General features: G+C 39.5%; 1 protein-coding gene and 2 long non-coding RNA genes across 6 annotated transcripts; 2 read left to right on the top strand and 1 right to left on the bottom strand.

Moving 5' to 3' along the window:
* The first annotated feature begins 17,715 nt into the window (after positions 1-17,715).
* Positions 17,716-41,225, top strand: LOC122465550. Its single transcript, XR_006290477.1, has 3 exons — positions 17,716-18,015; positions 23,022-23,111; positions 41,171-41,225. It is a non-coding gene; the product is annotated as an uncharacterized LOC122465550 (long non-coding RNA).
* A 19,644-nt stretch (positions 41,226-60,869) lies between these two features.
* Positions 60,870-129,136, bottom strand: PCDH10 (protocadherin 10). 4 transcript variants are annotated; one of them, XM_043545642.1, is made up of 6 exons: positions 123,568-129,136; positions 121,702-121,760; positions 120,985-121,091; positions 111,803-112,108; positions 68,471-68,515; positions 60,870-61,246 (listed from the first exon to the last, which is right to left on the bottom strand). In XM_043545642.1, the coding sequence occupies exons 1-5, from the start codon at positions 126,166-126,168 to the stop codon at positions 68,472-68,474; spliced, it is 3,117 nt and encodes a 1,038-aa protein (XP_043401577.1). In that variant the 5' UTR covers positions 126,169-129,136; the 3' UTR covers positions 60,870-61,246; position 68,471. The 4 variants fall into 4 exon arrangements, with proteins under 4 accessions (XP_043401577.1, XP_037753139.1, XP_037753138.1 ...); XM_037897211.2 differs by lacking the exons at positions 60,870-61,246; positions 68,471-68,515 and adding exons at positions 87,944-90,404; positions 109,303-109,335; XM_037897210.2 differs by lacking the exons at positions 60,870-61,246; positions 68,471-68,515 and adding an exon at positions 87,944-90,404.
* Positions 102,365-118,563, top strand: LOC119566098. Its single transcript, XR_005225128.1, has 3 exons — positions 102,365-102,562; positions 107,569-107,600; positions 118,519-118,563. It is a non-coding gene; the product is annotated as an uncharacterized LOC119566098 (long non-coding RNA).
* Positions 129,137-144,179: the final 15,043 nt, after the last annotated feature.

The following is a 144,179-nucleotide window of genomic DNA, read 5'->3' as shown; positions in this document are numbered from 1 at the left end:
ATAAAGACTTCAAGGTAAAGCCAATATGAGTAACTAATGCAATTAAATTCTTAAGGGATGAGTTTATATATTTAAGTAGTTATACTTTTTGCTGCCACATTTGGAATAATCAAACAAAAAGATTTTGCTAATTGCCACTTGTAACTTCTGGACTTCTGACATTCTTAAAAACGGTGGACTCCTACATTACAAATGTCTTATTCAGACATCCCTAACAGATGTCATGCTTCCTTCCTACCTGCCTTGCTAATGGGTTGTTGTTTTTTTTTTTTTTAAAGGGTCTTGAGAAATCTTCTGGTATAGATTGGCATTCCTTTATTTCATATTTGTTATGCAATGAACTGAAGATGACTTACACTATAGTCAAGATAATTCTTAAATATAGTTCTGCATTTTTGGATTTTTAATTTTCTTCATTGATTAAAAAGTACTTTTAATATAGTAATAATAATTATTATAATAAATAATAAATTTGTAGCAATATTGCAATAGCATCTAGGAGCCCAAAGCATGGATTAGGCACTCTACAAAGACAGAATCAAAAAATAATCGCTGCCCTGAAGAGTTTACAATCTAAGTATAAGACCGACAACAGCTGTATAGAGACAGGCATATGGAGGAACATAAGGAAACAATGAGATAATATTGATCAGTGTGAAAGGCAGTGATCTCAGCACACCAGCAGCCTAACTGTTGCTGAGTTTTTTGTAAGCATCATAGGAAAAGAGAGTTTAAGGGAGGATTTGAAGGAGGATAATGAGGCAGCTTTGTGGGTGTTTATGAGTAGCTCCTTCCAAGCATGAGGGACAGCATGAGAGAAAGGTGTTTAGTTGAAATTGTAACAAGTGGGTAAAGAAGGCTGGCATCATGGGTAAATCTGAGGCAGGATTTGGCATTTTGATAGTGAATGAGAGGTGATAGGTAAAGCTAAGATTTTGTCATGGATATTTTTAGTAAAAGTCATGGATAGGTCACGGGCAATAAAAAAAAAATCACAGAAGCCCATGACCTGTCCCTGACTTTTACTAAAAATATCCATGATAAAATGGGAAGGAACTGAGAGCTCCAGGGCCCCACCAGCTGTGAGGGCCCAGAGCTCCAGCAGCAGGGAGCTGCAGGAATCCCCCTGCCTCCACCCCAGCAGCCGAGGAGCTGCAAGGATCCCCCTGTTGCTGCTGTGGACTGAGAGCTGTGTGGGTCCCCCTGTCACCAGCCGTGGCCAGGAGCTGCAGGGTACCCTTGCCCATGGAGGCTCGGAGCTAGTGGGCCTGCTGCCTCAGATGGTGGGAGTACCTCACAGATCCCTGCTGCTGTGGGAGGTGGCGCGACCCTGCAGCTCCCAGACGCCGGTGCTAAAGTCACGGAGGTCTTTGGAAGTCACGGATTTCATGACTTCCGCAACTTCAGTGATGAAATCATAGCCTTAATGATGGGTCTGGTGGGGATAGGACATAAAGGTCCTTGAAACTGAAAACAAGCAGCTTAGTAGTTGCAATAGAAAAGGGGAAGCCAGCAGAAGGATTCAAAGAGAGAGGAGTCATGTTTAAAGTGACAGGCTAGTAAAATGATCTTTGTGTTTGTGGCAATATTCTAAAAGGAAGTGTGTGGGTCAAGACTGCATATGTCAAGGCTGGAAAGAAGGATGTTTCAGTAATTGAGATGCAAGATAAGAGCCTCCTCAAGAGTTATAGCTGTGTGAATGGATGGGAAAGCCCATATCCTAGAGATATTATGTGGAAGGAATTGGAAAGATTTAGATGTAGCCTGGATGTGAGGACCTAGTTTTAGGTGTGAGTCAAAGATGATGCCCAGGTAACAAGCCTGAATGACAAACAGGATGGTTGTGGGGTCCACAGAGATCAAGAAAAAACATAGTAGGGAGGGCTTCAGAGAAGATTTAGAGCTCCATTCTAACCATTTTGATCTTGAGCTGGCAGTCTAACATACACAAAGAGAGGTCAGAGAGACAGGCCAACATTTTAATATGACCGAAGGAGACAGAAGTAGATAGAAGTAGATCGAATAGAGAAGTAGATCAGCATTGAGATGGTAGGCGAATTTGTGTTTGCTGGTGAGATTACCTGGAGATAAGGTGTGAAAGGAATATAAAAAGGACAGAGCCTTGTGTTATCCCACATGAAGCTGGAGATGGGATAAGAAGGATACTCCAAAAGACATGTTTCAGGAGACATTAGAGAGGTAGGAGGAGAACCAGGAGAGGACTGAGTCACAGAAATGAAGGAAGGACAAAATTTCAAGAAGAACATGGTCAACTGTATCAAATGTGTCTGATAGGTCAAAAAGGATGAGGGTAGAGTACTGATTCAGAGATTTGGCTAAGAACAAGTCATTAGAGACTTTGGCCAAAGGAGGATTCAGTGGAGGGCAAAGGCAGAAGCTGGATAATTCCCTTCCTATCCCTCCCCCAAAAAGTATATAACTGAAATGTGTTTATTGCACTTCAAGTCCCATTTCTGCACCAAGATCAGCCCAAAGTTATGAATTATCCATTACTCAGGATGTCAGAATGCCACAGCAGTGAAACTGGAGTTATACGGACCCAGGTCATAGAAATCTGGCTGAGCTAAAGCAAAACATGCATTTTCTCTCTTTTTCTTTATGCCTCTCCATAGTCACTCTTCGAATTGCATCTAGTTTTAATGCTATTTTCCTTATTTCAACCACTCTCCTTTATAAAATATTAAAACCGAGGAAGAATGTTAAAATACTTATGAGAACTTGACTTACATGAACATATGCATGGAAATTCCAAAGGAATGAGGAAACTTAGCTGACACTTTCCATAATGCACTTGTCCTTATGACTTACCAGCACAAGGTGGAAATAACTCCTTTTCATGAATATAGCCCATATTTTCTAATGTACTGGACATTTCTAGTTCTTAGTGATTCTTCACACACCAAGAATATCTGGTCAAATATCTTCTAAGTTTCTTAAACTTATGAAAAGCAATTTCTAGTTAGTGTCTTTTGAATTTTAAATGCTTTTAACCAAATTATTGATTTTGTCAGATCTTCAGTGTAAATTTGTGATAGGTGAACTTTGAAGCTTTGTAATCAGTATGGATGAGAATATATACGGTTGCTTATCCAAGAGTTTAGTGAAATGAATCACCACCATGCCTGACTTCATTCCTCTCATTTATAACAACAGTTTCCAAGAAGGAGAGTCAGAGGTTCTGTTGTGTAAAAGAAGGATGGAGACAACAGCTATGAGAGACGTTAGGAGTGAGTGAAAGGGTAGGAATGGGTCTCTTTCCTGAAGCTTACTAATGATTTGGATTCAATCTGGAGGATGATCAAAGCTTTGTGATGAGTTATATTTAGTCTGCATCACTGTGTCAATACTCTTTGAAAAGCTCAGTTTTATCTGAATTAATTGTTTGCCATTCTGCTTCTCATTGTTTTAGCTTATTTTTTTGTGATTTTTAATCTTCTGATTTTATTAGGCTCCCATTGTCCTGTCTGAGACTTGTGTTTATAAGTACTAAATCTCAGAAATGTATAAAGAGTGCCTAAAACCCTCCGCTGATTACAAGCGGCTTCCATGGAATTAATGGATTAGATGTATTAATATAGTCCATCAACTATTATTGTTATTTATAACTTGTATTCCAGTAGTACTTGCAGTGTGTTAGGCATTGGCTACATAGCCAGGAAGACACAGATCCTGGCTGGGAGGCAAAAGAGTGGGTTAAAAGAAGCTGCTCCTGTCACATTTCTCTGTTCAGCTGGAAATCCCATTATTAATTGGCTTATTTCTGATGGGCATCATGGCAGGAGTATCTTGAAGAAAGCTTTAAGGAGAAAAGTGTAGTCACCTTATAGATGTGTTCAGGGAATGTATTTCATGCAACCTATGGAAGCTATAGGTTAAAATATTCAAAAGTGTGCATGTGACTTAGGAGTCTAAGTCCACTGACTTTCAATGAGATTTAGGTTCTTAACTCATAGCTGAAAATAGGAGTGAAGACATTTTGAAAAGGTTACCCATAAACATTTGTTTGTGAAGCTTACAAATGTGTGCAGATAATCCTGACATAATTCATGGAATGGAGGAGCAACAAATAAGAAAGTGGAGGAGAGGACAAATAGGAAACTTGATGAGATGGATTATGAAGATAAAGTGGATGAATTTAAGAGGGAGGTCTAGAGGATGAATTGATTGGTACTGAATGCCTCAAAACTTCATGTGGAGTAATGGGTGTTGGTTAGGATTTTGAGTGGGTTAAAACTGGAGGAAACCAGCCCTGAGCAAACCTCTCTGATCTACAGGATAGTATCTGTAAAGAAGAGCTTGTTCAGATAATTGGTACATTGATACTCACTTGGATAATTTTGTATTGATTGGTACATTGGTACATTGATACTCACTTGGAGAATTCAAGGAAATCCATAGTCTAATGTTTAATGTGTAGGATTTTGGATGTGAGGAAACGGGAGAAAGAATAGTGACAGAGGCATGTGTGCTCAAAACTAAGAGATGACATTTTGTATGGATGGACTCACTCGTTTCGGAACCTAAAACATCCAAAAGAGAAATAAATCCAATGTGACCAAGTGGTAAAACCTTATTAATCCTGTCTGAAAAGAAAATGTGGCCAAGTCAATATCAGTAAAAAGACAGAAACCCTTTGTTTACTTTCACTGAATGCAGGCAACGGAAAAATACTTATTAAATTAATACTATTAACAATATTAATATTCTTTGAATATCAGTGAATTAGGTTATGGCTTGAAAAAATAGGCACAAATAAGGGTGTTTTTGAAGTCATAACCTTCAGGCGAACTGTTCACGTGTACATCCCATTGTTTATACCTACATTTACATATACTATTTTGGATAAATAATTAATTCTGTATATCTTCCTATAATTGAAGTGTTGTTCCTGAGACCATACTTGTAAAAGGTCAAGTATAGTGTTTCTGAGCAGTTCAGTATTTTTTGAGACAAGATGAAATTAAAATGTAGTGAATGAGCATAATTGTATGATCTTCTTTTGAACTCAGTCATGTGCAAATCACAGTGATTAAAAGTGAATTAATATACTGAAACATAAATTAAGCTCTCATCTTTATTATGGAAAAAGTTCATGCCTCTGCATTTTAATCATATCAACCTTTTAAAGAACAATTTACACAATTATAAACATCTTTACATTAAAAAATCAAATGTGTAGTAATAACAGGATGCTAAATATGAGAGCAAATTTCCTTTTAGATAATCCTCTACTGGGTCCCACACTACACCTACATTGATAAACTGCCGCATTGTTCCCCAAATTTCCTTGTCACTCCCGTTTCCTGTCCCACATACATTTTCCACTACTTGAACTGGAAAAGTATAATGCCCCGTGGCCTTGATCTTTCAAACCCTTACTCACAAGGGGAGTGCCAGTGACTTCACTGGGAGCAATCACAGCAATCAAAGGCTACTGTGATGCTGTATGATAGAAGCATGACCATGTGTACCATTGATATTGCCACTCTAGACAATTGCAACAACTCTTGTACAAAGTATGCCTTGTAAGGTGTCACTGGAAAAATTTTGATGATTATCCTGTTTAAATCCATGTATCATCACTATATCTGAAGTTATGAATATTGGCTATGTAGCTTTATCTTAAATGTGTTGTTCCTGGGATAACAACCACAAAGTATTTTACATCCAGTCTGGCCAGCACATTGTGAATGGACTATTCAAGTGTAATGGACCATTAAAAGACACTTATTCTAACAATGGGCCATAGAAGAAGCTCCTCTCACCCGCCCAGTGAGCATTCCTGTGGACACCCCAGCCAGAATATGGGTAATGGTTGTCCCTGTGAGTCAGCAAGCCATATAAGGACATGTGGCTTGCTCTTGTGACCCTAGACTCTGTCTTGTGCCATAATTTTCCACAAACTGTGCTGTGAGCTTTGTTTTGGGACAGTAAAATTCCAAGCACATGGCAGAGGCCCTTGGAGACCCTTGAAACATCTCCATGTTGCCTCTTTCCTGCTCTGATTCTCTGTACTGTGGACATACAACTAAAAGGAGCACATTTGAACTGTGGACTGAGGACCTTCCAATTTTTTGGACGTTAACAGAGACTTTACAAGCATGCAGTCTATAAGATCACTGCTGAAACCTGATATAATAACATTGCCATTATTGTATGCATATGATCTATTAATCATTTTAATTCTCTTCTTCTTTTCTCATTTAAATAAACCTTTCAATTTTAGTTTCTAAAGGGATTGACATCAGCATGATTACTGGGTAAGAGCTAAGTTATATACTGACCTGGCTATGTGGCTGATCTCTGGAGATCAGAAGAACCCTTTGTTTCATGAAAGTGGTTTTCAATAATCACTCATCATAAAGTCTAGTATCTGGGTAGGAGACTGCATATTTGACTTCTTAACCAGTGTGGTGAGATAGAAGTTTACTTTGTTACTAGCATGGTATAATCTAATGATAGAATAACCACCAGTCTGAGATGAATCTGCCTATTTCTGAATACTTTTTCCTGAATCCGGCATCCTCATCTGTGACCCACTGGGGAATGGTGACAGTTACTCACACAAGTTTTCGCAGCATCAGACCTGTATTCTGAAGATGCATTGTTCACATTAGAGGAAAATTGCCTTTTCATTTCATGTCCTTACCAAGCGGTAATAAAAATAAAGTAGTAATATATTTTTAACAGACAGTAAAGAAGAAAAGACAGCCAACAATTGTTTTGCTGATATTTGCAAGTTTTATCTGTCTAGGAATACTGAGAACCAATTTCAATCCATTATACAATCCCTCACAGAGTCATATTACATTACAAAAAAAGCAGAAATATACATTTTGGGCTATGGCTTTTATAAGTTATAACTATTGCAGCTTTGAAAAATATATATATATTTCTCAATATAAGTGAATTTGGAACAACAAAATCAAGTTTTGGCCAGTTTCACAGAAAGTGCAAACATGGTTTGGGGCAAGCTGCTAGCCAAAGAAAAAATGGTCACATTATTAAATCATGGGAGTAGCTCAGCAAACATATGAAGACTTGAGGAACTTCAGCGTGGAGATATTAATTAAAAAATCTAATTCCACCCACAAATATCTTTTGCGTTATAATATCTAAGGTGTATGATGCCCAGGACTCTGCTTCCACATACAAATTGTTCTTGAGAAAACTGACCAACATAAAGCTGATCTACACCACAGTTTGCTATTTCCTCTGAATTTTTATTCATCAAGTGATAACCAGGAACTTTCCTATATCCACCCATGTAAATCAGTAAATCAGGCCACTGCAAATCCATTGATTTTTTTCCCTTAAAAACAATGTCTCTAAGCCTCAGGGAACCATTCAAATCAATGTACAACAACTGAGGAATACTCCCATATACCATTGTAAATAGATGAAAATCTGTCTTAAACAAAGCCTTCCCTTTAAAATGAGTTTTGATTTAATCAAGTTATGAATATTGCCGTTATCTGTTGAGTCTAAGTAACTAAAAAAACGACAGAAAATTCCACGTGGGAGAGTTCAAAAGTTCAATAATCGGATAGGGTGTTTGCTATCCAACCCCTTAACTTTCAAAGAATAAAGGGCACTGCTGTGGCCTCTTCCCCAAATTAGCATCCTTAAAGAGATACTTCTGATTGGTTATTATTGTCATGAAAATAATTACTTCACAGTGAATATAACAAGGAGCAAGGGCTGAAAGTTAGAGCCAGAAAAATTAAAATCAGAAATAAGGCACTTTAAAAAAAAATCTGTGCCGGTGATTAATCATTTGAACGAACTACTAAGAGACATGATGGATTCTCCATTTCTTGACATCTTCATATCAAGACTGGATGCTTCTCTGGAAGGTAGAGAGACAAAGTGGGTGAGGTAATATTTTTTGTTGCATCAACTCTTGTTGGTGAGAGAGGCAAGATTCTGAGCCTGCACCGAGCTCTTCTTTAGGTCTGAGAAACATACTCCGAGTGTCCCAGCTAAGTACAAGGTCAAACAGATTATTTATTCTAAGTAATTAACACACATTTCAAGGGGCCATTCAGGATGAAATTGTCTGTTAACACCCCTCCTGTCCTAAGGGGGAAAGAAAGGGGGGAGGGGAAAGGCAGCTGAGGGAGGGTGTGTGTGTGGGGGGGTAACAGTGGGTTATAGATCGTTGTAATAAGCCATAAATCCAGTGTCTCTGTTCATGGTTTTTAGTATCTAGCAAAGCTATGAATTTAAGCTCGTAGGCTCATCTTTTGAAGTGTTGTATAGGTTTCCTTAGAGGATGAGGACTGATAGGTCAAATTAGAGTGATCGCTTAGGAAGGTAGTTACACCAAGTTATTGGGCTCAATGCAGGGGTAACTGGGTGAAATTCTATTACCTGAGTTATACAGGTCAAAATAGATGATCTAATGATCCCATGAGGCCATAAAATCCATGAATAGTATGTGAACATGTACATATGCTGCAAAATGTAGAGTAACTGTTGCCTCATTGGAGGCATTACAGTTCTGGTCTCACTCTTGAAACGATTGTTAATTAAACAATTTACCCATGACTATGGTTTAACCAAAACAAACCAACCACTAACACTACTTGAATTTTACAGATAACTAAACTATTGTAAAAAAGGATTTTATCCATACTTGTTATACTCAGCTTTCATGCTCTGGTACAGGGATTGTCAACCTTTGGCACGTGGCCCACTAGGGTAAGCCCCCTGGTGGGCCGGGCCAGTTTGTCTACCTGCCACATCCGCAGGTTCGGCCAATCGCAGCTCCCACTGGCCGCGGTTTGCAGCTCCAGGCCAATGGGGGATGCAGGCATAGGCGCCGACTCTGTGGGTGCTCCGGGGCTGGAGCACCCATGGGAAAAAATTGGTGGATTCTCTGCACCCACCGGCAGCCAAGCTCCCCTCCCTGCCCTCCGCTTCACCTCACCTCTGCCTCCACCTCCTCTCCTGAGCACGCTGCATCCCTGCTTCTCCCCCTAGCTTCCAGTGCTGATCGCAAAACAGCTGTTTCATGGGATAACAAGCTCTGGGAGGGAGCGGGGAGGAGCGGGAACATGGCTCACTCAGGGGAGCAGGCAGGGAAGAGGCGGGGCTGGGGCAGGGATTTGAGGAAGGAGTCCAATAGGGGCAGGGAGGGGGCGGAGTTGCGGCTGGAATTTTGGGGAAGGGGTTGAATGGGGACAGGGCAGGAGCGGAAGGGGGCGGAGCAGGGTGGAGTCAGGGTGGGGCAGGAGCAGGTCAAGCACCCACCAGTGCCAGCAGAAGTTGGCACCTATGGCTGCGGGAAGTGGTGCGGGCTAAGGGATGTGCTGGCCGCCACTTCCCGCAGCCCCCATTGGCCTGGAGCGGCCAATGCGAGCTGCAATCAGCCAAACCTGCAGATGCGGAAAGTAAACAAACCAAACCGGCCCTCCAGGGTGCCAAAGGTTGCCAATTCCTGCTCTGTGACATTCCTACAATCAAAAGCAACAATAAATGCACTTAAATCAATGGTCTCCAAACTGTGGGGCTTGCCCCCCAGTGGGCCTTTGAGGAACATTGCGGGGGGTACGCAGTGGGGCCTATGCCAGCCCCCATGGAGGTGGGGAGTGAGCGCCACCTAGCCCCACTCCTGCCCCAGCTCTGCTCAACCCCCATCCTAGCTCCAACCCCAACCCCAACCCCAGCCACAGCTCCGCTCCACCCGCTGCTCTGCCCCCAACCCAGCTTCAGCCCAAGCTGTAGCTCTGGTCCACCCCTAGACTAGCTCCACCTCTAGCCCCAGTTCCTCCCCCATCCCCAGTTCTGCCCCCAGCTCTTCCTTCAGTCCAAGCTTCTCCACTGAACCAACTGTGCAGTAATGGAGGGGGGGCACGGACAGATTCCATTACTGATGGGGTGTGGGGAGTGACAGGAAAAGTTTGGTCACCATTGTCTTAGAGCCATTCAGAAAAGTTACTGGGAAAATAATGCTTAGGTTTGCCCTTGTAAAAGGAATTCTTTCTTCTTCCACCAGTTAAAGGTAGTTTGCCAGGGCACATGACTATGTCTGTGTCATAAAACCAGATGTTTATGGGGTCAACAATGGGTGTTTATTCTTTTCCCCCGCTTATTTCCTTACACTATCATCCTTAGAATGAATTTGAACAAAGTAGCACAAGCTTTACTGATTTTAAGGGTCTGACAATTGTTCAGGGAACTGTTGAAGAAGAAAAAATTCTTTCTGATTCTTTTCCTTATGTAGCAGAATTTTCACTACCACTAGCAACAGTTTCCCTTGTGACAGTAGGAGAAATTCCTTTATGGGTCACATGTTTCTGCCATATAGGAAATTTTATATGAAAGAACTTTTTGTTCCATTATTAGACAACACATGCCTTTAATACTGGGGGGTTTTTTTAAGTGGGGATCAAATAACAACCAGGATTTATGCTTCTGCTTTAAAAGATCATTTAATTATGGTATTTTTAGAAACATATAATCTGCCAGAACATTAGCAACACAGTTAGACTTTTCTTCAAAATCCTTTTTAAAATCTTCTGATAAAGAGTAACTTCTAAAGATACTTTATCTTTGGATGGTTTCAACTGAGGCAAGCAATGTTTGCAGTGATTGTCATGAGTTCCTGCTTTAAATAGCTCTAGACACCTAGGGCATTTTGCATGAGCCTGCAAAGATTTGCAGATGTGTGTGATGACCTGTCCTTCATCAATATTTTTCTCTGCTCTTGCTTGGAAAAAACTGACTGGCTGGCAAAGGCATCTTAACCTTCCAAATGTGAACCTCCAGGGACAATTGAAAAAACATTTTGACATTTGGAGAGATGGTCACAGATTCTCCTTAGCAGCCTGAACATGATAGTTGCACACTTAATTACAGATAAAAAGATTTACGAATGAGGCATGAGTTATACTTTATCTTGTGTTCTTCTTACCACATGACCAACCATATTAGAACTGTGATGAACCCTTGGTAAAGTTGATAGGTAATGAGGCACTACTGGGGTGAATTGATAGTACCTGCAAGAATTGGCTGTGATATGGTCTTGTTCAACTCAGGGAACTGTTCACTCATGAGGGAACTACGTTTTTCTTATAGGGAGCGTATAGGGTTAGAATCAATAGATTGACAATTAGTTCATATATCAGAGATAACATCCATTTTCTGTAAACATACTCTTCAGTTATATCCATAGTGCTTCACTGAAGGGGAAAAGGGGAAAAAAAAAGACAGAACATGATATCACAGTTGTGTTCCCACCTGATGTCTCCCCCCCCCGCCAACACCCGTATTCACAAAATCCTGGGTAGAAATGTAGTAGGATAGTAAGTAACTGGAAATTATGTAATCCCCACATTGCTGTGGTGCCAATGCAGATGACTTTTATTTCCCTGCCACAAATTGTTGCATTAGTTGGTGTTCTACAAATCACACTTCCACATATTTGATGTCAAGGGGCTCAGAATGAGTGACAAGTACCACATGGTTAAATGTTTGCTTACATACTTGTTGTATAATTCATTGTGAACTAGAGGAAGATGGTGACAAGTGCACATCCATGCCAGATGTGATTTCAGCTGTCCTGCTTTTACTTTCTAGCATAGGCTTTTGTTTTGTTTTTTTAACAAGTGACTACCATCCTCACTGCAGTCTTTTTATCCCCAGTCAAAAGTGTACATCACCTTTAAGAAATGTTTCAGAGTTTACAACTTAAGCTGCCTGGGTTTTCCATGACAGACACTTGAATCACACAATGTGCATGTTGTACAATGTGTGTTTCCTGGATCAAACAGAAAAAAAAAAGCTATAATACAAAGAGATATTCTGCATCTTGGGCCACATGCGCGCACATACGCGCGCACACACACACACACACACGCACACGGAAACCAGTCATTTGACTCTGATACATTTTTGTTTGTTTTTTCTTTCTCACCTGTTTCAGTTTGCTTGCTCATGCTAAAAGTTTGTTGATCTAGTTAGCTGCTTCTCCACTTCTACTACCTCCCTCTAAACCTACTGTACCTTCATATGAGGCTCTAGTATTTTCATGTAACTGTCAACTTCTCTTCTTCCAGATAGAATCCTCCTCTATCCATCTTCCCTCTGAATCAAAGGTTTTTCTTCTAGAAATTGTTTTTTTTTTCTCAGTACATATATGTAGATAAGGTACCATGCTATGACTGCTCAGGTAGGACTTTCAATAGTTCTAGAGGTTTTTAGTATGGTATTTACCATTCTTCCAATACTCTAATTTCTTTTTCAGTGTTTGTAAAAGTATGGAGCATTCCAATCATCCTGCACCCCTCTTCTTTTTCTGCCTGCATCAACACAAGTACCTAAGGTTTTTCCATGTCACCTGAGTTCTGGATTTACTTTGGGGGTTTCAGCAATGGCTTCACCACTTTACTAAAAGTTTCCTGCCCAAAAGCCAGTTCATGAGGATCATCTTTTCCTTTCCTAAGCCCTTTTATGGATGATGCAATTTAATACTATAAATGAAAAAGGTAAATGAAATAGTAATATTGATCTGTTCCTGAGCCAGAAATCAGAGTTAACAGAAAGGCCTAACTATGCCACCCTTAGTCCTGAATATGAAGCATTCAGATTCTACAGTCATGGGTTACATCAAAATGCCTATACAGATAGAGATGAATTACAGAGAATCATATGACTTTCTTTAACATCCCACTCTCTATGACATGTGAAAAGTTGTTTCAAAATGTAGAAGAACAAAGAGCAATAGATTCCATGGAGAAATTATTTTAAAATATTTTGCCGAATGTAACATTAAATGCAGAAAAATGTATGATTTAAGCAGAGGTGACCCTTTAAAAAGACTAATAAAGGACTGGCATGTTGTACTTTCTTCTTTAATTACTTTAGAGATAAAAATACATCAGCTCCTTACACATTGTTGTCATCCTCCAAGTGAATATTTTAGCCTCTGTCAAACCAGACTCAGTTTGGCTAGTAACAAGGCCCTTCGTTTCCATTTTTGTGGATTTTTACTAAAAAATTCACAAGTTTTACAAAAGCCATTTGGTTTTTACTGATTTTCACTCAAATTTTGGACCAATCAAGTTTATGTAATTACTGATTATGTAAAGAAAGCCCAATACATTACATTTGGCAGATGTGTTTATATTAATAAATTACTCTAAGTGTAACTGCGAGGCTGTCTATTAAAGTAAGGCAATGTAGTAGAGAAGATGCTTAGGCATATGTGTATGTCAGTGCTTGCGTCCTTAAAAAAGGAAGTGCTGAAACTACCCAGGCCCAGCTCCAGAAGGAAAGATGATAGCTCAGTACCCTGGGCACCCCAGGTTACCGAGCCATCATTCCTTCTTCCAGAGTGGGAAGCTGACTCAGAAGGAGAGAAGGTGGCTAGGTTAGCTGGGCCATCCAGATTACCAAGCAGCCATTTCTCCTTCCGCAGCAGAGAGCTAGGTCAGAAGTACTCTTACTTGTTTAGTTTTTGCTTTTTTTTTTCTGTTCTCTGTCCCCCAATATTTACCCCAAAACAGCAAAGTTGATTAGTTACATCAATTTTCCCCCTTCTTTATTTGTATAATAAATACCAATAAATTTCTTGGAAATTTTAAACAAAAGAAGAACTGAAAATGAAGGAATCTTTGCTACTAAGAATTACAATATAAGTTTGGAGGGAATTTAGCCCAGAGTAAATGAAACAATAACTATGTGGCTCCAGCGAGAAACTGCTGAATTGGAATTCATTTGCAAATTGGATACTATTAATTTAGGCTTAAATAGAGACTGGGAGTGGCTAAGTCATTATGCAAGGTAGCCTATTTCCCCTTGTTTTTTCCTACCCCACCCCCCCCCCGACGTTCTGGTTAAACTTGGATTTATGCTGGAAATGGCCCACCTTGATTGTCATGCACATTGTGGGGAGAGTGGTCAGTTTGGATGAGCTATTGCCAGCAGGAGAGTGAGTTTGTGTGTGTGTTGAGGAGGGGGGTGTTGAGAAAACCTGGATTTGTGCTGGAAATGGCCCACCTTGATTATCATGCACATTGTAGGGAGAGTGGTCACTTTGGAATAGCTATTACCAGCAGGAGAGTGAGTTTGTGTGTGTGTGTTTTTTGGGGAAAAAAGGGGGAGGGGGGTGAGAAAACCTGTATTTGTACTGGAAATGGCCCACCTTGATTTTCATGCACGTTGTAAGGAGAGTGGTCACTTTGGATAGGCTATTACCAGCAGGAGAGTGAGTTTGTGTGTGTGGTTTTTGGAGGGGGGTGAGAGAACCTGGATTTGTGCAGGAAATGGCCCACCTTGATTATCATACACATTGTGAAGAGAGTGGTCACTTTGGATGGGCTATTACCAGCAGGAGAGTGAGTTTGTGTGGGGGGGGCGGAGGGTGAGAAAACCTGGATTTGTGCAGGAAATGGCCCAACTTGATGATCACTTTAGATAAGCTATTACCAGCAGGAGAGTGGGGTGGGAGGAGGTATTGTTTCATGGTCTCTGTGTGTATATAATGTCTTCTGCAGTTTCCACAGTATGCATCCGATGAAGTGAGCTGTAGCTCACGAAAGCTCATGCTCAAATAAATTGGTTAGTCTCTAAGGTGCCACAAGTACTCCTTTTCTTTTTATGTGGCTACAATCTTCCCCAACTTTTGCTTCAGGGGGATGAGTCCTTGCTGATGTTGATAATTGAATGAGGGTAGGATTTGTAAGAGTATAATAGCCAAAGATATAGTTTGATAGGACTATCTACGTTACTCATAGTCATAATTAAGTTGTTGCATGCTTAAATGTTTATTGGTTTGGACCTTTTGTTGGTGTAGTGACATGGTAAGAAAACAAAATATGAACAGTCCTCTACCGAAGATTGTGTCTTTTCCAAGCATATACTGATGTTGACTTAATAATACAAATGATAAATTGTGCCCTGTCCAGATGCAAGGCATTAATTATCATAATAAATAATAAGTATGCAGGAGGAAAATGTTTTATAATGGATCATTAAATTATAGGCTCAAAATTGGTGTAACTAATCAACTTTGCTGTTTTGGGGTAAATTCATATTCATTGTTGTTTAAGCTCCATAATATTTTGGATTGAATTATGTGTCAACTGGAGAAATCTTACATTATATGTTACAAAATGCAGTTTTATTTGTCTGGTATATAGCAATAATTGTTATTTCCTTTTATCTGCAAATTACAACATATTATGATAGTTATATATAATTTGGAAAATAAATTCCACCTCAATCAGTATAAGCCTTGTGGAACATCCACCAAGGATCTAGAGATGATGTGAATCATTCACTTAGCAGATATCTGTATTCCCCTATAAAATTAATATGGTCACTAGAAAAGTTAACTGGATATATTGCTAATTTTAATATTACTAAAAGTTTGTTTCCAAGGTACATAGACAGAAACTTAAAAATATGGGTTTTTTTTTTTTGCTTTATTACAATTAAAACATTTTCTACATAGTATAAATTAAGAAAACAACAAGGAGTCCAGTGACACCTTAAAGATTAAAGATTTATTTGGGCATAAGCTTTTGTAGGTAAAAAACCCACTTCTTCAGATGCATGGAGTGTAAATTACAGATGCAGGCATTATTATACTGACACATGAAGAGAAGGGAGTTACCTCACAAGTGGAGAACCAGTGTTGACAGGGCCAATTCCATCAGGGTGGGTGTAGTCCACTCCCAATAACTGATGAGGTGGTGTCAATTTTTTGTGGATGCAGACTAACATGGCTACCCCCTAATACTTGACACCATGCAAGGCTATAAGTTAAGAGTAATCAGTCTGAAAACTTATATCTGATTTTCTTTGTATGTGCATACATGTATATGAATTGCAGTGAATATGCATTTGTATTTTATTCATGAACAAGGGTTAGCTGCTTCATCCCAGATACATGGAATAACGCTCAGTAAATAAACACAGCTATTTCAATAGTACTCTTCATCCCAAAATGTTCTGCACGTTGCACACACACACCCATCATGGAAAGGCAGCCACCTTTGGTGTGGGATATGGCAGGCATTCTGGATCAGCAACAACACTGCACAACAGATCGTAGTTAGAAAGTCATGAATACCAAGTTCACGTTGAATTGCAGTGGTAGTTAGGTGGCTTTCTGTGACTACTTGTTGGAATTTGGATAAGATATCAGCTTAAACACCCAACTTCAGGAAAGCGCTATGAGATTTTAAAGAAAAAAAGTGGTCATCTTATCTTTAAAATGGAATCTCCAACAGCATGAACCCCTTGCTTGAGTCCGTGCTCAAGGGCTCATGCAGTTATGTTTCAGTGGGGACAAAGCCACTTCTGAATCACCAACTTTTGGGGGTGGGGGGCAGGGGTTTGAGCAGGGAACAGAATGTTGGTGCACTGTCCTTGCTGAGTGAGGAGGTATCTGAGTAAATGTTTGGGTTGTAAAAATTTTAATTGGAGCTGATTTTTTTATATCTGATGGTATGAAATCACCTGTTGTCTCTTCATCCTCAGAAAGTCAGTGCCTCATTGTCTCCACTGCAGATGTGAAAATACTGTGTCTTATTTATTCTGAAAGCAAATGGGCTTGTGAATGACAGGATGTGGTCTTTGCCTGGGGAGCTGGTTTTAATGGTAGAGATCAGAGGGCCCTCTTTGTATTTTGTTCCATACTCATTAGCACTGTCAGAAATTGTTGTATATGAGAAATCATATTATTCTGCTCCTCCTCCTTTGGGATGCCAGTGATTCCTAAGTTGGACTGACATGATCTGCCTTCCAAATCTATTAAATGTGCTACTGCTTTTAAAATGCTTTTTTGCAGCTCTCACCTCCACAACACTTTAACCTTCATTATAATACCTCTATAACTCAGCACTGTATAGCTGATTTTATTCATAGAAGAAAGGGATTTTAACTTATTGTATCTATCCCACGTTCATTTCATTATAGTAATTTTAGAGTAGATTCCCTTTTCCCTAATCTTCCAACGCTAGCTTCTCCTCCGGTCTATGGATTCCTTAGCAGGGACTGCGATGGAACTGTTAATTAAAACAAACGTTCCTTTTTCAATGAACACCATCTTGCTGGACCCTGTTGTATGGGATCAGAGAGGCAGGCAACAAAAACAGCTAGATTCTACACTCCAGTGGTACCAACTGGTAATTAGCAGGATCTGCCTCACTGGAGTGTAGAATCTAGCTGTTTTTAGATGTTTTAAATCTAAAATAAATTAGGTGAAAGTAGAGCTGGGCAAAAGGAAAAATAATTTTGGAAATGGTTGAAATGGTTAGTTTTGGTTATTACAGCACTAACCAGGACATTATTTAAAATATATGTATCTAATAAAAACACACTGCAAAATGAAACAAGGAGAAACAATTCTGGTGAAAAAAGAGATTTGTTTCTGTTCAAACCAAACTGAAGTTTTTTGTTTAGTTTTTGTTTTCCAATTTTTTGTTTATTACTATCTCAGCTCTAGGTGAAAGATTTTTAAAAAATTAATCTGACCTGGAAATACATGATTGTGAAAACATTGGTAAAAGCAAGGACAACATTATCTTTACCAGGCATGATGGAAATTAAAAGTACTATAGTAAGAGCATTAAATAAGGCTTTTTGATGAAGTCGTAAATCACCATGGAAATGAAACAAAAGGTCTGGAAAATTGGAGCACATCTATATTTAGAGTTACAGAAAGCCAATCTGGATATTTTGTAGAGAACACTTGCTAGAGAATCTTCTCCTTTTGGGGTCTTTCACTGTCCTGGATTTTAGACTGTCCTGGATTTCTTCGGTCTCTGATTCTGGAACTTCAAATCCTTGTTCCTGAGACCAATGACAACAGGCTGAAGCTATAACTAGACTTACACCAGGCAAGAAAGACCCACTGGGAAGACGATGGAATGAAGAAACCAAGCTTTCCACATTCCTTTGACTAAGCACCCAGGGCTAACAGTTTACCCGGAAATGTCGGTACCTTGCCTAAGCTATAATGCTCCAACACTTCTAACATAAGTGAGTACAGATAGTCCTTTCCTATCTCCATTTTGTGTATGGTTTTGAAATATTAGTCTGAGACAATACCTGGGTCCTTAATCCCAAAAGGAGTCTACTTGTTAAGAAGAGTCTTTTAAGCAAAAGCCTCTTTAAAGAGAATATTTAAACGAAAGAGAGGGAAAGGACTCTTTTAGAATGAATGTGTAGCTTATTTGATTTTTCATACATTTTAAGCTTAGTCAGTTTTTCTTCCTTTGTTATTTAATAGACATTAAAAGCCTCGTTGTTCATTTTCAGCTGCTTAAGTCACTGAACACAGAAAAAGAACCTGGAGAATACTTTTTTTTACTGGTACAACATTAGGCAGTTAACATCTCAAAACCCCTTTTTCCCTTAGTCTGAAAACACCTGCTGCCTCAGATAGGCAAGTGCCATGATAAACTCTCCTCTCATTGGTGAATGAAAGTGATTAATGGACTTTTTTGTTGTTGTTGGGGCTGATGGGATGAAGCTAAAGCTTATTAGTTTTCCCCTAGTGGTTCTAAGAAGGTGCACCAATCTGGTAGACCTTTCATCTGCTTCTCTGTTGGCAGAATCCTCCATTTCATATATTTTCTACACCCTTTCCCTTCTTGTCTCATGTATCTCAGTTTGGCATAGATTAACATTTGGGAAATATACAGATTTGCTTTTGGCAGACTTGTGCCTACAACAAGTTTTGGAGACGAATTCAAGAAAATTCATTATTACACAAAGAGCCTGAACCAATTGTCTGGGTCAAGAAGGGATTTTCTTCCTGTAACATATTGAATGTGTGATGTAGTTTCCCTCCCATTCTCCCATCTAGTGAATTCTACAGATATCAGTATTTTTTTTTTCAGGAAGGCCGGCTAATGGGACCCTATTTGTGGCAGGAGTATGATTTGCATACTGTAAGGTGGGAAACTGTCCCAATCCAACCAATTTCGGGTTAATCAATTTTCACCTTTATTTTGTACATTTTCAGATAGCACTATAGTGCCTTTCAGTGTGTGAACATATGCTTATGCCAAACAATAAACAGAAAAGATGGAAATGGTAGGGGGCCCAAGTTACCGCATTCAGGGGCACCAGGAAGTTCGCCTGTTCTTCATGATAGTCATTGCCACCTCTGATCTCTGGTGTGGTCCTTCAGTCCTGTTCTTTTAGTGTCTGGTCCAGTGTTTCTCCAATTTGCAGCTTGTTCACTTGGGTCTTCCACATTATATATGTTTTAATATTTCTCCAATCAGCATTAAGCATGTCAAGCATTTGTTGTAGGTAACCCATACAGTGCACATGCACAAGCTTCAATTTTAACACCTTTTTTGTTTGTTATTCTGTTTGTGTCACCCTGCTCCTAGGTTTTCCTACTAAAGGGAGTTTCTTGTCATAATCTGTTTGTGTACTTTTCTACATAAAATCGTCCACTACAACATTTTACCTTTGCCCTGTCAGAAACAGCAAATGTATACATGATTAGAAAAACTGGCAAAAACCACCCTCATGACCATAAGGCCTTGGCCTAAGTGTTATCTGTTCTAAACTCATTCACTAGTCATAATTTGTAAATTATCAAAGTATAACTAACAAAACTTTAAATCTTACCATTTAGCAATGCTTCCTTTTTATATTTCAGTATCATAATTCAGTGTGTGTACATTATCTCACATACACTGGTGTGGTGGAGGGGGGAGAAGGAATAAAGAGCACCATGATCTCAAAATATCAATATTTTCTTTAAAATCTTTAAACATGAATTTTCAGAGATTTTTCATTCATGTTCTCAAATCAAAAACAAAGAAAAAAACCCCATTGTTAGTAAATTTTCTCTGTGTTGCATTTTGAGGGATGTCTTAATTTTAATGCCTCAATAATGATCATTCCCCAACAATAGTATGGCAGCAGTGGGTTCATTTTGTTTTATTAGGACTAATGTTGTAGAACTGTGAGACGTTTAGGGTGGATTCTGTAGTAGTTAGGGTTGTGCTGTCCATTCTTTTTTCTTCAGGAATGGGGTTCATGTTAATTATTAGTGGACTAAAGGACACACAGGAGTAAGTCAGGTGTGGGGATGGGTCTCAAGATAGGGTACAATGATAAGGGAACTCGGATGAATCTGACCCCTTTAATGGTTGTGGCTACAAAGGGGTCACAGCCTAACTGGTTGCACACAAGCTTTGTACCCAGGCAGCTTTCAAGGCCTTTAGTTATGTTTCAGACTGCAGGGACTAAGAGGTGCTGAGTAACTATGATCCATATTAAAATCAATAAAGTTGTGGCCACAGGCCTTTAAAATCCATAGTACTTGTCTGTGTGCTTATTTGATGCCGTCACAAATGGCACCAGCAAAATCCATTATCGTTTGTGTCAAGCATTTAGAAACAGATGTAAGGCTCTCCCAAGGGAACACAATTATTTACAGCCTTTTGTTGTTTTAATTGGCAAGAGGTGTTTTCTAGTTGAAAATGAGTCTGGAGAGAGTGGACAATTAAGCTGTATGATTTTGCACCAATCTCCATTGGTGATCACATAATTACCCTTCATTTTTAAGTCACTGTCTATTGTGGTCCCATTGCAACAAGCAAGCAAGACCCCATCACACAAAAGAGTACTCCCTTAAAACATAAAATGATTTCTACCAGCAAGAAAACCATACATACAAATGAACAATTGTACCATTCTTAATACAATTAGGCTCTTGGACACTAACACAGTACAAATAAATAATAAAATGTGCAATATCCAGAAATCACATTCAGAGCAGCAGATTTATATTCCAACAGCAACAGCTTTATGACCAGCTGGAACAGGGTACAGGGATTGCCACAGTTCACCAAAAGAATTTCATGTTAGGTCTCTAATGAAAGCCTCTGTCATGTTGGTCATCATAACCATTGTAAAATGTATATACATGGGAAAATGTGAGGAGTTATGTATATATACTGTTCTCTATGCCTAATTAATAATAGGTCACTCAAAGATAGTGTGTCTTGAGACAAACTCTTCCAGACAGGGGGTGAGAGAAAATTATCTCCAGGGAAGACTTAGAATGTTAATAAATTCCTATTATATGACATACAATACAAGTCAAATGCTAAAGAAGAACTGTCAGAGACTTCATAAGGAAACTAACAGGCAGGGGTAAACAGTAGTGGCAACCCTATCTTGAGGTGAACATCAAAGGTCTATTCTGGTGTATTTAGGGACACAAAGAGACACCCTGGCATCCTTCACATAGGAGGAAACAAAGAACAAGTTTGCTTAATGAGAAAGGGATCCCAAAAAGGCTTGGTTGAAAAGTAATGAGATTTGGAAACAAGGTTAGGGTCAAGAGTCAGGTTAAGGGGAAACTGTGAATGGCTGTGGCATTTCCATTCCAGTTTAGGAAGCAGCTATACAGCTGTCAGACAAATTGATGCACTGATTGGTGGCTAATGGACTTCATCCAAAAAGAGTGCAGGGTTTTCGTAATTCATGATTAAAAATATTTTAATAAATCAGTCAGCGCACAGGAATTGGAGTAACATAGCTGTACAGTAGTGAGGACAGTGATTCAACAGCATCTCTGTCCTCTAACTGGCTAAAACAATTCCTTTTCTTTGAAAAGAATTATCTGATACTCTTTCTTTGGTTTTACTGGTCTAAAGCCTCCACTTGTATTCTAATTAAGATTAATGTGTTAGTGAAAACTTGTTGACATTGTAAAAGTTAATAACCCAAGGCAAGTCTGTGTAAAATGCTCTTGAAGTTAACTTAATTGAAGTAATTGTAATACAGTTAAAACTGAACAACATGGAGCACACTGACAAAGGCAAAACAGCCTGGGGTTACTGCTGGAATTGTATTAGCGTACGGAGTAATGATGTGGTATGGCATCACCATAAAGAGCACTACATCTTATTCCATTCCACCTGGAGATAATATAATGCTTGCTGCTAGTTCCAACACAAGAAGTTGAGGTGGACTATTGAGTTAGAGTAGACTATGATTGGAGGCAAGTTTCTTTTAGCACTGCTTGTTGTTACAACTAAAATTCATCATTGTTTAATTATAAGCCATTTTTACATTATCACCATGCTATTTTCTTTTATCCTGAATATCTAGATAGCACTCTTGCTGCTCCCGCGCTATCCCTCCCCATTCCTCCCCAGCAATAGGATCTCCATGTGGTAGTTTGCAAAATGTACAGATTCTGTTTTGGATGCCACAATCAATCATACTTCAAATCAATGATTCCATAGTTTCCCCAATCCAGCATTTGCTTCCTGTAAAAGCTGCAAGATGTTTTCCATCTGCTTCTTTGCTGCTGTGTCTGATGAAACTTTTCCCAAGCATGCTAGGAATGAAGGTTTGAATTACTCCTACCAGACTGCAGTAATGTGCATCCATTTGCATGGTTAATTGTAACAGAATCAATTGACGTTTTTGTCCTCCCATGACACTCCTTTAAAGTTTTGTCCAATTAAAAGAAAAAAGATTGCAACAGTAAGAAAATATAGGGTCTTTGAGGCAAGCAGGATTTATATCTGTGTGCATGGATAGTGTCTAGACTAGCACTTTGTGGGTACTATGATAATACAAATAATAAATAAAATTGAAAGTTACGAAAAAGATTTAGTAAATTTTAGCAGCTGATACCATGCCACACATTCTGCTTCAGCACTTATTATTCTAGTTGCTTGATTCCTGTGGGGAGGAAGTAATGTAGTATAGTAATACCATATTATGGTAATAACATTGTGCATTGTAAAGGTGATCAGATTATCTTCATGTTAATACATCTGTGAATATAATGAAAGGTGCTGTTGTCAGTCTGCATGGGAGTGAAGCACCCTACAGTGCAAATGGCCTGGATAGTTACATCCCATTCGCTTCATTGAACAAAAAATATTCCAATCCAGTAGACAGAAGGCAAAATTCACCACTGAGGCATTTGTAAAAGGGCTTGGTCAGAGAAAGAAAGCATGAAATGAATTTATGACAAAGAAATCTGTATATTTCAGGAACCTGTATATTGCAAGCAGATTTCCAGGCCCTCTTTCACAAGAAGAAGCAATGAAAAGGTAAAGAGGAAGATTGAGAAAAGGAAAAGGGTAAGTATATTTCTATATATGATGGCTCTGCCCTGCAAACTGGTAGCTCCCTTAACTGCCATTATCTTTCGTTGGAACTCTCAATATGTGGGTTCTACACCTCACAGGAACAGCCCTTCATGACAATGAAGAAAAGACCCCCAGAAGATAAATAAGCCATTCTAAATCTCCTCTTTCCCAAAAGCTGGTAATACTATGGGTGACATTGCTCTGATTAAAGTGAAATGAAACACGTATATTATTCAATGAAGAGTGATGAGCTGGCAGCCTTCCTCTCCTGAAATGCAGGTTGACAGAGTTTTGGAGATCACTAAGGAGATCACTATTCCATGCTCTGTAAACATTGGAGCATCAATCCACTAAGCTTCAAACCAAATTTTATTCCATATATGGGTCATTTCTATAACTTGGTAATTTACACTAGTGCTATCATGTAGTGCAGTACTTTTTTGCTTTTTCAATAATATTTTTGCAGGAGTTATTTGCTCAGTTCAACGTTTTTGTTGATAATTTATCTCTCTTCCTTACCCTCTCCCCTCCCCACCAAAAAATCTGGCCTCCTTATACTTAGCTGGCTGATTGCTGGCAGATGTTCCAGGTACATCCCTACAGAACAAGCCATCTGCACTGCTGAATGTCCCAGGTATATCCTAACAGGCAGTTGGCTTCCACTGAATGTTAATGGCTGATAGCAACACAAGAGGTGCAGTGGAGGTCCAGCAGGAAAAGTTTTATGGAATTCAGACATGGGCACCCAAGCTACATGTTGGTTTGAGATTTGGTGAATAAAAAAAAAAAAAAAAAAACACATACAAAATCTAGGTTTTAAGTACATTTAGGCATATGTTTAAATCATGCCTTTTATGTTTGAATAAATGTATTATGAAAAGAGCCTGAAGGGCACCTTTTTATGATGTGATTCTTTATTTTAAACAAAGATTTAACCTATTGCACAGCAAGGAAGTAGGCAGTTATGGAGATTATGAAATATATAACTTTAAAAATATTTATAAACAGCATTGTATTTTAGCTTTGTTGTTATATGCTAGAAAGACTAAGTTATATACATTTGACCTTTAATGTTACATTTGTCCATGAGTATACAAAAAAAGGTTGTATTTTTTTTTAAGATTTCTGTTCTACAGCTTTGTAATTTAAAACCAGTGGTACAATACAGATGGCATTACTGATATTCCTCTTGCTACATCAGGGCATCAAATAAATGATTTATTTGTATTTATGTGTGCCTTTTCCAAAGACTATAAAACTCTGCCATTCAAGAGAAAGTTTGACTGTTTAATCCTATATGCTGTGTATCAGATCCCTTTTCTCTAGGAGATTTTGTTGTAGTCACAATTGAAGCAGAAGTTACTGCTTTATTACTGATACTATGATGCACTTAAGTTAATGTTTGCCATGCTTGTTCTTCAACATCTCTGTAGCAATCAGCATTGACTAGCCATGTTTAGCCATTTGCACTAAACTGTTTCACTTAAGACAATATTAAAGAAGCGCTAGAACAATTGTTATTTTAGTTACTCTCTACAAACATTAACCAAATAGAGTGCTTGAGAAGAGTGCTAGACTGAGAGGCCTTCGCTTCCTAAGGCTATTTCGCTATGAAACAAGACTACTACAGGCAACACATGGTATCTGAATTTCTCCATACAGCCTTGTCAATATACATTTTCTAGAGAGAACACCGGTAGGGGCAAGATGCTAATTCCACTTTTAAGACCGGGTTAGTTTATGATCTCTGTGCTGAGGCCACCAATAAGGATGCCAACTAGTAACAAATGGAGCAGTGACTATGCAATATGCACACTTCATAAGAACTGAACTAAGGCCCACACATTTCATATAGACTAAAAACAGACCTAATCTGGATTCGATCTGAATCAGCTCCCTAGGGATCAAGGCTCACTATCATTCAGTCTCCTGATTTTTCAGGTCCTTCTGTTATAAGACAAGCAAGACTGTAGCAGAGACATACCTTTTAGGTGTCAATCCATTGAAGAAAATGAGAGATTTGGATGCCAAAGAACTGCAAGATCAAGCTTATTCATAACACACAAAACCAAGTCCCTGACCACTCTTTAAAGATTTCATGGCACATGAGTGGGAAGTGTTTGTTAGTGCCCTATCCAAATTCTAATTGAAATTAGTACAGTTTGGCTACCCATAGTTTCTTCTGGTGCATTTAGCATCAAATGTCCTTTCTAAAAACTGCTGTGAAACATTACTGACACAGAATACCTGTCACACTGCATTTCCACTCCACGTGGCTATGGTTCAGTGGTTGGCAAGAGATTTCATTACTGTATATGCAGTCTATAAGGCATTTGGGGATTCTTCTGGAAGAGTGGAAGTATAGACATGTAAACTGTCACAACTACCAATTTCAGACTAATCATTGAGATATTGCCATAGTTGTAATCCTAAAATGAAGTGCATTGGTTTCCTTTGGGCTTGCAGAAACACTCATTAATGTTGTGTTCTACTCTACTTGTATACTCTACTCTGCCTATTTTGTTATAGTGAGCAAGCAAGGTATTGAAGTGAATGAGGATTCTTTCAATCCTACAATCTCAAAAAAATACAGAAACTTGATTTTGTTTTCAGTGGCTCATACTGCAGAAAAACTGGGATTTTAGCACTACAGTTCTTCTGTCGAAGGCTTTATAAATTGTTTGTATGCTTTTTTTAGCCATAATCTATAGGGATTTCTTTAATATTAATAATTACTAAATGAATTTAAATTGGGAGTCTATACATTTTGATCTGTGCTTTTAATGGCACTTCTTAGCCCAGTCCAGCTACCCAATACAAGTAAGGTTTTCAATAACATTAAAACTACAATTAAACTGCCCGTTAGATTTCACAGACTGGCTGTGTGTTAACTGGATTTGTGCGCCACAGAGAGGAAAATGGAATTCTAAAGAGCCGGAAGGAAACCACAAAACTGCCAAAACTACTTTAAAATATTTAATTTATTATTCCAAAGGTTTGAATATCCGTGTGTCTCTCTCTTCCTTAATGTCTAATTAGATACCATATAAATTGAAGACACAGTCTTTCAAAGACAATAACTTTATTCATACAGGTTCAGTTCAATGGGATGTTTCATTTGAGTGAGGGTTTGCAAGATCAGGCCCTCATTTACTTTAATTTAAAACATTTACCTGTTTGCTTCTTTCTTAGGTGTGGATGGTGAAAACTTTAGAGGTTCATTCACGTTTGGTGCAATTCCACTGACTTCAAGATAACTGTATTGATTCCAGTGGAGCTCCATAAATGAATTTGGTCCATTATTCCTTAACATTCTATTTTCTGCTGATTTATTTTGTTATTCTTTTAATAATTAAAATCTGTGTATGATTTCTTCATTAAGTAACCAGTGGAGATAATAGTTTATTATTTAAACAAGTGAGGAAGCAGATACAATTTGAGCTATAGTTGATTTTGAAAACAGTTCATTTTTGTTTTTGGTTTTTTAAGTGACAGCAACAATTTGTCAACATAGATCTTTCTTCCCCATTTAATGGGAATGGTAGCTTCTGTAAAATGTGTAACTAGAGTTAGGTTGTACAATACTGTTTCTATCAATCATAAATCTGATTTCAAGCAAAGAGCTAAAATTCCCCTAATAACTTCTAACAATCTGTGGATTTGCAATGTTAAATGCCATTTGCTATTTTCATATGTTCAAGCTATGTGATGTTAGTTCCAGCTTAGTTAGACAAGCCATATATGAAGTGACTGCTAAGCAGATTTTTCTCTTATATCTTCATTCAGATAGGAGTACAGGCAGATGCAGGAATCTGTTCCACACCTAAGGGAAAGGAACTGGTGCAGTGCACTGGAAATGTTAACCTTGTGAGCCTGACTCAGATGAAGGGCACAGTGGGAATCACCTCCCACCAAAGACTGTCAAAAAAGGGGTTGCACAGCAGGATATCACAGCTTTGACACAATTGGAAGCAGTGGAGAAGAGAGCTAAAAATATAGGAAAACAGAGTACCAAGACTGAGACAAACCAAAGTATGAGGAAAAAGAGAAGGAGTACTTGTGGCACCTTAGAGACTAACCAATTTATTTGAGCATAAGCTTTCGTGAGCTACAGCTCACTTGATCGGATGCATACTGTGGAAACTGCAGAAGACATTATATACACAGAGACCATGAAACAATACCTCCTCCCACCCCACTCTCCTGCTGGTAATAGCTTATCTAAAGTGATCACTCTCCTTACAATGTGTATGATAATCAAGTTGGGCCATTTCCAGCACAAATCCAGGTTTTCTCACCCTCCGCCCCCCCCCCCCCTCCAAACTCACTCCACCTGCACATCCACCAATGTGATATATGCCATCATGTGCCAGCAATGCCCCTCTGCCACGTACATTGGTCAAACTGGACAGTCTCTACGTAAAAGAATAAATGGACACAAATCAGATGTCAAGAATTATAACATTCATAAACCAGTCGGAGAACACTTCAATCTCTCTGGTCACGCAATCACAGACATGAAGGTCGCTATCTTACAACAAAAAAACTTCAAATCCAGACTCCAGCGAGAAACTGCTGAATTGGAATTCATTTGCAAATTGGATACTATTAATTTAGGCTTAAATAGAGACTGGGAGTGGCTAAGTCATTATGCAAGGTAGCCTATTTCCCCTTGTTTTTTACTACCCCCCTCCCCTCAGACGTTCTGGTTAAACTTGGATTTATGCTGGAAATGGCCCACCTTGATTATCATACACATTGTAAGGAGAGTGGTCAGTTTGGATGAGCTATTACCAGCAGGAGAGTGAGTTTGTGAGTTTGTGTGTGTGTGTGGGATTAGTCTCTAAGGTGCCATAAGTACTCCTTCTCTTTTTGCGAATACAGACTAACACGGCTGTTACTCTGAAACCTGTCAAAGTATGAGGGTGCATCAGAAGGCTGCAGAAACTACAATATCTCCAGAAACAAGCCACAGGTTGTCTCAGAGCTATTGTCCTCAATGGTAAAGGGTGGGAAAATAGTTAGGGTTTTGACAGAACTCCCTCGAAAGATATTTTCAAGGGCAAGGGGATATACAATCAATCCCTAAAACCATGAGTCAATAAAAGCAGAAAATAGAAAATTAATTATAGTAACTCCTACCCTGCAGATGGAGGGCCAGATAACCCAAATAACCGAAACCATAAAAGAAACCTATGCAAAACAGATTAGCATGCTTTCCTGTCCCTGTATGTGTAAAGCATGTAGTGTAAAGCAAATACCCAATAGTTACTATTACAGAAAAGCAACCCCCTATAGTTGTACACAAATAACTTCACAGAGAAGGTTTATGTAACAACCGTCCCCTGCTGCCTCTCATCCCTCATCCCCCCCACCCCAAATTTTAATAAGAAGCTTATCATTGTTTCATATTCAGGACTGAAAGTAAGACATTCCAGAAATTTATTCTTGGGGATAAATTAATTTCCTTCAACATAACGCTCAGTAAAATGGGTTTTGTGTACAGAAAGCTTTATGTAGAGTGATGTTTGAGGAGTAGGAGAAAAGAGGCTGGGTAGAATCATAGAATGTCAGGGTTGGAAGGGACCTCAGGAGGTCATCTAGTCCAACCCCCTGCTTAAAGCAGGACCAATCCCCAACTAAATCATCCCAGCCAGGGCTTTCTCAAGCCTGACCTTAAAAACCTCTAAGGAAAGAGATTCCAGCACCTCCCTAGGTAACCCATTCTAGTGCTTCACCACCCTCCTAGTGAAAAAGTTTTTTCCTAATATCCAACCTAAACCTCCCCCACTGCAACTTGAGACCATTACTCCTTGTTCTGTCATCTGCTACCACTGAGAACAGTCTAGAGCCATCCTCTTTGGAACCCCCTTTCAAGTAGTTGAAAGCAGCTATCAAATCCACCCTCATTCTTCTCTTCTGCAGACTAAATAATCCCAGTTCCCTCAGCCTCTCCTCTTAAGTCATGTGCTCCAGCCCCCTAATAATTTCTGTTGCCCTCCGCTGGACTCTTTCCAATTTTTCCACATCCTTCTTGTAGTGTGGGGCCCAAAACTGGACACGGTACTCCAGATGAGGCCTCATCAATGCCGAATAGAGGGGAATGATCACTTCCCTCGATCTGCTGGCAATGCTCCTACTTATACAGCCCCAAATGCTGTGAGCCTTCTTGGCAACAAGGGCACACTGTTGACTCATATCCAGCTTCTCATCCACTGTAACCCCTAGGTCCTTTTCTGCAGAACTGCTGCCTAGCCACTCAGTCTCTAGTCTGTAGCAGTGCATGGGATTCTTCCATCCTAAGTGCAGAACTCTGCACTTGTCCTTGTTGAACCTCATCAGATTTCTTTTGGCCCAATCCTCCAATTTGTCTAGGTTCCTCTGTATCCTATCCCTACCCTCCAACGTATCTACCGGTCCTCCCAGTTCAGTGTTATCTGCAAACTTGCTGAGGGTGCAATCCACACCATCCTCCAGATCATTAATGAAGATATTGAACAAAACCGGTCCCAAGACTGACCCTTGGGGCACTCCACTTGATACCAGCTGCCAACTAGACATGGAGCCATTGATCACTACCCGTTGAGCCCTATGATCTAGCCAGCTTTCTATCCACCTTGTAGTCCATTCATCCAGACCATGGAGGTGGAATTTATGCAACTCTTCAGCTTTCAGACTGTATTAAAAATTTGGCTTTATCACTTGTATCAAAGGTAGAGAAGCTGGATCATATTCTGACCTCACCTAAGCAGGGTAAATCCAGAGTCTCTCCAAAGTCACGTAGATCACTGGAGTTATTCCTACTCTATACCTGTATACATGACATCAGAATTGGGCCCACTACATTAGGGGGTGGGGGTGGGGCTGAAAGTGTTTCTTTCTCTCTGGTCTGACCAAGAGAGGTAAATTTATGTGTTGTATAGTTTCAGAGGGATTTGATTAGCTAAGGAAGAAACGCAGGCGGAAGAGTCCAGTTTACAATGAATATCCAAGTGTTCTGGCATTCTTGTGAAAGTGAACATTAGAAGCTTGGGCATGACCACACACTCAGTATATATATTTTACATGTGATATTAATGTTAAATGTCCTGCCATTTAAGTTAAAATGAGCTAAAGCTATGGAGTTTATAACTAGAATGTACAAATATTGAAAAGAAGTGGAAAACTTATAGTTACCAAAATTATATCTAACTTTACAAGTTCAAAAAGGTTCTCTAAATGTCGACCCACTTAAAAGATTGATGCTGGTCCCATTTATACTGATATTACACTGGTGTAATTACATTTACATCAATGGAGTTATTCCTGATTTTCACAACTGTGAAATCAGACCAATAGGGTCTATGAGGCACTACTTTATCTTTACTGAGGGATAATCTTCTTACCGTCCTTTCTAAGATATTTATTTTAGTAATATTCTATTTATTTCAGGACTTGATACAAGTGTCATGGTTGGTCCCATTCATATCTGCAATTGGCACACATTCAGGTCATAAACCAAATAAATAAACACAGTTAAACATTGGATTTGAAAGTCCACCTACATAGTAAAATATCATTAGTCAGTGAATGCCCCAGCTCAGTTATTTGTGGACAAATTCAGTGCAGTTAGCTGCATTATCAGCAGACTATAGTATATGCTAGGAAACAACAGTGAAGCAAATTGATGATATTCACAAATATTTTCACTGGACAAAACTTATGGCTCTGTTCTGGCTTTTTGACTAATGCATGCATACTGTAGCAATGCTATAAGCACAAAAGGTTGTGAGCAGGCTGATAAAACCCAGGGCCTGAAGGTATGTAGGCAGCTCACACTGTGCTCAATTGCGTGAGTGCTAGCTACCTCTATTAAGCAGCCTGGTATAAAATAAACAGTCTCCTTTGATGTATACTCTGTTTTTCTGTTCCTAATGCTGTAGTAGCTGTGGTACCAGTCTTCTCCTCACACCAGTGTACACCTTCCTTGTATCCTGTACACCATTGTAAATGTGTTGGTTTTACCACATAATCCAAATAGTATTATGGAATAATTCATCTAAGCATATTGGGCTGATGGTTTATTTGAAAGCAGATTTGAACATGAGCAGGGGGACTCCATCCTACTGACTATATAATTGAACAGTGGACAATCCACAGTGGACAACAACAGACAATCCACACTTTTCATGCTAATATCCAATAAAGAGCTTCTTCCAACTCTGAGTAAGGCACAGGAACTGCACAGAGAGTGGAAGAGATGCTCTGTACAGTCTACTCTTGCTGGTATACCAATTATGCCAATTCTAAAGCTTAAAAAGCTTCTACCTTCTGTTGTGCCATAAGGATTCTCCAATCAGTTGAGTTTTTAAAACATTTTACTGTTAAGCTCCCTCAGAGTTCAGCCTGTCACAACAGCAACTACAGAATAAATAGAGCTTTAAAGGCAGTTTTCACCCAATACGTGAGATCCTTCATATCTTTTATTGTCCTTGCCAATGCACAATATGGAGATTTTCTACTTGAAACAGATTGCCCATTGTACAACTGAACTCAAGAAAATAGAATTCCGCTGTGAAGGCACTAATATATATTTTCTGAAGAAAATAGGTGGTAGGAGGAGATGAAAATGCATGCTCACGTTTCCAAGGAAAGCATGTTGATGCCTAATGCTTAGAGAAAAACATAGTAAAAATGTATCCATTATAAAAATATGTTGCTTAAGTGCTTTCAGGGGAACATCAGTGAGACCTTCGGTGATCTGCTGAGTAAATGCCAGTCATGCAAGTTAAAGTTGCCCGAGAGCAACTTTCAATGACACATCCAATTTCAGCATTTACAACGCATGAACTATTAAACCCTACCAATATGACTCTTTAAGGCAATCCTGTTCAAAGCTATGTGCTGACTGACACTGCAATATAAAATAGAAAAATATTTCCTTGGTGCTTCACAACACATTTCTAGAGAAAAGCACTAGTGGGTACTAGGGACTGGTTGTGATATTGATCAAAGAAAAAAATAACAGTATTTCTATTCAATGGCCCTCCATAGCCCAAAATGACTTGTCATTTAATGTGGTCTGTTCTCTTTGAAAAGCAACAGTAACAGTGGGAAGAATTTAAAAATGGAACAAATGAGTTTTCTTTAGATCCCAAGCCATGCTTGTCTTACACAGATGTGTAGTTCCATTGATTTCTAAGGGACTAACAACATGATTAATGGTTTGTTTATACAGAGACACTCAGGAAATGAACCTGAATTAATTTTTAAAGTGGATTAAATAAAGTGTATTAAATCTCTGTGTGGACACACACATTCAGAAAATTAAGATAAACTGAATTAACGCCACTTTAATTCTCAATAGCTAAGGGCTAGCCTACATATGAAAATGAATCCAGTGTAAAGTAGGATGTGAATTAAATGGTATTAACTATTCCTGATTAACTCCATGGATTGATGATGTTACTCTCGAATAAGAATGCCTTATTCTGGATAAGATGATTCATTTTTATTCCAGAATAAATAAATGGTGTTGATAAGAAATCAATATTCCGGAATAATTTCCTGTGTAGATAAATCATAAAGCAAATAAGATATTAACCTATACACATAAATCTTTATAATTACCTATAATTTGTTCATGTACCTGTATTATGTAATATCATCTCTAGTTGAATATATGACAATGTAATTCTACTTTTTTTCTGGGAAAATAAATTACAAATTAATGTTTAGTAGGCTTATTTAAGGAACAGAATTATAAATCTATTTTTCCTGAGAAATTTACATTGTTTTACATGAGGAAAAACTTGTTCTTTTGGGTTAGTTTTTTTACCCTGCATGTCATCTTATTCTGCACTGCTGACAGATTTCCTGAAATGTACAGAAAATTTGGGGAAAATAGAACTACAGGATGGCATTTGAATTCAAATGTACAGACTTTGTATACAAAATAACACACTGCATTTGCAAAAAGCAAAAGAAGGTTAGCCCTTGAGACAGTCATCTGAATGGGTTATGGCTTGCCTACTCTGGTACTCTAATGACAGGGTAACTGTACCTTTAGGGTGAAATCAGTGGCTTAAATCCCATAGATTTCAATGGGGACAGAATTTCACCCTTAGTGCAACTGTACTCTCTCAGTATGATCCAGGAATTGCATCAGTGCTGTTAGAAAGTGGGCAAGCAGCTCTGAGGCAAGTTGCAATTTACACCAAGGTGTCTACACTAAGATCTAACAATTTTAGTGTAAGACAAGGCCTTAGGGCAAAAAGTCCAACAGACTGTAAAGGAATTCCTAAGGATATATTTATCTAGAATTTTATTTACATCAGGTATATCTTCTTGTCCATTAATAGATTTTGGTCACAACCATAGGAGGTTCTGAGTGTCATCAAAGCCCATTGAAGCCAGGGGAGTTGAAAACAATTAGCACTTCACTGGAGATATGCAGCACTTTAGCATTTGGGGGGATCTGGCCCTTTATTTGCAACATGTATAAACAAATGCTTAGCAAAACAGAAGATTCTTAATGGATTATTCAGTAAATCATATAAGACTAAATTAGAGTTTAATTTTAAGAAAGGATAGAAATTAATTCTCATCAGACGAGGATCATAAACAAGCATCAGAACCAGTACTGCAAACAGTATCTCTCCCAAACACTGTTCTTTGGGCAAAAAACAGTGCAGTCCATCTCTTATTCATCTCTACTTCAGGAAATTTAGTTATTCTTCTACAGAATTATCTTATTGTGAATGAACCCAGATACTTTTTTGCAGACTTCTATTGCTGCATTTACGTATACTTGTCAATTCTGAGCGATATGGAACTCTGCTCACTTTATCTACTGACCTAAATCAAGCAATACTGAGTGACAAATGCCCCAGGACCTTTCATGATAGAATTATTGAATTTTGTTGCCTTTCAATTGAAGATGGCAATTATTAGGATTACATTTAGTCTTATTTTATCAGAGTATTTAGAATCAGCTGTCATGAAGTTATGTAATCTAAAAAAAGTTTTCTGCGTGCGTGTTAAACAACTAGATATTAATCCTTATAGAATAGACCAAAGTAAATTGTTTACCAAACTGATTTCTCTGTTCTGGCTTCGACATTTCCTCCCCACACAGCTATAGTAACCTTAAATTAATCTGGGTACTTTACAGCTAAAGTTTAAATTAACACATTTCACTAAGTAAAGAAAAGCTAAAAATAAAGACTTGAAAACTGAATCTAATGACAATGAGGATAAATCAAGCGTATGCTCAAGTGAACTTCTATATTATTCAAAATGAGTAAATGATTATCACTTTTCAAAACTCATTTGGACAGATTCTGCTAAATTAGACTGATTTAAACTGGAACAAACTCCACTGTAGTTAACAGAGTCACAATAGTGTAAATCTGGAGTAACTGAGAGCAGAATCTGACCCAATGTACTCAGCTAACGGCTCACAGAAAGCAAACCAGCATCAAAACCAATATCTTTTATGAATATGCTGTGTGCATGTAAGAGACACAGTCTATCCAATATTCACTTAGGCTCAAAACCTCAAGCCCAGTGCTTGACCTAATAACTGGGCTTGTGGGGGTCATGCCATGTCCAGCTCTCCTTCACTGGCATAATAAGAACCAAACTAGCTGCAATGCAGAAGGGACCTCCAGGGACTCAGAGAAGAAGGCTAGATTTGGCCCTTAAGTAATAAAATACACCAGGGTGCATGTCACACTCAGACATCACCACACCTTGGACATATTGCTTACGGGTGAAGGATGAGTACTGTAGGCATCGGGAGAGGACCTAGTGGATTATAGGACCTAAACCTAGTGGATTAGCAATATAATATCCCAGTACAACAGCTATGTTTTAAAACAACATTATTTATATAGGGCCATTTTAGAATCATAGTAAGAAACTATATAGTGTTTGTGTGTTGGGATATTAAGTTGTTACTTCAGCAGTGATTATGGCTTTCACTCCCTTGACCATAATCACCACACCAAACTGGAGTAAAATGGCAGTACAACACAAACACTGGGGCCTGTGTGATTGCTTAGACTACTAAAATAGCATTACAAATACAATTTTCTGAATTATTTGTACAGTATTTAAAAGAATGTATTGTTACCCAGAAATGTAAGAACACTATTAATATTAAACATTCAAAACAGACACAAATGATTTGTTAGTGTACTTTAGTCCTTACTCCCCTGCAGAACCCTGTGAAGCTATTTCTTTGAGAACCTCTATGCGCAAAGTCTCTGGTTTAATGTAAGCTAAACGCACACTAAGTCATATGAATTCATGTATTGAATACTCAAATATACGAAAGAAAATACAGTCCTAGACAGATGTAGGCAAAGCATTTAGGGAAGAAAATGACAAAAATACTACAAATATACAAAAAAAAAATCACAACAACAAAAAAGTATGTACTGTGCCTGAAGACCTGCACAGAGAGAGGTGATAAAAGGATGCAGTTCACAGCTCAAACCTCTTGGTTTAGAATGAAAAATTAGAACAAAGATTCAGAGGGGTTCAAAGTGCATCCAATTAAGAATAAAAGAAAAGATTTGTGCTCTTACTTCATATAATTACTCTGCAAAGAGTTGACATAGAAACACTTTCAGAATCCCAAGATTTAGACAACTTAGGAGAAGAAATGCTAACATTTTGCAGGTTTCAGAGTAGCAGCCGTGTGAACTATATTTTCCACACTTGCTTTTTAGACTTGCACCTGTGGTAGTTATCATGAACCAACTTTATTTTTGTCATTGCTTGGGCTCCCTAGCTCAGAATAATTGTTTTAAAGTAGGTCATGTTGTAAAATTAAAAAACAATTTTAGTAGTGGTCTCTTGCTATTGGGATTGAACGTTTCTAGAAAACCACTAATGTGCCTTCTGTTATGCTACTGATGTTATGAACCTGCATGACCTGAGGCCTCAAGTCCATACAAACCTGGGGCCTGATCCTTATTTACTCTAAGGCTGCTTTACACTGTGGTTAATTCGCATTCACTTTTAGGACTCTTTACACTGCCAGAGTGGTAAAAGGGGTCTTAGTGAAAGAGAAAATCAGGTCCTGTATATATATTACAAAGGAATATGTACCCTTATGATTGGGAAAATCTTTTATTGCACTAAGGCCTTGTCTACACACAGCAGTTGTAGAGCTCTCCTAGTGAGGACACAGTTATATCCGCATAAAGGTGCTTTATGCTAGCCTAGCAATTCCCATCTAGGAAGGGGAATAAGCTATATAGGTTTTAGATACCTTTATATCAGCATTCTTCACCCAAACTAGTGGCTGTGCTGATAACTCTTTTTAACTGAAATAATCACCCTAACTGAAAGAGTGGTACAAAAACTGGGTAGATCAGGCCTAATAATTTGCCTTGTCAACCGGAACTCTGAAGTTGTAAGTATCATCATTTTTTATGTCATCCTCTTCCCACATAGAATTAGCAGTGTTGTGTATATGGAGGGAAAAAATAGGATTTCAGGTGAATATATTAGTTCTCCTCTGCCTCAGAACCTCTAGCTAATGACTTGATCTTCTCTTTCCTTTACTATGGAAACTTACTCTTTTCAGGACACTTTTCTTTTCCTCTCCATTTCTTCATCCAGAAAGCCACAGTTAAAAGTCATCTTATTCTCTCTCAACATCTCTGACCTGGCTCCATTACTTGTTCCACATGAAGTTCTAAATCTCATCTTCATCTTTAAGACTCTACACATCAGATGAGATTTCAATGCCATGGAATTCAAATCCAAATCCTGTTTATGAGTCAGCATCAAACTCTAACCCTAGCGTAAACCTAACAGTATTCAGATCCAGATCAGGTTTTATTTATTTCAAAGCTAAGTCATTATGAGGAATGTGGTCTCAAGAAAGGATGTTGAGAGTTGTGAAAGGAAGATGATTTTTCCTGTTATTTTGAAAAAGACTTGCAGTAGTCAATGCAAGAGATGACCAAGTATATTCATATTGGCTAATTATACACACATGCAAGCTGCATATTATATATAAGCCCATGCAATACTTAATATGACTTCTAATAATATCTCTAGTACTCTAATGCCTTTGTCAGTTTTGTTGTGCAGTAGGATGGAAAGGTTCATGCAGATGGTTTTCACAAAAATAAATACGTTGAAGCATCTCAGAGGTACTTGAGTACAGTCAGTTTTACATGTTGCCTGTTTAGTGTATCTAGCAGATAGATGTTAAAATATTGCCATTTCCCCCCTTCTCAGAGAGCAGTACACTAAGCTAATCACACAGATGGAGTTTCATATTTTCATTGCTTTAAGTGTGTGTGCAGTCCCCCTAATGCAAGAATAAATCTTTCAGAACCTATAATGCTTCTCTAACTCAGCACTGGGTGACACCAGTCATTCCTTATTTCCTTCAAAAGTATGTGCTAATCACATATCTTGTATGTAACTGTACTCGGTGTTGCTAATGAGGAAGATGCCTATATTTTACCATGTTCAAAATCATTATATTTATAGTAAAATATTAAAATTAGCACTCACCGGCTCTAGTGTGCATGCTCACCCCCATATTCTCCAGTTACTATTGTTAAGCAGCATTCTTTTTTTTTTTTCTTTTTATTACCAAATCCATGCATTCTAACAGCTGAAGGCATTAAAACCAATGTAGCCTGGAGCAGTATAATGTCTGCTTTTGTTCAAAAATACTTGTCTTAATAGAAGCTGTTGTCTAGTTACATTGACATTTTTTCTGTAATTTGATTGTGTGAACTTTAAAAATAAGGGCTTCACTTCTTAGTGTGTTTCTCTTTACTCCCCAGCCGCAACTCAAACTTCAGTAATGCTTTTCAAACAGGACCGGCTCTAGGCACCAGCAAAGCAAGCACGTGCTTGGGGGGCACAATTCCGGCCACCCTTTTTTTTTTTTTTTTTTTTTTTTTGATTGAGTAGTTGCGCGCTCAGAGCTTGGGGCGGCAAAAAACCTAGAGCTGGCCCTGTTTTTAAAAGTGGGTACTTCCCTGCGTGGACTGTATACTACTTCAGTCTGCAAACAGAGGGAAAGCATAAAGGAACATCTGCACTGCCAAAGTAAGAAGTATTTTGTTCCTGAAGCATATTACTTATGATCATACTTCTCAAGAAAAGCAAATTCATAGGGTAAGTGAGAATGGTATGATTCAACTGCATTTCAAGAGCAAATCCACAGATGCTATAGTTGATAGTAATAGCAAGGTATTTCTTTTTATAGATATAATGCATCTGGGCTTCAGGAATGCCATTCCCCATGAAGATAACTCTGGATCCTTAAATAACTTCAAATTCACATTACAGAGTTTAGGATAGCCATGGGATATATGTACAAAATGAAAATATACTTCATATAGCATGTGAAAGGTGAAGTTTGTGATGAATAAAACGAAGTAAATACCATCATGAGATTTTATTAAAAGCTTTGCCAGATCCACATCTGCTTTGTTTGTTTGTGAGAGCCAGAACAAAAGATAAAGAAAAAGAATATTTTATAAAGACTGAATGCCAGCCAGAAGTGTCTCAGGAAGAACTCTGTAGCCTACTGAAAATAAACAGCATTTTGACAATGCTACATTCAATAAAAAAACAAAACATAAAGTACAAACTTCCATTTCCTCTCCCACACATAAATACACATTTTTCATAATATTTTTTAATAAACTTCTCTTTTTCTCTTGAAGTATTAGCCAGGTTCCTTATACATTACCAGAAGCTACTAAACTTTTCATTGTTTCCTTGGATTCCTGACCCTACTTTCAACATCTTGAATTAAAGTGCTTAATATATTTGAGTGAAAATTTTCTTTATATGTATCTAAATTGGTTTCTCCATGCACACATAACTTCTAGTAACATATGGGTGTGCTTGTTTTTAAACTGAAGCCCAGCCAGAATGGTTCTTCCAGCATTGTTCTGAATCAGCAGAAACACAAACTGTGTGCCATTAGAGTGACAAAGGCTAAAACAATTAGCTTTAAATTTGATCACTAGCTTCACCATCCATTTACTAAATCATGTTGAAACATTTTAATATCCTTTTATTTGTTTGTAACTGCAGGTGCCCTATGAATTAGCCCTAGTGTTCTCGTCTGCTACTCTGACTTGTAAGCATGCATACAAAGAACACATTATAGCCTTGAAAGACTGATTGTCTCCATTGTCACATCTCTCTATAGTACTGTATAATTGTTTCAACTGCTAGTAAATACTAGTGATGCCTTAGTTCTGAAAACTGGATAAGTTTCTACTAAAACTGCCTAAATGCTAGTTATTTTACAGCAGGAAGAAGAGGTCCCATCAAAGACATTTAAGTCCTAATACATTCTTTTCATGCTGACTGAGCTATCAAAAACATTACCCCAAGGCTATAAGTTAAAGAATATCAAGTCGAACAAGTAGACTACATTCTGTAGATGGATTATAGTGGAATCTGTTATAAGGATTGATTTGGGCAAACCCTGTTTTCATCATCAGATCAGAAAGATCCAGAGTCAGAAAATAGTGAGTGTCAGCTTCCCAAAATCAGAAAGCAAAATCTTCATCTTGTAAGGAAAGATTAAAACTCTACTAGGTATTTGAGTACCCTGGTGGCTTAGCTGAGTGCCATTCAAAGACAAGATGCTCTGCTGGGTGCCTTGGTCTTGGCTCCTTGATTAGAGAAAGAAAGTGATGGTATCTCCTACATCTGGATGAGAAGTTGCTCCGAGAAAGTTGGCTACATCTTCATAATGTGATATTTAACTGTGTATATGCTTTGATCAGCAGTAAAATAGCTAACAATGTGGTTATATAAAGCATTTGTGCATGTGAGACCTTGTCTATATGAAAAAGTTGCACCAGCTAATGTTAAAATTGTGTTTTTAACCAGTTTCATAAGTCAGAGCAAATCTTTGTGCGGACACTCATGTCTGTTGAGAATGGCTTATTTCAGTTTATCATAAACTGATTCCTAACTCAGGTAAGATCAACTAAAGTAAGCCACTCTTAAATCAAAATACGAATGCTCACAGAGGGGTTTGCATCAGTTTAACTAAATCAATGAAAACAAAATCACACCTTTATTTACATGAGTCCAACTTTCTCTCACAGACAAGCCTTCAGTGAACACACATTTCTGATGCTGGTAAACCATGTGCCCAGGCTGTAGGCATTAGCTAAGAACTGACAAACTCATAGCTGGAAACAAAATCAGCTCACCTGTGTGTTAGTTTGGTTCAAAATAGGTATTAGTTTTATAAGAATGTATTTATGAAATGAAATGCTTCTACGTTGCTGCATGCATTAATCTTACTTGCAGTGTCTGAATTCCACGTTATAAGGAATATGTACATTTTGCTTGATAACTTTGAAAATGTTTGCTCTGAACCATGTGTTAACTCAGGCATGTGAATCACACCCTCCACTCCACCCATTAACGAGTCCTATCAAGATTAAATAGTCCATTAAGGAACATCACAATAAAAGGATTGATGAATGGCCCTATCACACCTTGGAAATGCTGTGTACAAGGGAGCTCCTCTCATGGACTGGAAGGCCAAATGTAAGAGATAAAACAGGGTCACTAGAAAACTTTTCATCTCTTTGCTATTTGAACTCTCACAGGGCCAGGGACACTACACTATGGGCTTGTGTACACTGGCAACTTTCTCGCTCAGGGGTGTGAAAAAACACCCCCCTGAGCACAGCAAGTTGCAGCGCTGTAAAGCGCCAGTGTAAACAGTGCCCCAGCCCCTCGTTGAGGTGGGTGTTGTAGAGCGCTGGGAGAGCTCTCTCCCAGCTCTCTGCTGCGACCACACAAGGCACGTTAAAGCGCTGCCGCGGCAGTGCTTTAGCGTTGCCAGCGTAGACTAGCCCTGAAGCAGAGATCCCCCAGGGTCAACATGGGTCTGCCGTAAAACTGACAGATTACTGCATCTCTGTCACCTTAGCAACCACAGATGGTAATTCATTTGTGTGTGTATGATTGCTTGCTTTAACCTGTAAATAATGCTCTATTATATCTATTTCCTAGTTAATAAACCTTTACTTAATTTATTACAGGATTGGCTACAGCTGTTGTCTTTGGTGTAAGACCTAAGACACAGATTGGTCTGAGGTAAGTCACTGGTCTCTTGGGACTAAGAGCAGCCTGAATATTTTGTGTTTTATGGTGTAAGTGTCTACTTATCATTAAGTCCAGCTTGTCTAGGTGGCAAGATAGTCTGGATAGTCTAAGGGGATTGTCTGTGACTCTATGGCAAGACTGTTATAGTGAGTCAGGAGTTCACATTTGTCACTGACTTTGTAAAATCTAATTACAGAACACACTACCAGTTTGGAGTGTCTGCCCTGTTTTGACAGTCTGCCCTGATGTAGGCACTTTTGGTTGTGAACCACTCGAGACAGAGTGACACCACTAATTCAAAGATTTCACTTTCCCAGAGTATGCTGTTGATTAGAGGACCATGCCATGGTCTTCTTCATTGCTTGCATCCAATTTCATAGTATAGGGACATTTCCGTAAGTCCGTTAGAGACACAGAAAAGCAGCTGTGCTCTGTGTGGTTGCTGAACAAGTATTACTATTTTTCAGATACTTTGGAGTTTGCCTACCTCTCTTTAAAGCCCCTGCTGCTTCTACACTTCAATATTTTCTTTACAGCCACTAATTAGCATGCTAGTGTGTAGCAGAATTGACAGGCAAATTATCCTTTAAAAGCATTAAAAATATTCTTCAGATAAATTATATTAAAATATGTGTGAGTAGTGATTTTTTCCTGTCCTGGGTCTTGAAAAATATCATTTTTAAGATCCTCAGTAGAAATTAGTATGAATTAACCCATCATTTTTATTTCTTTCCCCTTGTACAATATGCACGATAGGAAGGCAGAAAGTTCTAAAAAGAAAATAGTTCTGCCCTTGGAATACTAGCAGAACCTCAAAATATCAGCCAGTCTTAGTACACAATCAGAGCAGGGGAACTTTTACCAGATCCTGCTCTTTGTTTTTTGTAGATCGAGCACATCTGCTCCATTCTAACACCATCCACAATCAAGTTTTAACTCATACATAGGCTCATACACAGGTTTGTATAATGCATTTTTAGCAGCACTGTACCTCATTTTGACTTTTAGGTACCAAATGGTATGCTTAGCTAATTACTCAAAAAACATAACAAAGGTCAAAAAATAAAAAATACATTACCTGATGTTCTTCCGTGTTGTTATGATACTTGTTAACTAGGGAAGATTATCTCTACAATATTTGCCTGGGAGAAGGGGGATTTCTCTTCTTCTCTCTGCACATAATCATCCTATAGTTCACAAACTTGAATTTAAGTATATTAATATAAAATAGCACTTCTCACTAATACTTAGGATTTATGTAAAACATTAAAAAAGAGATGGCTCTCAGTGAAGTAAATTGAACTCCACCATGCCACCTCCTCACACAGTAGCATGACTTTACACAAAGCTCTGGGGTCAAGAAATATACGCTTGTCAGACTAAAAGGGCCAATCCTGCAGCACCCTTGCAGCTCAGCTCTACTGGGTGGTAGCAGAAGCACCCTATCTGATTTCAGCTATCATTTAGAAAAGGAGTACTTATGGCACCTTAGAGACTAACCAATTTATTTGAGCATAAGCTTTCATGAGCTACAGCTCACTTCATCGGATGCATACTGTGGAAAATACAGAAGATGTTCTTATACATACAAACCATGAAAAAATGGGTGTTTACCACTACAAAAGGTTTTCTTTGCCCCCACCCCACTCTCCTGCTGGTAGTAGATCTACAACCTATCCTGAAGGATGACCCAACACTCTCACAAATCTTGAGAGACAGGCCAGTCCTTGCCTACAGACAGCCCCCCAACCTGAAGTGAATACTCACCAGCAACCACATACCACACAATAGAACCACTAACCCAGGAACCTATCCTTGCAACAAAGCCCGTTGCCAACTGTGCCCACATATATATTCAGGGGACACCATCACAGGGCCTAATAACATCAGCCACACTATCAGAGGCTCGTTCACCTGCACATCTACCAATGTGATATATGCCATCATGTGCCAGCAATGCCCCTCTGCCATGTACATTGCTCAAACTGGACAGTCTCTACGTAAAAGAATAAATGGACAGAAATCAGATGTCAAGAATTATAACATTCATAAACCAGTCGGAGAACACTTCAATCTCTCTGGTCATGCGATTACAGACATGAAAGTTGAGATATTACAACAGAAAAACTTCAAAACCAGACTCCAGCGAGAGACTGTTGAATTGGAATTCATTTGCAAATTGGATACAATTAACTTAGGCTTGAATAGAGAATGGGAGTGGCTAAGTCATTATGCAAGGTAACCTATTTCCCCTTGTTTTTTCCTACCTACACGCCCCCCCAGTTCCTCAGATGTTCTTGTTAAACCCTGGATTTGTGCTGGAAATGGCCCACCTTGATTATCATACATATTGTAAGGAGAGTGATCACTTTAGATAAGCTATTACCAACAGGAGAGTGGGTTTGTGGGCGGGGGGGGGGGGGGGGGAGAAAACCTGGATTTGTGCTGGAAATGGCCCAACTTGATTATCATACACATTGTAAGGAGAGTGATCACTTTAGATAAGCTATTACCAGCAGGAGAGTGGGGTGGGGGGAGAGAAAACCTTTTGTAGTGTTAAAAACCCATTTTTTCATGGTCTCTGTGTATAAAAACATGTTCTGTATTTTCCACAGTATGCATCCGATGAAGTGAGCTGTAGCTCACGAAAACTTACGCTCAAATAAATTGGTTAGTCTCTAAGGTGCCACAAGTCCTCCTTTTCTTTTTGCAAATACAGACTAACACGGCTGTTCCTCTGAAACCAGCTATCATATAGGTATATAGGGAGTGAGGCATTCTAACTTTGACAAAAACCAAATCGTATAGGACCCTTATAGGAGACACTAAACTTATTCTTAAAAATGGGGCCAATATTTTCAGACATGACTAGTGATTTTAAGTGCTTCATCTTTTAGGTGCCCAATTTGCGACTGCACATTCTGAAACATCAGGCCCTTAAACTGGACACTTTTGAAACTCTTGACATGGAAGGTCTATTGTTGGCATTTAGCCATTGTCCCATTGTCCCATTGCTGGAACTGCTATGTCAAATCCAATTGTAGTGAATATATTTTTGCCCATTTAAACAGATTCACAAACCATTTTGGACAACTAAACAAATGAAGGGGAAAGACTTGCCAAAGAGCTGTCCCTATGGAGCTCCCTATTAACCACACATCTGTTCAGGCTCACACCCTTCCAGTGTTATTTTACATCAGTCAGTTCACTGTCTCTAGAGCTGCCCATCTAATAGGGTAGCATGTGAGCACATTATGCACTTGAGATCCTGCAGCACAGTAGAATTGACACTTTCTTCCACCATCCCTGAAGAAGAGCTCTGTGTAAGCTCGAAAGCTTGTCTCTTTCACCAACAGAAGTTGGCCATCAAAAGATATTATCTCACCCACCATATCAGCCAGGCAAAACACATACGAAGTTCTAAGAAATCTAAGAAAAAAGTAAATAACTAGAAAAACCTGTGCAACACATTATAAGGCAGTACAATTTGTACTGATTACTGCTCTATGTATATCAAAAGAGCGGTATATATGCAGATCTGGGTGTTGGTAAATGTCCATATCCATAGCTGCAGCTAATACTGTCCTTGGGGAAGATTTTTCAAAAGCACCTGAGGGATTTTGGAACATGCATCCCACTGAAATCCATATGGACCCATGCTCCAAAGTCACTTAGGCATTTGCAAATGTGAAAAGGCTTTTATGACACATTTAGGATTTATGTTTTTGTTTGTTTTTAACTCTTCCCTATGCATCTGATTGTCCAGTTCACATAGATCCCTAGCCATTTCTTTCTAGCATATTAGAAGCTAACCTTATTTGAGAAGAGCAGAATGTAGGACATTTTTAAAAAGTCATCTGAAATGGAGATGTATATGTTAGACAAACTCTTCAGGAAATATATTTTTCTTCATTCATAACCTGTTCTGGACTGCTGCACTCACAAATTACATATAGCTCAGTGATACAACTCTATATACTGGGCCTGAAATTATTGCAGCATTTTGCAGTTAGGGTTGCAGCATTTCATGGCCTGTGGCCTGCCTTTCAGTGAAGTGAAAGACATATCACAGGCTAGCTGTTCAGTTGTGACATGCCTTAGCCTAGGTCTCTCAGTCAAAAAAACAGAGTGTGACATGCTTTTCACTTCACTGAGAAGCATGCCATACATCACAAAATGCTGTAGCCCTCTCTCACATTGTGTATAAACACCTTTTATTCTGCTGTGTTCTCTCAAAGAGCAATCACCCTAAAAACCTGCTAATTTATCAAAATTCCTACAAGAAGCACTGCTAATACTGGGGTGATCTTATTTTCATAATCTGTACACTTTTAAGAGTAAGCAATGTACATGTAATCTGAAGTAGATCAACACAACAAAGATATTCGTATTAATAAATGTAGTATTGAATTATACATAAATCAATCTATGTTCCTATGTTGCATATACCAAAGTAGTATCTTAGTACCTAAAATTACCTATATTAAATCTCCCAAAAGACTGAGGGAGATTTATAAAGAGACAGTAGAAGTTAGCTGCCTAACCTCTCGCAGGCTTTCAATGGGAATTAGGAGCCTAACCTCTATATGTGCATTTGGGGGGGACCAAACCCTCATCCCTACATGCACTATACATGGGAAAGGGTAATATATTCATTTATGGACTCAAAAAAAGAGAACACTCAGAAAGTATCATTAATATTCAGAAAATGCCTTGATTGTTGGATACTGACAGCCTAAATCTGCTCTCACACCAGTTTTACACCAGTGTCACTCCAGCCATTTAAATGGAGTTACTCCTGATTTACCATGGTGTACGAAAAACAGAAGTGAGCCCTCCATTTAGATCATAGTTGGCTGAAAGGTATGCATATCACATCCATTTTAATAGCTCCTATTGATTACATATGCAGAGGGTGATGTGCATTGCTTGTTATGGTAAGTACATGAAATACATATGAAATATGAATCCAATTTTCTAATTTCATATACAAATGTGCAAATAACTGTTGTGCATGGATGAAGGTTCTTACTTTCACATTATTGTGCATCCTTAATTCAGGGTCTTTGTGAAAAAATATTTTGAGAACCTTTAGAAAACTGGCTAGGAGGGAATGCTTTTAGGTAGTGTCCTAATTAAGTTTTTGGGAGACAACAGTGACTTTACCTAAGCTACCTCCATTTATAAGAGCATTATACTTGTGGTACATTAGAGAGCAGAAGTGGGTCTATAGTACAGAGAGCTGGCTTTTATGGTAGCCTCTGCAGTGCTTTGCTCATTCCATCAATCAGAGATTCATGAAACAGATCTGAGGAGAAAACTGAGTTCTAAGACTTTGTTAGTAACCAGGATTTCTAGACTAAGGACCGCAGCATCAAGTACTAAATGATTAAAGCCCCGATCCTGCAGTGAGCTCTAGGGCATATGCATAGAGCTCATTGAAGGCTTGGGGCCTAACTGAATTGTTTGAAATTAAATAACGTTTGCATAAGTTTGCTCTCTGTCATGACAGAAAGAAACCCTACCTCATTTATCTGTTCAGATTTCATATGCTTTCCTTTAGGAAGGGTTTATTTTGCAAGATTACTATAATGGAGGTAAAAAAATTAATATTATGTTACAAAAGTTAAACTTACTTGATCAAATTCAAACTGCAAACCATTGCATTTCATGAAGTCATATAATTCAACCCTCCAATGTTATTTCTTATGCATTCTCTAAATATATCTATACAGTATGTAGTAGAGCATAGCAACTGCTGGCATACAAAAAAAAAAATAAAGATGAAGTAGTCTAAATAAAGGCCACCTTCTACTCTGAGAGCTCAGTTCCCCATGTCTCAAAGGGACTTACAAACCAGCTCTGGGTTGGAGGCAGGCACCTGTTTCTCTGTGAGCCTTCTCCTGGAGTGATGTTTCTATGCGAGGTGGAGGAGTAGAAGTGAGGGTTGTGTCATATTCCCACCGCCAATAGCCCAGTGGTTTAGAGCACTTATCCATGATGTAGGAGACCCATATTCAAGTCCAGACTCTGTCTAATTCAGAGCAGGGTCCTGAACCCAGTTCTCGCACCTCCTAGCTGAGTGCCCCCAACTACTGAGTTATGGGGTATGCTGGGGGGAATGTCTCAATCTGTCCTGTTGGAGCTATTCTACTTTATATAAATACATTTTCATTAGGTCACAGAGAGAGCATGACTATAGCCCAGTAGTTAGGGCACTCACCTGAGAGACCAAGATTCCAGTCTTATATTCCATTGAATATTTAAGTATTTTATAATACTATAGGGCTCTGAGAATGTCTATCAGATTGTGTCCTATAGGTGAGATAGGCAGGGGAATGCCTAATTTGAGAATCCCACTGGGATTTTAGCTCTGAGCAGCTTGGCAGCGTCAAGATTTAAGCAACTTTGTGCATGCACACCACCAGCAGCAGCAGCTTAGGCACCTAGAGGACTTCAGGTAACTAAAGAGTTAGACAGCAGCTAGGCAACAGTTTGGATAATCTAAATTTTAGACTTTGGCACCTAAAGAGGCAGTTAGGCACCAAAATCCCTTTGTGGATCTAGCCCTTAGGCATTGATCCTGGAAGCTCATACACACAGGTAGATCTCTAGGTCTGGATGATACTCCACGAAAGTCAACAATGGTCCATTTATGTTTATTAACTTGCAGGATGGGGGCCTTTACACATTTACATAACCTTATTCGCATGAGTAACCCCATTAAAGTTGATAGGCCTATTCATATGAGTAACAAAATGCATATATGTTAAGTATTTGCAGGATTAAGATCTATTTCTTTTACTTTTATTTTATCAAGTCCAATGTGTGAAATCATCTATCCTATCTTTTGAGGACCACTATATATACAAAACTATTGATACAGGGGTCCAAATTTTACTGAGTTACACTTATGAAAATCTGAAATAACTCCACTGAAATTCTATACAAGCCAACAGAATTTGGCCCACACAAATGCCTAGGCCCACACAGTGCCTAGACAGTGAATAATCATATAATAAGAGGAATATTTAGGTAAAGGTATCCAATTTTAAAAAGTAATTGTACAGTATTTTAAACTGCTTCTATTATTTTTCCATATCTGCCCACACACAAACTAACAAAAACAATTACTTTTGTAAGTAATACATTGAGGAGATCTGTGAGATGAAAGCTACTGCCCACAAACTTGCCCAGTTGTGACCACTGAATGTTTTTGATGATATCTCTACTCATGTTCTACAGTGAAAGTGAAAAAAAAACCCAAACACTAATTGGGCTTTTCATTGTGACTTGCTTAATCTAAATTTTGTTAGGGACTCAGTGTGTTTGATCTAGGAAAGTAATTTAGAATGAGTTTCAGTAAATCCTAAAATGCAGTTTTAAGCAGATAAATTTAATAGCTCCAAAACAATTATAATCATCTTATGATACAGCAACGGTTAAAGTCAAATAAAGAATATTTATCCACATAGCTAAGCATATCAATAACAATTCTGTTTTTATTTGTAGTTGCTATGGTAGTATCTGTGCCAAGTTCTGCAAACTTCACTGTCATGGGTTGTATATACCCCTTGCTGGTGCAGCAACCAAGGGTTTAATGCAGAAACTGTTGGCTAGCACTGATTGGCAGCCGCACAGCAGCTGGGAGAATAAAAGAGCTGGGAAGCAGAAGGGCAGGGTGGCTGCCATAGAATGAAGGGTCTGTCTGCAAGAAGCAGCCTAGAGTGATGATAACCAAAGAAGAGATAATGACAGGCAGAGGCTGCAGAAGCCTGCAGAACCATGGGAGGTAGGAAGGAGCTCAGGGAAGAGCAGGAGAATCGTGTTGAACTGATTCTGCCTGCCTAGGTAAAGGGTCCTGAGCTTCAACTCAGTGGAGTGGGTGGGCTTTGGTTCTCTTACCTACTGCTTAATGGGGATTTAAAAGAAAAAGGGGTTTCAGGCCCCTGAGGGCAAGTTCCAGATAAACCATGCCAAACATAAGGAGAAGTCCGCACACCCCAGTGGGACAGACATTAACACTCTTGCTTCCGGAATAGGACTATAAAGACTCAGACAACAAAGGTGGACTGACTGCCCCACTGATCTGAGCAGACTCTGCACAGCACCATGCCTGACCAAAAGGGGGTACTGACACACTGGGGCACCAGCTCCCACTCACTGATGTAAGTAAGTACTTCTTTACTTGCACAAATAGACATTCATGTGTGTCAGTGGGACAACTCTTGTCAGCAAGACTTGAACTAAGAGAATTACTAAACTATTAAGCTATAGTACTTCCTTATATGCTGTGATTAAACAGCAGGTACCATATTAGCTGAAAGAAGTTCTTCGAGTTGGGTGGAGAAAGGTGATTCTACTTTGTGGAGGATTTCAATATTCTGAGATTTGGGATGAGTCAAATGTGGAATGAAAACCAAAAATTTCGAGGGTCTTCATGGAAGAGAGTGGAGCCCTGGTTCTGAGGCAGTTTCCCTAGCAGGGAGCCCTGGATCTATGGGCCCTGTAAACCCTGGCAGCCAAGGCACAGCGAGCTTGCATGGCAGTGCTCCCTGGACTGGCAGGCTCTCAGCTCCCTGTCATCATTCATGGCAGGCTGAAGAGGAGCCAGGTGCCTCAGACCTTCCAAGCTTTTGGCTTTCTTTCAGCTTAACAGGTTGGGCTGACAACAAGCCAGGCCAGTGAGTTAACAGGAAACCAGATAGGTTTATGTCAGAACCTGGACTGAGTTCCATTACACCTTTACTGAAATCAAACCACCTTTGTGAAAAAATTAGGTTTTGACAAATCAGTGTTCTCTGATGATAAAATGTTCTGTCAGATTTTTCTGACCAGCTCTAGCACTCACATGTTGTTTGTGCATGGTAATCTGCGGCACTGCTGCCAATACCTTATAAGCAGGCTTTTCTATATTTTGATATTGTCCAGTTCAGTTACCTTCCACTTCCTGTAAGTCATTTCTTCCCTGCTAACACTCTGGGATTTGTTCCTGGTCTTACTGCAGGTCCCAAAGAGTGTTTAGCAGGGCTCTTGGGCAGAGCCTCCCTTCCTCCCAGGCACCTTATCAGCAGCATCCTACCTCCTCTCCTAGGCCACTATTTCTGCTTCTTCCCTGCCTCCTCAATCAGCTGCTCTGAGTGAGGCAGCAACTACAAAGGAAAAAGGGGAGGAAAAGGCATCTGCTATGCTGTTCATCAGCAGTGAAAGCAGCTCCTAGTGGCAAGAGTGTAAAACAGCAAAAAGCCTTATTCCTTGCACTTATTCAATCCCCTTTCTTTATGCCTGGTCCCACACCATTGAAGTAAGTGAGAGATTTGCCATAAACTTGAATGAGAGCATAACTGAGCCCTTGAGCAGGGAAGCCTAGTGGCAGCTCTGTCTGGCAGAAGCCAGTTAACTAAGTCTAACAGAGGGTAAGGACAAGACTAGAGAACTCCACCAGTTATCAGGGCATTTCTAAAGTAATTTATAGGGGTGATCTTCCCCATGCTCTGTTCTGCAGGTAGAGGTGGGAAGAGCAAAGGACTTAACTAATAATCCTTTAGCACTAGCAATTTCCAACGTATTCATGGCCTGGTTGCATGCATTTTCCAGAACTAAAGAGTTAACCTTCCAAGAACACTGAAGTGATTGAGTGAGAGAGATGGATCAAAGTGGAACTTATAAGGGACTGTAAGTGACCTTTACTTACACTCCTTCTGACTCAGACTTTCATTTAACTTCAGTAAGAAAATGGTGCTACATGTCTCTCATTCAAATTACACAAAGTCTTTATTCTTTCCTTCCTTGAATATGGGAAGTATTTGAAGAAATCAATAATGTGACAATACATGCTGGCAATTACTCATGTCAAAGGGAAAGTGGAAACTCTATAATATGTGGCAAAACTCACATTTTCCCCCCTCCCTCAAATAATCAATATTTGAGTTTAAAACTGGGATGTAAGTTAGAAGTGCCTATGGTTGGCTTTAAACTTAGTGCTAACACTGATCTTAACATACACTCTCAGCATTATCCATTAAGCAATTTTCATCTTTTCTAAATCACTCCTGAAAACTCACCTCTTGCGGGATGCACAAAATACATGAATCAATAATATCCTCCATCCACCTCACTTTGTATTTGAAAATATTTTCTTAAATAAGCCACCAAGATGTGCAAGAACCTAAACTGTATACTCATATTGCTATATCCATCAGTCTCCCTTAACTCACCCCTTCACCAGCTCTTTGTCACCCTCACTTGGCATACACCATCTAAAACTTAAGCCCCTTATTCTGTAATTGGATGGACAGACCCTGTGGATTCAGCAGGACTGTGGTCTTAAACAAAGGCATGTACATGCTTAACTTCAGTGAGACTGTTCACAGTGCTTAAAGTTAAGGATGTGCATAAGGTTTTGCAGGATTTGAGCCTAAGTGTACACATTCTCAGGTAGAAACAGTGGGCTGGATCCTAACCTGCATTAAGGCTGTCCTACCAAGCCTCAGTCTGAGGCATTCCTTGTGCAGGGAAACTTCAGGTATTGCAAGCTACCATTATGGAATGGGAATATAGTTAGAGCACCACACCTTGGCAATCCCATTTCCTGAACTACTCCTGGGGACTATGGGCAACCAGCATAAAAAGAGAAGCATACAGACTACTCTCCTTTATTCTGGGCCCTGGCCCAATAGCTGGGCAACCCCAGAATCAGACAATTGGAAAAGACAGTACAGCAGAGGATTTGACCTGGCATCTTTTTGTATTTTGTGGAGCACCCACCATACATATGGGAGATGTGAAATATAATTCATTATTGATTTGTTTTGTCATTAATAATTAAACCTAAATCTAACTACAGTTATACACCAATCAATATAATTAAACACTTGGAGAAAGCTTTTTGTCAAAGAGCAACGTAAGTAATGTATACAATACTTATGTTAGTGTCATTTTGACATACTGTGAATTTCACTCTCCATTCTATAGACACTGACAATTCAAGAAAGCCAAACTCAGTCAAAAATTTTCATAGCAATCTTCATTGAAGAATAAAGATCACGCAAAGTAAGTTTCATAAAAATTACCGTCGGCTACTGCAGAGTCAATAGTTAATCATTTCATCCAGATGAAATTAGAACAATTTTCAACTATCCTCACTTTAAATTATGTTCTATAATAACTTATTTTGTAGGAATTAATGTGTCTTTGATAGAGAGTTATGTTGACACTGACTGCAGGGTGCAGTGTATATGGAAAAAGTTATATCCTCATAAACCTCAGCTCTCTAGGTAACCCCAAAGGAAAGAGAAATGAGCATTAGGTCTCTGTGCATGTTGTGAGTGTATGAACTGGGGGTTTCAGTTGAGAGGTCTAATACAGTCAAACATTTTGTCAGATTTATGTTCCTTAGCCTGTGTTCTTTCAAAGGGAGATATTTCAGGCAAAATTTTAAACAAAAAACTTTCTTTATTACACAACTTCTACAGCCCCACTTTTAGAGCTAGTCAGAAAAATTCTGTCACAGTTCTTGTTGGATCCTTTGTGCCTGCCTTAATGAGAACCTAGTTGCACAAAATGTAATTAGAGCGTTTCTTTATGATGATGTGCTTAAGTCCCAATTTGAAGTATTCTACACAAACATAACAAGTGTTGACATTCTGCAAACACTGTCACGCTTAAATTTATTTGAATTGCTGAAAACTCTTTACCTGATATTATAAACAAATTAGTCGAAGGAATGTTCACATAAGCACAGCTAAGCAAGGACTGAGTTTGTACTTCATGCCTGTATTTCCAATTTGTGCCTCAAGGCACTTCTGTAACACAATAATAAATATTACATGAAAAATTTAGACACTAATTTTATTAATTCTTGTCCTTGGTATTTCAACTTTGGTCTGTTGGGTCTCCCACATGTTAGTGTGTTAGGTTTTTTAATCTTTACAAAGCTCTAATCTCTTAGATAACCGAACTTCTATCATCTATATTGATGTAATATAAAGTCTGAGTTTTTGCCAAGCTGTGACAGGCAAAAATCATTACACATTGTTCTTCCTTTTCTTCCATGGACTTTCCCATTTCCATATATTAGAATGAGTCCAATTTACTTCTCAATTTAGCTATTCCAGGAAAAGTCGCCACCAGATTTAAAACAGTAGAAATGTTTTTGTGCTAGACTCAATGATATTTACAAAGAGGTCAAGCCAATTTTATGGACTAGATGTAAAGCTGTCTTTTATTCATACTATGCCATCAAACAAATCTAGCTAATACAGTGCACAGACAAAGCATAAAAAAACTGCTAAGAGTAAGAATTGGGCTATAACTGTAAAAGAACCCTATATAAATGAGCTAAAGTTATTATGTAGGTGGTACACTCATTTATATTATAGTTGCACTGAGAAATACTGCTATATATTTAAATGTCTGTCAGTGTTTTCATCATAAATTCCATTTTGGAGGGGTTTATAAATCATTTATGTTAATTTGGATTGGACTGAAATCTGGTATAAAAGTATTTTCTAGATGCAATTCTGCTTTTTTTAACCAACATTTTATTTAAATCACTCCAGACATTAAGAAAAAAGTCAGCACATTAATATTAGGCTTTTTGATTGGAGAGAAAAGCAGTAAAATGAACTAATTTTCAGGCCATATTACTCCATAAACTTGAGCTAAAACTTGTAAATTAAATGTTTTAAACTGTTCACTTTTTACATGTATTTAACTCTAACCAGAGTAGCTTCACTTCCAAACTTTCCTATTGTATACAATCTTTGTATTTAATATTTAATAATTTAATTTAATATTTAATAATCTTTGTACTATCCATCTAGTACAGAGTAAGTTAAATCATACTGACTATACATACTACATTATTACACATTGTTTGGAACAATAAGGGTCTGACTGCTACTAACCTGAGCAATGATTGCAGGATTAAACCAATTACATTAACTTTTGCCTTAGTTTTCTATAATAAAAATACTATGTTCATTCCATTCGTCATAAAGTCTTTTTTATGATGAACTCTTACTGTGAAACTCATGATGGAGTTTCTCAAAGGAGACTTCAGTGGGCTTTGGATCAGGCCCATAATAAAGCTTCACTGCTTTTAGGGGAAAGTCCTGGCCCCACTTCCTCAAATGCAGAGGCCATCACACACGCACACCGAACCAGTGCAGTTCAGTTGCGCAAGGAAGCAAGCAGAGTCTGCAATTTGGTCTGCTCTTCATATCACACAGAAGCATAAAATGGGGGAGGGCTTGAGAAACTTTCCAAGGAGAGATGGTTCTAATGCAGCAAAACCTACTACTGCAAAAAGCTGAAGTCATTATTGTGGAGTGGCTGATGTCTGCGGTGGAGGGTTTCTGTCATCACTTGCTTCTAAGGAGCTCCCCAGGCCTCAGCCCATCTACTCATGCTGGACTATTGGAGAAAAGCTCCATACAACTACAATCTAACTCCACCCTCAACAGTTCCACTGGGGTAATCCTGTTGATATTAAGTAACCAGAAGTCAATGGTACATATTAAGTGCTGCCTTCCAAAAGTATTATCACTTCCTCACCTTCTCTTCTTGAGCTAACTATAGGAGGGGGGAGGGAAGGGGAGAAGAAGAATAACTTCCAATTCCTCAGAGAGGATGGGTGAAGAGAAATTCCTGATTTCAAAACAGCTTCCTTCTGGCAACAATTATGTCCTTTCAAAGAGCCTTCACTAAAACACATGGATATAGCTTCCAGTAGCAGAAGTGAAAAAGGCCTCTGCTACCCACTCCCAAAGTGAATGAGAAAGGGATCCTGTTTCCATGTAGGCTCCCTCTTATAGTATTGCAACTCTAGTCATAATGCAGTATTCTTGGTTCTCCCCACCCTTCCTATTTCTTCTCTTTGTGACAAAATAATCTTCTATAGGAATCCTTGCCATCTTTTCTATGGAGAATTCTGACAACTATAATGGCATATGTTCCTGTTTAATGTTTCCTCTATTGCCTTTCCTGGGATTGGCATCTAATCTCAGTCAATGCTTTTCCAAATCTCAAAAGCATACTTTTGGGTAGTAAAAGTGTGAAAGAAAACTGTGTTCATACCATACCATGACATGGAGGAAGGGGAACTTAAAGGAATTGTGAATGGTCTGATTAAAATTGATAACTGGATAGCTGGCATTGTGCATTGCAGCACAATTCTCTGAGCGCTTTGTTGCCCAGTTATAATACAATGCTATCAGTGCTCAACCTGGATGAGTCCAGATGGCTATTTCTTTCTGATTGCCCCTAGTTAATGGTTGAACTAAGGAAAAAAGCTGGAGTCCTGTGATGTTTGTGGAGTCATTTTATTTCCAGTTCATATGCTGAGGGACATAATGATGATGAAGCGGACACTTTGACCCACTCAGCAAGGAACCTAGGCACATAACTTTAAATCCATGAATAGACAGTCCAAGGGACTATTGTGTGCTTAGAGTACCTTACTGAAGCAGGGCCTTTACCTGGTAAAAACAAGGACATTCAGAATTAAAGTCAGACTTGAAATTGTTTCAACTACTTGCTACACAGAAACCCTGGACTGCACACAGGCAGTGTTTTGAAAAGCTAAGTGAACAATTAGCCTAAAGTCTCTAGTGTTTAAGTTAAATATCTAGAAATAAATGAAAGCCAGAGGTGAGTAAACATCCCACAGTTTGCATTTATAGTACATCTAATTCATGGACAATACATGACTATTCACGGACTGAGAATGTCATTGACAATTCTGAGGCCAGATTCTTTTGTTGGGATAGAAGAGATACTTCCTGCCCCTTCATCCTTGGGTGTGAAGGTCCCGCTCAGAGCAGAACTAATGTGCATCCCCATATGCAAAGGGCAGCAGGTATCTGTGGGTCTGATCACACAGGTATTCCTCTCCTGTAATGGGTGGAGCTCCACTCTGAATTCCCAATGTGGAGGGGGGAGGGAGATGGAGAATGACATAAGGGAGAGAATGGGAGGACCCAAGAGTGGAGGATGATAAGGACCCAAAGAGGACTATGAGCTGGGGTAGACTCTGCAGAACAGCTACAAAGCCACTCTGTAACTTGGGAAGAGAATTCCATCCCTATTTCATACATGTCTTCCCATCTTGCTGCTCTGCTAGTTGAGCTCAAGGATTATCTCCTAATGGCAGATTTTTCTAACTGAAACTGAACATTTTAATGGACCACAAATCTCGTAACCCATCATACTTGTACATAAAGCAGATACAACATAGTCATCACAAAGGGTTGCAGGAGAAGAGCTGGGGGATAATTAATTTTTTTCAGGTCATCAAACAAACTGCAAAGTCAGAAAAAATATTTGGTTCATTTTCAAAAATGTTTGGAGTTTGTCAGCAAGTTGGAATCATCTGTTTTGAGCCAGGAAAGAGTTCCCTTTATAACACTCAGCCCAGTGGCTAGGCCCATGCCTGAGGTGCAGGTTTGAATCCCCATGCTGGAATAAGACTTGAATTCTGATCTCCCCGCTGAAAAACTAGTGCCCTAGCTTCCAGCATATAGATTATTTTGTGGTGGGTTGCTTTCAATCTCTCCTGTTGAAGCTGTTCCACTTTGTTTAAATATCTACATATTCATTGGGACCAAAAGAGTAAGAACTGTAGCCTAGAGATTAAGGCATTTCCCTGGGAGGACAAAAATATGGATTCAGATTCCTCCTCTAAATCAGGCAGTTTACAGCCTTATATCTTGTGACCTTGAGTTTCTTGGTGCCAGGTTGTTTCTTTTTTTTTTTTAAATGAAGATTGGTAGGCCAGATGCTCACTTGGTGTGAGTCAGCATAACTCCATTGACTTTAATACAGCTCTGCCTCTTTCTACAAGCCAATCTAGTTCACAAACTTTAACGGTATCTTCCTGTAGATTTACAGATTATAGGCCAGTTATTCAGAACAAGAGAATTGTAGTTTTAACATTGCTATCTTTATGACATGGATGAAATAATAGATGTTTGAAAACATGGAGCTGCTCCTGCTCCCTTTGAACTGAATAGCAGAACTCTGGCCAATCGTGATGGGAATGGGATCAGATCAAAGAGGCATTTATTCCTAGATGGGAAAAGAAAATACATGAAGTCTGAGCTCTAGTCTGACCTTTATCTTCATATTTGATGATTCTCAAATGACCAAAAGGTTAACTAAACTCTAAAAAGGTCACCTGTCTTTAATCTAGCTACATAGGTCCTTTTCTGGTGTTTAATAATTATTCAACTTCTGTTCATTAAATATCATCCCTCCTTTGTGATTCCCCTCCCCCTTCTGTGTTAAGAGCTAACTTAATTTTGTTTATTAAATAATTAAAACTTTTTTGAAAAGTGATGCAATTTGTTTGCTGTGGGAAATATTTGTTAAACTATATTAACATTCAACACAATCCTCAAGATAAATTCTTTAGAAGAATTTTTGTTGTTGTTGTTCTTGTTTCTACTATGTAACACTTCTTACAATATACTGACACCATAATATTATATTCTAGTTTCATTCTAGTTTGGAGTATGCAATTAATGTACTTTCAAAACTGGAAAGTCTTTTTTTTTTTAAATCCTATTTATGTGAAATAAAAAACTGATAATCTTTAAAACTGGCAAACACACCAGGCTCAAAACATGTAAAATTATATATTCAACCAAATCATACTTCAAATTGCACAAAATTATAAGTTTGTTAATCAAAACAAAAGGCTGAGTAATATATAAAAACAAATATTCAGGGCAGAAAGTGTACAGGAAAGTGTACAGGATGTCTATGGACTTCTAAAAGATGCAATGGAATTTGAGAGGGAAATAAGTTTTCATTTAGTTGACCCAATCGTATTGCTGTGCACAGTCTAGATAACCAAATGTTTGCGGTCATTGTTACTCATCGTTTCTCCCCATCCCCTTCATGTGTTTGTTATACTCAGAAGTTGCTTATAGTCTAAATTAGACTGTAAATTCCTCATGGCAGAGACCATTACGGGTTTCCAATGAATAATGACTAAACACATGCATGTGAAAATACGTTGCTTGACACTAGATGACTGGGATCACTGGTAAAAATGTGGCTCCTTTCACTGTTTACATCACTTGTCAAAATTAAGTTGGGTCAAATAGAAAGATGTTATAAACTGATGGCAGTTCAATTATCTATGTGAAATAAAGAGGTGCAGTTTTTAGTGGATATGTTTTCATATCACAGAAATAATTACCTTTGACAATGACTGTCAACCATTTTTTGTGAATCTCAGCACATACTTCAGGGATTTAATGATATAAAAATTGTATTACCTTCTCATCCCTAGTCACCTTGCAGTCAGGGTTCAGGCACATTGGCAGGACACTGTAGTAAACGCATGGTGTGCATGCTGCACATGTTGCATGGATAAATAGTGGCTTGAGTCTCTACAAGAACTGTCAGTCTGGCACCTTTCACCATAATCAAATGCACTAAAGAGCTTTTATAAAGTTCATTCATGAATCTTTATACCTTGTAACTTAATTTTCATTCTTGTTTAGAAAGAATATCTTGGATGGGCAGGGGAACAGTTAAAGAAGATCTCATTTGACCTTTAAATAGCTCTTTCAGCTATGCAAGGGGCACTGAGTAACTTTCTCAGAAGGCAATTGTATTTCCTTCAGAACCTCATCCCAGTGAAAATAAACATAAATGCCAGCCAGGAAAAGAAAGATGCTGCAAGTGTTTTCTCCATTACTCCTTGTAGATTTACTGGTTTAGAGCAGGATCAATACCCAAATACGTTTCTTCACTCCTCCTTTCCCTCTCCCCCCAAACCCCAGTTTTATGAACTAGAGGGAAAAGAGAAAGGGAAAGAAGGGGAAATGTTAGCAATCTATGGGTTAGTGATCTTGTTTAGACCTTCCCCTAATGCTCCGGTGTGTCTAATTATAATGCACTGTTTATGAAGATCAGGAGCAATAGTTAACCACCCCTCTTCCCCCATCCCCCAATGTGTGTACATAGAAATCAGTTCGGTTTCACCAGGTGTGGGGATGTGAAATAAATCAGGATGATCGTATTGGCTTCAAGAGATTGTCAGCTATTCTCCAGTACCATAGAAACCCTTCCACAGGTACACCATGGAGGTGTGGACAGACACAAGGAACAGGCTTGGAAAAGGGGGAGTTTTCAAGGCAACATCTCCTAAAACCCCATGAACTAGGCAACACAAGTTACTGCTAGTAGCCTTTTCATACAGTGATCTCCCTTGCCTTGTTGGAGCATTTGAGGCAACCATAGGCAGATATGGCATGGCAACATGATTCCTGAAGGAACCAGGGTACTATGGGAACTGGAAGAGCAGTTGCTCAAGAAGCTGTTTGGATATTCTTGGCCCCTATTGGTGTCCCAGGAGCTGTATACATCTTGGGACATCTCCTGGTTTTGAGGGTGAATACCATAGTTGATTTGTCTTCTCAACAGAACAACTACAAAGAAACTCTGCGTACTGAAAATATTCATGTCTGTGTATACGTTCCTATGTGAAGGCCACTAACCCATTGCAAATTTCTATGTAGTCCTATTGACTTTGGGTAGTCTTAAAATTCAGTGAATGATTTTAGAGGCTCCAAATTCACTAAACTGATGCAGTTCATCTCTCCAGAAGTGGGCAGGACTAGGGACTAGAGTGAGCCCCAGGAAAGCCACATCCCTGTGTGCTGCTGAGCAGAGCTTTACAGGGTTCCTGTTACCCTGAACAGGTGTATTTTGAGGTTTGGTAAGGGAACGGATAACAATTCCCGGGTCACTGGCTATGTGGAGCTAACGTTCAAGTTCTTTCACCATGCAGGAGAATTGAGCCACCACCAGGACTACTGTCAAAGATGATCTCCAGGTTGTCAGCCAGGTGACAGGGAGAATGATGGTGCTGTCAACAGCAATAAGGAATGGAGGAGGTGGAAAGAGTTTTAAAATAATGAGCTTTTTTAGCTTTATTACGCGTGAATTGTTGGTGAACTATCCAGGAAGAAAAGGCAAGCTATTACAGGGGACTAGATAAACAGGGCAGTCTAGGTGCAGGGAAGATTTGAGCCAGCCTAACACTGACATTTGAATTAGGGTTGGTGACACTCATTCTCCATAACAAACCTTTTACTCAACTATTTTATAATGATTTCAAGACATACAAAATGGCTTGGGGGATCAGTAGTGCAGCATATGTCTCCTCTAGGTCATTAGTTCAAATCTGGCTCCAGTAAGGAGTGATGGAAATAATTGTCTGACCACTGTTTGGTGACCTATTATGAAATGGGTTTAGCAGTCTCAGTCTACTTTCTAGCATAGTGGTGTTCATACTACACATGGCACTAATTGGCTCCCTTGTTAGCAATTTCAGCAGAGAGGGCAAGGAATGAATGGATATGGAGACTAAAATGCCTTCTTAGACTCCAGGTCGGGTTTTAGGCACGATGGCACAGATTTTCAAAAATAAGTCCTTGGATAATGGCAAAATGCCATTTTATTTAGATTTAGTGAGTGAATGTTCCTTTTGTAATGCATGCAGCCAGCATCCATTAGAGAGGCATGGTTATACATTTTTTGTAAATAATGGTGTACAGGGGAAGTTTTCATGCAGCCTTGGTACAGCATCCAAAACCCAAGTCTAAAACAGAATGCTCTGAACAGTCAAAAGATATAAAAGTGCTGTAATTATTAAATCATTTGTATAGTTCTCTAGAAGTGCCATTTAGTTTCTGTCTGAGCTTCTGAATTAGTGGGGGAAGGCTTTTTTCAGGCAAGGTAATTTTAGTGAAAGCCATGTTTCTCAAAGTGATTAGGCATTTTTAAATTAGTCCACATAGAAGCCGCTTTACAAGCAGCTGCTTTTTTAAAGAAGAGGTTGCATTGCAGACTGCTTTTGAAGTGCAGTTACTTTGATCAAACAATTTCAGAATGTTCTGTGAGACAGTACAACATGGCGGGGGACACTGTTTCTTTCAGCAGACTGATACATGCTTTGCCCTAGAACTTTGCAGTCCTGGAACTTGGTCTTCTCTCTGAAAAAAAAGAAGTGTAATAATACTATTAAGAATGAAAAAATGAGAGGAGAGAACATCTGAAAAAACAAGTGATTAAGCAGCTGTAACCTTAAGATTACTAATTTCAGAGTTGTCTTTGCCAAAGAGTCTTGAATCCCAGTGTTGTTATATTTAAGAACGCTCCATGACTTACTCACAAAACCCCAGAAAGTTGAAAGTAATTGGGCTCATTGGATGGCAAGTTAGTGGCTGTACAAGTGGGTGAGTAGGTGGATGGATAACCACATTGAACTACAAATATTAGGCCTTATTTGCCACTGCCTTGCAAATACATAAATACTTTTAAAAAATCAGTAGCTAAGAGGCATGATTTCCAACTGTCACTCCAGTTTTGAAGTCAATTGTTACACAACAGTAAAACTGAAGTAACACAGTTATGAATCATGCCACTACCATTGTAGTGACCATACAAAATGTGGGGCAACACAAAATGAGGTCCTGAAAGTCCTAGGAAAGGATGGCATAATGCTGTAAGGGGATATGTAAGAGGTGGGGATCTGGAATCACACTTCAAGGATACAGAGGACCATAAGTAGGGTCTCCCCTCACTAGGACAACAGGGCCAACCACATAAAAAAAGAGAAACTAGATCTATTTGTTTTGTACATTATTTCTAAATGAAGAAGCAAATAACGTTTCTTGATAAAATGACACACACGTGTAACTAGTTTCAGAGTAGCAGCCGTGTTAAGTCTGTATCTGCAAAAAGAAAAGGAGTACTTGTGGCACCTTAGAGACTAACAAATTTATTTGAGCATAAGCTTTCGGCTGTAGCTCACGAAAGCTTATGCTCAAATAAATTTGTTAGTCTCTAAGGTGCCACAAGCACTCCTTTTCTTTTTACACATGTAACTAGTTATTGACAGTCTCCTTTAATATCTAGTGAGATGCATACATAATTAGTGAACTCGAAACTACATTTTAGTTAAATCATCCACTTCTTGTCTGGGCTAACTGTTTATAAAGGTACAGATTGCATGTACCCATTTGTTTTAGCTCTAAAGATTCAGCTGCAATTTGTATTTCATGAACATTTGCTTCTTGCCTTTTTTTTTTTCCCCAAAAAAGCCATTTTTAATGGGAAATAGTAAGCACTAAAAGTTTGTTTCTTCTTCTAAAAGAAAGATGACAAAACATGAGAGAAGGATCCAGTAGAGGAAGATTCAGAAAGACTTCTAAAGCACTCAGATGGCATGTCTGGACTACAGAAAGACTTTCTGTACAGATCTGTCCATGTGATACTTGAAGCATAGCTGAAGACGATCATGAGAAGAAGGTGAGTATGAATAATAGAACTGTAGTTCACTTTCGCTGTGTACTGTTTCTCTAAGTCTATAAGGAAGTCAGGTGAAGTTCTAGGTAGAGGCTGTGCTTCACTGCAATATAGACAGAATAGATGAGGGATCCTCCTGTCAGTACATATGCAGCATCATATAAATAGTACAATACATTCACACCGCTCCAAAAATGATGTCATGCTCGGGAATGCATTAGGAGGAATTAGGTCATTGCTATGATCTGTGGGATGCCCTCATCTGATCAATAGAAAGTTAGATGAGAATTTCTAGCTTTGGATCTGTGGAACCTCAGAATTTCACTGAAGGAGTAAACTTCATGCAGCCACTATCATAGAACCAGTAGCAGCATTTCAACAGAGTTAACAATGCAGCCAGTTCTTGGGAAGTGGGTGAACATGGTACTGTCCAGAGACTCAAAGGATGTGAATTCATTGTGGCTATGGAACTCCCATGACATAGCTATGACAGATATGGCAATTTCCTAATGTATCCCAAAAAGACACTGTATTAATTTTATGTATTATTGTCGGCCAGGATTGGATGTAACCCATTTAGGTGGGAGATGTGACTAATGTAAGACCTGGGAGTTCAAGAGATTATACTGAAAACGTGTCGTACTTTTGGGATAAAAAGTGTTAAGTGGATTTATTGGGGAATCCCTCGGGAGAAATTAATACAAATTACTCACCTCTGTTATACAAAAAACTCAGCCTTTTGTTGATATGACCTGAGGAAAATGTCACTGTCAATATCAAAGACCCAACTTGTATAAAGAAACAGTTTATCTGTCCAGTCTTTGTTCTGATTGTGCATCCAAGATGGATATGAACTTAACCAAGTGGGGCGGGGAATGTGGATTTTGAAGGACTGACATCTACCAGAGCCCTAGATTGGAGCTGGGGGTGACCTCTGATCACCTTTAACATGTGTGTAGGTTTTATTATTGTTTAAATGCTTTTACTGTTAGAATAAGAATGCTTGCTTAGAAGCAGCTGTATGGTAACTTATAACTGCTGGCAATACAATGGTCATAGCTGCTGAAGAGAAGGCAAAACAGAAACACTGGCTTTGTAGGCAGTCTGGCTGCTGGGAATATCACAAGGTAGGCAGGGAACTGTGCAGCCTTAAAACCTCCAGACAGGAGAGAGTGAGACACATGTTTCTGCCCAAGAGGTGACAGCCAGCAGCCAGAAACCTTTTAGTGGGCACCCTCAAGGGACCACAGAAGGGGAATACAGGTGTAGTTACCCTGAAACTGTGACAGTAGCACCTTCCTTCCCTCATGACAGGTGGGGGGAGGGAAGGGACTGAGGCTGTCATGCATCATTCACAGGAGATGCAGTCTGACCAGGGTACCCGGCTTATTGTGGAGAATAACCGGAGGCACCATGTCAGATACCCAAATCTAACTTTTTGGCCAAAATGTCATATTTTCATGCATGAAAGAAATTCAGATGAGCTCTAAACTCAACTTCTGATTTTTATTTGCCATAGATCTCTCCTGCATAAGCACATGCTATTTTCTTATCACTGGTCTCTCTTAAGAGAGAAGGCACGTGTCTCAATTAGCCTGGGTCTGGAGAGAGCATGGGGCCAAATCTTCATCCCATTGAAATCAAAGTGTTGTCACTGACTTCATTAGGACTAGAATTTGACTCCTAGTTACCACAAAGGACATTTAAAAGAAAAGGTCATGATTTACCCCAAAATATAGCATGCCATCCTTATAGATATGAGGCATGAAGCTGGAAACCAGTGATTATTCTTCAGTTGTCAGCCTTCACTAACCAAGCCTTACAAGTCACAGAAGTGGAGACAGCCATAACACTTTCTCTTGCAAGCCAAAATAAAGAGAAATGGACTACATGGGTGATATACTGGTAGCAATGAGTGATGAATTATGGATCTTGGATTACAGAGTGGTGAAAGGAGAGTTAGAATTTAGCTATGGATAAGTAATCTAAATACTAGGGCCTATAGGTCCCACTTCAACAAGGTACTTAAGCAGGTGTCTAACTTTAAATCTACAAGTAATCCCATTTATATCAGGACTGCCAATATAAATTAAATTAGGCATAGTCTTAAATTCCTTGTTGGATCAGGCTGCAGTGATTAAATAAATCAATCAATCTGAAAACATCTGCTCAATGGTAGCAGCAGTCAAAAAAGCTATCAGAATGTTAGGAACCATTAGGAAAGGGAGAGACAAGAAGACAGAAAATATCATAATACCTCTATAAATCCGTGATATGCCCGCATCTTGAATATTGTGTGCAAATCTGGGTACCTCATCATCATTGCAGAGTCCTAGATCCTGAGCTCCAGCCCAAGCCTGAGCAATTAAACAGTGCTTTAGCCCAAGCTCTGGGATCCCAAGTCAGCTGGTACCAGGGGGGGCGGAGGGTCTAATTGCAGTGTAGGCATTAACCCTTTCATCACCTGTGTGGAATAATCATCCCCATCACAGAGAGAGAAATATTGGTGGCACTCTCCTATGAATCATATAGATCACTGTAGCACTTTTATCTGTTCATAACAGTACTATTATGTATTATCTCAGTCCCATATACCCAAAGTCTGTCTCTGCAAAAAATATGGAATAATGTAAATACTTTATAGGTGTTTAAAAAGATGCTGTTTAAAATACTTATAAAATATTTACTTCTGGGTTTTTTTTAATATGCACCATTTATTAAAATTCCTGTAATTATCAAAAATCTTAACAAAATCTCCTGACACAATGGAAAATAGTAAACAAAAATATTACCTAGAGAAAAAAATAATAAATTTATCTCCCTGTCACCAAACCAAAGCCTCAATGTTTTACTGCATTTCTACTCTGTTTTTACTCATTCATAGATCAGATGAAGTCCACTGATGTATGGAGGTGATTTTCAACGGCACAAACTGAAATTAGGTGCCCAGCTCCCATTTAAAGTCAAATTAAATTTTAAATTAACCTGATTTTAGGAGTGAGGGGAAAAACAACAAAAATGGAGAAAGAACCTCTGGATTTGGTCCACCCATAACAAAAATTACAGGGCGAGATCCCAAGATCCTTACTCATGTGAAACGCCAGTTGTCAACCTGGGGTGGGGGGAACCACACCTCATCAATATACATAAATAATTTCAAGATTCAGCAAGTGTTGCATCCAAAGTAGTTATTTTTTTTCATTACAGCTATTCAATTATTCATTATGTCTCTATTTTTAGACTAATATCAATAAGGAGAGTAGGGAGTCTGGTTTCTGTTTATTGGATAAAAATGGCACTTAGGTCAAAATCCTCCTTCAGAGCCTTAGGCGAAATGTATCCAAAGTAATGATCCAGAATATGTCTCTGCTACATAGCTCTAAGTCTGTCAGTTACAATCCTTCATTCCTTTTATTCTTGAAACTTGTGTGAAGAGACAGGATGTTACTATTTAGGGTTTGAGGGTGAAATTAACAGAGCAATTTAGGCACCTCAACTCCCTATGTGTGGTACAACTGTGATTCACAAAACTCCTTCTTGGCTGCTGCAGAACCTCCAAGGTGCCTAGCTTTCTGCTTAAAAGTTCCGTAGGTTTTAGACTGGGGCACACACATTGTTGCTTTCCTCTAGGCACCCAGCCTACCTGCTGACTAAGCCCCAGAGCAATACACAAACTAGGGGAAGAAAGATATTCATCTGCCTGAGTGAAGTGCAGGACCTGATCTGATAGGCAGCTTCTTAGCTTGCCTAGCAGACTGAGTCCCATTCAAAATCTGACTAGACAAGGAGGCCATCATAACTCTTAGCCCAGTGAGTCAGAGGTCAGTGGTTTGAGCATCTATCTCAGAGGCAGGAGAACCCTGTTCAAATTGTTTCTCCCTGTCTGCCAGAGAAGGAAAAATCAAACCTGGGTCTCCCACTCCCAGGTGAGTGCTCCGACCACTGGGCTAAAAGTGTTTGTACACCATTTCGCACAATAGTTTTCTGATATCACTTGAGGCCTCTAAGGATAAATTTACACTGCAATCAGGCACCCATGAGGGGGGATTGTCCCAGAGCTCAGGCTCCAGCCCAAGCCTGAACGTCTATACAGCAAGTAAACAGCCCCTTATCTCAAGTCCTGCAAGTGCCAGTAAGCTGGCACAGGCCAGCCACAGGTTTTTAATTGTCCTGTAGACTTACCCTGAGCACTACTGAAATACAAACAGAACAGGTGGTGTTTGTTTTTTTTTTTTGGGTGGGGGGGACAAGATCCGTTAATACTTTGTAGGACCCAATGTCTTAAATAAAACAAAAATGTACAAACATTTCAGATGTTTAGAATGCAGATGTTTTCTGGGCAAATTCAAATGGAAAAAAGAGAACATTTCTATAAACAATAGGTTTTAAATAAAAATTGAAGATTTATGCACATAATGTAACTATTAAAAATACAGATGAGAAGTTTTTACATATAAAAGGTCCCTCTACATTTTCATTCATGGAAGAATTTGCGTGAATCTTTTAAATAAAGTATTAGTAGCACAATTGTAATGCATCTTTGTGCCATGAAAAAGTTCATAAAATGACCAGATATACATGCACCATTTGCCCCTCTTTGCCACTCTCATTTCAGCACTCGGCCATAGAGACACAATCTATCTTTCTAAGAGCAAGGAAGACAATACTGACCCCTAACTGTGCCCTGGATCCCACAATACATCACAGGAGCAGTCCTTTTGAAGTTAATGGAACTTCATGTGCTGTAAATTAAGCACGTGTTTAAGCACTTTCTTAGATTGAGGCTCTTACACAGATAATTCAGCAAATAATGGCAATTGATTGTAGTGGGTGAGTGGCACATCAAGGGAGAGGTAATAGTAAATAATGGGAAGGGAAGATGAGAGCATTGTTTTAGGAGAAAAGGAAAGCAGATAGTGAAAGTGTTTGGGACTAGATCTTTCACAGATTTTTGAGTAGAGAGAACACATGACCCCTGCACATGGACTAATCACAACTGCAGTCCCTATCCTCCTGCAAGCACAGGAACTCCTTTCTAGTGAAAAAAAAAAAGGAGGACTTGTGGCACCTTAGAGACTAACAAATTTATGTGAGCATAAGCTTTTGTGAGCTACAGCGCACTTCATCGGATGCATGCAGTGGAAAATACAGTGGGGAGATTTTATATACACAGAGAACATGAAACAATGGGTGTTATCATACACACTGTAACAAGAGTGATCAGGTAGGGTGAGCTATTACCAGCAGGAGGGGGGAACTTTTTGTGATACAGACTAACACTACTGCTACTATGAATCCTTTCTAGTGGATTCCTCTGAGTCACACGCTACCCTAAAGAGGGCAGGCAAGGATGTGGCTCTACTGCCACCTCCCTTTTTTCCTTATCCCTGGACAACAGAGATGGCTGGTTGAGAGAGGAAAGCATGCTGCACCACCCTAGGGGAAGGTGTAACAACTGCACACCGCTGAAGGTATCTGCGAATGGGAGAGAGAGAAGGGGACACATTCAGGAGAGATTTTGAATCTGGGGGACTCCAGGACTCCATTTACACCTTGCTCCTCGCACCTCAGCTAGTAAGACACAGACTCCAAATTTTGCCCATAGAGTCCTAGCTTACAATAAATAAATGTGGTTAACATTTACATCAAAACATGTTTTGTATTTAGAGTAACGCTTTTGCTCTGTGATGTGGCTATTTCCACATGCTTTTCTAATGGATATCAGAGCAAAAATGTGTCAAACGTGTGAAATTCACGTTTATGTTCTTTAACTTGGTGAGAGTTGGATTTCTATAGTTAAGATGCTGTTAGATATTTTGAAGTATATACATTCACATTACAAAACAATGCATTATGTGAACATTTACGCAGACAGGTTTATGAGTGGTGTTTAAACCTCACTTGATTACCTTAAATGCTTTTAAGTTGGCTCTTCCATTTATCTTGCAATAGTTCTGTAAAAAAGAATGATGACACTGAGTTGTGCTAATTCAAATAGCCATAATGCCTGACTTTATGGTTTCAAACAGACAAGAATTTACTCTTTTTTTTTTCTTTTATCCCTTTCCATGTGATAAGGAAAAGTCTGGCTGCATTAAGCAGAAACTTGACACATCTGTCAGTAGAACTACCATCTCCCCTCCTGCACTGAGGAGCCAGTTGTCTGTCATCTGGATCTCAACGGACATGGAGGTTGGGCTCTGGAGTCTCTATCTGTTTCTCCAGATGGCAAGCCCACTCTCGATGTGCCATTCCTTGCTTGACAGCTGGACTAGATGATTCCTTCATCAGATCGCCTTCTGTTTTACCACTAGGGGCCAGGTGTCATTCTTCAGGGAAGAGAGTTAAAGCTTTTGTCATGGTATATTTCTCTTGTTTTACTTAACATCTACTCACCTTTTAGCTTTAAAAAGAAAAATACAAACTGATATGGATATCCCTATGCAGAGTTTTCATGTTACCCAAGACAGTCTCTGTGGCTGCAAAGATCCTTCAATAATCTGTCAAAAACTGACATCACTGTGTAAAGAGCTGTTCATTTCTATATCTTATTTTGGATTGATGAATGTGCCACTTCTATATCCTTCAGCTCAGTATAACATTTGCCCTTTCATGTTCTCAGTTTAAGCCACTGGGAATTCAGAGCTATTTTCCAAGCATAATTATACCAATCTGCATATAAAAGGCTATCTGTCCTACAGAAGGTTCAATAGAAAAAGCAAACTCTTCCAAAGAAGAAAATTAGAGGTAAATCCCATAACTAAGATTCAGTAAAGTTAATACATTTTTCATCTGATGTGAACAATCTGTGGGTTTGTAAAGGCACTGGAAAATTGTCTAAGCTACTGCTCTGTATCAGTATTGTGTCAAAATGTAGCTGGTACAAGGTCCTCTCAGCTTTGGAACTAGTTCACCCCTTTGGTATATAACACTGCTACTTTGAGAAAGAGTGGGTGGGTTTTGGTTTTGATTTTAATTTTTCTACCAGTGTATTATTGGTTGTGGAAGGAGTAGTTTATTTCATTATTGCTTATTTAGGAATTATCAAGGAACAACTAGAGCAAGAGGTAAAGGCTCTTTTCTAATAGATGTGTAATTCTTTATTTTATTTATTGAGACTTCTTCACAGTAACTTGCTTTTACAGATGTCCTGATCCCATTGGAAATACCAAAGTCCTGTTATTCCAACAGTTGACTTACATAAATGTAGTCACAAATATTATCATGAAACTAGGGGACACCCAGGAAAAAATAAATTGATTTGTAGTATTGCCAACCCCAAGCCTTCAAAAATAGTCAACCCTCTCAAAACCATGAGATTTACAAAAATATGCTTGGGATTGTTTTTAAAGCATCTTTTGAAACTTTAGGGGCATGTTCTCAGGCTTCTCTCTGTAATGATGACAGTCTGACAGTTAGAAACTTCCTTTTTTGTGTATGTTGTGTGTGTAAATGAGCTGAGATTCTTACATATATGCAGGATACTAAGAGCTGGGACATTAAGAAATACACCAAATAGCACAATAAAATCATGACCATCTTCTCTCTCTTTCCCTCCTTAAGTTCTAATAGGACTTATATCTGGGGTTTCCAAAGTAGCTTAAAGGATTTAGGCACCCAACTCCCAAATTTCCCTTAGGCTCCTTAGAAAATCCCAGCCTGTATCCTCTGTAGCTGGTGGCCAACGGGGGCAGCTTGAGCATGCATAATTGAGTGGGTCTGAACTATTGCAGCCACGGAGGGCAGTCTTTCCGAGGTAAGAAACACATGCAAACTGAGTATATTATTATATACAGACAGTAAACAAAGACTCCTCACATTTGTCCCCTGAACAGCAGCTTTAAGGCTAGCAGCTGTAACGAGGACTCTACCAGTTCTCTACAAGTCTCCAGAACCAGCAGCCTATTCCCTCATGTGGGGGCAGTTTCTGAGGCACGAGCCACCCCAACACTGCTCCCAGGGGTGGGGCCACAGCTCCCAGGAGACAGACATTTTCTTACCATTGCAAGTGGCAGAGTGGGAGCTTAGAAACCAAGGATTTGGAGAACTTGTGATTTGGACAGTATGAGATAAGGAGCTGTCTGATCATTCTGTAGAGGAGTGGAGCTATGGCTGTGGGAATGCAGAGAGAAAAGACTTTGGATTAACAATAGCAAAACAGATTGGCTGGGACTCTGGACTACTGGACAGGGTTTTGGAGCGGAGCCCGGAGTTTGGGCACGGAGCAGTGGAGCTGCAGGTTTTTGCCTGGAGCTGGAGTGGAGCCGGAGCACAGCTCAAAAGCCCTGCTACTGGAGAAGGGCTCCTTTAAACAATCTTGAAGAAAACAAAAAACAGAACATAATCAATCCAAATTTGAACAAACGTGTTGGTTAAAGGACATTAAAATCAAATGCTCAGTAAGTAAGAAGAGATGTTGTTTTTCATAAAGTGTAAAGAGCTACCATTCATTCCTGGTATTATATAAGCATTTCTTGCTTCTTATTTGGAATTGCCTTAGTATGTTTATATTTCAAAAATGTTGTATATTCTAGAAAAGGAGAACTGGCTTTTAGCACAGAAGCATTACAACATATGTAATCCCAGTCCTAAACACTTAAATGTGCCTGTCTGTGCCAGCTCTTAATTACCAGCTCATTAACACTCAGGTGTCAATTGCTGGTGGCAAAGGCAGTACTCAACTGGCCTGGTTTCTGTCATGCACAATGTAATTAAATTGACCTCAGCAAAAGGAGCCCAGTACTTGCCTGATACCACTTGGACACTGGTTTCAGGGACTAATCACAGTAGTGTAATTTGGTGAATCACACAGTGTAATGAGGGAAAGGCTCTGGAGAGTAGAAAATTGTACTTGCATATGTAATAATGACTTTAAGGACAATTAGAGGAATAATCACTGCTCTGTTTTGTTCCAAGCTAATAATGAACTATGGTAACTATTTGATTTTTGCATTGTTGATCTAAAATTCTAGATGCTGTTGGGAATCATTTTAAAATAATGGTTACCAGCAAGGGTTGGTTGGGTGTTTTTTTGTTTGTTTGTTTTGTTTTTAAGTATTTTAACACTAAGGATGAAATCTCACCCTCACTCTAAGGCTACATCTAGACTACAAAGAAGGGGTGTGATTTCTAGCTTGCATACATCTTCATTCTATACTTGCGCTAGCTCTCATTGAGCTAAATATTAGTGTCGCTGCAGTATCATGGCCAGCAGTGCCATCACATAGCTGTGCTGAGTAAGCCCTTATGGGTTCAGGTGGGCTTGAACTTGGCATGGATAAGCTGTGCCAGTGCTGCCCATGCTACCCCAGCTACACTTTTATTTATACTCGCGCTAGCTCCCATCAAGCTAGTGTATGTGTGTGTCTTAGAGCTGGGAATCACAGCTGTAGGTATGAGTGTAGATGTAACCCTCACTGTCACGGTTATAGCTTAAAGAGTTAGCTGTGTGCGTAGTCACTGAGCAAGCCACAGTGGGTCATGTCAGCTAGTGGATATGATTACACAACTTTGGAGATTAATAAGGGCAGCAGTGTGCACCCACTTCACTGTGACCTGTATATATGGAGGGTGGGATAGGGATCTCACTGTTCCCCAATCTAATTATTTATTATATGGTCCTCCTAACCATAGTAGCTGAGCCCTTCATGCTAATTAATGGTTTTTATCCTCGCAATATATTTGTGAGGCAGAAAAGTATTATCCCCACTTTACAGATAGGGATCACTTTACAGAGGCACATGGTAGATTAAGTGACTTGCCCAGTCACATGAGGTCTGGCTAGGAGGTAAACCCAAATCTCCATCCATTTCCATGTGCATTTGGCCATCCTTCTAGCACAGTATATTTCTTTAGAGTCATGGAGCTTTAGCACCATGTGGGCTGGTGCCCCTCTTCCCCTTACTGTTTCATTCTTTCCTTGTGCTCCCCTTTCTGTCTCCACCTGTTCCCTCCTTTTTTATTATATCATTAGATTTTGTTTGCTCTTTGGGACATGGACGCTTTTTTAGAAATGTTTGTACAGTGCCTAGCACAACGGAGGCCTGATTCATGACAAGGTCTCCTAGGTGCTAAAGAAATACAGATAGAGATAAATAATAACCTAGTGTCTAAAACCAGTTGAGAGTGAAATGCATATTCTGTCCAATTACATTACTATGGTATTATCCACCCCCAAAAATCCTCATACACTTACAATATGTGGCACTGTATTTTTATTATTATTATATTCTGGAACTTTCTGTTCTAGTGACTTTATGTATTTTTATGTATGGGTTGAAAAGCATAGAAGCAATTTAAAGTAAATAGTAAAACTAAAGAGAGATTAAAAATCCAGAGGACAATTCAACTTGGAGCCACACCTGTTTTAAATATAATATAGTCACTGATCCTACAGATTCTATAGCTCAAAATTTCACTGATGTTGATGGGCTGTCTGAGTGTAGGGTATATGTAGAATCATTGTTGTGTATATTGTCATGGCGAATGGTTTAAAAAATATTCTTGACAAAGAGTGCAAGTCATCTGATGAAAAGTTACTGAGCTGGGAAAAGAACAAAGAAAAAACCTCTCGTGCCTTAAGAATGATGTAAACAGATTTGCTGACAAGTTTGTTAGATATGTAGAAGGAGAGAAGTCATTTCTAGTGGCATTACAAAATTTAATGAATAGATGAAAGCATTTTGTTGATGATGTGTTTATTAAAGATTGTGAATTCTAGGGGAAGTGATCTAACAAAGGAAGAACAATGCTGTGCACAGCTTATGAACAAAAGGGAAAGAGTTCTCTTGAAGAGTAACAGGCAGTCAAGGAAAGATGTTTTCCAGTGAAGTGCTGACAGATACAGCAGGTGGTCTTGAGTAAGTTGAAAGGTACCCACCATACAAACAAGGGTGTGTCAACACTGTCTCAAGAGTAAATTTCCATCTGGAAATAAGCACTCTCTTTAGGCTCAATAAACAAACTGTTAGAGGGGAAAAAGCTAAAGCCTCCAGTAGATATTCGCAAACTGATCTTATGTTTGTTGACCAAGGAAAAGCAGGAGAATGGGCGTTGTGTGTTACAATGATGGTAGAAGTTAGGTCAGACTTTTACGTGTTAAAAAAAAAAAGTCTGCTTTTCAGACACACTAAGTAGCTATGGCTCCCATTGACTTGGATGGCAGCTCCGGGCATGAAAATTTGTAGACATTATGAAATGCTTTCAAGTAAAACATAGCTCAAAAAGACATTTAGAAGGGTGTTTGAAGCCAGCCAATCCATGTTTCTTGGGTCCAGGTTGCAAATGAGATTTTCACAGCTAAATATGGGAGAGGGGAGCCCTTCTTCAGCTTGCACTAGGACTAATCTTAATTACCTCAGAAATAGCTCACTCTGTGGCCACAATTCACCCCCAAGGGAGGCAGCCCAAAAATGGGCTGAGTGCACAGGGTGGGGGGACCAGAATGCAGTCTCACAGGAAACAGTCTGCAGCCTGCTCTCATCTCTGGGTCTGTACCCAGTAAAACCTGTGCATGGGCTAGCCTCCTGAGGTAGTTTATAGTCAACACCCAGCCCCTCCCCAGCTGGCCTTCATCTTCAATTAAGCCTGCTCCACCCTTCAGGGAGCATAATTGGTGGCTCAGGCCAACATTAACCCTTTCATTGCCTGTATGGATTATATACCCCATAACATAGCAGTTAACATTGTTTGTACTGAGGAGCCTGGACGCCCCATCATCTCAGGCATTGGCACCCTGACAGCAGGACTGTCTAGCTATGTAGACTCCCTCCTCAGGCCCTATGCTACCAGCACTCCCAACTATCTTTGGGACATCACTGACTTACTGAGGAAACTACAATCCATCAGTGACCTTCCTGAAAACACCATCCTGGCCACTATGGGTGTAGAAGCCCTCTACACCAACATTCCACACAAAGATGGACTACAAGCCATCAGGAACAGTATCCCTGATAACATCACGGCAAACCTGCTGGCTGAACTTTGTGACTTTGTCCTCACCCATACCTATTTCACATGTGGGGACAATGTATACCTTCAAATCAGCAGCACTGCTATGGGTACCCGCATGGCCACAGTGTGCCAACATTTTTATGGCTGACTTAGAACAACGCTTCCTCAGCTCTCGTCTCCTAATGCTCCTACTCTACTTGCGCTACATTGATGACATCTTCATCATCTGGACCATGGAAAAGAAGCTCTTGAGGAATTCCACCATGATTTCAACAATTTCCATCCCACCATCAACTTCAGCTTGGACCAGTTCACACAAGAGATCCACTTCCTGGACACTATGGTGTTAATAAGCGATGGTCACATAAACACCACCCTATACCGGAAACCTACTGATTGCTATGCCTACCTACATGCCTCCAACTTTCATCCAGACCACACCACACGATCCATTGTCTGCAGCCAAGCTCTACGATACAACCGCATTTGCTCCAACCCCTCAGACAGAGACAAACATCCACAAGATTTCTATCAAGCATTCTTACAACTACAATACCCACCTGCTGAAGTGAAGAAACAGATTGACAGAGCCAGAAGAGTACCCAGAAGTTACCTACTACAGGACAGGCCCAACAAAGAAAATAACAGAACGCCACTAGCCATCACCTTCAGCCCCCAACTAAAACCTCTCCAACGTACCATCAAGGATCTACAACCTGTCCTGAAGGACAACCCATCACTCTCACAAACCTTGGGAGACAGGCCAGTCCTTGTTTACAGACAGCCCTCCAACCTGAAGCAAATACTCACCAGCAACCACACACCGCACAACAGAACCACTAACCCGGGAACCTATCCTTGCAACAAAGCCCATTGCCAACTGTGCCCACATATCTATTCAGGGGACACCATCATAGGGCCTAATCACATCAGCCACACTATCAGAGGCTCATTCACCTGCACATCTACCAATGTGATGTATGCCATCATGTGCCAGCAATGCCCCTCTGCCATGTACATTGGCCAAACTGGACAGTCTCTACGTAAAAGAATAAATGGACACAAATCAGACGTCAAGAATTATAACATTCAAAAACCAGTCGTAGAACACTTCAATCTCTTTGGTCACTCGATTACAGACCTAAAAGTGGCAATTTTTCAACAAAAAAAACTTTAAAAACAGACTCCAGTGAGAGACTGCTGAATTGGAATTAATTTGCAAACTGGATACAATTAACTTAGGCTTGAATAAAGACTGTGAGTGGATGGGTCATTACACAAAGTAAAACTATTTCCCCATGTTTATCCCCCCGCTCCCTACTGTTCCTCAGATGTTCTTGTCAACAGCTGGAAATGGCCTACCTTGATTATCACTACAAAAAGTCCCTCCCCACCCCCGCTCTCCTGCTGGTAATAGCTCACCTTACCTGATCACTCTTTTTACAGTATGTATGGTAACACCCATTGTTTCATGTTCTCTATGTATATAAATCTCCCCACTGTATTTTCCACTGAATGCATCCGATAAAGTGAGCTGTAGCTCATGAAAGCTTATGCTCAGATAAATTTGTTAGTCTCTAAGGTGCCACAAGTACTCCTTTTTTTTTTTGCAGATACAGACTAATACGGCTGCTACTCTGAAACCTGTCATTGTTTGTACTGAGTATTTTTGACCATTCTTAGAGTATATTGAAATATTTGCTCATCATTTCTGTTTTCTTCAGAATAGCATACCTTTCGTCATCTGTTTTTTTTTAGTTCCTTGAGTAATCATGCCATTATTTTTAGATACATAGTTTGGCACAGATCTCAGCTATGACCAAAGAGTGCATAACACAGCTTAAGAGTGGGGATGCAAAGTGTCCTTTATGATACTTTGATCCTTGGCTAGCTGGGTGGAAATCTGAATCCCTGGTGTAACTGAGAGAAGTCTGACAATTACTCCAAATTATGGCAGCTGCCAAGAGCCCCAAGAGACCAATATGTCAGCTAGGTATCAGTAGGGCAATGTTTCCCAAACTTGGGACACCGCTTGTTCAGGGAAAGCCCCTGGAGGGCCGGGCCGGTTTGTTTACCTCCCGCGTCCACAGGTTCAGTCGATCGTGGCTCCCACTGGCCATGGTTCACCGCTGCAGGCGAATGGGGTCTGCGGGAAGTGGCACGGGAAGAGGGACGTACCGGCCGCCGCTTCCCGCAGCCCCCATTGGCCTGCAGTAGTGAACCACAGCCAGTGGGAGCCACGATCGGCCAAACCTGCGGACGCAGCAGGTAAACAAACTGGCCCGGCCCACCACGAGCTTTCCCTGAACAAGCAGCGTCCCAAGTTTGGGAAACACTGCAGTAGGGCATAGAGACGCTCCAGCCATGCACCTTTTCCCTTGACCACAACTGCTATGATGGCAGCAGGGAGAAGGAGTGATGTAGGAGCCAGTAAACTGGCTCTAGGCCATGAGAAGATTCATTTACCTTGAGATGTTACTCCTGTGGTCAGTTATGCCAGCTGAAGGGCTCAGGACCATCAGAAGATTTGGTCTTTTTGGTATGATCTTCAAATGCTCTCTTGCCTTTGTATGCCAAGTAAAACAGCCTTAAAAACCCTAGATCCACCCAGAGGAGGACTCCCCTAATCACAGTATCAGAGGAGACAGCCATAAGGCTATTATTCAAAAACCCCTTGACAAAGTCCTGATGCAGAGGGCATGTAGGGGTAAGGCTGGAGGTATGAGACTTTTAAACAGCCAGTATTGCAGCCCTTAGGACAATCCAGGGAAACTGCTGTAATGTAGACAGACCCCCCAGGGTCTCTAAGTTATGCCAGGGGCCAAGGGGTAGCTCAAGATCAGGAGGGCCCAAAGGTAGCTTAAAGTCACTTTAGGCCCTTCTCCCCTGGGCTGCGAGTTCTGTGCGCTGCTTCCTAGGGTAACTTGGGTGGACACTCCGAGCTCAGGAGTTCCAGCTCAGGTAGACATACATGTGCTAGTTCTACTATTTAAGCTAGAACCTAAACATAGTCATGTGGCCACAGTAGCTGCAGATTGCCAGGGGTCAGACGGGATTGTACTTGGGTGACTAGCTATTTACGTATAAAGTGAAAATATGTAATTTTAAAACCTCCTTTAGAAACTAAACACCCACTTCCATCTTGCCTCCAGGGAGTTAATTTTTACCATTAAAAATAGCTTTAATGGAAGCATTAAGAGATGCATATACTGTACCATAACTGTATAATTATGTGATCATAGTGCTATGATTTTACTCCATTCTGTAGTATTAGCCAATGGAATCTGAGGACCTTGAGTACAATTAGTACAGAAAACTAACTGATGTCAATTACATTGGGCTTACTGCTGCTTTGCATTGTCAAAGTGGTGCAAAAGAGCCAGAGGGCACTGGGGAATCTGTCTCTCGGTTTGACACTAGCATTCTGTGTGTCAGACCTTTATTATGTCTCCTCACACCATTCTCTCCACTCTCCTATGGTTTGTTATTTCCTGAAACAGAGAGGCAAAGCGTAGACTGAATCTCCCAAAATAACAATTGCTAAAGAAATCCCATTGATGTCAAATGCATAGTTGGGGGAGAGGGTGGAATTTATCAGATAGACTTTCTGAACATTCTGGCATTATGGACTTTCCTGCACCAACCAACATTAATACCTGTAAATCTTTTCCCAGTGATCTATTCTATTCTAGATAGGTTTCTATTCCAGACTCACCATAATATCTGAGCACCTTCCTGGGGTGCATTAAGCATTGTGACTAAAAGCTGTTACATGAAGATTGTTCTCTCAAACTCTTCAGAGGGTCCATCAAGGTCTACAGATCATTAAGAAGTATCCTTTCTGGTTGATATTCAGAGTACAGATGAGCCAGGCACAAAACTGGTTTATAAGTCCTGAGTAGCACTGTCCCAATTAGGGAATCCCTACTGTTCAAGTCCATATTATTTCCTGCACATTGCTCAGCCTGATTATCCTGTTCAACTGAGTTACCTGACAGAATTCTATGACAAGTCCTTCTACTGCAGATGCCCCACACCAAATTGGTTCCTTACAGACCAGTAGCAATCTGGAGTGGCAGGTTCCATATTGCAATTGTCATGTGCTTCTAAAGAGGGGCTCTGTATTATTCTTCTGGATGGGGATAAGGTTAGTACACCGATCCAGGAATATAGGCTTCTACATCCTTCTCGATTACAGTGGAAATCATGATGGGAGTTTGATCTTGAAGTAGGGCAGTCACCATATCGAGCGGCTCCCCTGCAGCAGGCCATGTTATGGCCAATGCACCTGTCCCCCTTTTCCCTTCATTTGCCCCCCGCCCCAAAAAGAATACAGTCTCTCACAGTGTCCATTCAAAATCCCACCTTTGGGTATAATTTATTTATATATGTGTGAAATTATCACAAGGATTCTTCAGGTTAAACCCTGCTTCTCCAAATCCTAAAGTACAATAGAATCATTACACTTTCCCATGCCCACTCCAGGGACATCATTTCCAGTTCATCCACCTGAGAGTCCATCTCCACTCTGTTCTCAGTCTCTTTGCCTGTGTTCCAGGGCCCCACCCACTAGGCCATCCACCTGAGAGTTCCCAGAATTGCTTGTTTCCCATAAACTTTCCTCCAGTAGCCTCAAGTCAGGTCCGTCACAAAAGGGCTTCCCACGATGTTCTACTCACTCTCCCTGCATGTGGGTCCTACCCCTGCTCCTGGGATCCACCCTGCAGCATCAAGCCTCTTGTTTCAGGCTCAGTTTCTCCTAACCAGGTTGATTCTTACCCTTGTTCCTGCGGTCCCTCTGTAGAACCCCTCATGTAGCTCAGCTGGGATTTCCCAGCTGTGGCCAGTCCTCACCAATGACTTTCTTCACTTTTTGTTCTTCCCAGTAGCTCTTGGGTCCAGATATTCTCAGCCATTCCTGTCTCTCTCAGGCAGCTCTCACATGCCACTCTCTTGTTTCTTTTCATATGCTTCAGATACCTTCTCTTAGACCCAGTTGGAGGCAGATAAGTCACAAGTGCACTGGACCCTACCTCTTAAAGGAGACAGTCACCCTGTGACATATCGCTGCTTCCAGAATTCCTTTAAATCCTAGTGGACCATAAACATTTCCCATAAGGCATTGAACCCATGGAGAGGCCCATGGGATATCTAACTACAATGAACTATGCTTATATAGATGGAGCATGCTGCTGTATGAGCATAAGCAGTGCAACATGCACTGCTTGATGCAAGCACAACAGCGTGAAAGCGCTCTACTGAAATAGTTGTATTGATCTAAGTAAACCAAAATAACTTATATTGGTGCAACTTCCATCTGTAGACAAGTTCTGACTCGTGACACATCTAAAATTAGATTGTAATCTTTTGGGGGCAAGGACCATAACTCTCTATTTGTTCAGTAAAGTGCTAGCACAAGGTTGAAATATATATATATTGTATTCCATATGAGAACTTTTAAAAAATAACATTAATGAATCATTAGCCAGGTTCCTTGAATATTAACCTGAGCCTGAATAAGTAATATATGACGTAGTGTCTTTGCCTTAATAAAAAGTAAAGTTAGGAAACACCAGAATTAAGTTTGCCTGTGACTAAATTATTTCCTCTTATGTATATGCATTAGGGTACAATCTTCGATTACATGATCGCATACACTTTTTTCCACAAGACCCCTGCCTCATTCAATTTGCAAAATGGATTGTATTCTGGCAGTGAGGTAGAAGTTCAACTTTTCTTTTTATCCTCATCATTTGTTGTGAGCCTTCATTACTGTACCCCTTCCAAAAGGTGAAATCAATATGGAATATGTTATTTCTTTATAGGCTCTCTGATGATGCTCATGGACTCTCCTGGTTGTCTTAAAAGCATTCATGAGGCAAGAAAGTATTAGTATCCCTATTTTGCAGAGAAGGACTCAAAGCACAGAAAGACTAGGGCCAACATTTGCAAATCTATCCATTAATTTTGGCTGCTCCAATAATCTGGCATTCAATTTGACACAGCCAGGGCATAATTTTTCCATTTTTCTGAATTTTTGAGAATTTGAGAAAATAAGCAAGTATCATATGTACTCAGTCACTACACAACCCTAATCTATTCCCTGAGCACTAGCCATGCTGTACATTGAATATGAGAGGGGTCCTGAGTACTAAGTTTTGCATCCTTAACGTTATTTAACACAGGATGTTTAATTTGTATGAGTGGGGAATGGCAAGCAGGGAGGCTGTTATGCAATTTCTTTGGTGGTTTTGGGGATGAAAAATGAAAAGAAAATAAAGGGCTCCCATCATATGCATCTGTAATAAAGTTCACATAAACTATCATCTGGGTTTGAATCCAAGATCTTCAGATTTATAACAGACCTTTGCGACTTAAGATAAAAGTGTAATTCTGTTAGCTGTAGTAGGCTGTTATCCTCTGTTGACAAGCTCGAGAGGGAGACGCATAACACAGTGAACCAGTAAATTACAAACGAGCTTTACAGACTGCATAGTCAAGCACATAGAGTTGGAAGCTTGTATGTGGGCAGCATTGTGGCTATACGGATGAGACCACATTAGAGACTGTGGCTCTATTCCCAGCTCTGTGAGAAATTGCATTGTGCAACCTGTTTGCGGACCTGAAGAAGTGCTCTGCATAAGCTCAAAAGGTCTTCTCTTTCACCAACAGAAGTTGGTCCAATAAAAGATATTATCCCATCCACTTTGTCTCTCTAATTGTGCAACCTCAGTAATTCCTTCAGTAAAATGAGGAAACTAGTACTTTTATCCCTCTTAAATCAGGGATCTGAGGCCTTGCTTAATAATAAATTATGTGAAGTACATAGGATACCTGTTAATAGAGAAGGTGAGTCTCGAATACATGGTTTCTTGGCTTCCACACACGTGCTCCTTCTCCTAGGCTAAAGGTTATTCTGATGGATTAAAATAGGAGGACTGTTTCATCTGTGTCCAGTCTGAAGGTTCAAGTCTGTATGGTTACTTCAGAACAATACAGGAGGTTCAGTGTGGCATGGGAGCATTCTCAGTGCTGTTGTGACTTTCATTCACAACATTAAGGATTAAATGTCTAACAAATTCTACTGTGCACATGCAAATGGTCATTTTGTTTGGCTTATTACTGCCAAATCAGGACTGATTTTTCATGGTCAGATTTTTCATTTCTCTGACCCCAAGAGTATTCCCTGGATCAATGTCAAGTCCCTGCTCCTAGCCACTTGGGTGCTAGAGGTAGTTCAAAATTATCCATTTTTTTTTAAATATTGGCAAATATCCAGAGCCCTGAAATTCACAGATATTCTCTTTATATCAGCAGAAATCCACATCCACGGATGCAGATAGCTGAGGATCATTTTTGTGGCTCATGGATCGGATGCAATACAAATTTTGTATCTGCACAAGGCTCTACAAATATCCTATTTTTCACTAGCATTATTCTTGGAAACAGTGGAACTTTTTGGCTAAAACTTTGAAAAAAACTTAAAGCTGAGGCTGAGACAAGCATGGAAAAATTTTGCCCAGATGCTTGCTAAACTTTAAAGTTATAAGTGACTGAAAAGCATTAGGCATCCTTTATGTAAGTCTTACACCTGCTCCACCTATAATTATATTAGTAGTATTAATTGAGTACAAATTTAAACTGACTGGCCAATTTTTAACTATCCACATTGAGAGAAATGCAAACTGTAAACAAACAGTATTAATAGTGAAAGATTGTTAGGTTGTTAACATTTTTCCAAATCTAATCATCTAAATGATAGTAATAAGGACATTTGTTTGTAAATAATGATTTACTGCTCCTTTAAAGTCAGCAGAATTTGTTTTATTAACAATATATACCTCAAATGGAATGAGACTGATTTTGGCTTTTTTTTGGATGAATCTTTCTGCTCTAGGGTCTGATGGAGGTTTATGGTATCACTATAACGTATGCTGTATTTTCTCCTTAGAGTGTATTAATTAAGTACCTTCCCTCTCAGTCCCTCTCTCTCCCCCCTTCACAATCGTAAATATAAATCAAATTGAATATTCTCATAAAAGCTGAATGGTTGTGAGTTCCAAGGGCAACATTGACCGTCATCTTCAGAGTGTATAATGTTCACTTACATTCTTCATCTTTTCCCAGCTACAATAAGGCAGAACAAACACATTGCTGTCACAGTTAACTCTTTCTCTCTCTCTTTCTCTCTCATGATATTTATGATGATGAATAACAGACTATTATTATGTACCAATTCATGGCATCTGTGAGACCAGTAAAACTAGAGTTATTACCAAGAGAAAAAAAGATCAAACACTTCCATAAAATTCTTTGTCCTATGTAGATTCTACACTAATATACATCTGGAGTTAACTCCACTGATGTCAATGGAATTACTGTGGACGTAACTGGAAGCAGAATTTATCCTACAAACTGCATCAGAGACAGGAGGCTATTTTTTTTTTTTTTTACACTGAGATACGAATGCAAAATTAAAACATCTCCAAACAGGTAGGGATGGAGTGCGTGTGTGTGTGGGGGGGCACATATTACAGCAGTGTTTCTAACAGAAAGGTTTTGAGATCACCCTCCCACCCAGAGATAAAAGGTAGTAACATTGCACCCTGGAACCTTGGGGTGGAGTGAATTACATCACAAAGATTTAGTAGTGTCCAGTACAGTTAAGGCTGAAGAGCAGTTTCTATAATAATTCCCTGTAAACCTTCCACATTCACTTTTTGGGCTGATATTTTCTATTCTTACTTTCTGCCTACAGATTTATATTTATTTTCCCCCAGAAAGCATGAGCATAACTCTTTGGCCAATTTTGAGTTCTTTTGTGAGTGGAATCAACACACCTTTTTCATTTAAAAAAAAATAATAATGTTTTTTTTAGACACAGTTACACCCTGAAATTTGAAGCTTTGAGCACAAATATAATCCTCTCTGCCTTTGCTTAATTTGAGATAAAATCTTTGGAATTAAAATACGGCTATGTGAAGCCTTCACACTGATCAGGTGCAGTAGAAGATTTCACTGGTAGTGCAGTGGAAGATTTCACATAGTTCACACAGCTATAGATGCATATCTTAAATACACAGTGAGTTGGGTTTTCCCTTCTTGTCTTCAAATAATTTAAAAGCTCCTCTGGAGAAGCTGGTGAGCTACACATGCTAAAAAGTTGTGTGGAGAAATACAAAGCTTCATCCTACTCGTATTTAATCAGTGAGATTTTGGATAGGCTTCAATGGAAACAGGTTTGGGCTCTGAATGCACAAAGCAAGTGTTAATAATATGTTAAGGTTGCAAGATCAAGCACTTGAGTCAGGAAATTCAAAAAGTTAAGGTTGTTCTGGCTACCTTCACTCTGCGATGTTGTCAATGTAACCCTTTGTTAGTAATATTTATTACCCTTTTTCATTAATGTAATTCAAAGAACAGTTACTAAAAATAGACAGATTAACTCAATTTTGTTGTACATCTCACCAGAGCAATCTTTGTTTTTGGCCTTTCCTGACTTTTGTGCGCATGTTCAGAGATGTATTGTTTGATTAGCACATGGTTTTATTACATTTGTGCATATTGCAGATTTGCATTGTGTGTGTATGTGTGTGTTTTTCTTCTTCTCATTGATTTGCAGCAAGAACAGTAAATGTGTTACCTAAATCCAGTGTTGATGCTTTCTGGGTAACTAACTTAACTAGCCTACATCCAGTGGATACTTTCATCAGTTCAGACACACAGAACAAGAACACTGCCTCTGTAGCTTCATCACAGTCTGTTTCATCTTCACTCGGTAAAATTTCCAGCATTTAGGTTTCTAAGGTTTCAGACAGGATGCTTCCTAGATGAGGCATTTGCTTCCTGGAGAATTACACCCACATAGCTTTCACTTTTTCTAACGTTTCAACCAACATACCATATCATGAATTTTATTAACAAATTCAAATTCAAAAACAATTTCAGTTCAAGAAAGCTGTCCAAGTTTGTTTTTGCCCATTTCTTACATATGAGGATACCTACAAAGACATAGATTTTCAACAATGGATTTTAAATGTGTGTGTGTGTATATTTGTATGTGTATCTATTTTATACCAAAACAGATGAGCAGATTAGTAAGAAAATAAAAGGGAAGAGCTTTTTAAGAAGCTTTTGGGCTCTGGTTGTCGGGATCAGTGGAACAGATTAAACTCAGTTTCAGAATTGTTCATAGTGGTAATATCATAATGAAGTCTTAATGGCCTGCTGCACCGTACTTCAAATAGATTAAACAACTTTCCTATATTTATAGACATCTGGTGCCAATGTGTTGCAGTAAAACTGAACATTAAATTTACATCAAAGTTGCTCATTTTGAATTAGGACTTTAAGATTTTTATACAAAACATCTTCTGGAAATAAACTGGAGACCCAAACATAGAACAATGGGAGGGTATGCCTAGCCCTTTAAAAAAAAAAAATAAAGGCCATATAAATACATAACAGCTTTGCAATACTACTAGGGAAATACACCATTCCAGGAAGAATATATTCATCTGCCCTTAACCATGAGGAATGACCATAATGAAAAACATGTTTTTTCTTATCTGTGGTAAAATTGTGTATGTCTGGTGTGTGTGTGTAAGTAATATAATACATAACAAAGAGGCTGAATTCCCACTTTACATGAAAAACTTAATTCAGTCTTCATTATGGAGCCATTACCTCTATAATAAGTAATCTCATTTTTTATGTGTACATGTGTTTTATGTCAACATTTGTTGATAGCAGGGTACACCTCTGAAAGAAAGTCAGTTGTAGCTTTTCAGATTTTAATTAAAATTATCTCCATATATTGTGGATATTATTTATAAATTAGAATCCTCACAAATAGACGAAACTGTATTAATCGGTATGTAGGTCATTCAACATTCTTTTGTAACACTATGAAATTTCTCAGCAATAAACTTATATTCACTTTATTAACTTTCTAAATACTGGTCAAGTCAGCTGGTAATACATTAAGTGAAATACTTCATTTTTCCTTAGAAAATATAATTTAATAAAAGCCTATTTTAAACTAGCTGATTTTTTAAAAATAGCTAAAGAGTTTATTACATTTTGAGATTCTGGCACAAAGTCAGCCAGGAAAGGCTTTGAAGAAACTGAATGGGCAAGCCACTTAGAAATCCTCTCATATGTATCTAAAATGAATTTAAAATAAATAAATAAATATTATCCTCTCCTTATCCTTCATAGGATCTGGTCTTGCAAGCCTTTTCTGCATGTACCTCCGTTGACTTCAGGGGCAGTTCTGCACAATGAGAGCTTGCAGTACCGGGCCCATACATTGTAATATTTTTTTTTGTATTAGACAACTAATTCAGAGCTAGATTGTTCCTAACCACAATGTAGCCATGCAGAAAAGGCAAGATATCTCAGTCCCTGCACATCCATTTAGAGAAGTGTTTCTCAACTCTGGTCCACCGCTTGTTCAGGGAAAGCTCCTGGCACGCTGGGCCGGTTTGTTTACCTGCTGCGTCCACAGGTTCGGCCGATCGCGGCTTCCACTGGCCAAAGTTCACCGCTCCAGGCCAATGGGGGCCGTGGGAGGGTGGCCAGCACATCCCTCGGCCCGCGCTGCTTTCTGCAACCCCCATTGGCCTGGAGCAGCAAACTGCGGCCAGTGGGAGCCGCAATCGGCCGAACCTGCAGATGCGGCAGGTAAACAAACTGCCCGGCCCACCAGGGGCTTTCCCTGAACAAGCGGAGGACCAGATTTGAGAACCACTGATTTAGAGCAATATGTAGATCCAGGCCTTGGTGTTCAGATGAATGCAAGTACATATTCAAGCTTCCCCTGGGAGCAAGAGGGTGGGAACTGAAGAAAGTGGGCACAGACCTAATGCCAAATTTTTTAAGGTCTTTAGATTCCTAAAGATGCAGACAGGCTAGTGATTAATTAGGCACCTAGGCACTTTTGAAAATCCCACGAGATGTCTCTTTGCATCTATAGGTGCCTAAATACATTTGTCAGAGTGGTAGCTGTGTTAGTCTGTAACAGCAAAAACAACCAGGAGTCCTTGTGGCACCTTAGAGACTAACAAATTTATTTGGGCATAAGCTTTTGTGGGCTAAAACCCACTTCATCAGATGCATGGAGTGGAAAATACAGTAGGGAGGTATAAATACCCAGCATATGAAAAGATGGGAGTTGCCTTACCAAGTGGGGGGTCACTGCTAACGAGCCAATTCAATTAAGGTGGAAGTGGGCTATTTTCAACAGTTGACAAGAAGGGGTGGAAATCACTTTTGTAGTGCTAATGAAGCCAATGAAATCAAGATGGCCCATTTCAAACAGTTGACAAGGTGTGAGTATCAGCAGGGGGAAATTAGTTTTTGTAGTGACCCATCCACTCCGTCTTTATTCAGGCCTAATCTGATGGTGTCCAGTTTGCAAATTAATTCCAGTTGTGCAGTTTCTTGTTGGAGTCTGTTTTTGAAGTTTTTTTTGTTGAAGAATTGCCACTTTTAAGTCTGTTATTGAGTGTCCAGGGATAATGAAGTGTTCTCCTACTTGTTTTTGAATGTTATAATTCTTGATACATTTTGAAATTAAGCCTATAGATCTATTCACCCTATGTAATAGCCAGCACAACTGCCTGAATGCAAGGTGAGGAGTATGCTCCCCTTCCAGTGCAATAAAAGGCCATGAGAAGGATTGTGTCTCTCAGGGGAAAAATGCATCCCAGGCAGAGCTTGGTGAAATTTTTCATGCAAAACTTTATTTTGCCAAAAAATGCAGATTTGGATCAGATGAAACCATTTGCAAATTCAAGTCAATTTTGGCAATTTTTTTCAGTCAAAAAACAATTTAAAAAAGTCAGAAATCTGGAATTTTTTTTCTTTCAGAAAGACAGTTTGTTTCAGAATTTCCCTCAATTTTATTTTTTTAAATTAAATCTAAAAAAAAATGTTTGATTTTGGGTCTACGGAAACAATTTGATCTGCACAAAATGAATCTATTCTTTTACATTTTGGCTCACAGAAAATTTTGAAACATTCTCATTTCAGGTTGACCCAAAATATATTTAATTTTTTTTTCAGACCTGCACCTGAACTGATTATTCTGTTATTTGGACAGCCCTACATGCATAGTTCCTCCTGTGGCAGTGCAGCGACATGTTGCTTTTTACTATCAGCTAAGTGCTACAAACACAATCTAGACCTAAAGAGGGCTCAGTCTGACCATTGTTCTACATGTGGCTCTCCCACTGCACTCAGTAGGATTATCAGTGTGGACTGATAGCAGGATTAGTTAAAGTCAAGAATGAAATGGATGTATGCAAGTACATATATAGTACTGAGTTCATGGAACAAGGCTAATCATCGAGCTGTATGAAATCATTTTGATATGGTTATTTTAAAAAATTGCATGCAAAGTGTGAATGAGGTTTAAGTAAATAAAAAACACTTCAATCGTCTATTAAAAAAGAAAAATGTGATTTTTTTTTTCTCCCAAGACTGAAAACAACCTTATTTTACAGTATATACCTCAGTTTAAAGAGAGGTTTAGGAATAAAGCAAAACCAGTTCCAGGAAGGGCAATTACTTTCTTGCCTTAAAAGCAGCAACAACAAATTGACAGACTTCTTCAAATGAAATATACTTCACGCATTTCATTACTAAAATAGCCCATTCTTCATAAAACTAACAAGGCATGTAGGTGACTAAAGTCCCATTACCTAAAACTAAAGAAACATCCTACTGCTGTGTTTGTTCAGATCAACAGTTATTTTCTGTGCTTTTTTGTGATTTTTATATATACATTTTAAAAATGATCCCAAAAAGTTTTTGTAAATTGTACAAATAAGCTAGAAAATATGTGTTAAAAGTGTTTAACAAGCCTGTTTCGTTATATTTATGAAATAAACTGATGACGTTAGGGCTCAATCCAGATAGCATTCTGTGCATGGAACTCTCACTGAAAGCAGTTAGAGTCTTGTGTGGATCAATAGTACGCAGACTCCATACAAAAGATGTGCATGTCTCTATCTAATAGCAATTGCCATTGGAAAAAAAGGAAAAACAAAAACAACTCCCACCACTTGGAGGCCAGATTCTGTCACTCTTCCTCATGCTGTGCCATATACTCAGCACTGACAAGGGCTTTCAGAATCTGGATTTAAGGGCCTGATCCAAAGTCATAGAAGTCAATGGGAATTCCGTGTTCTATTGACGTCAATGGGCTGATAACACAAAGTTCTATCATTTCTTTTCAGTATTTGACAGGCAATAATTAGAAAACATAGAAGGAACAGTACAGTAGAGAATGTAAAAAAGGAAACATCTACTAGATTTTACACTTGTAAATGATACTTCAACTCTGTGGACTTGAAAATAAAGTTAAACTTTACTTTTCAAGGCTTTTCTTTTTGAACAAGTTTTTTATATATATATGAACAAAAATCGGTGAGATAACATTTCAGTCTGTTGAATTATTAAAAAAAGGTGAAGATAGTATGGACAGTCTTGATCCTGCTCCCAGTGAAATCATTGGCCAATTTCCCATTAATTCCAGGGAGAGTAGGGTCAGTCTGAGAATGTGCCATGTTCCTACTCCAAATCTCTTTAGTGTAAAAAACGAAGAAAAAATAACGGCTCAGCCAACTCTATGCCTTTGTGATTTGTCTTTTATCAAAAACCATTTCTAGCCAAGATGAAAAGATATATATATTTGCTTAGGTTTGCACAAAATTATGTCAAAGAAAGATGTGTGTGTTAGGAGTTTTGGAGGATTTCCTTAGAACAGTTATCTTCAGTTACATTACATCTTACATTTCAAAATGTACAGAGACCCAGTGTTCTTTTTAACAACATATACAGGTGAGTTTATAGATCCTTTATAAAAGGTGTTGTGATACCAAATTAAAAACCATAGAAATAGAATCAAAATAATGGAGATTGATATATACTTTTGATAGTACATAGTCAGTACTCATTCTGATAAAACGGACAGCTGCATCTTTGGCATTGAAAATTCAGTACAACTTCTAAACAAAATGTTGTTTCTTACAGCTTTAAAAATAACAAAAACAAACAACAACAACAACAACAAAAAAGGAAAAACAGGACTGACCAAAATACCAAAATTGGGGAAATATTATTAAAGATTTATTTATTTTTAGCAAGGATAATTTAGGGACCCTGAATCACCTTCTCACTTTAGTGTATGGTTTGGACTATATGAATCCATTTAAAAATCAACTAAATTGTACCACATTTTTCGGAAAATTATATATAATATAATATATATAGATTTATATTTATTTAGAAGCTTTGAAATAGTACAGTAAACACTTTGCAACACGTGTATAAACTACAGAATGTCTTTGATATTTTGTGGGTCTGCAGATTAACAACATTTTTATGACCCACAGGTGAAAGGATTATGATCACAATCTCTCTTGTAAAGTTGGAATAGTTTGGGGAACACTTGATCACACAAAAATAATATAAAACAGTCAAGTTTAAAACAGTGATATTGCATTTATAATGCACATTTCTTTTATCTGTACGATTGGCTTCTTGTGGTGAATATAAACATCTAAAGGGCTCAGTGACATTTTGGAGAGAGAAAGATATATAGTGCTGTAAACAGGCACACACTGATCAGAAAGGCAAGATCAGTTGCCTCTGAAGTTTCTACAGTTCCACACATTTCAACTCATTTCTCAGGCCTGCTGAGAGCAATTAGGTCCTATTGTTGGCTATGATGTCTCCAACAGCACACAAATCCTTCAGTTACATAGAACTGGATGGCCAAGATAATGAAGTTGAAAAGTTGATGCTTTTTGTTGGTCGACTTTTGTGCAAATCATGCTGCTTCAGGTAAATCCTGTAGAATTGACTAGCATATCCTTTTCCGCGCTGCAGGAAAGAAAGAAAAACACTTCTGAGGAAAAAAAATCAGTCCCCAACATTTCATTTTAGTATTTCTTAACATGTAGAGAAACAATCAAAACTTGTGACAAACTGTCACTTGGAATTCCCATTGTAGCAAACAGTTTAATGGTGAATCGCTTTTCAGAGAACACTCTTTCTGTGGTTTGATATTCTGAAAACCAAATGTCGCATGCTGTTTTATTATCTGTCTAACATGTCATGGCAAGTATTCCAATGTGCCTTTATACAATCAGTTTATGAATAAGGCAAAGAGTCACACTTGCAGGTTCACTGCTATTGATATTTCCAAGTCTATTTTTTCTAGTTCATCTTTTTATTTGAAACAAGATCAAGAATCTCCAAAAGAATCAGAAGCTGACTTTCCTTCCCTTTCAAAGAGAATCATTATCCTCTTCACCAGCTGACCCTTTCTTCTGGTTTGACAGAGAGATGAAAAAAATATGCATAAATTCTACAATTTAAATCCAAACATTTACTGTCATGCTGGAAATTGAACTAGTGTTACATAGGTGAAACAGGTCAATGCATTAGCAAACCACTATCCTAATCCACTAGCTGTGGTAGCTATATTAGCTCCAGACACTGGCTATTTTAACTGTAATTGGGAGCAAAGTTAACAAATGACTTGTACTAGCATTCGGAAAAGATACCGAGTCAGATTCTGATCTCAGTCACACCAGTGCTGCTAAGAAATGGAACTAGCTCACTGGATTGAAGTCTTGATTTTTTTTTGATAAATCAAGGATTTCATGATAAATTCAAGTTTTAACCTAAACTTCAAATTGGCAAAGTCTGATGTAGAGGAATCAAAGATTAGTCAATTCATGGAAGTGAAGTGTTACAAAGTAAAAGAAATCTTTCTAACTTTATAATGACTTCATATATGTAAATCGCATAGACCTATCCTAAGTCTCAATTCTTTTTTTTTTAAAAAAAGACCCCGATTAGGTTCACCTAACAAACACTGTAAATCAGTACAATATAATTCACATTGAAGTTAGATTACTTATGGGGAAATCTATTAGCATACGTATTATATATTCATCTAATCTAGTCTGCCTAGATAGACGATTGTGGGGCACTCATGATTTACAAATATAAGAGATGAAGTCTATTTAGTCTATCATCCTATCAGTTCAACACAGCAAACTACCAGATCTGTTGTTAACATTAAAACTAAACCAAAATAAGAAATATGTTTTTTTAGTGACTATGAATTGTAAAGATTTTTTCCACTGGCAGAATGCATCAAAATTACTTTTCTAATAAAATTTTATTAGAAAATTTACTTTTCTAATAAATATTCACCAAAATTAGTAGTGTATATTTGTTATAAAACTATCTAGTTTTTTGTCTGTTCTGTTGCAGTTGAACAGTGCAGGTGGGGGGGACTTTACAATTCATATTAACCACAATAAACAACAATAAAAATAAAAATTCTTATTTGGCTTTAGTTTTGTAGGCCTGTGAGTTAGAATTTAAAGGTCCTGACTGAGTCTTCTCCTGTAACAGAATACCGTAATAATTTGTATGTACATTGTGTGATGTTGCGCTCTCTAGATAGATAGATAGACAGATAGATATATATGATTCCCCCAGCAAAATCACTGACCAAGTATTCTACAGTTGGTTAATAACATAGTAAAAGCATCCCAACTGGTTAATAACTTAGATTGGTTAACAATTAAATCACACAGTTTTAATATGTGCTGCAAAGAGTCGCAGGAGACACACTGAAGAGCCACTTAAAGCTCCTGATCCTCAGTCAGAGTATCACACCATGCACACAACTGTCAGATTCTAAGTACTGGATTTCACATCCTTAAATAAATAAATACCATATATAGTTCCTTTAATCTTCGAAGCTCTTTATAAACACTCATATATAAATCTTCGCAATATCCTGGTAAAATAGTTAAGCACAGTAGCCCTGACTGCCTGCTGCTATTGAAAAAGCCATGGAAGCGGACAGATATGCAGGAAATCACTACAGGGATTCCTGTCACGCATTCCCTTAAGACAGTTTAATTTGAAGCCCAGTGGAATTTGCAGGGGATGAAGCCTCCCACCCCTGCAAATCCACATCAGGGACAACTGCTGCTCTGTTAAGGTCTATTGGCCTTTATTTCCGATCTGACGGTGTGAGTGCACTGGAATCAGGGCCATTGTTTAGGTCTCTCAGAGCACACAGTGTGACCTCTCTGTTTGCCTAGGCTTTCCTTAGAGCTGAATGAGTGCATTTCTGTAGTAGCTGGCTGCTGATGTCTTTGCCTTACCCTGTGTCAGTGTGTAAATGTTCTTATTTAATTACTATTTTTAATTTATGTGCTTACACTACAATTAGTCCATTTTATAACACTAAGTATATATCTGCAATATCTGTGCCTTGGGAAGCTGCAAGTTCCTTATCCAAATCTTTCCTGGTCCCAAAACCTAAGAGAAACCCTTCCATATGGAACACCAACAGAAACAGATTTACTGGATTCCAAGAGTGGTGATCAAACCTACCTCCTCTTCATTGTTCTGCAGGGGTGTGTGGCTAGAAATTCATGTGCAGAGAAATTTGTCTGAATCTGTATTATCCTTGTTTACAGATGGGGAAACTGAGTCAGGGAGGTAAAATGAGAAGACGGATGGTCTTGTGGTTAAAGCAGAGGGCAGGAAGCCAAGAGATCTGGAAACTGTTCCTGGCTCTGCTAAAAATTTTCTGTATGAATTTGGGAAAAATCACCAAACCTCTCTGTGCCAAAATTTCTCCTTATGTAAAATAGGAAAGCAATCTTATTCATAGAGGTGCAACAAGGCTTAAATCGCTATTCTTCATAATTCACTTTGAGATCCACAGATAGAAAGCACTATAAAACTGGAAATTATCAAAAGCAAGGTAAGAGCCAGTATAAGAACTCAAGAATTCCTGGCTCCCAGTCTTTATCTCAGACAACACTTCTTTCTTCATCCCCATTTTAACTGTTCTTGTACTCTGTTCTCATTAATGAACTCTGAAATCTAATGGAGTAGAAAGCTTTATATATACAGCCACTGGGAATGATGGGTTTTGGTTACAAATGTTGTAAATTCGTAAAGTTTAATAATGTTACTACCATACTTACATGAGTTCAACTCCTGAATAAGTGTCTTGGGGGTGGGAGAAGAAGGAGGACTACATAATCAGCACAAATAGAAAGCAACTTTAAAATATGTATTTTTCTTATTAGCATACTTGTGTGATGGGGTGCATAAACCCCACACTAGGACTGAAGAGCATGCAGAGGTGGAGGTGGAGTTTAAAAGGAAGCCAGACAGCTCAGAACAGGGCTGACAAGACAGGAAGAAGGACCTGTCCTAGAAGCTACTGAGAAGGGATGCTGTGGCAGTACCTCTGAGAAAAGAAGATCCTATGTGCTGGGCCCAGACAGACTAAAGGTGCAGTTAACACCCTATTTTAAGTAGCTTTTGCTACAGACTGCAAGGCTTGGACTATAGAATGAGGGGTAGGAAGTGGCCCAAGGAAGGTATCTGTAACGTATTCCTGGTGCCTGCCCTTTGGTAACCCTCACAGGACCCTGGGCTGGAATCTGTGCAGTGGGAGGGCCCAGCCCCCCCACGAGCCCTACTCTGCCTTAAAGAGGAGCTGACCCCCTAGCCACTATGTGATGCTTCCATCAAGCACCAAGCATCATAACTTGCATGAAGGGTAGTTCAAATATTGTTACAGATCCATAATCTATATTATTTTCGAGGTAGTTGTACTTCTCCAAAGCACAAGGGTTTTGAATGTTACTGTGAGAGTATATAAAATAGAAAATTTATAATAGATTTCAATAAAAATTGGAAGCAGAGTACAGCAGCCTTACATTAGCATTTATTCTTCCATTGATATGAATGCATAGCTATCCCATTAATAGTTACATGTAGAGATTGAGGAAAGAAGACACACAAAAGAGTGTGTGGAAGAAGAAGAAATGAAAAGGGAAGAAAAATAAGATAATATGAAAAATAAAAGAAAAAATATAACAACTATAATTAACAATTCTGGCTTATAAACAACAGAAATATATTGAACAAAACAGAAGATTTATCAAGATACATTCATAAGAAACCTTTCCATCACAAAATCTCACCCTTATACTCTTTTCCCATTGCCTGCTCTTGTGTCTGTTTTCTCTCATCTTGCCAAGGAAACTCTTAGGTCTGGATTATAGCTAGATTCTTGGGGTGTTATGAAGAAGGGAAAGGGTACAAGGAGCGTTCCTTACTCTAATAACTCCCAAACAGGGACTTGCCACATTTGCAGACCTTGCGCGTCTCTGAACAGAAGAGTAGTCGTGTTAAGCATTGCTAGCCACCCCAAGAAGGACAGGAAGGAGGCAGGGCTGTGATCCTGAAGCTTCCCTTCACAATGGCCAACAGACAGCATCAGTTGCAAAAGGGAGTGCATGTTGCACTTCTTTTATGGCATAGCTGTAGTCATGTCCACCCTATGCACTGACAGTGCCAGGAAAAAAAACCGTGGCATAATACCTGTAGCAGTGTGACCCCATACTTCCCCCATGATGGGGCAGTACCTTTAAGATCCAATTGAGCCATGACATTGAAAATTCTTCAGGGAAGGGACCATGTAAAATGCCATGCATACTAATGCTGCTTTATAAATATTGGTGCTACTGCTACCAAGAGGAGGAAGAAAAAAATTAATCTCTTCAATCAAAGGTTTCAGAGTAGCAGCCGTGTTAGTCTGTATTCGCAAAAAGAAAAGGAGTACTTGTGGCACCTTAGAGACTAACCAATTTATTTGAGCATAAGCTTTCGTGAGCTACAGCTCACTTCATTGGATGCATTCAATGGAAAATACAGTGAGGGGATTTATATACACACACAACATGAAAAAATGGGCATTATCCATACACTCTGTAAGGAGAGCGATCACTTAAGATGAGCTATTACCAGCTGGAGAGCGGGGGGGGGAGAATGGCCCACCTTGATTATCACTACAAAAGGTTTTCTCCCCCCCCGCCCCCTGCTCTCCAGCTGGTCTTAAGTGATCACTCTCCTTACAGTGTGTATGATAACACCCATTTTTTCATGTTGTGTGTGTATATAAATCTCCTCACTGTATTTTCCACTGAATGCATCCGATGAAGTGAGCTATAGCTCACGAAAGCTTATGCTCAAATAAATTGGTTAGTCTCTAAGGTGCCACAAGTACTCCTTTTCTCTTCAATCAAAGACACCCATGTAACAGAAGAACAGAAAGGAAACAAGGCAGCACTATACATGCTATATTTACTACCTGAGGACAAAATTAACCTTTAGTGTGGAGTTTAAGCACAAAGACTTTTATACACCTTAACCCCATATAGCAGCTGTGCTGGAGATTGCCATCTGGGCTGCCATGCAAGGGCACAACCCCATGCACTTCAGTATTTGTCTCCACGCCTGTCGAAATGAGGTAAGCACAGAGGGTCACTTTGCAGGGTGAGGTGGGTATGTTCCAAGGATGGAACGATGTTTATTCAGATCCAGTGGTCTCAATGTACCATGCCACTGGTACAGAGGGTCTATGCTTGCTACTGCTGCCATAGGAGAGAAAAAAGCAGTCATGGGACTGTGTGGCAGACCTCCCCAACCTCCTCACATTCCATTCACAAAGAGCCCAAATACTCAGGCATTATAAAGATACAGCAAATTTCTTCCATGGATAGTATAAGAGTCCTACGTCATATTTACATTACGTTTATCTTGATTTTCAATTTGCATTATTAGTTGTCTTGAACTGTCTTTATATTTCTATAGTTTGTTTGCATTATTATATATTTTAAACACAGAGAGTGATATCTGGCACTATCAAACTCCCATTGATTTTGACAGGGCCAGGATTTCACCAGGGATGCTGCAGGGGAATGGATTACTCAAATGACTAGCAATATATGTCTGCTCTGTATCTCTGGTGAAAAGTTAGCCCAGTTTGTTAGTGATTACAATTTATCTGATAAAAAGAAAAGGAGTACTTGTGGCACCTTAGAGACTAACAGATTTATTTGAGCATAAACTTTTGTGAGCTACAGCTCACTTCATCAGATGCATGATGGTAGCTTGGTGCTCTATATGAAAAGAATTGGCAGTCTCAGTCTAGTAATTAGTGGGCAGGTGTCCATATCACAAAACCACTCCAAATGTCCCTTTTTAAAGAGAGGTCAAGGAGTGAATAGGAATGTGGAGTGAACTACCACAATTCACTCCACATTTGTGGTTGTTTATCCAGGTAAAGGATGAGATGCTTTGCTGGGGTGGGGATGTGGGAAGGGGAAGATTACACTCCTGCTGCCCATGTTAAAGCTGTTCTGTGGACAGAGAGTGTTCCAGTCACCAAAGCTGTCAATCCAATACATTTCCCAATCCATATAGTCATTTTAAATGTGTAATATTTAAAGAGAATTTTTAAATGATTACTGATGATATCTTATGAAAATGCCATTAAAAGACATTCCAGATATTTCTTGTTGGGATACTGTCAATCTTGTGCAGTCCCCAAATCACTAGTTCGCAAATGTGAAGATAACATTTTCCCAAATATTATTTCCTTACTGATTAATGCAGAGGGGAAGTTTTTCTTCTTTAAAGAGCTTAAATGGGAGGTTTTGTGCTCCATGCATATATCTGTACATTGTCATGTTTGTTTTTAGAGTTCAAAAGTCATAATTTAGGATTTTATTTTGCTTAAAAACCTTCTCTGCAGAACAACAAAGTGTTGAAAAAAGGACTTTGGAAAAATACTCATTTTCATATCCAGAAGGAAAAATCAACCAAGTTTACCCATGCGGTGGCTCTAATGAAGTGAACAGAATAACATCAGGGCTCGATAACTTCTTAGGGCTTCACTGTGTATCATTTAGATACAGTTAACATAGTAAGAAGTGGTATAAAGATACAACGGCCCAGAAGTATTTAGGTGTCTATCTGCCTCTTTAGGCACTGAATTGCATTGACTAGGTGCCACTGACATTTTCAAAAATGCTGCTCAACTGCTGCCTGATCCTGTACACACTTAAGTTCCCTAGATGCCTACGTTTCTGATGGTCAGCATTCACAAAACTGCCTGTAACCTGATGCTACCCTGCAACTAATGAGCAGCTCAGAGCCCTGGCTCAAGCCAAAGTCCTGGAAGCCCTGAACTACAATTCTCAAATGAGATTGGGGGACTGCCTATCTCACAAGTGGGGGGCTGACCCTATAGGCATGCTCTGAGCATGCTTAACATCTGTTAACTGCCAGCCTCACAGCAGGATGGCCAGATGCAGGCCACTGATGAGAAACTGCACCAAAGTCAATCAGGGAACTGGGAAATATAGGATGCGTGAGAGAGGTATCAAGAGTGAGCAGCAGACAGAGAGAGAAATGCTTTTGACTGCTAGGTGATGAGCTACCTAAGCAGCTGACCTGGAGTACGGGCCTAACTCCAGGAGAGGGTTTGTGTCTGAGGATCCTGAGCAGAAGGAAGCACATTAGGACAGCTACTTAGGCCTAGGCTCCTCTTCTCTTTCCACCTCCTCTTCTCTTCAGCATTTAACTCCTAACTTAAGTGGTTTCATGATTACTTTGCTGGCTTCAGAGGATCTTTTTCTTAAGCATTTAACTCGTTGCCTGGGCACCTAATTCAGGACTGAGGATTCAACTATTTGGCTGTCCACCCAGAGTTTTGGCATTGTAATGCTGAACTGAGCAACACCTAAGTACCTTTGAGGATCTGGGCCAACACCTCAGACTGAATATGAAGAGCCATTCTTCAACTACACCCAGTGGCGTTGGAACAATATTTATAGTGGGGGTGCTGAAAACCATTGAACCAAACTGTAAACCCTGTATATCATGGAAACCACTTCAAGATGGGGTGCTCCTGCACCCCCAGCACCCGTAGTTCCAGAACTCCAACTACACTGTTTAGGGAGATCAGCCACTTCTCTTGGCCAGCGTGTGTATATGTCTGAGTGTGTCTTTGTGCAATGGGATCCTCACTATCTGTTCGGAGAGCAGAGTAGGAAACACATAGTACATGCTTTTTCTTATGCACAGGGCTGTGCCTGGTAGAACTACTCAAAGTAGGGAAGGGGATGAAGAACCTCCCCCCTCCCCAGCCAACACATATTGTAGCCAGACAGAGTTTGTCCCTTGAAATCTGATAGCATTTGGACTTATATGTACAATTACTCAGATTGTGTAAAATCAAAAGAGAACATGAGCATTAGGTCTGCAGGCTGTGAATAAAGTAATGAGGCTGACATACAAAGGATTAGTAATTGCTATGCTGAACGCTTTCTCACAAACAACCTTGCTTTTATCTAAATAAATAAATCCTAAAGATCATTACATTCTGTTCACTACATTGAGGATTTTCTACACACTTAGGATTTTCTACACTAGCATATCCAAGAGTTATCTTGCCCATAATAAATCATGTAGCCACATACAGTGCCCTTTCCTTTTGTCTTGCATAAGCGCGTTTAAGATTTAATTGTCCAAATTCACTGAAATCAATTCAAGGACAATGATTCCAAGGCAACTGGAGATTTGACACTGATGGACATTGCACTGATCACACATTGTTTACAGCCTATTGAGAATTACATTGATACTGATGATATTACCCCCCCCCCCCCATTCCCCATTAAAAAGGGACATATCACTTGTCTAAATACAAGAGGGTCACTTTGCAGTGCTTTTTCCTACTAGAAATTAATTTTGAAATCTGCACCAACACCTAAATGGACGATCAACTTGTTTTTGAAGTTCGTTGTCCAAATTCTGTATTGACATACACTCAGTCAACTTGACTAGCTTCAGTGGAGGATTTAACAGCAGCTGTTTTAAGAAATTTAATTTCCTCATTTTAATATGCTTTTGATGTCTAGGCCCTAGAGATACACTGACTTCATCGGGGATCGTATGTGCACGTCTGTGTGGACTAATGGACCATTCACATTTCCATTTTCATTCCCAATCATAAAAAAGAAAAAAAAAACATATAGTGACCATAGTTCTGAGAATAAATCCCTCAATATTTTGCTACATTGAGGGCCATTCCAACAATTTACCACACAGTGCAGTCTTGAGGTACCATACTCCCCCACTCCATACTTAGAATACTTAGTGCGATAAGAGACTGGTATCTGATGGCAGATGCCGCCTTTGTAACGCAACTCCTATATGATATTAAGATTTTAGCCATTTCTCTAATGCTTATTTTTAAGATTTCAGTAGGGCTTGGTTTTTGCTGGTCCTTTGTCCGGAAGGAAATTTCACTTGCTATGAATTAGACCTGATTCAATAAAGTGTTTAAGCACTGTTCAGGGCCATACTTAAGCAGGTGCTTACCTTTAAGGATTGACTTCAATGTGATATAGGTGCATGCTTACAATTAAGCGAGTGTTTAATAGGATGTTTTCCTGAATTGAGTCCTGGCTGTTTGTTGCTACCAGTGTTCAATGCATGTATGGTACTTCTGTGTGTACTTGATTTTCTGTGCTAAATGCTGAGGAATTTTTTAAACTACCAAGTACAGCCTGGTGGCAAAATATATGTCAGATTTGATTAATCTTCTAGTTGTCATTATTTACTGTGGAAATGATGCCTTCCAGATACTACTGTTGAATGCAGAGAACAGTCAGCTATTCTCTACAATGGATCAAAGAAAAGTGAAAGCCAATGTTCTCACAAGAAGTACCAACCAGTAGCAATTTTTTCTTCTCTGTTGTACTATAACCATAATATCGTCAGATAACATGGTAGATAATACACATAGCATCATTGTCTTAGAGACAGAGAGAATCACAGAATATTTCAGACTTGAAGACACCTGAATAGGTGACTCATGCATTCCGGTGGGACTGATTTCATTATTCCTGAACCATTCCTAATACATGGGTGTTATATCTAGCATTGAACATCTCCAGTGAGGGCAATTCTAAATTGTCTATTGGCAACCTATTCCATTGCGTACGTGTCCTAATCCCTAACTTACATTTTTCCTGCTTCATCTTAAACCACTCATTCCTGCGCTGTACTCATTGACTAATGACCATAATTGATCTCTATCCTCTTTGTAACAGCTGTTTATATATATATATATATATATATATATATATATATATATATATATATAAATAGCTTTCATCTCCCTCTCAATCTCCGTATCTCTAGATTTATTAATCTTCGCTCTCTTAGCCTTTCGTCTGTCTTATTTTCAAAATAATTCAACATTTTCACTGCATATTTCTGACAGCTATGAATATTTGTCTTTTTTTAATTGAGAAGCCTGAAACTGAACACAGCACTCTAATACAATATTACACCAGCACTGCATTTCTGTCTTGTGCCCAGTTTAACATTTACTAAAACCTTTGGTGCTTTTCTGAGGTAGTATAATCTGGCTGGTATTCTTTTATCTAAGCATTTTATTTGTCCTTGTTAAATGAAGCTACAGGTTTTACTGAATACCATACTTTCAAATTTCCGCTAGTCCTTCCAATTTACCAAGATTACACTGTGTTTTATTATATTCTAGAAAGCATATGTAATGCTCTCCAAGATTCAAAAATATGATTATCACACATCTCCACAGTATCTTCCAAGTCAATAAGGAGTCTAGAATAGATCACTTCAAGATACTACAAATATCTTCTCCTTAGCTTCATATTAGCCCATTATAACAACAATTACTGTTTTTTGTTATTTGTGAGCTAGTTTTTTAAAACTCATCCTTCCTTTTTGCACTCAAAGTTATGTGCAGCACATTTAGATGTCATGTGAGTATGAAAATTTGCTGTCATTTAGATGTAATATGAAAGCATAGCCAGGCAGTTGAACTGACTGTTCTTAAGGGTTCAAAGGTCCACCTGAAATATTGCAGAACTAGGAAGGAAGGCTGAGGTGAAGCACTGTTCATTATCAGTCCCTCTTAATCGACTTCACATCCATCATTATACATTACATTATTTCAGTTTACCTATGAAAATGTCATGTAAAACAATAGGAAACTCTGTATCAAGAAGATACGCTTGACCACATTTCTGAATTTTTGAAACCAGCAGATTGGATTGCACACCACAGATCTGGACAGTACATATTGCAGTCTTAAATACTACAATAGAATATGTAAAACTGGCAACTGTATGTACAGGTTTTACTCTTGCAACTCATGCATGCACACATTTTGCAGGTAGAATTTATTAATATGATTTGAAGATTTGCTTCACTATGTTGGCTATATTTTCTGTAACCAATATTGTTTTCCTATCAAAGAAATAAATTAAATTAGTTTAGTCTAATTCGGTTTTCATGAATCCACATTGCTCACCACTCATCATGTTATTTTACTCTTGGTACTTACAAACTGAGTCTGACTGCTTTATTAATTTTTTTTCAGCAATTTACCAGGAACTGAAGTTAACCTTAATGGTCTACTTACTTGGGTCTCCCTTTTCCCTTTCTTACAACAAGGTACTAAATGTGTCATTTTCAATCCTCTGAGACCTCACTAGACTGCAGTGACTTCTGAAAACAAATTAACTATATTCACAGTAGCTTCATGCCAGCAGCAATCCCCATTGCTAGCATGAATTTCTTGGCATGATCAGTGGCTGTCATGTGAGAACAGAGTTGAAGCACAGTCTATGAAGAAGTGGGGTTGCCAGGTAACAACGTGGTACCGGACATTAAAGTGTTCATGTGTAAATGTAAAGATATTAGTGCAGTTACTCCTGAGGACCGCTTTTCCTTGTTTCCCCCCACCTCTCCCCCACCAATTATTTATAACATTCTTTGAACTGTTGTCCTCTTTCCTTCCCACAGGGGAAAAAAACAGTTGGGAAATGGGATGTGCCTTTACAAATGAAAGTGGGGGAAGGAGAAGCAGAGAAGCCTTTTGGAGGGATGTTTTCAAGGTTTTGCTGTGTATAGAATTGCGAGAAGAGAAGCAAAGGAACAGGAGCTAACTAGTGTGGATGTGTGAAGAAGATTATCCCACCATGGAATGAGCTGTGAGCAAGAACCACTTGGGGTCCCTCCTCCATTATGGAGTGCATATGCTGAAGCTGTGGTGAGGAGAATCTACGTTGCATAGAGCTGGGGTAAGAGCAAGTTCTGTTCTGCACTCCAGTGTCAATCACCAGTGAAAAGGACAGAGGCAAGTGGGCCTTCATAATAAATGTGAGGATAGCATTGACTTCTATATAACATTGCATGCCTACCATGAGTAACATTTTCAAAGCCACCTAAGTGATTTGGGAGCCTACGTCCCATTGTCAAAGACACTTTTGAAAATGAGACTTTGACTGCTAAGTCACTGAGATGCTTTGAAAATGTTACCATATGATGACAGACCCAGCGTTCTCAAAAATAACTAACAATGGATTCAGCAGATTTTTTGTTAGTTTCTTTAATATTTTAGTGTTGGCGATTCAGAAGATGACCCTCTATTTTCTGAGGGTATGGCTACACTGCAATTAAAAACCCAAAGCTAAGGAGCTGTTTTACTGGGGTGTAAACATTTGAGCTCGAGCTCTGAGACCATCTGACCTTGCAGGGTACTAGACTCCAGGCTCCAGCCTGAGCCCTAATACCTACATCACAGTTAAACAGCCCCTTAGTCTGAGTCAGCTGTCATGGGCCAGTCACAGGTTTTTAATTGTAGTGTTGACACACCTTGACACTACTCAACCACTGTTTTAAAATGGTGTGTGTGTTTGGTAGGGTGAGGGGAGGAGGGTATCTGCTGTCTTTCAATGAGATGTAAAAACAAGATTCTAACAACTTGATATCAAAGAGCATGGCACCTGTCATAAAAATATGGGGTAAATTCAAGAAACCTGGTCAAATTCCAGTTGCTTGCCTCACACCAAATCCCTCTTTAAACCAAACAGAAAATGTATTCTTTACTTTTTGCCCTAAACTGTTGTGAGTTGCTGATATTTGTGGTATTTCATCCCAGAAGTGGCTGCATTTCCGTGGTGGAGAAAGTGTTCCCTATACTTACTACTGAAATCCTCACTATTTTATAATATAGAGGGATACAATGAAGTTCTGTCTAGTGTTTTAGCTATATAAAAAGACTCAGCTAAATATTGCCTAAATAAGGCAGCTAATATTCTTGGTTTAGAATGGAAAACTGAATGAGTCTCTCATTTTTCTTCATGTTAAAAAAATGGCTCAATTCAATTAAAATAACACCACTCCAGGGTAAATTTTATTAGGCCATATTAAAATGAACATATTCAGTTATTTCTGCATTTTCTAAACTTTTCCTTCTTGATTTTGCCATGTGACTTATCCATTTCCTCTCTAACTATTATTGCATTAGATACCCTGTAACCATTATTTCCTTTGAGTGATGACTGCAAGAGAAATACAGTCACATGAAGAATACAAAATAGTGGAGAATAGGAGTTTTAAAAACATTACATACGTCACTCAATGAGCAGTGAACGATCATGAGTAGTTTATGAAGGGTCATAGAATACTTACTGTAACCAGTGAATACATATTACCTCTCACTCTTACCTTATTCATTCCTATAACAAGATTTTTAAGTACTTTATTTTATTTAGAAATATAGCTAAAATTACTTTTAATGTCACACAACAAATTTAGGCTGATAAGTTTTACTCATATAACAACTTTTGTCTCTCATCATTTTAAAAATGACAGTGGTAAAGCCAAGCGTTCCTACTACTGCTTAGAAGAACAGGCCAAATGCACAATTGGGTTCTGGGCATTAAAAGCTATCTATCCATCTCAGCCTCCAATTTTTGTGTGTGCAATTTTGCACGCTTAAATCATTTGCACATAGAAGCCTGGATCCTGTAATCTGAGTCATATAGCTGTCCAGGCAGAATTCCATGCACTTTACTGGGACTCCATACCAATGTAAGGGGATCACCTTTATGGGTCAGATTACAGGATGAGGAGCAACATTTTTAGCCATCTTTGTGCACAGAATTATAGAATTTGCACATGCATAACTCACTCATGCATGCATGCAGAGTTTTACACATACATATTCTTTTGCTTGCACACACAAATGGTAGTACTCAAACTTGTGCATTTCAGTGCAGACGTGTCTGAAGCCACCTTTGAAAAATTCAACCTTTACAGTCAATTTTTAGACGTAAGAACCCAATTGCACATGAATTTTTGGTGCATGTTTGTATATATTTAATTGCAAATATGTACCACAATTTTACATGAAAATTCTGCATTTGCATGAGAAAAATCACAAGATAGGGGCCCAACTAAGCCTTGTGGTACCAATATCTGCTTTATTTGTACAACTGTGTGAGAAATTATAAGTGCATAAATGCACATGCATAAATGAGTACAAGGCCACTATCTCTCCTTTTAAAAATCAAGCATTTTTTTCATTTTTTTCAAATGTTACTAATTTTTTTTAAATAATGCCACAATATTGGTGAATATATGGTTTGTTTGGTTTACATGGTTTGTATTATATATGGAATATATGGTTTGTATTATATTTTAAAGCTATGGTAAAACTATGCAAATGATTTTTCAGAAAGAAGGCATAACCACACAAAAGGGAAAGAAAAGAAAATTCTGCTTCCACAGTACTGAGCACATAAGAGCCTCACTAATTACATGATTGATTTTTAATTTTACAAAAAATACAATGGAATTCTTAATGAAATTTGTTTTTCCTATATTTGCTTTTACCTTTTGTTGAAAAGTGTTCTGTGGTATATATGCTATCATGAAGTAATATTTCTCTATGATACTAGAGACACCCACATTCCAATAAATAAATACATTAATTAATTAAATAAAAATCCTTATCAACACACTTTTATTCCTTGGGAAAAATCACCACAGGGCAGTGACTGACTCAGTGTAATGTTAAAAAGATATGGAACACTTTTTACTGCTGCGTCATTTATTCTAAACCAACTCAAGTTGATGGATAATGACTACATTTGGAAGGATCCAATTTTTAACAGTAAATGTCGGTAAACATTGATATGTCCAAACCAATAAAAAAATATATCCACTGATGATAATCAGAATTGCAGAAAACTAAAGTAATAAAAATGCTGCTTGAGAACTTATTAGCGTTTGATTTAAGGATATTTACTTTGTATATTTTAACACATGATGTTGACAATTTATGTTTTAACAGTTATAAAGCTTTAACTTTTTGAATTTCAACATCTACTGTCACTAAATAATTATTGTCTGAGCCCCCGCTGTCTGATCTCCCCCAGTTTTCCACAACTGTGAAAATTTAAATTGATAAAAATAAAAAATGTTTAAAAATAAACATTGACATTATCCATCAAAATTATAAAAAACATAAAAACTGAATTCTGCTAACCCTAACAATGGCTGTGGGAGGGAAAAAAACATACCTTATGATTGTTCTTTGATATCTTGTTTAGATTAGTTGATAGTCCAGTTCCTAGGCAATTAGTTCTTCAAAGATATATGCATATACTTAACTTCATGCATAAGAGCAATTCTGTTGACTTCAATGGGAAGTTAAGCTACATGCATGCAAAGTTAAGAATGTACCTAAGTCTTTGCAAGACTGAAGCCCTAGAGTTCATATCAAACAAAACCATAACAATTGTGGTCAAAGATTATAAATGTAGGGAGACTCGAGGTCCAGGTTAAGGCACATTGGTGAATAGTGTAGCTAAGCTTGGTTAGTTCCTGCCTTATATTGCCGCTGTCCACGTTGTGCCTGTTCTGCTTCTGATAAAGAAAAAATAATTCTCTATTGATATCAATTCACAACTCTCAGAAGCTCTCAAAAGTATTTTTATCTATCTATCTATCTATCTATCTATCTATCTAAAATATGCATTTTTAAAATTAAGGGTCAGATTCTCAGCTGCTGGAAATCAGTATGGCTCCATTGAACTCAATTAAACTACACCAGTTTATACCATCTCAGGATCTGGTCCTAGGTGATTTGGAACAGGTTGATGGTCTAATCCCTTTGGGCCAGAAGCTACAATGAGGATTCGGGCCCCATTGTGCTGGGTGCTGTACAGATATGTAGTGGGACACTGTCCTGGCCCAAAGAGATTAGACCACAAAAACAACAAACATCTATTAGCAGAAGAACAACAAAGGTTTAAAATTAGAGCTGGGGAAAAAATACAATTCCCCCCCCCACACCAATATTCATTCAAATTTTTTAATGAATTTGCTTTGGCCCATGTTCAGGATTTGATTTCTGTGACCCTTCAAATGATCAAGTTTTAATAGGAAAGATGTTTGCAGAAAGTCAGTTTCCAAGTCCATGCCTGACTACTTGAAGAAAATGAATTTTTAAATTTGCATGCCCAAGTATTCAATTTAGTAGAGCTTGTGCATTCATCCAATCAGAAATGTGTAAAGCACCCTGTGATTTATTGCCTGAGTCACAACTAAGCAGAACAGCGTGAATTTCAAATATTTATGATAAATCCACAGCGTGAAAATTTTGAAAAGATATTAATCAAATAACCTAGTATAACAAAAGAATTTGAGGATATCATGATCTGCTCATGGATATTCCATTAGCATAAAAATGAGCTAAATTCACAGGAACATAGAATTGCTATATTGAATAAGTTCAGTGGTTCAGCTAGTCTGATGTCCTGCCTCTGACACAGGCCCGGGCCAGATGCTTTTGAGGAAGGTGAAGTAAAACCTATAATGGAATAACCTGCTCATAGCAGAAGTTTCTTCTGAACAGCCTTGAAATATGAGGATTTATATCCCTTTCTATATCACCATATTTTCGAATGTAATTGCTGATGTTCTCATTTATCCATACAAATGTCTGATACTATTTTTAAATTCTACCAAGTTCATGGTTTCAATTACATCTCATAACAATGAATTCCACAGGTTAACTGTGAATTGTATCAAAAATAATACAAAAGTTCCCTTTTTATGAATTTTAAATTGATTGTTTTGCAGTTGCTTTGTTGCCCCCTCATTCTCTTGTTGCCTTGTTCCCTAAACTATTCAGTATTAATCTTCCCAGTACTATTTCACACAGAAGTATTTTCATGCCTCTAATCATTATGCTATGAGTTTTTGTGTGTTTGGTTTTTGTTTGTTTGTTTTTCAGTTGGAGTGACCAGAAATGAATACAGCAATAAGGTGAGAGGGTATGATGAATTTACATAATGGCATTATAATATTTTCAATATATTTTCTATTCCATTGTACAACATAGCATTTTCTTTACTGTTGTAACTACCAATGCACATGAACCAGATGCTTTTCATTACATTGTCCTCAGTGATATTAAAGTATTCTTTTCTCAGTGGTAACAGTTAATTTATAATCTATAAAGGTACAAGAATAGTTCAAATGACTCCTTTCAGTATGTATGTTCCCATTCACCTAGTTTTGCTAAGTCCCTCTGAAGTTCCTCATAGTCTACTATAGCACTGGTTCTCAACCTTTGCAGACTACTTTACCCCTTTCAGGAGTCTGATTTGTCTTGCGTACCCCAAGTTTCACCTCACTTAAAAGTTACTTGCTTACAAAATCAGACATAAAAATACAAAAAAGTGTCAGAGCACAGAATTACTGACAAATTACTTACTTTCTCATTTTTATCATATAATTATAAAATAAACCAAATGCAATACAAATATTCTACTTACATTTCAGCTTATAGTATGTAGAGCAGTATAAACAAGTCATTGTCTGTATGGAATTTTAGTTTGTACTGACTTCGCTAGTGGTTTTGATGTAGCCTGTTGTAAAACTAGGCAAATATGTAGATGAATTGAGGTATCCCCTGGAAGACCTCAACATATCCCCAGGGGTACATGTACTCCTGATTGAGAAACACTGTACTATAGTATTGACTAACCAAAATAATTTGCTGTCTTCCGCAAATTTTACCCCCTCACTTTTCATCCCTTTTAAATATATTAAGCAGTATGGGCCCTTGTGGAACCCCATTGTTAACCTTCTGCTGGTGCTGAAAACAATCCATTTATTCCTAATAATTTTCTGTCTCTTATACAGTTTCAAATGTGTGATAATACTTTTCTCTAACCCCGTGACTATGCTTAATCACTTTAATAGCCTCTTATAATTTGTCTGAACTTTCAAAAAGCTTTTGACAAAGTTCATCATATCAACCAATTCTTTTTTATTCACCATTGCTAAAATATCCTCAAAGAATTCTAATAGATTGAAGAGACAGGGTTTGCTTTTACAGAAGCCATGCTGGTTTGTTCCTAATATATTATATTCATAATTTTATATTGTTTTAAAACTCGTTCTTTCATTACTACTTCAGCCATATACCTGGAACTAAACTGAGAAGGCATACTGGCCTGTAATTTTCAGGAGCATGCTTAGTGTCTTTTAAAAAAAAACAACAACAGTTTTTATTAAGGCAAACTTACAATAAAACATTAGCATACTACATTGTATATTACTTATTCAGGATGAGGTTAGTATTCAAAGAACTTGGCTAAAGATTCTGGCTTGCTGGCTGGGGACCCCTCCTCCAATGAAAAGTACTACATTTTCCACCTATGAGACACCCCCCACAGTAGCTGATTTTTGTTACAAATTCTGCCATTTCATTCTAAACTTCCTTCAGAACTCTTGATGAATACCATCCGGTGCTAGTGACTTGTTTGTCTTTAATGTATCCATTTATTCAAGCCCCTCATCTTTTCACACCTCAGTTTCATTTTCCTCGCCTTTACTTGAAAAAAATTGGTCTGGGGTAGGTAGCTTCCCTAACATTCTCTTTGTAAAGACCAATGAAAATATACTGTTTAGCTTCTCTGTGATATCTTTACCCTCAATATTTGCAGATCAACAGACCTACCTGTTCTCTCACAGGCTTCCTACCTCTGACATACTAAAAAAAAAAAAAAAAAAAAAAAAAAAGTGTATTAGTTTTCATGTCTTTGGCTATTTGTTCTAAAAAGACCTTCTTCTCTCTCCTAATTTCAGTCTTACAATTTATCTGTTTTAATTTAGGATTCTTTCTACTGGGTTTACTTAAGCTAAGTATTTTTTTAATTGTTACCTATTCATCTCAAGTAACCCTCTTCTATTTGCAATTTAACCATATGTTTTCATTTTTCTTACCTTCATGCTTTCTTTTCATTTAGGGTTTTGCATATGTGCTATGATTCTGGTATAGTGTGCTTAAATAGCAACCACGCTGAGTCTTGAGGATTTTATTTTCCTCACTTGAGGATCCTTTTAGACTAGCTTCTTAAAAAAAAAAAAATCACGCTTTCTAAAATTTATTATCACCATTCCATTTTTTGGTGCAATTCCTCCCATAAATATAAACTTAATTATATTGTGATCACTATTAATTAGTGCCTCAACTATAATTATTTCCTGAACTGGAGAATGCATCTCCTGTGCATTCCTTAAAACTAAATTGAGAATAGCCTCTCCTCTTTTCTTGTTCAATGAATAAATTATTCATTGTGAATTATCTGCTCAGCTCTACAGAGTAATAGGTTCACTTTCTTTTCTTTGTTCTTTTATTATTTGCTATACATTTTAAATTCTAAAATTGTACCAATGCAAACATTAAATATGGAAAAATAGAAGACAGAAATATTAATTTAGATTCTGTTGAAGGTTTGTATTGGAAGTCCAGTGAAATTCAAAGTCCAGATTTAATTTTGCTGAATCCAATTCACAACATATCGCTCACTCTTTCCAATGTTACCTCAACTATTTTATATTCTCATGCCATAGTTTGTGAGGAAAGTAAAGTATAAATTATGGGACAATTTGCTTACAGATTGACAAACTGAATAGTTTATATTAACTGCACACAAATTTAAAAATTGAACTAACGGGAAAAGGTTGATTAAAATAATCAACCTCCAAACTGTAGAACAAGTAAATAGAAGTATTAGTTTGGCATTGTTATGGATAATCCTCACTATAACAAATGTATCTAAACTGAACAAAAACAGAGACATTCACATAATGAGGTTGGAAGTGCTAGAAAATCCAAACATTTTAGCTGAAATTATGAAGATGAAATTAATAATGCATGGCTAGAATGTGCCCTATTACGAAAAGACACTTTTGGAAGCCTGGATGGTTATGGGGATTGGTAATGAAAAACATAAGAGTTCACTACAAGGTCAACAGTTCACATCTGACCCATCTGACCATAGGAGACATTGCTAGCTGATGGCTGGTTTTTTTTTTTTGGCCTATGTGAAATGAGATGCTTGCCTCAGGCCAGTTCCTTATAAGTGAGTGTGCACATCACAAAATCAATAATTTTCGAACCTTTTTCATAGTGTCAACAGAAAATCCAAGGACTGAATGGGTAAGAAGACTGAACTACCCTCACACTTTGAAAGGTACCCTCATGCTACCAGGACAGAGCTGAGGGAGATCAAAGAAACAAGCACCATTGCTGTCCATGCTGAACCTTTCTGGAGACAGACTTCAGTTTCCAGAGCACTTTTGACAACTACTGAATTCATCTGAAATTTAAAAATTAAATAAAAAGCCAACTCCAGAGAAACATTCCTCACCTCACCTACTGTCCTAGGGGACTGCTGTTGCTCTAAGAAGGATCACTGGTATAACACTGCTCTCCTTAGCTCCAGTCACACAGACTAAATGAGCATCATAAATGCTTCAAGTCAAGGGAGATCTTGTAATGGCTTAATAAAGTACAATGGGCTAGTACATATAGTGGTAAAACATCTTAGACCAAAGTACAATTTTAGTGTACACCTTTTAGCTCAGAATCCAAAATGCATAATTAATTATCTTTCCTATGTCCACACACTGTCTTCTGTGTCACCCAACCACAATGATGACTATAAAAGAGGTAAGAATTCAGAACAAGATAGAAAGCATTGAGCAGAATATGCAAGTTTATATCTTGTAGGATGACAAAGAAAGTAAAAGATAGTGAGAATAGTGTGTAAAAACAAAAGAAAGAAAAGACTCATCTGCTGTCTTCCAAACCCTGCCTCATGTTAGCAATGTAGGTATGATACCAGCACTACTTGATGAAGTGATAATGTTCAGTATCAATAAGAAAGTGAGGCACCTGGAGCAGTTAAAATGTAAAGAAAAAATTAGCTTGCCATCACCTTATACTGTTTTTGCTGCTAACAACAGTGACCTACTATCATGACACAAAGTCTTTTCTTTTTTAAGTGCATTCAACAATGTCCTTTTCAGTGGTATCTGAATCCAAGAGCAGTATTTTTTTTTCTCATTGCCTCCAATACTCTGACTGTACTATTCATAGTAAGGATAGCAGAGAGCCAAGTTTTATTCCCGCAAAGGGAACATTTTGACGCAGCCTTTTGAATAGTACTTACTCAAATATGGTGGTTTGTAAGGCGCTCGTGTATTAGTCAGCAGTCCATCCAACTCCTTCCTCTCCAGAGTACTGTGAAGGGCCTTCTCCTTGCCGAAGGTGGAAAAGGACCTCTCTGTCCCAGGCTGAGCTTCTGGTGTTTCAAACACTTCAGTGTCTGGAACAGAGTCCATACCGGGCACATGCAGATTGCTGCGATAATCTGCAGCCTGGCGTCCATCGGATGGGACAAAGGAGGGCATCCAGCACCGATCCGAGTGGCCCAACGCTTTACATTCCTCTGTGCAATTGGAGAAGAGATCCATGCCTGCAAGCAGGAAAGAGAAAGAAACTGTAGATATAAGCTTCAGCATCATGACAAGCTGCTGACAGATGAGAAAGAACATGGTGGGTGAAAAGAGAGATAGGAAGAGAAATCTTACTAGTATGCTTTCCACTGCCTTCATTCCACCAATAAAAGATCTGATCATTTTGGTCTTCACCAGTCAATGCCACCATTTACAAAGAGAGGAACTGCCAGAATGTCAGAGTGTGCAAAACAATCATGAGAAGAAGTGTGATGATGATTCACTTCTCAGAATCTCTTGTGAACCTTACTTCCTAGAACCCATTCAGGTACAAGACTAACTCAATTTACAGGTGATGGCAGCAGATCATCGCTTGTTAATACTTAATAAGGTACAAATGGGAAAAAATTGATGAACATGGATCTTACAAAAAGAATGAAATTTCAGTAATAAGAAATCTGAGAATTCACTTTTGAAAACTAAATACTTACGACTCCTGTAAAGCAACTGTTTGTGTGTATATGAATGTATACAGACAGAGACTATGAATTACTAAAAGCAGTTCTGACAAAATAGGTGAATGTACGTATCAATTGAATGTGCGAGAAAAATGATTTACTAAGACCATCCTTTTAATTAATTCTTCAGAGTTAGTTATCATTGCCACCACAGTGGTTCTTACCACCACCAAGCCACTCTAGTGACTGGAGAGAGTCCCATAGTAAATTACTGTAATTAGTGGCACAAAGGTAGCTGTAGTCCGATGTGACATGGCTGCAGATACTATTGACAAATGTGTTAATGCTCACTATATCAGCAAACACTTGTCTCCACCAACTGAAAACTATTCGCTTACAAATCCTTTAAAGGTATTAAGATTTCAATGACAAGCAATACTTCCACTGACTACCTTCAGACTGGTATTTCAACTGAATATTTCCTGACTTTGATTCCTTAGATCGTTGGCTTAAATTTCTTGAGGGAGTAGTGTCTTAAGTCTTTGGAGTAAAATGGAATAAATTCTGTTCTCTCAGATTGATATTCAACAGCATACAGAAAGAGCACAATCATAGAGAGGTATTTTTTCCCTTTATTTGTAGAGTAAACTGAATGTTTTAGAATATGTATGTGTCAAAAATGAACAAGATCAGTTATAAATATTGTATTTACAACCAGTGCATTAGAATTACAAAAAAGTGTCATAACTCACTGAAAGAGAACTAGGAAAAAATCTGAACACCTACAACAAGATTCATGTATTGTAGCTTATTCACCAGTCTACACCATAAAGAACTTGATTAGCTTGAACTTCTGGGTGAGGATTAGTATTTAAAATTCTGCCACAATTCTGCATTGCAATTTGATTTATATTAGTAATAGTTATGTGTTATCTCTCACTATGGAAAACAATGTTCCAGCAAATAAGAATCCCCTTTGAGTTATCAACAAGTGCTTGAGAACTGAGGGCAATCATTTAGATAAATGATAAAAAGAAGAAGCAAGCTTTTATCACAGATTAATCTCACCTTATAATGACTTTTTTATTTTAATTTAAGCTATCTTTGTTACTAAGTCCAGCTTCGATTATACCCTTCCATTGATAATTGATAAGCAGAAGTCTGGAAATAAATTACTGATCAGTGAGCTGTTGATGAATGCAAATGTGAACTGCAATTGGAATTAAGGAAACAGACAGGGAACAGCATGCAAGACATACAAATTGTTTATGAGATAGCTGGCTAGTTTAGTTCTTGATATCATAATGGTAGCATCTATTACAAAAAGGGATGATAAATAAAACAGAGAAAGAAAGGTTCACCCATGTACATTCTACAAAGAGGTGGCCGCACACCATCAATACTAACACTAGTATTAGAATAATTCCAATATTTTTTCTATGCAGAGTAAGGCATTCTTTATATTTTAAGGATTTTTGCAAATGAGTAGGTAGATGCAACACTTAATTCAAACTGATATACTCAGTTTTCAGATTTCCTAATGTAAGTCAAATGTGAATAATATCCATATATTTTGTAGGAAAATTATTACAAATTTCATTTCACTAATATTACCTCAGTGACCAAATTAATTCAATGTCTTCTGAAACTGAATGGTGATGGGAAAGGGAAAGAAAAGCTTGAGGATAAGCACTGAACTGTTGTTTGTTTGTTTTGCCAGTGGGAAGAGACAGCTTTAGATATTTATTCAAGGGCAGACCTTTTATTTCCCCACTTCTCCCTGGGTTTATTTTTCTCCTGGAAAATTACCTGATATATTACCATTTTGGTTTTATATCAGCTCCTAAACCGGAAAATTCTGTCTATCCACCTATTACTTCTTAGTTTCCTTTGATTTCTGCTTGTCAACTGCAGTGCATTGAACAAACAGGTTTATGTAACAGCTTATTATAGGACCTGAAAATGATGTTGTAGCCACTACAAATCAACATTTTAATAAATGAAGAAATGAAAACAGGGGGCTCTGAAATATATGTTGCATGTACCAAATCTGATTTATCTTGAAGGAAAGAGAAGGTACCAGAAGATGATTTAAGAATAAAGATCTAGCTACTAATATCCACGGCTGGAATAGACAGCCAGAATTCAAGAGCGTATATAGGTGGGTGGCTGGGGAGGAAGTGTCCAGGGATGACTGCTCCCATCTCTCAGTGGCTACATTCCCACAGACTTTAATGGGTGCAGAATCAGGACCTTAGATATTAATATATTTAGAGCACAGTAAATTCAAATTAGCATTCTAGTTTTGAAATCTCATGGGTACCTATACTCAATTTTATTAACTATGATATAATAGCTAAATATTCGTCCTTTTTAATTATGGTATAATGGGATGACATTCTCGCAAATTGTTTCTAACAGAAAGTATTCAATGCACAAACCAATAGAGAAAGGAAAATGATTGTCTATTTTTCCGTGTTGCAGGAAGGAGGCTATATCACAGAAAGCAAAATAAAGCATCCGGCACAGGACTCCTTCATAAACCAAACACAGTATTTGTGATTTATAACAAAAAAAAATGTTTAGGCAGTATAACACTTCCATTGCATCTCCTTCATATATCCTGCCAGATGTACAGTCTTTCTGGACTAAACTATCCATCATAATTGTAAATCCACAGTGAAGAAATATTTCATACTATAATTGAATTGAAAAATATAAAGTACCAGATAAACTGAGATTTTAAAGGTGAGAATAAATTCAATATCTGCATGAAAAGAATATAAATATCTGGCACAGAGTTCTCAAATAGCAATATATGATAAACACTGCAATTTAATATATGCATGAAAAAAGACCAGGAGATCATTCCTTACCCTGTAATCCAGTTATTGGATAGGTCACTGGACAGTGAACAATTTCACATGCCACATGGCCTGACATATTTAGGATGGCCAAGGGAGATAGGGGTTGAGGGTAGAGTTTTAATGCTAACTCTCATTCCTGAATTTGTTGGTTTGGACCAGATTCTCTAAAGTATCCCTTTTATCTCAATTTTAAAAAGACAAAACCAAAAATGTCTATGAATATGTATGTTAGTTGGCATGAAAGACTCTCTTTAGATCAAAGAGATATTTAGGCAATTTTTGAGATTCATTTTTTAAATAACTTATATTTTAAATGTAATTAAAGAAAAATGATCCACATGCCAAACCTTCAGAGTAATTAATAAATATATTCAAACATATTATTAATGTTAATTATGTAATAAAAATAGCAAATACTAATAAAGTGTTAACAAAGCAACTGTTCTTTTTTCAGAGGGTGTTATTTTCTACAGCATCATTTTTTATTGATAATGAAAGCATACTGGCAATTTCTTCTGTTATGAAGCTAGCCTTCACAAGGCAACTGATGTACTGCCCTGCATAAAACTGTCTCCATCCTCACAACAGCATGAATAAAGACCTAAACATCCCCAAGATAGATTCAGTTCTTCCAAATAATAACTTCAAAGTCTAATCTGGATCACTGAGGAGCAAACATCATTAAGAATGCAAGAATCCTGCTTCCCCCCACCCCCCAAAATCGGCTAGAGTCAAAGCACTTTTCTAGACCACTTTATGTTCACCCTCATGGTTTTTTTGCCCAAATGATCTTCAGAACAGTATTTAACTGTTATATTGGAAAGGAATAGTGATTTTTTTCTGTCCTTTCACCACTGGAATTTCTTCTCTTTATTTCTCAATCTGTTTTCCCCATACCAGTTACAATATGGTGCTGTTCCTGCATCCCACAGGATAGACACATTGGCTCGTGCTAAAGCTGCTGCACAAATCACTTGATATGAGAGTGTGGAATGGCACAACTGGCACCTTAAACTCCTAGAAACTCACCAGATGTCTTTGTAATGCCCAGTCTCTTACAGATATAGGCCTGGTCTACACTACAGAGTTAGGTCAACGGAAGGCAGCTTATGTCGACCTAACTCCGTTAGCGACTACATTAAAATGGAATTTCCACGAATGTAATTTGCCCACTACACTGACTTAAGCACTTCATCTCCATGAGAGGCGTCACGCTTAAGGTGGTGTAGTTAGGTCAACACAGTATCAGTGTAAATACTGTGTTGCTTATATTGACTATAGCTGCCTTTCAGAAACCATCATACAATGCCCCACGCTGGCAGTTAAATCAGTGCAAACATTCCTGGTGAGGATGCACACCGCTGACACAAGAAGCATAGTGTGGACACGTAAAACTGAACCAATTACTGTGGTGGCTGTATGTCGACATAATTTAAGTCGACTTAATTTTGTAGTGTACACTTGCCCATAGTGAGAGGAAGACTAATTTTAGATCTTAGCCTTGCAGTCTCTGATATTGCATGTTTGAACAGTTTACAGAATAGGTAGATATACTTGCTAATGGAACAACGTGGGTGTATCATTATATCTACAACGTTTGTATACATCTCTACCTGCAAATACACCTGCCTAATTATGTTACAAAACTAATTCCATAAAATGTGTAATGTAAAACTAATGATATACAGAACTCAGCAGATCCCAAGTGAAAATCTAGTGTTTAAAAGTCAGATGGTTACTTGGTGACCAGCTATATGAAATGAACTGGCAGCATCAGTCCAAGTCCTTGTGGACAGGTGTCTACATAATAAAACTTAAACACATATATATGCAGAGCAGTAAATGGCATCTATGTTGGCAATCCCAAAAGAGAGGCCAAGAATGTAATTAGGTGTGGAGAACAAATTAATTTCATTCTTAGAAGAGATTTCTTTAGAATATGATTGATGCACATTTAGGGGTTGATGTGGGGAAGCTAGAACGGTCACTGCTCTAGCTGTATCTGTTCTACAGACAAATAAGGACTTTTCTTTCCAAGACGCTAAGTCAGAGAGAAAGGATGGTCCAACAGTGAGCGCACTAGCCTGGGTCTCAGGAGAGCCTGTTCCTTGCTCTGCCACAAACTACCTGTATGATCTTGAAAAAGTCACTTATAATAGGATTTTCAAAAGCATCTAGGCACCTAACTCCCACTGATTTCAATGGGAGTGCCTCAATTCTCCAACTTGAAGTGGGACTAATAGTAGTTCAATACCTCACAGGGGTCTTGGAAAGATAAATACATAGAAGATTGTGAGGTATTCAGATGCTACAGTACTGGGGGCCATATAAGTTCTAAGACAGACAGACAGAATCAAGCACCTTTCACATGCATTAAATTCAATCAATATTAAGAAAATATGAATTTAAAAAAATGAGCCAAATTCTTGGTTCAGTCACTGACGCTGCAGTTTACACCAACAGAGGATCTGGCCTATAATATTTCAAAGGATTGTAATAACTTAGTTCAATATACCTCCTAAGCAGTTAAGCATGGTGGCTCTATCACACAGTGAAAGACTCCAATTATGCATAAGTATCTGTGCCATGGTTCCCAATTATTAAACCACTACCTCTTCCACAGTCACTTTGACCAGGCACTGGACTACCACAGGACAAATGGTAACAGCAGGAGCAGTCACACAGTATGTAAAGTGAAGTGCAAAATGCCTTTCCAAGCAAAGCCACCTGCAGTGTGAAAATGACTAGGAGTGTATTTAATTTTGCTGTAGGAACCATTTATCAAGTATTTCTGGACATGAATATGATGCTATTCTGTGGCAGGTACTATCTTGAGAAGAAGAGAGACAGATGATAAAATGATGATGAGGAAGAAAAAAAACAAAATATAAAGAAAGGCGAAAGAGAAGAAAGCAAAAGGAAACAAATATAGAGCTAGAGGAAGAAATAAAAGACAAATGCAAAGGAAGGATAATAGATAATAGCATATAAGCAGAAAGGCGGAAGAGAAGCAGCATAAGGGGATAAGAGAGCACAGTTGGGCCGCACATATACAATTTTTCACTGAGATGATGTCGTTCACCATTATGTTTTTGTTTTTCCTAGCCTTGCTGTGGAGCAATGTGTTTTCTCTGCTAATTTGGAAAGAATTGAAAATCGAAGAGCTACATTTAAAATTAATTGAGAAGCAATGTCCTCAGACATTGAAATTCAAACAAGATTTACTCTCATCCTTTCATATAATTCATTAAGAAGTACTGAAAGTGTATGAATAAAAGTTTTATACTGAACTCCTTCTCTGTATCATCATCACTGGTGCCAATGTCTGTGTAATGACAGCAAGATTCAGCCCGGGATTTATATAAGACTTTACTATATGCATCAAGTAGACCCAAAACACCCTGTAGAAATTTCCAGTATACCTTGTAAATACATATTTATTACCCGCTTTGTAAAAATCCTTATGTAAAATAATTACGCTAAATGCACTGTAGTAGTTTATCAAAATTGGATGTTGAATTTTGTATGTTTGTGTTTTCAGTTTGTGATATTAATTCTGATTAGACAGAAAGCTTATTATCAAATTTCATTTGTTCATATCAAATCTCTGTTTTAATTGCATGAGCCCACAAATCATATTAAACCATTATTTTAAAACAAATTAAATCTCTTTAAAAGAGCAAAGTAGATTTTTTTTTCCTCATTGTAAAACAAAAACAACAAAAAGAATTGGCTCAGTCTGAAAACTGGTGCCAAGTTTGAGAATGGCTTCAATGTTCATGTCTGAATTATACTACTTTAAAAAGGAGGAGGGGGTGGGGGAAGCAGAAACATAACTATAGTAACAGAACTGGATGATTTCAAAATAAAATAGCTTTTGGCTGATGTGCAACTATGTGATTATATTGCCACCATCAGTCTTTCAAATCCAGCCCCTTATGCAGCTGTTTATTCTTTTCTCTCCTGTTTGGTTATTATGGTTCATTATGCTGAGGGACTAAACTGATTGAAATGTTCATTGAGACGAGTGCTGCAGTAAAACACTGTAAAAAAAAAATAATGAAATGCAGCTAAGTTAAAAAAACAGAGGGAGGGGCAGAAGGAGTGGGAGCTTTTTATAACTCTCTAGCACTGATTGCTGCGCATCAGAAACTGTGTGAAAGAATGGGTGGGGGAAGGCTAAATGCACTGCTTTTTAAGACAACAATAAATCATACACCATATATAGGACAAAAATGAAAGGGGGCTCTGTGTTCAGATGTAAACTTCTGGCAAGACCTGGTTTGTTGTCAGGTTCCCAGACACAAAATAGACACTCTGTTCAACTAGCGGGAAGCCCGGCAAGGAGCGGGGAGCTCCGGAGACTCTTGGCTCTTCTCAAGTCTCATTAGGTCTGCATATTAATGACTTGCAGCAATATAAAGGGGCCCTTGAGTGTCCTGTTTTCCCCTGGTGCCTGGGTTTCCCATGGCAAAGGAGACAGTGGCAAGAGCATGAGAAGACACAGCATGTTAGCAGAGCAAGGGACTGTAGCAGCCACAGCTCCTGGACAAGATAGGGAAACAACCATCATTTCTCTTTGATGCTTCTGGGAATGCTGGTCTGAGATCAGTGAGAAGGGGATAAGACGAGGGAAGTGAGGGAGTGAGAAATCACCTTGCATAAAACACTTGCAGCAAATGCCTGGGCCTTTTACAGGTTGCAGAAGGAGAAATAAGTTATAACTAATCTGAGGTTCCCACACCACTGGTCAATATGCTCAACAGAATTATTAGCTGAAGTGTACTTTGTGTGTGTATGTGTGTTTTATAGCCAAATACACAGAGCCTATCTTTCAAAAAGAATTTACACTAATATGAGAGCATAGAGAGGGCAACATACATGCAAAAATAATTCCACTGTTTAAACACATCTATCTGCTCTAAATCATGATATAACAGTATTTTTAAACATTTTCTTCTTTCATTAGGACTGAAGGGATGACCACTGTATACCTTTTACTCATTAACAAGAACATCATTATATTATAAGTCCCTTTATTTGAATTACAAAACAAGCCTCAGAAAGTCTGAAAGTATAACACATTACATATTCAAAGCACTCTATGTGTCTCCACCGATCCCAGCAAAAATCCTCACAATCTGGCAGTCATTCAATCAGAGAGTTCAGTCTTTCCCTTGGGAACTCCCACTATGCTTCACACTACCATGCCAGCTACAGTCACTAATCAAAGTTGCCCGATACTCTGAAATTCCTCAAATCGGCTGTTGAAAAATCTGTGGTCTGCTATAAAGATATACCAACAACTTTGCTTTAATGTGCAGGAAGAGCCAAGGATACAGAACAACTTGCAGAAAACAGCTATACTTCTCAAAAGCTAGTCAGGGTTGAGAAACAATCTCTTGACTATCTCAGTATACCATCAAGTTGACAGTAAATTCATCCATTCATACATTATATACATATGCTGTACCTATAAACACTCATGTTATATTATTTATAACCACATAATTGCCCTTTCTGGCTCTCTTATTAAAAGATCAAATATTTAGATTCCCTTATCAGACTTACCAGAGGATTGACCTCGATTAGTGGCATCATGATCACTGTCTCCTTGCTCGCTGTCTCCATGACCACTGTCCTTAGAGCTTACTATGTCTGCTTCCTGGAATGCAGAACTAGAAACATCAAAAATCTTATGAGAATAAACATGAAGAGGGACTCATAAAACATTCTTCTGCCATCACATGGCCACACATGGTGCTGCATTCATCCAGGCCTCCTCTCTGCAACACTATTTCTGCAGAACCAGTCTGTCCATCATACACAAAACTTGTATATTCAGGCATTATTAATCCAACCGAAATAGACAGTAGCCATTATTACACTGCCTGTGTTACATGTAGTTGTTGTAAATAATTTGGTACCATTTGCTTAAGCTGGAAGTCTAAATTAACACTCAGATAAATCAATATTGTCTGTCAGAATCTAAGGAGGGACTCATAAGTATTTAAAGCACATTTTTGACGAGTACAGAATTAGAATTTGCTCTCTTTTCAGATGGCTTAAAACAGATTCACAACAGCCATAATTCAGAGATGTTTATGTGGCACTGCTTATTTTATTTAATGGTATCTCTAAATAAATTCATAATTTTAAATAAATTTTGGTTGCTTAGCTATTATTTTACATCTGAAGTAAACACATTTCTACATCCCCACTCACACATGCTAAAATACATCTTGGATATATTCCTACATTAAGAAAACAAGAATAAGGAGCTCATACCTGTTTACTCGTCGGGGTCTATCAACTAGATAACTGAGCTCTGCACGCTGATGTTTTGTCTAGAAAAAATAATTGGAACTTATTTGAACTCAATATTTTTACAACCAATGACATCAGAAGGCACACACATACAGCCAGGAAAACTCATCACAAAGGTACAGCTATAGGTAGGCCACAAATAATTCTTTCCTTACATTTAAGGGGCCAAACCCTGGTGGCCTTACTCATGCAAGTGGGACTACAGATCAATAAATAAGGGTTTTCCTCAGTTATTTAAGGCCAACTCCTGATCCCCTTAATCATGCTGAATAGTATCTTATACCACAAGTGTAAGTTAATTACACTGAAATCAATGGGGCTACCTGTGATGTAAAGCACCACTCACTGTGAGCGGGGGGGGGGGGGGGGGGGGGGGGTCCTTAATCTGCCCCACTGTGTTTTTTAAATATCCTATATGAGAAAAAGGGAGAGTAATAATCAGACAGATTGAGTCCTGAAAAGAAAATATGGGATATCCTGTTGCCCTCAGAAAGTACCAGAAGCCACATGTCTTTATAAACATCTGATGTAGGGTCTACACTAAAGGCTAATATTTAAAATATTTCAGACAGATTTTAAAACAATTTTAAACAAAATATAACAATATCTTAACTGGCCTTGAAGTACTCAGCAAATCAGTATTAAGGAACACTGCTTTTTCTTTCAGTGGTGCATCACCATAATGTACTGGTGCACACATTAGTTAAAATACAACAGACAAAATGATTAATAGGAGAATGTTAAATCTTGATATATGCTTCCACAGAAATTCTTTACGCACTAGATAGTACAATATAGACAACATGTTTAATGGGTGAGAATGTTAAGCCTTGATGTATGCTTTCACGGAAATTCTTTTGTGATGTTTTATTTTCAAGTTCTCCTTCAGTATAGGAAAGAACTGTTAAGGCAGAGTAAAAAAAAAGTCAATTAATGAACACTAATTTTCACATTAATTAAAGCTCCTGCCAAGTATAGAGATGTTCACAAACTCCAGAGGGGTTTCCCCCACAGCCTTAATTGTACATGCAAAGATTTGTAGAAACACATATAAATGCTTTACTTTTTTGCATTAGGAAAACTCTGAATTCATTGTGCAGGTAACTTCATTAATGTCAATTGCAGTGATTTTGCCAGGAGCATTCTAGAAGATGGAAAAGTGGTTCATTTACAGCATACAGTTAAAATAAAATTAGAAACGAGTATATCATCATGTTATTTTAATACAGAGACGCTAGCAAGCTTCACTCATATTCACATGGTGTGGGAGTTTGGATGCAACAGTTTCTGAAATGCTGTCCAGTGCAGAACTGATGCTTCAAATGAAAAGAAGCAATCGACTCACTTTAAGGTAGATCACAGCTGAAACTATTATGCAGTGTCAGGCTCTCTTGTTGACAGGTGATGAAAACCATGCAAGTATTTATGATCAAAGAAGCATGAGGATAAGAGGCTATTATGAAGGAGGGGCAAAGAAAAGCGACATTCTTCAAAGGGAAACGAAGGGAAGCAGCTTCAAGAGACTAATTGAAAGCAAAGATGGGGTTGGGAAAAGACTGCAGTGCAGCTTGACAGTGACACTGACAAGACAAGAGAGAATCCAGAGTGGTTGAGACCTGCAAGCCCTAGGGAGAGTGAGAATCAGGGGCATCAGAGTACATAAGAAAACAAAAGCAAGCTCATTTTTCATTGTCAAAACCGTAAAAATAATAGCAAACAAGCAAAGCAGCACAGGGACGCATGCACCTGTAATGAACGTGCACAGCTGAGCGAAGCTTGTTAGATACGATGGGGTTGGAGAGTGTTACAAATCCCTTTGAACCTTACCTCGTTGGACAATATACTGCCATTGGAAATGATGTCTGGCTGCTGGTCCGTGTAACCTGTCACTATGGCCCCGCAGGGGTTGTGCTCAGTGTCAGTGCTCCGGGATGGGCTGCAGGGCTTGAGGAACATCAGGTCGGTCTTGGCTGACTCCGGAGTGAGGCAGACCTGGTAGCAGTAGTTCTGGTTGTGATGGTGGGATCCGAAGCTGCCCGATTCCTCCACGGGGACCTGGGCCGGGTTACTGGGTACGTTGGAGCTCTGCACCAGCATGATGTCCGACTTGCTCAGCTTCTTCTTGCGGGCCCGGGCTTGGCGGCTGCAGCAGGGGCAGCAGCAGCAGCAGCCCAGGCAGCAGTCGCTGGCCAGGCAGGTGTAGATGTTGAGCTTCTTCTCCTTCTGGCAGCGCACGGCCAGCACGATCATGGCCAGCAGGAAAATGAACGACACCGAGCCCAGGGCGATGATCAGGATGAGGGTCAGGTCCAGCGAGGTCTCGCCCCCGGAGCGGCTGGGGCGATGCTCCCCTCCCGCCCCTCCCGCGCCGCCGCCCCCCGCGCCCAGGCCGCCGCCTCCCCCGCCGCCCTGGCGCTCCACCGCGCTGTCCACCAGCACCACCTGGATGGCGGCGGTGGAGGAGAGCGGCGGCTGCCCGTGGTCGCGCACCTCGATCACCAGCTCGAAGGGCCGCTGGGGGTCGCGCTTGGCCGGCACCTTGCGCGCGGTGCGCAGCTCCCCGGTGCGCCAGTCCATGCGGAAGAGGCTGGCCTCGTTGCCCCGCGCGATGCTGTAGGTGAGGCGGGCGTTCTCCCCGTCGTCCGCGTCCACCGCCGCCACCCGGCTCACCAGGTAGCCGGGCTCGGCGCTGCGCGGCAGCACCTCCCGGGCCGGGGTGCCGTTGCGGCCGGGCAGGGGGCTGACGATGGCGGGCGCGTTGTCGTTCTGGTCCACCACGATGATGCTGACGGTGGCGTTGCCGGCCAGGGGCTGGGGCTCCTCGCCGGCGTCGCGGGCCTCCACCTGGAAGCTGAACTCCTTGAGCTGCTCGTAGTCGAAGGAGCGCAGGGCGTAGAGGAAGCCGTTCTCGGCGTTGATGGAGACGTAGGTGAAGACGGACATGCCCTGGATCTGGCTCTCCAGGATGGAGTAGGCGAGCTGGGCGTTGGCGCCCTGGTCCCGGTCGGTGGCGCTCACGGCGTAGATGTAGGCGCCCGGCACGTTGTTCTCGCTCACATAGACCTGGTAGAGGGGCTGGCTGAAGCGCGGCGCGTTGTCGTTCACGTCGCTCACCCGCACCTGGATGGACTTGCTGGTGCTCAGCGCCGGCTCGCCCATGTCCCGCGCCACCACCGTCAGGGTGTAGGCGTCGCCGCCCGGCTGCTCGCGGTCCAGCGGCCCCTCGGTGACGATGGTGTAGTAGTTCTTGAAGGAGCTCTTGAGGCGGAAGGGCGCGTCGCCCTGCAGCAGCTCGCACTGCACCTGCCCGTTCTCCTCCGAGTCCCGGTCCGAGACGCTGAACAGGGCCACCACCGTGCCCGGCGCGGCCGCCTCGCTCACCGCCTCCTTGACGGTGGAGAAGCTGATCTCGGGCGGGTTGTCGTTGGCGTCCAGCACCCGCACCAGCACCTTGCAGTGGGCGGGCACGGCGTTGGGGCCCAGGTCCTTGGCTTGCACGTACACCTGGTACACGCTGCTCTCCTCGTAGTCCAGCTCGCCGCTCACCTCCAGCCGGCCCGTGCGCGGCGAGATGCCGAAGAGCTCCCGGGCCCGCGCCGAGATGTGGCTGCTGAAGGAGTAGATGACCTCGCCGTTCTGGCCCTCGTCCGGGTCGCTGGCGTTGAGCTGCAGCACCAGCGTGCCCGGCGGCGAGTTCTCCGGCAGGGACACGGTGTAGACGGGCTGCTCGAAGGCGGGCACGTTGTCATTGGAGTCCAGCACCCTGATGGTGAGCAGGGCGGTGCCGGTGCGCTGCTGGGGTTGGCCCCCGTCCACCGCGGTCAGCACGTAGCGGTGCACCGCCTGCTGCTCGCGGTCCAGGGGCTTGTCCAGCACCAGCTCGGCGAAGCGGTTGCCGTCGCCCTGGGTCTGCACGTCCAGCGAGAAGTAGCTGTTGGGGGTGATCTCGTAGGTGCGCAGCGAGTTGGTGCCCACGTCCGGGTCGAAGGCGCTCTCCAGTGGGAAGCGGGTGCCCGGCGTGGCGCTCTCGGAGATCTCCACGGTCAGGTCGGGCTCCGGGAAGGAAGGCGGATTGTCGTTGATGTCCAGCACCTCGATCTCCACCCGGAACAGCTCCAAGGGGTTCTCCAAAAAGACCTCCAGGTGCAGCTGGCAGGAGGGGGGATTCTGCTTGCAGATCTGCTCCCGGTCGATCTTCTCGTTCACGTACAGCACCCCGGTCTCCAGGTTGAGCTCCAGGTAAGGGCTCCGGGAGTTGGGCACCGTCTGGAAGCGGCGAGCCGAAAGTTTTGTAATGTCCAAGCCCAGGTCCTCGGCGATATTCCCCACGAACGTGCCATGCTCCTGCTCCTCTTGCACCGTGTAGTGAAGCTGAGAAAGGGCTCCCTCCACCATCCAGAGCAAAGCAAGGAGGAATAGCACAATCATCTCCAAAAGGGGAAAGAGATCCCCTCCAACACCACTTCCTCCTTCAGAAACCACCACCTCCTCCTCTCAAAATACTGCGGGCAGTGTGCGTGCGTGCAGGGAGGGGGATCTGAGTGGGATTTCGATCTAGGGGTTTTATTATTATTATTCCTTCTGCTTCATATTAGGAGTTTTTCTTCCCCATTTCCCTCTTTCTTATGATTATTTCACACGCTGAGCAAACGAAGAAGATAGGCGTTCCCACCTCATCTGTGATCTTCAATATAAATGGCCAACTAATAATACCTAGAGCTGTATGGAGATAGATAGATAGATAGATAGACACACAGTATACACAGTAGCCCGCTCTTATTTATTCCGAGAGTCTTGGCACTGCACCGCTGCAGCGGCAGTGGAGGCAGCGGCAGCAGCAAATCCCAAGGAGGAAATTTTTATATTTCAAGATTGTCCTCGGTTTGCCTTCCTGATGGGAGCAGGAGGGGTAGAGGCTGCTGGAGGAACCGCTGGACATGCCCTCTTTAGATGCAGAAAAAGGCAGAAAAAATGAAAAAAAAATATAACCAGCAAAAGGATCTAATATCAAAAAGGCAGAGAGAAGGTTTGCCGCCCAAAACTTTCATTCTCTGAATTTCTCTGGGATTTTCTCCTTTATTATAATAATAATTATTGTTATTTTATATTTTCTTTCCTTTATTTATATTTTCTTCTTTTATTGCCATTGTTATGATGATGGTCATCGTTTTGCTCTTTATTGATGTGTTGATTAGTCTTTCTTCTCTTGGTGCTTTTTCTTCCCTCTCACGCGCTCTCTCGCTGCAGCTCTCCTCCTGTCCCAGCTCCAGCTCCTGTGATCTCTACTGGCAGTTTCTGAGCTCCGAGCGCTCGGCTTTTCTGTTTTTGCGCAGCGCCCTGCTCCTGCCAACCAATGAGTGTGTAGCAACACCCACAGGGGCGACAGCCTATTGGATCCAGCGCACGTCAAGCAGGCTGCATCACAGGGGAGAGAGGGGGGAGAGCCCAGAGCTCTAGTTGGTTTGTGTGCATGCCACAGAGAGACACACAGAGAGAATAACCCTGCAGGTCCCGAAGCGCTTACTGGGGAATCTCTGCCTCGGAAAGTTACTATTCCCCTGCTGCAGTTACTGAATAGGGAGATCACCTATCGTCATCAGTGCAAACCAAGACGACAATAATAACCAGTTTTCCCCGTGGCGGAGGAATTTCCATCAGCTACTAACTTCTTCTTCTTTTTTTTTTTTTTCCTGTTTGGCCAGCTCTATATCTGGTTCAGTGGTAAAACAAACATTTTAAAAAAAGTAAACAAGGGAAACTTGTGCCTTATTTTATACTGGGCTGCCTTAAATAATTGGTTGACAACTGAGAGAGTGCAAGTTTCCATCACACTCCTACACTTCTTCCCAGTTCATCTAATTAACACCGTTATGCATTTGGGCCAAATCCTGGCCTGATTTATACCCTCTGCAGCTTCACTGTCTGAAGTGAAAGAGATGGTACAAGATGTGAATCAAAGCAGAATATGATAATTTGCGTGATGGAGTGGAATAAATATCAACAATGCTGGATCTGAAATCAGCTTGTGTGTGACGAGAAGGGGGTTAGATGGGAAGAGTCAATAGAAGTTTGCCGATGAAAAATATTATTTAATACAATGCTCTGGGTACAAAGGACCATTTTTTTATCGGTGTTTACTATTGTTTCAACTTACCTGACATGGAAAGCACTTTGATAAATGTTATTTAGTAGCTGTGTCACTATTGCAACTGTACACAATATCCATTTTTGTATCCTTTGCTGAAATACTATTTTGCAACTTAAACTCAGCAACACACATTGGATAGTCCTAAGCCTTGTTCAACACCAGAGCGCTAGATTTCCCTCCCCCCTCCCCCCATAGTGGAAGGACAGTAGGCGTAGAAGACTGTAATAAGTAAGGTCAATGACATTTATATCAATAGGTTTTGTATGTAAAGTCCATAGGTAACACACATTTTGGAGATATGTATGTATGTGTCTACATTACAATGTAAACCATCTGTTAAGATTTATAGATTAATTTTGATACACGTGTTCATAAATCTAAACTGTGGATACGTTGATGTTCCATATAATATACCCGGTGATTTATTAAACCGAAGTTCCATTTGTATAACTTTCTAAACCTTGTACAAATACCATGAAATGTTCATAGATTTCACTTTTTGCTAAATGCTATTTGGTTATTGTTTGTAAGGAACACCAAATATTAGGCAGAAAGAGAGACTTCTTGTAAGATCAATGATTCGTGATCACATCTTTGATCATAACTAGTAAAACAGTAGAAGGATGGCTTCCTTTGATACATTTCAACAAGCTGTCTGTTCAGATGCATTTTCCTATTGTGGAAATAGAGGAAATTACATTTCGATACATGTTCATTTCGATACATGTTACATAAAAATCCTCTACGTATTTAAAAATGTTTGTATTTATCTTTCTATCTATTCATTCATTGCAGTTTGGTCTTGTCCTCCTCCTTCCTTCGCTCCTTTCATGTAAATGGGTCTTATCTTTGAGCAGTTAAAGCTGGGTTACCAGAAAAAAAATGGCTAATCCTTTTCCAGCTGCAGTAAATTTACAACCCGGCAAAGCCAAGCTAAAGCCGCTGCAGCTAACATGATTTCAGCGTGATGTCTGGGGTTGAGAATGGAGAGACAGTTTATAAGAGGACCTGTGGATCAATGAAAAGGAGATTATGGCGTATCTGAATATGAATACAGCCATTGGATCAATATATCATCCTTGTCGTCGTCGTGCCCCCCTTTCCTTCCTTCCGTTTTTACTCCTACGATCCGAAAGGAATGACATGTAACTTGAAGGGGCTTTAGCTGACCCCTCGAAATTTTGGTGCATTTTTTTAAAAAAAATCTCTCTGTATTTTGTATGCATTTATCTCAAATAAAGCCACTTGGATGACAATGTAGATTGTTAAATCTGTTTCAGACAATCTGAGAATGGAAATTAAGAGTCACGCAAACACCGGCAGCTCATTGAAACCTGGAAATCTTAAAGAGAGAGGGATATACAATAGATGGACCGATCTGGTTGTAAATAATCACTGCATCAACTATAACACTTAAGTTTTATACAGATGTAGTAGCTGAAGGGATGAGTGGATTTGCTTTGCAATTGTAGGTAGCAGGCTCCTCCTAGCGGTTAAAATCTCTCATTGCAGGCAAGATGTGATTTCTTTGCAGGCATTTCTGTGCAGGACGCTGGCTTCATTCCTCCTCTCCTCCCGGATTTCCCCAATGTCGCCAAAGGATGAAACTGTGAAGTAAGATGCTTTAATTGATATATCTCAATAGCTGTTTATATTCATTACATCATTTACTCAATTGTTGGTTATTCATATGCTTCTTTTTTGTATTCGCTTGCAGGAGCTGTAATCCAAAATATTCAAAGCACTGCGTGCAGCTGCAGTTAGGGAATTTTAATGAATTTTTTATCTAGCCACCATCCAGATGTTGACCCAAGCGTACTCCATCTCGCATGAAATTCCCTTTCCACCCGCCCTGAACTGGGATCTTATTTTGCATTCCTTTGCATTTATCACCAACTTTAAGGTTTAATGTATTCGCTTTGCTCTGTTGATTTTCCTTCACAGGCAGCGTCCACAGCTCTTAGTTTACAGGGATTACATAAACAAATGGCTTTGTTGTTGTAATGACGGCTGCTTTGAAGTGCAATATAACAAACACAGTGCTGCCTCTCCACGGGAGCCGTAATTATAGCAGAGCAGCAACCTAGAGAGGGGGTGAACCATTAAAGTTACCCATCAGTGCTCACACAGCGGGAAGTCGACCCTACACTAGCAATTCTCTATCCCACCTCTCATTCCGTTGCAAACGAAAGTTTAAGGAGCACAGTTTGGCTCTTAGATTTAGTTGTTTTTTTCTATAATAAAGTGTTTATTTTGGATTTGAATCATTTGTTTATTTTTCTTCCCCTTTGTTTATTTGTTCTTTAAAATGCAATAATTCCTCCTTACACGTGTAACAACAAACTTAAAAAAAAACAAAAAAACGGAATTTCTATCCTATTTTCCTTTGTAAGGGGGCCACTTTGTTAACTTACGTCTAGATATATGACTGCTTGCTGTGATTTAACATGACTTGAAAGCAATCTGTTTCTAATCTAAAGCCTCTTATTATTGCAGTGTGCCAGAGCTCAGTGCTCAGAATCAAGAAAGGTGATTTTTTAAAAGTAATTGAGTAAAAGCAGTAAGTCCAGATGTGACAATAAACAGGGACCCTCAAAAGTTTAAAGATCGCCCGCTTTGTGTGATTAAACAACCAATGGCCACCAAAGCCAAGGGAACTGCATTTCATCAAGAAAGCAAGCTCATCACTTCTAGGTAAACATTGGGTGTGTTTGTTGTCAGTGGTGGAGCATAAACAAACATTTTAAAGTAATATGACTGATTTGGCTAATGGCACCTAGGATATATCCAAGTGAGAATAATTCTCATACAGCCAACATTAAAAATACACTGGAGCTGCTAGGCTAAGCAAAGAAGCCTGCTCACATAAACACTGTGGTTGTCAAGTATATAATACTTTGAGGACCTATGAGAACAAACAGATCAATTTTCTTTTTCGCAGCTCAGGACAGTGCCAGAGTTGTAGCAGGTAAGTGCGCTATCTCCACGTCTGTAAATCAAACACACGTCTCCATTTTGTTTAAGCTACATGCTATAGCCAGTATAGCGCTTCCTCCCTATGCAGGCTCAGTTGTCAAGCAGGGCCGGTGTTTTGTTAAACTGTAACCAGTGAATTAAAAGCGCTGATGATCTGAAGCAGCCCTCTAATGCAAAATGACAAATTGCACTTAGGCAATACATGAACGAGAAAATGATGTATGGATTTTTACGCTGGTCTGAGCAAATGAAGGCAACATGAATTATACATCCTAACGCGCACTATATCATTCTCTAATCATACTGTTTCAGTTCTGAGGCCGAACACCACTCTCTTCGGTAGGTGGTATTGATTAATCAGAACACCCGGGTTATCTTTAAACCGGACATGCCTTTCGAGCCGGCACCAAAAGAGCTTTATGTTTGGATTTATTTATTTATTTATTTATTTGCCGACGCCAGTGAGGAAAATCGATCCCAGCAGGTGGCTGTCACCTTTGCCATGTTAGAGAGAAAAGGTGGGTCATCACCCACCCTTGTCTCTCGAATATCCCTGGGATCAGCGCTGCTGCATACAGCCCTGCATACAGCTTTCCCGGGTATCATCTTTTCAGCTGCCATTTACTTCACCAAAGGGAGAGTAATCGTTTTCAGAGCCGCATTTTGCTCCACCCTGCAACTTAGAACTGTAAATCAATGATTTACAGCTTGTAAATCCAGCCTTCAGATTGGGGTGGAAAATTAGCCAGTGATCTCCCCTCACATCCCAAACTGCCTCATGTTGGATCATCATTTACCCGCTTTCCCTCCAGAAACCGTTTTTTCACAAAAAGAAAAGGAGTACTTGTGGCACCTTAGAGACTAACCAATTGAGCATAATGCAAGTACTCCTTTTCTTTTTGCGAATAGAGACTAACACGGCTGTTACTCTGAAACTGGTTTTTGTTTCCCTCACCTCTGCCCTACCCAAGGTTTTGGATTTAGGAAATGCTTAAACATTGTGATCACCTTTCAACAACCACATTTCCTCCTAAGAAGAATATATGGCTAATCAATGTTCTGGGTTCATCATAATGTTCCATAAACCTCCATTTGCAACGGTATTTATAGGATTTCACAGATTTTCTTAATGGGGAAAAATCTGCTGTATGTTCATATCTAAACATTGATCATTTCTTTCTCTGGGACTGAAGAAGCTACAAAAGAAATTCTGTCCTACAGTTCTTGGTCCTGCCGAGATATGAGACTCGCTTAGACCCAGAAACCGTAGTTATCCGTATGAAAATGCATCATATTGCCTACCCACAGTAGTACACTCCCAACCTCTTCAATCCAGATTCAGATGCCTTTATTTATATCATAGAATATCAGGGTTGGAAGGGACCCCAGAAGGTCATCTAGTCCAACCCCCTGCTCGAAGCAGGACCAATTCCCAGTTAAATCATCCCAGTCAGGGCTTTGTTGAGTAGTATCTTATTCCATGAGCTATATCAGTGGGAGAACTCATAAAGTAAAATACTACTGAACATTAGTAAGGATGACGAGATCTGGCCCTTAGTAAATTGCTTTAGACAGCACCCATGGTCTTCAGGCTGGTGAATATTGTGGCACCTTTACTTCTTGCACCATTAAAATAACTTATGGAGTTTTTAACTCTTGAAGGATCTATGGAGTGTTATTATTTGTCTTAATTTTAAATATCTGGATTTTCAAAACAAACAAACAAAACCCACCCAGGTCCTGCGTTGAAATAATTAACATCCGTTCTTAGTACAGGAAAGATTACTGAAATCAATGATGTGATTCAGATTGTAAATAAGAGCTACAAGACACTGCCATGAAAACAAAACTGTCTGCTTTGCTAATGGGAAGCTATGTGGGTTTTTCCTGATGGGGCCTTAGGCTGAAAATCCTGCTTCAGACATTGATGCTGATACAGAAGAGTTTCAGAAATTAACTGAAAGGCCTGATTAAAGTTATCTGTGTGAGCAGGGAAAGGTTCACTGCCACCACCTCCACCACTCCCCCAATGAGTTTCTCTCTTAATTGTGTTTGATCGCACAAAACAGGAAAGCTAGACCAGTAGCTCTCAACCTTTCCAGATTACAATACCCCTTCCAGAGTCTGATTTGTCTTGCGTGCTCCAAATTTTACCTCACTTAAAAAACTACTTGCTTACAAAATCAGACATAAAAATACAAAGAAAGTGTCACAGCACACTATTACTGAAAAATTTCTCACTTTCACCATATAATTATAAAATAAATCAATTGGAATATAAATATTGTACTTACATTTCAGTGTATATTATATAGAGTAGTATAGACAAGTCACTGTCTGTATGAAATTTTAATTTGTACTGACTTTGCTAGTGCTTTTTATGTAGTCTGCTATAAAACTACGCAAATATCTAGATGAGTTGATGTACCCTATGGAAGACCTCTGTGTACCCCCAGGGGTGTGCATACTCCTGATTGAGAATCACTGGGCTAGACCATTTGGCTAATAGATAAAAACTGTTTGATTTAGTATTTATCTGAGGAACAGCCCCAGGGTCTGTTCAATATAGCAGCCACCAAAATTCTTGTTGAGGTCACCAGTGATCAAGACAGTCTCTGTTGGCTTTCCAAACAATGTCGGTGATGTGCAAGCATAAGCAGGAATTTCGAGATGTCATGTTAATCAACTTCTTTGTGCTTACAGTCTGGAGGACTCCTGGTGGTAATAACTCATCACTGTATTTATGACCTTATGCTGCTATTTTGATAGTGCACAAATACAAATGAAGAATTACCTCTATGAAGAATTAAGCACTCTAGGACCTCTCTAGAAGGCCTTGGGAGTTTCCTCTGAGTCAGGACTGCAGCACTGATGTCCCCACAGATAAAGGTGCTTAGGGGTTATCTTAGGGCCAGATTCTTTCATACCTTCTGACACTGAATAACATTTTACTCACTAAACAGTGAAACTGATTTCAATGAGACTATTCAAGCAGTCAGGTACCACTCAATGTGAGTAAGAGTAGCAGAATCCAGGTCATGTCTATTATGTCTCATTCTCTGGACCTCCAAATGACACTTTCACAATGTTTATATAAATAGACAGGATGGCCAAGGTTTTCAGAAGTGATTAGTGTTTATGGCTGCCTCAGTTTTCATGTGCACAACTAGAGACACCTTTAAAAAGTCTTATTTTCAAAGGATTAGTGCTCCAAACTTCCAGAGACCTCAAATGGGGCCCTGAAAAATTGAGTCACTCAAACTCAATAGTCATTGTCACTCTGCCTGGAGACAGGTTTCAGAGTGGTAGCTGTGTTAGTCTGTATCAGCAAAAAGAATGAGGAGTCCTTGTTACCTTAGAGAGTAACAAATTTATTTGGGCATAAGGTTTCCATGAGCTAAAACTCCCACATCAGATGCATGGAGTGAAAAATACAGTGAGCAGTACATTAAAAGATGGGAGTTGCCTTACCAAGTGAGGAGTCAGTGCTAATGAGGCCAATTCAATTAAGGTGGAAGTTGAGTATTCTTAACAGTTGACAAGAAGGGGTGAATATCAAAAGAGGGAAAATTACTTTTGTAGTGATAACGAGGCCAATGCAATCAAAGTGGACGTTGGCCATTTCCAACAGTTCGCAAGAAGGTGTGAGTATCAGCAGAGGGAAAATTACTTTTTGTAGTTACCCATCCACTCCCAGTCTTTATTCCGGCCTAATTTGATGGTGTCCAGTTTGCAAATTAATTCCAGTTCTGCAGTTTCTTACTGAAGTCTGGTTTTGAAGTTTTTGTTGTTGAAGAATTGCCACTTTTAAGTCTGTTATTGAGTGTCCAGGGGAATTGAAGTGCTCTCCTACCGGTTTTTGAATGTTACAATTCTTGATGTCTGATTTGTGTCCATTTGTTCTTTTGCCTAGGGACTGTCTGGTTTGGCCAACGTACATGGCAGAGGGGCATTGCTGGCACACGATGGCAACATCACATTGGTAGATGAGCAGGTGAACGAGCCCCTGATGGTGTGGCTGATGTGGTTAGGTTCTATGATGGTGTCCCTTGAATAGATATGCGGACAGAGTTGGCAACAGGGTTTGTTGCAGGGATTGGTTCCTGGGTTAGTGTTTTTGTTGTGTGGTGTGTAGTTGCTGGTGAGTATTTGCTTCAGGTTTGGGGGGATGTCTGTAGGTGAGGACTGGCCTGTCTCCCAAGGTCTGTGAGAGTGAGGGATCATACTTCAGGATAGGTTGTAGATCCTTCATGATGTGATGGAGAGGTTTTAGTTGGGGGCTGTAGGTGACGGCTAGTGGCGTTCTGTTACTTTCTTTGTTGGGCCTGTCCTGTAGTAGGTGACTTCTGGGTACCCTTCTGGCTCTGTCCATCTGTTTCTTCACTTCAGCAGGTGGGTATTTTAGTTTTAAGAATGCTTGGTAGAGATCCTGTTGGTGTTTGTTTCTGTCTGAGGGATTGGAGCAAATGCAGTTGTATCTTAGATCTTGGCTGTAGACAATGGATTGTGTGGTGCGGTCTAGATGAAAGCTGCAGGCATGTAAGTAAGTAAAGAGGTCAGTAGGTTTCTGATATAGGGTGGTGTTTATGTGATCATCACTTATTTGCACTCTAGTGTCCAGGAAGTGGGTCTCTTGTGTGGACTGGTCCAGGCTGAGGTTTATGGTGGCGTGGAAATTGGTGAATTCCTGGTGGAATTCCTCAAGGGCCTCCTTCCCATGGGTCCAGATGATGAAGATGTTGTCAATGTAGCACAAGTAGAGTAGGGGCACTAGGGGATGAGAGCTGAGGAAGCGTTGTTCTAAGTCAGCCATAAATATATATACTGTTTACTGTATTTTTTACTCCATGCATATGATGAAGTGGTTTTAGCGCACGAAAGCTTATGCCCAAATAAATTTGTTAGTCTCTAAGGTGCCACAAGGGCTCTGCCTGGAGTTGTTCATGCCCATGAGTGCCATCCTCAGGGCAGATGGTCAAAATGCAGGGCAGACACCCCAAACTGTTGGTATGTTCTATAATTAGATTTCTCCAACCCAGTAACAAATGTGAACTCCTGAAGCACTTGTAACAGTCTTATCATGGAGTCACAGACAATCCTTTGGGGGCATTTCAGTCTACCTTGCCACCCAGGCAAGCTGAATTTAGGGATGGTTGCTATACAGCAAAGATCACAAAAGATTTGATTGCTTTCAGTCCCAAGACACCAGTCACTTACCCGAGATCAATTTATATCTCTTATATCACACCAAAGACACTTGTAGCCAATCTGATAGTAAATGATAATAAATAAGAATTTATTAACAAGGAAAAAGAAATGATAGAGGTTATAGCAGGCAACATATATACACAAATAAGTTACAGTCTATGGTTCCAAAAGGTGTCAGAGTTGTAGCAATCTGTCAGCACTGAGTGTCTTTTAGGGCTAACCCAGGCTGACCCTGGGGATCTCTGCTTCTGTTTCATAGCGCCAGCCCTTTGAGAGGCCAAACTGCAAAAGAGATGAACTATTTTCTTGTTTATTTTCTTCTTCCAGAGTTCAAGATGATGGGATGAGCCCTTTTGCATGTAGCATCTGCATGGGTGGGAAAGGACAATACAATCTTTGTATTGTGATGTCCCACAGTGCTCCATTTAATTTAGATAGCCTTATTAATGATGATCCCTTTGGATGGGTTGACAATTTCAGGGCAAACATTTTTTACAGTTATAAAGCAAAAACTTTAATATTATCTAATACCATGTAATAAAGATATTATAAGTGAGATTAATGCATGCAGCAACTTGTACAATTTAGACTTTATGAAATGTTTACAACACATTGTTGTAAATTCAATACCCATCTTAATGATATTAAGACACAGGTGAGCTGTGGTGGTTTCCAGCAATGAAATTGTCAATGCTTGGCTGAGGCGTAATGATTTGGCAAGAGCTGGCACTTGGTCTGCCAACATCACAGTCACTTTTGAAATTCTGAGTTCGTTAATCAACAATGCTTTGGGCTTGATCCCCCACCCCCTTAGCTTCGTCTCCTTTGAAGTCATTTATACTGTGCAAAGTGAGTGGGAAATGCTACAAAATATGAACTTCCCACTCACTTATGTTGGTATTAGCATTTAACATACTTTATACTCATTTTACATAGATGTAAATGATTACACAAGAATACCAGATAATGTAGAATTAGGTCCCTTATTTTAATTAATCTGCTTACTTGTAGAAACGTGATGACATGTCTGCTTTGTTGAGCTTACCTAATACCAAGGTATTTCTTGGCAAGTCTACTTTGTAATGTTAATGAGAAGTAAAGTTACATTACTTGCCATGTTTTTCATAACGTGTTTTTCTCTTTCTTTGCCATTGATACGGCGCTATTATGAGCCCCACCTACCATGAAGCACAACTACTATGTACCGTGAACCTCATATCATAAACTCTACCACATCACAACATTGTTTTGAACTTTGGTATGATTCAATTTAAACCATCCACTTTTTTTTTAAACCTGATTTAAACATGATGAACCTAAGATTAAATTTAGCAATTATGCATGTATTATTATTAGTGCAAATGGGACCAAAACCACAGTGGAAAATAAATTCCAGGTGCTTGAGTTTCTTTCAGGTTTCTCAGTATTCCATCAATGATAATGTAAGTAATTCATCATAGGGAAAAATGGTTTTGTTGACTTTATTTTCAACAGAATGCAAAAGTTGAACTAAGGTTAAGTTTGTGTTGCGGTTCAACCAGAAACACAGAAGTTCAAAGACATTCTATAATGTAAAAGTTTATTTGTATTCTTTTTTGTTATTGATATAGCACCACAGTTAGGTATTGCATTTTACAAACCAAATAAAGATAGATTCCTTGCCCAGAAGGGCTTACAACCCTGGGCTCCAAACTCACAAACACATCATCACCTGTGTAACTTTACTCACATGAGTAATTCCATTAATCAGATCCACAGACAGAGACAATAAGACAGACTAGGGATGGGGAAGTGATAGGATGAGGGCAAGCACATTGTAATTATGCAGTCAATAGGGAGGATAGCACATTCATCTAGATGTTTACAATTATTATGGGTGAAACTAGTAATGGCACCTAGGTTAAGGTTGCCCCAAACTTCCCACTATAAGACCCTGTTTTCAGCAGCTTGTAACTTTGCCAAACTCTAACTGTTTGGGCTAAAATTTTCCACGCTGTGTGTCTTCTTAAGGCTGAACATGTTATAAGGTTTCAGCTAATGAGGTTCAGCCATTTCTGAGAATGAGATTAGGGGAAAATATGTTATTTGAAAATTTCTTACAAGCATTTAGTTGTAGCACCTCCATGCTTTGCAGCAGCGACTTGAAATTTGGTAGGAGCAGAGGGGAGGATAAATTGTTTTTGTCTCCGTGTCATTGCTTTGATTTGGTGAAGTACTTTATGACAAAGGATGGGATATTCAATGTGGCATTAGACCTATCTTTATCTTCAGAAACAATGGGGAGTCCGGTGGCACTTTAAAGACTAAGAGATTTATTTGGGCATAAGCTTTTGTGGGTAAAAAACCCACTTCTTCAGATGCCTCTTGAGACAACTTTTTGAGATGATGGCTGAGTTTAACGTCATGTGCAGCACTTTTTATAGACTTCCATCATGCCTTTCATTTCAGGGCATTAAGGAAACTGAATGTGATCTGATGATGTGACTCAGTGATAGGAGAACTCTATATAATAGAACGGAAAACAGTTTTTAAGTTAATGGTGGATATATGGCATTTCCTATTTCCACAGGAGTTCAGCGAGGTTGTATCCTGTCATCGCTTTGTTCAATATCAGCATTAATTGGTTGATGGATAAACTTGAGGAGGCAGCTGTCAGTGGTGTTGAGCTGAATACTGATTTGCTTCTAGACCTTGAATAATGACATTGTCTTGTTGGTGCAGTTTGGTGAACTGCTGCTGATGATGGTTGATCTGGTTAGGGAGGAAGCGGTGTGCTTTGGTCTAGTTATTAATCCAGATGAGAGTAAATCACTGGCCACTCCATGTAGCCTCCACTCCGTAATAACCTGCCCAGGTGGGATGTCAAGCAGAGGGCAACTGTCAAATACTTGGGTGGCATGGAGGATGTGGATGCTCATGTAGTAGCAGCTGCTGCCATGTTCTGGGTCTTTCAGTGGCCTCTGTGGAGTTGTTGTGGCATCAGTTTATCAGAAACCATGCAGAGCTACAGAACCATGGTTATACAAACTCTACATATGGAAAATCAACAAATTACAAAGCATGTTGACCAAGGAATGCCAATATATGGTCAGCAATCACGTGATTGCCAAAATTTTGGCAGCTGTCCAGTGCCTCAAACCCAGGGATGCTGAGCCAGAACTTTACCTACTGCACCATCACACTACAAGGGCAGCTGAGGGAAGTGCAGTCAACATCCCACCACCCACTGACTGAGTGGCTTTCAGCATCTTTTAGTGCCCTCTGACTCAGCTGGGTCAGATGACTAGCAGCAGACTGTTAATTGGACATCACCAGGCATAAATCTTCCTATTCCTATTCCATGAGCAACTTGTTGTTAGGCCTGCTGCTGACCAGATCTGAGACCAAGTTCCTAACTCCTTGCCTGGTTCCTGATCTTGTTACCATACCTTCTTCCTTCTTTTTGCCCATGTTCCACTCCTGGTTTCTGTTTCCATACTCTAATTCTAGTGATTGATCCTGGTTTGACCCTTCACATAGCTATGAACTCAAACCCTGGCATTGACTCTGGTGTGGCTCCTGACTCTGATTTGGGATTGACCTGTGGTGTGGCTTTGGATTCTGACACTGACTTGGACCTTTGGTGTGATTTCTGACTGCAACCCTGACTCTGCCCCTGGCTCTGACCACTAGGTCAGATCACCAAGTTATAGGCTGGGGTCGGCAACCTTCAGCATGTGGCCCATCTGGATAATCTGCTGGTGGGTCATGAAATATTTTGTTTACGTTGAATGTCTGCAGGCACGGCCCCCCGCAGCTCCCAAAGCAAAGTGAAGCGATTCACTGTTCCCGGCCAAAGGGAGCTGCGGGAAGCAACACGGGCTGCAGGGACATGCTGGCCGCCACTTCCTGCAGCTCCCATTGGCTGGGAATGGCAAACCGCAGACACTGGGAGCTGCGGTGCGCCATGCCTGTGGATGATCCATGTAAACAAAATGTCTCACGGCCCGCCAGCAGATTACCCTGATGGGCCACGTGCTGAAGGTTGCCATCCCCTGTTATAGGCCCTGACAGGGGCATGAGAAGCTCACCAATGACAAACATAAATTGAACATCCAGACAGATGGTCTTAAGGTTCTAGCTAGAGATTGACCTGGATTCTGCTCAGTCTAAAAGGATGCTTTGGGATTTGCCTTGATGATGAAGGGGTAAGGGTTGCCCTGATGTCCCCATGAAAATACACCTAAATTTGGACAACTTGCTGAGTAGAGACTTTTAAAAGTTTGGCAGCTAAATTCTCTGAAGATTGTGTATGCACTGAGCATGCTTCATCCCCTCACAACTCCATATATGTTGACCAGTCTGTGGATATGCCATCCTCCCTGTGCATGTTGAATGTGAAATGAGCATGTTCCGTCCCAAGTGTAATGGGGTGATCTTCCCTTTATATGGTGTCTAGCAGTCAACTTGTCCCTATCACATGGCATGTCTTCATGTTTCAGAGCACCCCAGACTCTTAAAGCCTGAGGAGCTATGAGGAGAGGGGAAAAGGATCTTAGGAAGAAGTAGCAGTTAGAAGGAATCTTGTTATTGTGTCTGTCACTCAGCCAATAAGGAATGAGCTGGGAAAAGGGGCCAGCAAAAATGCTGTTTCCTCCTTTGTAGCAGGACAGATATCTGTAGATGCTACAGGTAGTAAGAAGGCTCCTGCAGGAGTTTATAAGGGAGAAGATAATAGCAGGTGAAAGTCTGCTTACTGAATGCTCCTAGACTGAGGGTGGAAGGATGGAATGGGAAAGGACCAGCTAGAGGAGAAGCTGCCTGAGGCTCTTCAGATAGCCTAAACTACAACTCCGACTCCAAAAAGGAGAGCTAGGAGCCTCCTGCCTTAAGGAGAGTGGGAGGGCGATTGTCTGAAGTACAACCCAGCTCTGGGAGGAGTGCTGGGGCCTCCTGAACAAGGGATGAAACTGACCAGGACTCTTGCATCAAATTTTAACCATATCTAGCTTATAACAGATCTAGGACTTAGATAGTTGTCTAGGGTCAGATGGTATTTTCATGGACTCAGGATGGATATGAACTTGAGTGATTAAACAGTGAGTTACCCTTTGTAGAATGAGTGAATAAACCAGACCAGCAAACATAGCTTAAACAAATCTACTCTGTGTAACTGTCTGAAAAGATGTGAGTGCAATGTGCCTGCAAAGCTGTAACAGGCTACAAAGGGTTGTGCTAGAGAAGCAGAGCCCCATGATACCAAGGTTGCAAAGACTGAGCAGAACTTTCCCTGAAATTGTTGCTCCTGGTTTCTATGTGCTGCTGGGCACAGGAAATGGAAACAGCAAACCTATGTTCTCGATGCTGGTGCCAAGGTAGCATGGAGAAGAAAGAGAAGGATGCAGCCTGAGATGAATGCAGAGGATTAAGGGGGAAAACGAGTAGAAGAGGAGTCAGGGAAGAGTGGGTTCCAAGAATCAGAGTTGAGGAAGGGGCTGGGGCAATGTAGGTGCAGAATGGAATGGGGTTGGATAGGAGCAGAAGGGCACAGGGGTAGAAGTGTCTATAACCACTAGATAATACTCCCTTCCCAAATGTGAAACTCTGCCCAGGCAGCCTAAGTCTCTACATTCTTCTGTTGTCTTTAAATAGTTGTGAAATCCACTGGCAAAGTGTGTATCTCATCCCCTTCTATTGATTGGTCCTTATTTAGGATAACAGCCAACTAATGCTACAAGTTACTTCATTATTTCAAGTGGAAGAGGTCTGTGGTGTAGAACTAAGGGTCCAAATGTTGCTGATGATCCAAGTTTGGAGTCAGTATGGTTCCCCATGATGGAATTTCAGAGTTGTTGTGTTTTTTTAAAAAACTTGGGAAACTACATTAGCAATAATAATAGTAAAATATTTTTATTTAAAAAACATTAAGGTCACAAAGTCAAATACTGAAAAGGTAGGACAAAACATTAAAGATGTCCATGAAACCTTATTCAGCCCCCTTGCTGCATAAGCATTATGATATAGTATTTAAATACATGACCACATACTATTTGTTTTCTAAAGGATCCTAGCATCATTCCATGCACAGGCTAGATCAGGGCTGTTAATTGACAGAGATTGTCTTTATGACCCCTTGCCTCATTTGTTGCAGAAGCTGGAAGGTGTGCAGTGGGAATGAGGCAGGAGATTACAGGAAGAGAATGAATGGTCTCATATAGGGCAGCTGAATGCTTCCCTGGAGAACTGGATACTATCCCTCCCTATGCCACAGACTTCTTATGTGATGCTGGGTAAGTCATTTAAATCAAATTTTTAACAGGTGCTCACTGATTGTGTGTTCCTCATTTTCTAGATGCCCAGTGTGAGACATCTGGGGCTAGACTTGCAGAATAACTAAGTGCTCACAACTGCAATTGAAAACAGTAGGAGCCATGCTTTGAACACATAATGTGCTATAAACATGTTATATACTCTGAAAATTCAGGACCCTAGGTTTCTCAAGTTGGGTAGCCAGCTGACAATTTTGGCCTTATTCTATCTGTGCCACCATTCCCCAGCTGTAAAATCGGTACAATAATAACTCCTTTCCTCACAGGGGTGCCTAAACATAAATTCATGAATGTTTTTGAAGCACCCAGTTACTATGAAGAGACCCATAGAAACACTCAGGAAGACATTATTAATCTTGTATTAAGTGCAGGGTTTGGATGCTATTAGTTAAGTAAAGTACTGGATGAGGGTGACCAAAAAAAAAAAAAAAAAAAAAAAGGAATACCAGATAGTTACCTAGTCAGTGAATAGGGCTGCAGTCCTGTGGGGAAATAGTATGTGATCATAAAATTAGACAGCATTATAATGCACATGTGAAAGGATGGTGAACTAAGGTTGTTCAGTGTGGAAGGGTATATAAACCCATCACTGAGTCAGCAAGGCTTAATGAGCTGCTGCAAGTCCACTCAGCCCCACGCTGCTTCACCTGCACTCACTGTCAGGTAGCTAAGGGGTAGTTTAAAAAGGGAAGGAAGACAGGCTACTTGTTGGTTGTCTGAGGAGAAAAGCAGACCTCTCACCCTTCATCCTGTGAGGAAAGGATGGCTCTTGCACTTCTGTAGGGATGGTGAACTGTCAGAGCTGTGCTAGAGGAAGGTAGGCTTTACTCAGGACCAGTGAGTTTGTTTTGAACTACATTTGATTATAAAGGACTATTGGCTCAAGGCTGGCTAATTGGGAGAGGGGCCTACCAACACTCTTGGCAGGGGACCCTGCAACAAGAGGTGTTGTAGAAACTGCATTGATAAACTCTGTGGACTTTTTTACCCTGCTCAATCTGCTCTGCAGTTTTTCTTGAACCCTGAAGAAAGTGGGGCAACATTCATTCTGGCACTTCCTAACTTCTGAGTACTTAACTTTGCAATCTTAATTTCTTTTAACTCCTTTTTTTAATGTAATATATACAAATGCTCCTATATAGCTAAAACTAAGTTTTATATGCAGCCAAAGAAGTTGGGTTTGAGAAAGGACTCAAGGAATAGGTGGTGGTTATGATTTGTTATGGGAGCACCAGGCAGAGGAGGTTGCTTTAAAGAAGGCATGGAAATTGCAGGGGTCAGGGGAGACCATGAAGAAAGAATTCTGTTGTGGTTTGGGCTAAGCAGAGTTCAGGGAAGTTGTGGGGCCGGGGGGCAGAGAAGAGGCAGTAAAAGGAACAAACAAAACAAGCAAGTAAGAGGGAGCCAACTTGTGAAAGATCTTGAAGAGACAAAGGAGACACTTGAAAGTGATCTGGGAGTCAGTGGAGATGCTGTAGGAAGAGCTGGCACCACTCAAAAACATACTGGCTAAAAATGACTGGGTGGGGCGGATGTTCCATCTGGTTATCTGAGAGCTCCCCTATGATTTCTGGTGTAAATCTGGCATGCCTCCTGCTTGAACTGCAGCCCCCACCATCAACACTGGGCATGGTGAGATGAGAGCTACAATTGGAGTCGGAAGGGGCATGTTGGAGCAGATTTCCAGTACTATTGATTCTCTGCTGCCATAAAGGGGTGCGGAGAGCTCAAGACAGTAGCTTTTAGAGGCGTTCCTCATAGCTTTAAAACTTAAACGGGTGCTGGGTGGCATGGTACCT

This window comes from Chelonia mydas, chromosome 4 (assembly GCF_015237465.2).
Source record: "Chelonia mydas isolate rCheMyd1 chromosome 4, rCheMyd1.pri.v2, whole genome shotgun sequence".
Lineage (NCBI taxonomy): Eukaryota > Metazoa > Chordata > Testudines > Cheloniidae > Chelonia > Chelonia mydas.
The sequence above is the reverse complement of the archived record's forward strand: the minus strand, read 5'-3'. Positions and strand labels throughout refer to the sequence as shown.

What these genes read in the sequence shown, in the direction of transcription:
- PCDH10 (XM_043545642.1), bottom strand. Translation starts at nt 126,168, where the DNA reads ATGATTGTGCTATTCCTCCTTGCTTTGCTCTGGATGGTGGAGGGAGCC. An exon ending in GCAGTATATTGTCCAACGAG is followed by an intron (nt 121,761 to 123,567) that starts GTAAGGTTCAAA and finishes TATTTTTTCTAG; the next exon opens with ACAAAACATCAGCGTGCAGA. An exon ending in TTACAAACCACCATATTTGA is followed by an intron (nt 68,516 to 111,802) that starts GTAAGTACTATT and finishes TCTTTTTTACAG; the next exon opens with AACTATTGCAAGATAAATGG.